Here is a 140,982-nt window from a genome sequence, read left to right on the forward strand (position 1 = left end):
GCTGAGCAGAGCCCAAGTGGAAGGGTTTGGGTGCTAGTCTTGGCTTTGTGTCTAATTTGCTACATGACCTGGAGCAAATCACTTGACCTCCTTGGACCTCAGTTTTCTCCTCTATGAAGAGGGGGAATATGGACTAGAAGTTGCAAACTCATATGCCTACAGGGTCAGGTAATTAAAGTAAATGAGTGAACCCAATAGGGTGGGGGTGTCCTGGATTTAACACGTGGATTCCGTCTAAATGAGCAGCTGGTGTCGGATGGAACTGCTGAGCCAGGCTGTCCGCAGCATTTGACTCTTCAAGAGATACTGAAAATCTGGATGCTTATGTGAAATCTACTGGTGTTTGAAATACTGTGTGGGTCCAACAAACATCTCTAAGTCAGTTTTGCCCTCAGACTAGAGGATTAGAAGGGCTTGGATTTTCTGATTTTAAAGTATGTGTCTTCTAAAGAAAATCTTTAAGAAATCACCTTAGTTATGAGGATTTCTGCCAGTGCACACATGAATGCCTGTGTGTGGGCTCCTGTTTGTATGACATAGGGCTTTTGGCTCCCCTTAAAATAACGCTTTCCTGGTAGTCTTCCCCCCACCCCTCACACATACCTGCAGTGGACGGTTTGCTTGGTCTCAAGAGCCAAGCCCTGAGCCAAATAGGAGATGCTGCTTGTCCAGTGAGCTCATCATAGTAAAGAGCAGGCTGTGTTGATGTTCCCCACCAGCAGTGGCTAAGCCAGAAGCTGGCTAAGTCAGGCTTGGGGACTTGCTATCTTCCCATTTGCTGGATATGTCCCTAAGCTGAACTGGCACCAGGAATCAGGTCCACATGATTACCAATCTGGAGTTCTCCAACACATCTGTATTAGTCTGCTGGGGCCAATGGAACTAAGTGCCACAGTGTGGGTAGCTTAAGCAACAGAAATGTCTTGTTTCACAATTCTGCAGTGTGGAAGTCCAAAATCAAGGTGTCAATAAGGTTGGATCCTTCTGAGGGCTCTGAGGGAAAGGTCTGTTCCAGGCCTCTCTCCTTGGCTTGTAGATGGTTGTCTTTTCCCTGTGTCTCTTCACATCATCTTCCCTCTGTGTCTGTCTGCCTCTTTGTCCAAATTTCCCTTTTTTTAAAAAGGACACCAGTCCTTTAATAAGGACACCCTAGTTGATTAGGGCTCACCCTAATGACCTCATTTTAGCTGGATCACCTCTGTCAAGACTCTATGTCCAACTAAGGTCACATTCTGAGGTATTGGGGGCTGTAGGACTTCAACATCCAAATTTAGGGAGGGACACAATTCAGCCATAACGCTACTCCTTCATGGTCTCTGACTCATTGCTTTAAACTCCAAAACCTAAGTATCTTGCTTAAGCCCCTTCCTACCTGTGCCAGCTCAGTGCCTCAGGGTCTCATGAACTGGTACAGAGCCCACTGTAAGCATGTACTCTGTAAGGACTGGGGTTCACTCTGGTGGGAAAGGAGAGGGGACTCTCATCAAACACCTGTTAGGGGACATATCGGCCCTGAATTTCAGGTAATAACAGGAGATGTCGCCTCATTCTGTGAGGTGTATATACTTCTTATCCTTACACAAAAATTTCAAGTATTTATGTATCCCTCAGTAAGTGCCAAAGTACTGCTTCAAATGCTTTTTAGGAAGCAATTTATTGAACGCCCACAACACCCATTTGAGGTGGGTACTATTATTAACCTTGTTGTATGAATAAGTAACTGAGGCCCAGAGAGCTTAAGAAACTTTTCCAAGTCTGTAGTAACTGATGGAGTTGGGGTTTGAATCCTAATAGCTCCGGGGCCCATGCTTTTAATCATTACCAGATAGTGACTGGAAAAGGCAGCAAATATTATTCTCCTTGAAAAGACGAGAAAAGTGAAACCAAGAAGCCAAGTAACTTACAGTTACTCAGGTCAGAGGCAGAATAAAGGCAGAATTCCTGCCCTGGAAGCCATAGGGCTTCTTCCCCCACGGGACTAAGTGTCCTGAGTCCCTTTTCCATATGCCACTCATTTACACAGGCCCACAGGTAATAGGGCCAGCCCAGAATCTCTTCAACCCTTATTTGTGGTAAACTGTCTCCAAACCACAGGGTAACTATGGGACAAGAGGAAAGGGGAGGCACCTTCTCCACTTTAGATCTGACCTCCGTGTTTCCAAGACCACCAGCCCCGAGGTATGAGGTCCGGACGCGAGTCTGAGAATTTTCTGTGCCGGGGTTAGAAGCCGGAGAGTGAGGTGGGAAAGGGGCTGGGCGGCGCTGGGGCGCCCAGGAGCACAGAGTATCCTATTTCTCGTAACCCGCCAATCCTGAACGCGAGGGGGCGTGGCCATACCTGGGAGGCGTGGCCGGACGGCAGAGGGGGCTGCGGCGTCGCAGGGCGAGGCGCTGACGTGAGTTCGGCGCACCTGAGTCGGGCAGGTAAGGGCTAGTGCGGGACTGGGAGCGGAGCTCGAAGACTCTACCTGCGCAAAGCCCGGTGTTGCTTGCCCAGCCGGTCAAGGAAAGCGGTGGCGGTGGGTGATCTTAACTGGGGACGTGGTTCGGAGGGACGTCTGCTTCTGGTCGCCGGATTGAGAAAAGGTGAGTCGCTAACTTCTGAACATTAGCTTTGGAAGGGGGTGGGGGGTTGGGGACACACCCGCCCCTGAGTTTGTGCGGTTATGAACCTTGCTTGAGAACATCTGTTTGTTTGGGGAGACCTTCTGGGGCTGGGTGCCTGTCGCCCTGCTTTAGGTAGCTTCTGGGCGGTCCTGGCCCCGGAGCGCGGGGCCCCTCCCGAGCCCACACTTCTCTCTATTCTCTTTCCCCCCCTGCCCTACCGGAGTGTGCCGCTCTCGGCCCCTGCCCACCCACCATAGGATAGAGCGGCGGCGCCTCCAACCCTCCGGACTTACCAGCTCGCTGGGCCGCTGGCCCCTGTGTCCCAAAGGGGATTTCCCAGGCCCGCGGGCCTTTGGTCCTGGTGGGTGTTTGGGGAAACGGCGATAGGGCGGCCAGGAGCTCTAGCCAGTTTGTTTTTTCTCCTTGAATTTGTTTAGCAGTCAGGCCCCTATCTGGGGCCTCGGAGACACCCATGGATCTCCAAGTAGCCAAGCTTGGTGTTCGGGAGGGTGGCGCTGGGTGTGGTTGCTCCGGGGGGGTGAGGCCCTCTTCGCCTGAAGGGGATGGAGGGTGGGTGTGGAATAATGGGGAAAGTCTCCCAGGCCTGACTGGAAAGGAGGCCTGGGGTGCCACTCTTTACAGGGAGCCTGCTTTGTAGTAAAAGGGTCGTCTCTGTCCTAACCCTGCTTTCCTAGTGGATGTCAAAAGTGGAATCCAGGGAAGGGAGAGGGAGAAGGTGCTTGAGTAGGAGTTGGTGAAGGCTGGTGCTGACCCAGGAGAGTAGTTTAGGGTTAGATGTGTACATAATGCCTGACAGCAGCACCCAGTACCCTGTAGCTCCCTCTCACCAGCCCCCAACTTCAATCCAGCAGGGAGGAAGGGCATGGGAATTATGGCGAGAGGCATAGAATTTACCCGTAAGCAGGGCTAAACTAAATGGAGGAAAGATTGGGGAACTTGGAAGATGGCCTTTAGTTCCCTCCAAGGGAGGGGAAAAAGCAGGACTACCTGGCAAGTGTGTTTTACTCTAAGCCAAACCATTGGCAGCCCAATCTCCAAACCTTGGCTTTGAGGTAGTGGTGCCCCTGGAAACTAGTCTGGGCAGGGGCTGCAGAGGTGGCAGTGGGGGTGTTTATAGAGGACCTGCTCCCTGGAATGGGTGTGTGAGAGAGGACAGTCAGCACCTTGGGGGGGTTGAAAGTATCCCTGCTCAATGCCCAGTGTGAGGGGAGAGGATGGGTTAGCATCTTTGTTCTTTGGCGGGGTAAATACCTGTTGGAGACACAGGCCTTGAATTTCACTGTGATGGCAGCTAGAGATACCAGGGCTGAGTTCAGCTAGGCTAAGTTTCTGTGGGCATTGAGATTTGGGTGATGTGAGTGTTTTGAAAAAGAACTCTGATTTAGGTGTATTTGGGGGTGGATATCATGGAGTCTCCTCCCTAACCACATCCTTGGCCCTTCATGCTGCTGGGATCTTGTCAATATTTTGGTTTACACTGTGAGTGTGCAGAAGGAGGGACTTGGAAGGCAGGGTATTGGGGCAGGATTCAGTACTATGACGTACTCCGACTCAGGAGTGTTGGGTCCCAGCCCCAGATGAAGCACTTTTCTGTGTCTCAGTTAACCCAGCTATAAAATGGGGATGACAATAGTACTACTTCCAGATCATGAGGATGAAATCAAACATGTTAAATAAAAGTGCATGTAAAATACTGTGAAGCCTATGTAGGTATAAAGTATCGTTGGTATCATGGTCTCAGCAGCTGAACGTCATCATCTTTTATACCTTCCAATGGCCAAGAAAGATCTTAGCTTCCTGTGTTTAAAAAAATACTACTTGTAGGTTTTTTTTCCTTTTTTAAAAAAATTTGTTTATTTATTTGACTGAGAGAGAGAGTGTGTGAGCGAGCACAAGCAGGGGGAGCAGCAGGCAAAGGGAGAAGCAGGCTTCCCACTGAGCAGAGAGCCCTATGTGGGGCTCGATCCCAGGACCCTGGGATCATGACCTGAGCTGAAGGCAGATGCTTAACCGACTGAGCCACCCAGGAGCCCCGTTTTTGGTTTTGGTTTTGTTTTTTCATTTTATTATAAATTGAAACATATTGTAGGAAAATGTGAATCATATACAAAAGTATATAGACAAGTATAAAATTCACCCATAATCCTATCACCAGGTCACCATTATGGATGTCTTGTTACACTGGTGTATTATTGCTTTTCCTTTTTTTATTCCTTTTATTGCAAGGCAAGTGCACGCTCTGTTACAGGATGGAGATACCACTATTGAGTCAACACTGTATGCTGTATTTTCTCCCTTAACTTCATGTTGTAAACATTTCCCTAAATCCAATAAAAATTCTTCAGACACCCCGTGGTTAATGGTTGCTTAATAGGGCAGCCTATGAATATGTAATTAGCCATTTTCCTCTGTTCTTTTGGTTGCTTCCAACTTTTCCCTCTCTGCCAGTTTTTAGAGCCCTAGTTACTGGGTGGCAGATAGGGGAGATCTTGGCAGACTTTCGGGAGGTTGGAGAGGGTTAGCAGCGGTGCAGGTGGGGCATGGAGGAAGGCAGGCTAGGGCGGGGTTGCTCATGTGTAGTGCCATCTTGAGAGATTGCTGAGAACCCAAGACTCTAGATCTTAACGATCAATCTCTATGAGATTGCTTCTCCTTCCCTATCACTATGTGCAGTTCCCTGTGTTGCCTTGGTTGCTTTAATTTTTTCTTGATGAGCTGTCGATCAACTAAGATAAGCCCTTTTCTTCAAAGTCTGTGGTCCGTCAAGAACTGGATCTCACATGTCTGGCAAGCGTAGACACAGACTTACAGGTACTGCAATAGAAATTCTCAAAAGTCCCTGACGAGGCTGACCTATGTGCTGCCCATTTCCCTATTCGCTCTTCCCTTGCTCCATCCCCTTTGCAGTAGGCTGGGACTGAGAAGAAGAAGGTAGAACTTGCCCTTAGGAGAATATGCATTCTCCCCTCCTTATATGGTATATGTTTTCCCCCTGGTTTGATGGCTTGACTTGCTGCCCTACAAAACAACCTAAACAAGGCCAGAACATGGGGGTGGGGGTGAGGTGGGGGGACAGTTGAATAGTGCATGCCAACCTCACCTGCCCACTGTGAGCTGTGCTCCCAGGGGGAAGGTTTCAGTTGCAGGACTTGTTAATTGGGTCAGAAGGCTCAGGTGAGAGCAGGTTCTGCCTTGCTCTTAAAGTGCCAGAAGCTGAGTTGGGTTTGGGTTTTCCCTGTTTGTTGGGAGTCTGGCTGGGGAAGGAAGTGGTGTTAGGGGCCACCCCCTCAGCTAAGCTCCTCTGAGTGGGAGCCTTCAGCTGACTCAACTGGTTTGGTTTCTGAAGCGTGATCCAGGTGGGGACCTTCCTGGGTGGGAAGGTGACTTATTTATCTTCCTTTCCTCAGGCCATTGTGGGGCTTGAGCAGTTCCAGTGTGGATTTCTTCGGGGAGTCTGATGGAAAACGATGTGCTTTCTCACCGACATAGTGCTGGACACGCAGTGGCTGATAAACACGTATTTGTTGAGCAGATGAGATTTTGCAGGCCTCATCTTAAGTAAAAACAAAGTAAAAGGATCACACCAAAAAAAATCTAAACACAACATCCCAGGCAAACAATTCTCTAGTGACCAGTTTTTCCTAAAGGCACCCAGCCTGGGCAGGCCTCTGTTTCCTGCTGTGAGTGCTGGCTGTTGCCAGATGTTATCTGCTATGCGCGTGTATTTTTATGAGAATCAATTGCAGACTTTACCCAGGCCGGCTCGTGCAACCAATGAGTTCGCTGTAGCCTCTGGGGGGAGGTAAACAGACCCAGGCGGAGGAGGCCTTATGAGCAGAGCTTGTCTTATGATTGTTTTTAGCAGTCTAGGGTGAGGAGCTGTAGCGTTTGATTATTCTTGGGCTCCTGGACTTTTCTAGACTCAGGTGCAAGAAGGGTCCTTCGAGCCTTTGTCTCCCATGTTCCCAAGTCTCCTTCCAGCCACTGGATTGTCCTGTGGATAACCAACTCAAGACCCGTTTTTCTTGGTACAGAGTCTTTGGCTGACCCAGAGAAAGGAACGCTGACTCGAGGCCCAGCTCTTCGGATCCCCGCGGATACACTGCCTGCTCATCTCTGTAAGTGAGGACTTTGGAACCAGGACCCACCCCTTGCCTCCTCCTCTCTCACCACGATGGCGTCATTTCTTACTAAAATATTCTCGATCACCTTTAGTTGTCTTGTCTAAAAAGAAAGTGTGCTTCAAATTCTTGCCCCTATCTTTGCTGTTTCCATAACTTTTTTTTCTCCCGTCTCCTGAGATGAGATTGAAAAGAGCAATTTCACTTCTCTTCCAAAGCCCTTGGTTCTTCAGGAAGAACTGTGTTCCAGCAGGGATGACGTCATCTTTTTTTTTTTTTTTTTTTTCCTGCTTCAGGATTTAAACAGAAGAAATGTGATCTACTTACATGATAAGTCTGATTTGGCTAGAACATGAAGTATAAATGGCTTGGGAATAAGAATCAAAAGAACCTTTTAACCTCTTTTCTTTTCTTCCCCACCTGGCACAGTTTATTCCCATATTTAGTTTCTTTGCTGTAATCTAATGAAACTGTAGCTCTATCATACGGGAACAGTGGCTGGGAAAAGTTCCCAGAAGCTGGCCTAATTCTCCTGCTCTCCCTACTCTTTACCCTCCCCCCCAATCCCCCAGATCATGGCCCTCCACCCCCGCAGAGTTCGGCTGAAGCCCTGGCTGGTGGCCCAGGTGGATAGTGGCCTGTACCCCGGGCTCATCTGGCTACACAGGGACTCCAAACGCTTCCAGATTCCCTGGAAACATGCCACCCGGCATAGCCCCCAACAAGAGGAGGAAAATACCATTTTCAAGGTAAAGGACTTCTTCCACCATCTGACTTAAAATGTTTTCCAGTTCTGTCGGGGCTCTCTGGGTTTTTTGGTTGTTGTTGTTTTGTTCTGTTTTCTATTTTGGCATGAGGAATACGCTAGATCCAAAATGCTGATGCATCAGAGAGAATGTTTATGAAGGGGGTACCCAAACTTAGGCATAGTAATTTCTCTTGCTAGGGCATGTCTATGAGGCTGTTTATTCTTTCCCATTGGTTGCAGGTACTCAACTCACATCCCCAAAGATCCCAGGTGCAGTTGGCTAAACTGCAAATGACTGTATTGGTGTGGTTGTTCCAGAAGCTCCCAAGGGTCAGCAAATGACTCTTGCTCTTCATTCACTCAGGGCTTTTGCTATGAAGAGAGGTGCTTGGGCCTGGGAATGACTCTCCAGACCAGGACAGAACTACTGAGTGTTAGCAGGCTCCTAACATTGCCTGTACAGTGGGTGTAGAGGGCCCTCTGCAAGGTTTTCTTTTGATATTAAAATATCTTGCCCCATCCATAACCTCTGCTTAAAAATTAATAGTCATTTAGTACAAGTTTTTATTCCACAAGTATGTTTTCTTAAATAAAAAAGAGCTCTGATGTGAGAATTATTTACTTAAAGCAAGATTTAATCACATGGGGGCGCCTGGGTGGCGCAGTCGTTAAGCGTCTGCCTTTGGCTCAGGGCGTGATCCTGGCGTTCTGGGATCGAGCCCCACATCAGGCTCTTCTGCTGGGAGCCTGCTTCTTCCGCTCCTACACCCCCTGCTTGTGTTCCCTCTCTCGCTGGCTGTCTCTATCTCTGTCAAATAAATAAATAAAATCTTTAAAAAAAAAAAAAAGATTTAATCACATGGCATTTTACAAAATGTAGTGAAGCCAAAGCTTGGCCGAAGACAGAAGTAGGTGAGAAGCTGGTCATGGGGAGGGGTGTTATGTGGTTTTTAACTCTGGCCCCTGTGCCTCTGCTTCAGACCAACGTCTCTGTGCTGGTCAGCCTTCCATCTCATGAGTTGCTTTCGTTTCTGCATCCCTGAGACACGGAGAAGTGAGTTTAGCCCTCTTTCCCNAGCTGGAAGTCATAATGAAATCCAGTCCCTACCCTGGGTCTCTCAAGACTGATGCCCTGGGCTCTTGCTGAGATTGGATCAGAAGAGGTTGGCTCACCCCTCCAAGGAGAGCCGTCCTAGAGGTGTTTCCCACCCAACTCGGTTATATCAGATATTGATACAAGAGGTAGAGGGAAAATTGGCCTGAGAGTACTTAGAAAGAAAGTAAATGAGCACTTTTAATTTAAAAAGTGCTAGGGAAAACGTCTGTAAACCAGCCCAGCCCTAGCCCAGCTAGCCTCTGGTCATGGCCTTGGTCTGAATCTGGATTTGCCGCTGGTGGCTGGGGCTGATTCCTGAAAGCCTCACTCATGAGAGTTATCTGCATGCGTAGGGCTTGAGAAAAAGGTGGCTGCAGGAAGCTTGTCTTATTTATATCTGTATCTCTGGTTGCAGAATGCTGCAGGAGGGCCGTGGAAGTCAGGTGAAGAGTGAGGGTGCTTTCACAGATCTCAAGCTCTGACAAGCCTTGGGCAGGATATGTGGGGGCAGGAAGGGGGGGCAGTAGCATTAAATGGGTGCCTGCTCTGTATCCCATGTCCATTATCTCATTTAATTCTCAGCAACTCTGTAAGGGAGGTATTACTCTCATGTTGTAGATGCAGAGGCCGAGTCTCCGAGGAGCCAAATAACTTGCCGAAATCATGCAGCCAATAAGGGGTGTGGTCAGGATTTGAACCCGAGCCTCTCTGCTCCCCCATTACCATATACCCCTTTCTGACCAGGAATTAGAAGAGCTGGTTTCAAATCCTACTACTATCAATTGCATGTATGCTCTTGAGCAAGTCATATCATCTCTTTGGGCTTCAGCTTCCCATTCATTAAAATGGGGATGAAACCAGTCTTGCCTGACTCGCAGGATTGTCGTGAGAATTGAGTGAAATAATGTGTGGGGAGGGACTCATGAATTGCCATTAAAATGCAGCGGTTACTTCCATTTCTGGAAGAGAAGAAGGGACCTGCATAGTGACCTGAGTGTCAGAAGCAAGACTCAGAATGGGTTTGAGTAAGTCACGTTCATAAATCGCAGTGATTGCCAAGTGGTGGGTACCACCCTCTGCTGCACCATCGGAGTGGGCCCTGAGAAGGAATGGCTGTGTTGTGAGCAAGAAGGCTGGGGCTGTGGTTCTGGCTTAGTCTGGCTGCTCTCCACGGAGGGGCAGGGATTTAGGGAGCCACAGAAATATGTCGACCTGTGCCAAAGTCAGCACAGCCCAAGCCAGCTGGGTGGGGCCAGCGTGGGAGTGGGCACAGGGGATCAAATAAACGGAAGGGAAAATGTGGTGAGGTAGCAGTCAGGTACCACCAGGCACAACTGGATATGTGCTTTTCAGATACTGCAGACCAATGACATTGAAATCCCCTGTAGGGAGCTGGATGGAATGGTGCCAGCACAGCCACCTCGGGCAGCACCACTTTGTCTGACCTCTTCATTCTGTACTGCAAAATGAATGCAGGTGCCCCCAAGTCTAAGAAGTGAGCCTGAATTAGAAGAGAAGGATTTTTTTTTTTGATTTTTTATTATGTTAGTCACCATACAGTACATCATTAGTTTTTGATGTAGTGTTCCATGATTCATTGTTTGCGTATAACACCCAGTGCTCCATGAAGTACGTGCCCTCCTTAACACCCATCACCGGCCTAGCCCAATCCCCCACCCTCCTCCCCTCTGAAGCCCTCAGTTTGTTTCCCAGAGTCCATAGTCTCTCGTGGTTCATTCCCCCTTCTGTTTACCTCCCCTTCACTCTTCCCTTCCTTCTACCAATCTCCCTGCTATTCCTTATGTTCCACAAATGAGTGAAACCATATGATAATTGTCTTTCTCTGCTTGACTTATTTCACTTAGCATAATTTCCTCCTGTCCTGTCCATGTTGCTGCAAATGTTGGGTAGTCGTTCTTTCTGATGGCTGAGTAATATTCCATTGTATATATGGACTACATCTTCTTTATCCATTCGTCTATTGAAGGGCATCTCGGTTCCTTCCACAATTTAGCTGTTGTGGACAATGCTGCTATGAACATTGGGGTGCATATGGCCCTTCTCTAGAAGAGAAGGATTTAAATTTGTATTGGAAGACGCTTCCTCATGATCATCAGGCTCTGGGGGTGGGGGGGGGAGTGACTGAGGGAGATAGAGATCTCAAAGGATGGGGCAGAAAATTTCCATTTCAGCTTGAGGTCAGAAGCAGAGGCAGGGAGTCGGGACTGGACACATGCCCTGTCTGCTTGAACAAGCTGGGGTATACTTCCTGGTCTCGAGGACTCTGCTAATGACATCCCCCTTTTCTGCATCAAACACAACGTCCTGAAGAAAGCATTGAAGTCTGAGATGATGTTAGCAGTGGGGGAGAGTGGATATCCCGTGAGCAGAAACATACATGCCTTTGGACCCAGAAACTGAAAACCAGAGAGGAGGAGCCAAAGTGGTTTTAGCTCATGCCGCCAGCCGCTGGTGTTTGCAGCGAAGTATTTCCAATGAAGTGGGACTTTGAGGAACTAGGGAAGGGCAGGGGATGGGGTTTCCTCGGACATGGGGCCAGCTGAATGAGGCCCTCCACCTCCAGTTGAACTCCCAGACTATGCTGCCTTGCCCTCCTCCAGGCACGTGTTTTCTACAATTATTTATGCATCAGATTGAAGAATGTAGGGGGAGGGAACGCCAAGGCCAAACTCTTCATATCACATGCCGTCTCTCTTTGTCTTATTATGTAAGTAATTAATGTGAAAAACAAGCCAAAAAAAATTTTACCTGAAATCCTGCTATCCAAAGTTACCCTTAGCATTTTGGTGTATACAGTGGACGCCTGGGCAACATGAGTTGAAACTACACAGGTCTACTTATTTATTTATTTTAAGTTTATTTATTTATTTAAATAATCTCTATACCTGAACTCACAATCTGGAGATCAAGAGCTGCATGCTTTTCTGACTGAGCCAGCCAGGCACCCCTGCACCAGTCCACTTATGTGCAGATTTTTTTTTCAATAAATACAGTAATATAAATTATATTTTCTCTTCCTTATGATTTTCCTAATAGAATTTTCTTTTCTCTGGCTTACTTTATTGTAAGAATGTAGTCTATAATATACAAAATATGTGTTAATCAACTGTTAACAGTAAGATAGTTAAGTTTTGGGGAGTCAAAAATATGTGGATTTTTGACAGTACAGGGGGTCAGTATTCCTGACCCCTGTATTGTTCAAGGGTGAACTGTCTTTTTTCCAGACTTTTCTTTATTTTCAACCCTTATTATAGCCACTCTTGACAGGTGGTGCTGGCACCAACAGTTGAGATAAGGCTCCTCCTCTCAGAAAGATCGTGTTTGCATATGGGTTAATTTCCCTCGGGCCCTGCCTGGCCTGGTCCTGAGGGTGGTGCTTCCTGCTGCAGGCTCTGTAAGTGGGGTTGGGATGGCAGGGCAGTCAGGCAGATGCTCACGGGATATCCACTCTCCCCCACTGCTAACATCATCTCAGACTTCAATGCTTTCTTCAGGACGTTGTGTTTGATGCAGAAAAGGGGGATGTCATGTGCATGTGTATATGAGAGAGGGTGAGCACACTTGGCAGTGTTCCTGGGCAACAGCAGGCATTCACTGCGGTTTCCTGTTCCTCAGGCCTGGGCTGTGGAGACAGGGAAGTACCAGGAAGGGGTGGATGACCCTGACCCAGCTAAATGGAAGGCCCAGCTCCGCTGTGCTCTCAACAAGAGCAGGGAATTCAACCTGATGTACGATGGCACCAAGGAAGTACCTATGAACCCAGTGAAGATATATCAAGTGTGTGACATCCCCCAGCCTCAGGGATCGATCATTAACCCAGGTGAGCCCCAGCTGCTGGCGGAACAGGTGGACAGTAAGCCAGGTTCTGGGCTGGACTCTTAAAGAGAGAATTGACTTGAACATTGCTTACAAAGTTTAGTTACAAAGCAAGAAAGCCTTTCCCTAGGAAGGACCCAGAGACCCAAAGATATAAAGTCAGCAAAATCTTCTTGTTCACTTAGGGGAATAGTTACTAGCCCGACTGTTTAAAGCATGAGAAAGTAGAGGGAGTATAGAGTCCTACTGTAGAAAGAGCTTCCCTTGGGACTCAACACTGAGCGGAGAGGTCAGGTGGTTTCAAAAATGGAGGACTTAAAACTTAGGAGGTTTGAGTTCCAAACCTGGCTCTTATCACTTTGCTCCTTGTCAGACATGGAATCAAGTCATTTGACCTTTGAGCCTCAGTTTCTTCAGTGGTATAATCTGGGCTCTCATCTTTCCTGCCTACCTCAAAGACTATTGTAGGACCCAATTGACATGACATTTAAAAGCTATTAAGTTCCCTTTGTAAATGTTGGATGAGTGATTATTTAATTTGTAGGGTACTTTTTCTAAGAGAATACCACCTGATCCTCCTATTTACCCCATGCTTAGCAAATACCAAGAGCCAGATAACTTAGACTTGTCCTCCAATGGATCTAGTGAGGCCCTGCCAAGAGGGAAGGGCTGCCCTCACATTAAGCTTACAAAGGGGAAAAGTTGGTGTCCTTGAGTCCTTAAAAGGGATGCTAAAGTGTAGCAAGACGTTTAAAGTAGGAATTAAGAAATTTCTAGGGAAGGGGATAGGGTCTGCAGCTCCTGGGTAGGGGAAGGGAAGAGAGCTTACATTAGAGCTCAGTAGGAGGAGGTAGAGCCAGAGGTTACCACTCTTTTGGGCTAGGGCATTAGGGGTGCACACTGAACCCAGGGGAGCCTCTGTACTACCAGTAATAGTACCTAGCCTGTACAGTGGATCAGCTGCAAGGATGACAGTGCAACACTAGTGGCTCACTCGCAGGCTTCTCTGTCCGTTTCTTGGTTAGGATCCACTGGATCTGCTCCTTGGGATGAGAAGGATAATGACGTAGATGAAGAAGATGAGGAAGATGAGCTTGATCAGTCACAACACCATGTTCCCATCCAGGACACCTTCCCCTTCCTGAACATCAATGGTGAGTGGGGGTGGTAGGTGGTAGAGAAGATTGAAGAGGATGGAACGGGCTTTGACTTGGCAACTACTGAGTGACCCCTCAGCCCCTACTGCACTGGGAGCAGTGACAAGGCCCTGCGGCCAAGCTGCTGGTCTACTAGCAAGTAGGGGTCACAGACGAGGGAACTCTGCTGGCCCAGTTATCCCAGTGGGCGGCTTCCAGGCATAGAGAACGTCTTCTGAATCTAAGAGATAATTCAGAGAAATTAAACAAACTCATTCTCAATCCCACATACAAGTCAGTTGTTATAAATTTCACTGATTTCCTCGGGGCCACGTGTAGATATTATTTTGACAAATTATTGGTAAACTCTTCCACTGTTTCCCTTGGTATAAATTTTGTGTCACTTTCTTAACAGAGTCTGCCCTGCTAAGGCTAGATCATGGGAAACTTGTGGTTTCTACACCTCTTAATACTAGGCTTTGGTAGAATTTATCTGTAAGAGACTTCTTGCTTCTTCTATGAACTCTTTGAATTCAGCCTCCCAGGAAAAATGAGTTGAGAGGCTGGAAGGTCACTGGGACAGAGCAGGTACTGACTGTCCAGTGCACATTCTGAGGGTGCTCAAACACAAGGTGAAGTGCTCTTCAGCATCTTCACTCGATCTGCCCACTGAAATGCTCCTAGTTGAGAAGGTCGTCACTGCGTTTCTAGTTCCATCTGGCTGCTATGGGTCAAATAAGAACTTGTGCCACTTAGAAGATTTATCAAGATGATTCCTTTGGGATTTTGGAGTCCCCTACTTTAGGTCATTTCCCTTACCTTTGAGAATCAGGAAATGACTCTTATTATCTGTCCACTTGCCCTCCTTCACTTAACCTGCCATTTATATCTTTACAACCAAGTGATGAGTTAAGAAAAATGTCATTGAAAATTTAAAAAACTAAAAGAAAAATATCATTGAGCTCCTTCAGGTCTATATTGCCACATGCTACATTCCCATTTAGTGATTTGAGTTGGATATCTGGAAATATGAGATCCTTTCCCAAATCCTTGGCTGACTCATTCTGGTATTTTCACCCCTTAAAAGGATGCGACCTATTTCCAGGATCCTGATTTCCAATTTCTGTTCATGTTTTACTCAAGTGAATGTTGTGTGGCCTTATATTATGGATTGCTTTGGATCCTTTCTGGGAAGATGTGGGATATCTATTTAAAAAGTAGGGGTACTCGGGTGGCTCAGTCAGTTGGGTGTCCGACTCTTGATTTCAACTCATGTCATGATCTCAGGGTCCTGGGATTGAGCCCCAAGTTGGGCTCCCTGCTCAGGGGGGTCTGCTTGAGGGTTCACTCTCTCTCTCCCTTTGCCCCTCCCCCCATTTTTGCACTTGCTCTTTCTCAAATAAATAAATCTTTAAAAATAAAAAAATAAAAACAAAAAAGTAAAATGGGTACGTAGATTTAACCAGGCTTTTGCATGAAGGGTCGAAGAAACATTAACTTCTATGATTTCAGAGCTGTTGGGGCAGAGGAAGAAGAATTGTTGAAGAATAGATGCCTAAGAGGTGAGGCTAGGAAGAGAAATCTGTAGACTTTGGAGTGAACCAACTTTGAGAATAGCAAGAAAATAGGATGGGTATTTCATTTTCTTTCTTAAAAGCTTTAATTGGATACTTTTGCATAAATATTGGTCTTACATGGTTTAAAATTCATAATGGTACAAAAAGGTAATCAGTTGAAAGGTTTTCCTTCCTTTTTGTCTCTGAACCCCCCTTTGGTTTCCCTGGAAGAAACTGATGCTTTCAGATTTTTGGGTATCCTTCCAGATGTTTTGTGCATGTGAAAGTATTTGTTTTTAATGGAATTTCTAGACACTCAGAGCTAATCAGCTAATTCAGTTGAGTTCATTTTATAGAAGACAACCAACTTTGTAATTGCTGGGGTGAAAATCTGTGATAGGGAACCTTTTATTATTGCTTATTCTAATATAACCCCAGAGAAAACTCACATGTCTGGTAATCTTCAGCAAAATGCACATTTTCAGAACTATGAGTCTATGGGAGAACTAATATGATTAGGAAGTAGAAGCAGGGGAACTTTATTTCTTATTGTGTTAGTTGTGGGAATCATTGATGGGCTGCCACACTGAGTCATAGTCTAGTGTTTGATTCTTGTCTATTGACCTTGTTAGGTTTTAAAGCCCCAAGCTAGGTGATGTACATACATGGTGCCCCTGCCCGCTCATGCACATCTTTCTGTTCTAGGTTCTCCCATGGCACCAGCCAGTGTGGGCAACTGCAGCCCTGAAGCAGTGTGGCCCAAAACTGAACCTCTGGAAATAGATGTACCCCAGGCACCTATACAGCCCTTCTATAGCTCTCCAGAGCTGTGGATCAGCTCTCTCCCAAGTAAGTGGGATCTTTCTAGCTGGGTCTTCAGCTCCTATTATAGTCCCTTCCCTGCCCCACCTTCTGCCTCCATTTCTTTGCCATGTATAGAATAGCTACCTGTCCTATAGGCAGCCTCTGTGTCTGGTTCCTGGCTGGCCAATGAGTCATCAGGGAAGAAGTAAAGAAACATTAGTTCATATCTACCTGCCCATGGGGATGCTCTGATCAGTTGCAGCACAAGGTTACTCACCTCTTAGGTGGGTGGAAAGCCTGGGTTAATCAGTTTGGCTAGGGGATCTGGGCATAAGGGCAGTTGAGGAATAGGAAAATTAATGGCCATGGATTTGATCAAGAAGGTTTTGGATTTTGAGGGGCTTTTGGAAGAAAGAAAATCTCTCTGAATTGAACACAAATTGATCTCAATGAAGAATCAATGTCACTGCCCCATCTCCCTTTCACACTCTACATGGTGGTAGTAGGGATGGGGTGGAGGGGGGAGATGTGAGTGCTGGTATTTTGTCCAAAAGGCTAATAGCTTTCATAAGACCTATAGGGTTCAACTGAGGCTTGATGAGTGAACATTTACTTTGCCATGAGCTGTGTCCCTTTATGGTAAATTATTAGAACAAATCCACAGAGTGTGTGCATGTGTGTAATTTTCAGAAAGACAAGATGGCTTGGTATTTTTTCTTATTCTTCTGATTTCTTTAAAAAATGAGCCAAAAATGAGACACAAACCAGATACGTTAGTTTTTAGCTGCTTCCGATGCCTACTGATGTGAAGACTCAGTCAGTATAAATGAGGAGACCGGACCCAGAAGTTTGCTTGGAGAAATTCTAGCCCTTAGGGTGTAATGATTAAACAGAGACAGTATACATGGACCTTGAACTGTCTGCTTCTAAGGCAGCCTTTTGAGTGAATATTACAGGAAAGGTTGATGTCTTCCTTTGTTGCAGGAAGGGTAACTGGTAGTGACCTTCCTGAATGCTGGTTGAAAGGTGGCTTGATCTTGATGGACTTGCATGAGTCTCGGGAATAGACAGGCAGAGCATTAAAGCAGAACTCTCACTGTCCTCTCTCACCTTGTAGTGACTGACCTGGACATCAAGTTTCAGTACCGTGGAAAGGAATATGGGCAGACCATGACCGTGAGCAACCCGCAGGGCTGCCGGCTCTTCTATGGGGACCTGGGTCCCATGCCTGACCAAGAGGAGCTCTTTGGTCCTGTCAGCCTGGAGCAGGTCAAGTTCCCTGGTCCAGAGCATATCACCAATGAGAAGCAGAAGCTGTTCACCAGTAAGCTGCTAGACGTCATGGACAGAGGACTGATCCTGGAGGTCAGCGGTCATGCCATTTATGCCATCAGGCTGTGCCAGTGCAAGGTGTACTGGTCTGGGCCATGTGCCCCATCGCTTGTTGCCCCCAACCTGATTGAGAGACAAAAGAAGGTCAAACTATTTTGCCTGGAAACATTCCTTAGTGGTAAGTCTTTTTCAGAAGGTGGATGGTTGGGAATTTCTCCCCAGAAGTAGGTTTTCCACCTTCCCTACCCGCTTTCCTGGATCTGCAAAGATCTTAACAAAAAACTCCTGGAGGAAGTGAAGGTAGAAGAGAACCTTAGTTCTGGAAATGAAAGTGGCCTGGGCAACAAAGAAGGGCATTCCACTCCAAAGCTATGTACTTGGAAACTATTTTTAGGTTGGTTATGGCTCCTTTAGTGGTAGAAGAGGGAGACAGCCTTGTCATTACCGCCAAATGCCATCAGTGCCACCTTAACTTTGGAAGTTGGCTTCATCATAATCAGCAAAACATATTCTTCTCATTTGGGAAATATCTGGGTGGCAAATTCAAGCAGACAAATTTAGGGAGAGCACTGAGATGTGGATTTTATAATATAATTTGAACCCCAAGTCTAGTTCAGTGATATCCAGTAGAACCCTCTGACATGATAAAAGTGTTCTTTATTTGTGTTGTCCACAATAGACCACATGGGGCAATTAAGCACATAATTGTGACTCATATGGCTAAGGAACTATTTAATTTTAATTAATTTAAATGTAATAGCCACATGTGGCTAGTGACCACTATACTGGACAGCACAGAAGATGGTATTTACTGAGTGGATATGGAATGGCCCAGTACACCAAACTTGCTCTTCCACCCTCTGCAGATCTCATTGCCCACCAGAAAGGACAGATAGAGAAGCAGCCACCATTTGAGATCTACTTATGCTTTGGGGAAGAATGGCCAGATGGGAAACCCCTGGAAAGGAAACTCATCTTGGTTCAGGTGAGGCTATAAAGCTGTATCAACAACTCTTTGCCTGTTTACCAGTGCTTTAGCCCCTAGGACTAGGGTTGTGCTGAGCAAAGATCCATCAGCATGTGTGCATTTTAATCCCATCAGATAGAACAGCGGACTCAAGCTTTGTATATTGTAAGAATCAAGTAGGTCCTATCAAAGTAGGACCAAACTGGAGCACACAGGGTCCTCAAAGTGGATGACTGGCTTAGTGAAGACCTTATCTTGCATTCTCTTACTGACATTAGAGTCTTTCTGAAACCTAACAGGATATGATCCTTTCCAGTTCTTTTAGAAAAACCTTTTGAGTTGCTTTTAAGAATGTAACCTTACTTTAGTAAGTGGCAGCAAGACCTCTTGGGTTTGGTCCCTGGACTTGTAGAAAAGATAGTCAACAGATGAAATGTGGGTAAGTCTTACTAAATAAGCAGCTGTTTATTTAGGCATGTGATGCAATGAAACATATAGGTTCTCTACCTTCATTTGAACCAAATTCTAGAGTGAAACTTAGCAGGATGGTCCAGAGAGAAGAAGGCATACCCTGTATCTAGACATAAGGGTTGGGGGCTTCCCTGGGGCCTCACTAGTTTTTTCTATCATCTTGAGTCCCTCCTGCTATTTAAAAATCCCTTCTCTTCAGTGAATACCTGTGTGCTCTGTGTCCTGAACAGGTCATTCCAGTGGTCGCTCGGATGATCTACGAGATGTTTTCTGGTGATTTTACACGGTCCTTTGACAGTGGCAGTGTCCGCCTGCAGATCTCAACTCCAGACATCAAAGATAACATCGTTGCTCAACTGAAGCAGCTGTACCGCATCCTCCAAACCCAAGAGAGCTGGCAGCCCATGCAGCCCACCCCCAGCATGCAACTGCCCCCTGCCCTGCCAGCCCAGTAGTCACGAATGCCATCTTTTTTACAATATTGTACATACCGGTATTTTTTATTATTCAGATTTAACCAGCTTTTAAACCTCCTCTTTCTAACAATGTTAGTGGCCTCTGATTCTCCACATATGCCTGGCTTTTCAAGTTGATTTAATTTATGGAAAAAATCACCCTTTGTATTCCCCCTTTCTTTTTTTAAACCTCCCAATGTTAGTGTAATATAGTAGAGGGAGATTTGGCCTGGGACTTTGGACACCAGCGTTCTAGCTGCAGCTCTGCTTCAGTGGTGTGACCTTGAGCCACCAAGTCATTTAACCTCTAGGGTTCAGATTCATTATTGTAAAACGAAGGGGTTGGAACAATGCTTGAAATAATGCCAGTTAAAACTCTGACCTGATGACTTCATTCTACTTGTACAAGGCAAAACTGCCTGGAACAGAACCCCTCTGCATTGTTCTTGCACCGCATTTTTTTCTTGCTTTCATTAAAGTTCCCTCAAGCACTGATTTGTCCAAGATTGATCTCCGTTTGACCTGTTCTGCTAGTATAGTAAGCTGGCTCCCTGCCGGGGTAAGTGAGAGGGAGGGGAGCTGGCTGGTTGCCTAGGAAACAAGCTTGATATCTAAATAGAAATAGGTGCCAAAGTCTGAAAGTCACCTGGTCTGTGGAGTAAAAGCTCATAAACTGAGCTCCTAAAGGGAATCTGTCAACAGAAGGCCTAGGGACTCTGCAGAGTTGATTGTCAGGTGTTTACCTTGCCACCACTCAAATAACACCGTATGTGTGGTAGATGGGAGTATATGACTCAGTGGTACCTTTCAGACAGGACAGAGCTCTTTTTCTTTTTTCTTCTTTGAGGAAGAGCTGGGAGTGAGCTGGGCATCTAGGATAAACTGACTAAAAAAGGGGCGGTTCCTTCTTGTTTGGAAACTTTTACAGTCTTACTATCATTTGGATGTTTTGCAGTGAAAAAATGGGGTATTCAGGGTGAAGGAGATTGGGGCAGTGCTCTTCTGCAGAAGGCTCATCTGGCTCAAATCTGCTTGTCTCCCTTTTTGTGGAGGTAGCTGGGTGTGGACTACTCAGGTGAAGAGTGGTGTAGAACATTGTAGCTATGGCTGCCACAGACTGGTCTTATCTCTTAACTTTTGCTCTGTCTCTGATCTTTTTGCCCTACCCCCCAATCTTAAAAGAAAAAAAAAAGTATAATTTAAACTCCAAGACCTAAATGGAAAGCAAGATGTTAATCTCTGGTAGCAGGCCCCTAATGCTCTTGAATACTGATGCCTCTCTGTGTCAGGCAGTTATAAGAAAACCCATGTCTAGTGTGCTACGCTTAAAGTTGGCCATCCCCTACTCGCTACTGAAGTTGAGCTAGCCAAAATATCAGGTAGCTTCAGAAGCCGTAAGCTCAATTCAGTTACAGGTGGCAGTGGGACTTATTTAGAATGCTGAAGCTGTGGTTTTAGGGTCTCTAAGGGATGAAGTGGGATCTGCTGTTACGGAAGTATGACCAAAAGAAATCCGAGTAAATGTCAGGTGCTCAGCTGTGAGCAGGAGTTGCGTTTCTAGAGACCAGGAAACATGCAAGGTATAGAAACTTTGTGGTTTTTTGGTCATTTTGCTGAGGGGGTAACGTGAAGGATTTCGTTTTGGTGTCTGGCTAACTCTGTGTGTAACTGCACAGCTCAAAGTTAAAAAGAACCCACTGTAGGTAAATTGGGGGGACAACTGCTAGATCTGGGTAGTCCTTTTCCCTTATGCTGTGAGAGGCTAACAGCCAGGCTTTCCATCTGAACGGGGGTCCAGATAATACGAGCTGGCAGAAAGTGATGAGGATTGTGTTCTGAAGGGTCAATATGGATCAAAGTATAGTATGTGACCATAATAAAAAGTTTATAAAGATGCCACAGGAATGGATGAGTGGTTTTATGTAGTCTTAACTAGAGAGCCCAGTTTCTTCCATGTTTTTTATTGTTTTCAGAATGCTGGGAGAGGAGCGCCCGGGTGGCTCAGTGGTTAAGTGTCAGACTCCTGATTTTGGCTCAGGTCATGACCTCAGGGTGATGAGACTGAGCCCCATGTTGGGCTCCACGCTTAGTGGGGAGTCTGCTTGAGATTCTCTTTCTTCCTCTTCCCCCCCACACTCACTCATTTTCTCTCTCTCTCTCTCAAATAATAACTACATCTTTAAAAAAAAGAAGTATGCTGGGTGAGTGCATGCAGTGCTGTTCACTCATCTCCCTCAGTGCCCCCTCTCTGGTCCTGATGGATAGATAGATACCAGGTTCCCTTTCTTTCTTGGAGAGTGTTACCTCCTTTGGTGACTATACCACACACTCTCTGTGTGGTCTACGTTCTTGCCTCTACCTTGCTTAAGAGTGGAAGGAGAATTAGATGGTGTCACTAGCTCTTCTTTTTGTTCTCTGTCCACCCCACCAAACTGGATTAGCTCAAAGTTAAAACATTATAGGTAAATTGGGAGGGCAATTTTGGATCTGGGCTTGTTCCTTCCCCATATAATTAGGTCTCTGGTTATATGTATATGTTCCCATATCATCCTATACTTCCTTTTTCAGAATAATCAATTCCCTTGTAATTGCTCAGCATCTGTGTCCTAGTTGACTACAAACTCGCTGAAGGTTGGGACTGTTTGTCTTGGACTCTGTTGCCAGTGCCTGGTACATACTATATTCTCAAATAGAACTGATCCTTGAACAACACAGGTTTGAACTGCGCAGGCCCACTTATCCTCAGATTGTTTTTTGATATAGTACAGTACTGTAAATGTATTTTCTTATGATTTTTTTAGCATTTTCTTTTTCTCTAGATTATTGTAAGAATACCGTATATAATGTTGCTATAACAAAAATATGTACTGTTTATATTATTGAAAAGGCTTCTGGTCAGTAGTAGGCTATTAGTAAAGTTTTGGGGGAGTTAAAAGTTATGTTCAGAGTTTCTACTGTGTGGGGCACCCCCCAACACCTGCGTTATTCAAGGGTCCAACTGTATTTGTTAGAATAAATGAATGAACTCAATAAGTCTTTCATTTCACAGATTTGCTGCTAATGACCATGGGAAAATAAAAATAAATACGGGGAAGGAAAAAATCCTAAAATTAGTTTCTAGTCTCTGCTTCTGACTCCCTCTGAGCTAAGGACCAGTGTTAGCCTGGGAGCTCCCAAACGCTGATCCTGCTTCCGGGCTGGCCCTATCTTTACTCCATACTTGTCTGATTTCACCTTTTGAAGATACCACCAAGGTAGAGCCAGGAGTGAAACCTCCAGTGTAGGAGCCCACAGTTCCCTTTGCCTGTCCTGCCCACGTAGCAATAAATTTGGGCCACTTCCTCAGATGAGCTTTCTCAAGAAATTCTTACCCTATAGCTGGCAGTTCAGAGGTGTTAACCCTTCAGTGAAATAACACTTTCTTCCTACTGGCCTGATTGAAAAGCCTGTCTCTGCTCATTTCTCACGTGAAGTCAGAAAACTGATTTCCTCGAACTTGAGCACCGTGAAGGTGGGGTTTTTGTCTATTCTGTATGTTGTAATACCGCCAGTGCCTAGAAGCATGCCTGGCACACATTTATTCCGAGTGAATAATGCTCATGCCCTTCACACCCTACTTAGAGATGACAAATCTTGGACAGGACAGCACTTGTGCACCCACTTCTAAGAATTCAGCCTCTCAAATTTAAGATTTAGGCAGATCAAAGTAAACAGACAACTAACTTTGTTGGTCCACTCACAGGTGAGGACACTCTGCAAAACATGTCGCTTGTCTCGAGATAAGCTTCGTTTGGAGAAGAAATTGCATTTTCCCAGACACAAAACAAAGGGTTTTTTTTTTATGTTTTTTTATTATATTATGTTAGTCACCATACAGTACATCCCCGGTTTCCGATGTAAAGTTCGATGACTCATTAGTTGCGTATTGCATGGTGCACTGGGTGAAAACAAAAGGTGTTTTCGCGCTGTGCGCACTTCTCCGGCTTCCCAGACGTAGTAACACGACGCGAAGCCACGTGAGGGCAGCGGCAGCCTAGTTTTGCCAGGTCCCGCCTTCTTTCGGGCACTTCCGCCCCTCCCCGTCCCTACGCAGACGGGTCGGGCCGGCTTCTGTCTGGCCGGAAAGGGCCGGACTGCAGGAGTCCACACTTCCGGCACAACCTGGCGGGAGGTCCTAACGCAAGGCGCGCGGGCGGACTGGATGACGTCACGGGAACCGGGTCGGGGTGGGGGGGGGAATGGGTGGAGAGCTTGTGTTGGACATGCGCACTAGGTCGGTTTCGCCGACCTAAAGCTCGGCGCGTTAGGAGGGATTTCGTGTAGCGGCGGACCGTACGGGTTTCGGCGTCTTCTCGGCAACCAACAGGAAACGTGAAGGCGTTTCTGAGCCCGCGAACCTGCAGCGGATGTGAAAGCAGAAAGTATGTGTGTGTGAGAGAGACCTCTGACTCATTTAACAAATCACTATAATATGCTCAGCACTGGGTGTGGGGATTGGAGTGAGCCCATCTTCCGAAGGTCCGTGGATGTCGGCCAGAAGGGAAAGGCGGGCCGGCAAAAGTAAAATACAGCCGTCCTGCAGTTATAACAGATTGTATTTATTATTTTTACGTCCCAGGGTGCAGTGGTTGTAGGTCCGTATTCTAGTGTATATTAATCAGATCGCTATTCTTACAGCTTTTGGCGGGAAGGTAAGGGGACGTTGGCAGTGGAAAGGGGCGTTTGGAACCTAGAACTCTGCCTCAGAAGGGCAGTTTTAGGTAAAATGCCCGGAATTTTGCCAAAGACAGCTCTGCCACTACTCTGCCCCAAACTCTTAAGGTTCGAATCTGCGAAAGTAGTTTGGTAAAATTTAGAAGAAATCAGAGAGAATGAAAGCTTAGCCATAAAACCTGAAAGACACATGAATTTAGGACTAAGGGAGACTAAGTCAACCATAAAAATCAGGCAGCATTGATGATCCCATCTTGTCTGATCTGGGTTAGCATTTCAAAGCAGAGGGAGGGACACAAAGATCTTTGGAAGATGCTGTAAAACTTAGGGGAATGTTGTTGGCAGGTTTCTTGGTATGTCACTGACTGGTGTTAATAATCTCCTGCTACTGCTTTGTTTTTAGGCCCTTGCTCAAGTGTCTGGAGCTCAGAGATGCGGCCCAGGGGAAGGAACTGTAGCTAGGTAAGGAGGCCTTGCTTGACGTTGCTTCCAGATCCCATGTCAGCACCGAGTCCTCAGTTACTGGTGGCAGCTGCTCGGCAGACCCTGGGCATGGGAAGGAGACGGTGCCCACCCCAAGCCGTTTGCCTTCACCTAGCTGGAGAGGTGTTGGCTGTAGCCCGGGGACTGAAGCCAGCTCTGCTGTATGATTACAATTGTGCAGGGGCATCAGAGCTCCAGAGCTATGTGGAGGAACTGCAGGGCCTGGGCTTCCTGACCCAGGGACTTCACATCCTTGAGATTGGAGAAAACAGCTTGATTGTCAGTCCTGAGCACGTATGTCAGCACTTGGAGCAGGGACTGCTTGGTACCATAGCCTTTGTGGATGTTTCCAGCTCCCAACCTCACCCTTGTATTTGCTCCCTGGACCAGCTTCAGCATTTGAAGGCCCTAATGGCTGAGATCATCACGCATTTGCAAGGGCTGCAGAAGGACCTATCCCTGGCAGTCTCCTGCAGCAGACTTCGTTCCTCAGACTGGAATCTGTGTACCGTGTTTGGGATCCTCCTGGGCTATCCTGTTCCATATACCTTTCATCTGAACCAGGGAGATGACAACTGCTTAGCCCTGACCCCACTACGGGTATTCACTGCCCGGATCTCATGGCTGCGTGGTCATGCCCCAGTCTTGCTCTATTCCTTTAGTGTCCCAGAGAGCTTATTCCCAGCCCTGAGGGAGATTCTAAATACTTGGGAGAAAGACCTTAGAACTCGATGTAGGACTCAGAATGACTTTGCTGACCTGAGCATCTCCTCTGAGGTAGTCACGCTGCCAGCAGTGGCTCTCTGACTTTAACTCTTCTCTCGTGTAGAGGGTACTCAGTAAATGATCAGCTCTAGCTCAGGGATGGCATCTCAAGTACCAATTCAGAGCGTCTTGAGACCACTAGGGGAAAATGCTGGAATCAGTTGTCCACAGCGGGCATGAGAATAGGTGGTGGTGGCATTGATCGTACATATTTGCCATTTCTGTACTAGGGAGTCCTCTTGACTTTGCTGAGATATCTGTTGATTTTTCACTGGATAGGAGATAGGAGAAAAGAGATTGTGGAAAAGGGTGGTGGAGGACGAGTAGTATACTCTTGTGTGGTAGCTGTAAATATACCTGCCCTCGTGGGTAGTCCCTGCCAGAAAGTGGAGCGCTAGGTAGGTTTTACTGCGTGTTTATATACCACCAACTGAATTGGACTAAGGAGGTGACTAGGGTGCTCAAATGTCTTATGTTTGTGATGTGACATGTCATTCAGGGGTAAACTAAGAGTTCTGAGGAACAGAGACTATTAGGTGAAGTTTGTTTATTTTACAGTAGGTTAAAAAAATAATAACAAAGTCAGAAATCTCAGGTGGAGAAACCCACACTTTAAAGTATGTTAACCTTCTGAGTTTTTTATTGAATTTCTTGCTTCAGATTTTCACCCAAGCAGCTGCCACAAGTGATTCAGATCATCAGGCTGTCCTTGTTGGCCAGGAACACCGCCAGTGCTATAGCAATCATTACCATCAGCATCGAGAGCCATCGCCCACATTGCCTCTGTGAGGAGGGGGTGGGGGAGAGAAAGAGGCCATGGGTTGTTTGGAGAAGGTACAGGCAAAAATAATCTTCCTTCTTCCCCTCCTAGCCCAGTGGAAAACCTTGGGTCAGTAGAAGAGAACAAGCTTTTTATATCACTGTCTCTCTTACTTGGTCCCTTCCTTGGGATAAAACCACTTTACTGCTGGTCACTGGCTCCTAAGCCAGGATTACTAGCTCAGGGAACCATACCCAGCATGGGCCAGATACTTAAATACTGATAAGAATAATCAAGGATGGAAAATAACTCAGCAAAGTTATATTATTCTCTGTTCATATCCCTTAGTACTTTTACTCTCATCACTCTTGCCACTAGCTCATAATAGGCTAAAAGAGTACCACTTCATGCTTTAGCTAATAGTAAGTCTTTCCCTTCAGGCTCAAGAGTTCCATAAAAATTAGGCTTGCATGCATGAGCCAGTGTTTGCTGACACTGGCTATGCTGTCAAGTATATAAACCAAGTTGAATGGAACAGTCTGGCCAGATGTTGGCACAGGCTGATAAACTCTATCTGCAAGATCTGGCCAAAGGAGGAACCGTCCCACCATCATCCAGGGCGATAAGGGAGGATAGACCCTCTTACTCTGGGAGGCGGCTCATGGCTCTGGTTCAGCTCTTCTCGACAGTGCTGCAGCTTACGCAGGCAGGAGAGATACTCATCACTGAGGTTGTCTAACTCCGAATGCAGTTCTCTGCACTGGGGGGGAGAATACCACCAACGTCATCACCACCAGTTCCTTCTGGGACAGAGCCCAGGTCAGAGCAAGGGCCCCATGTGAATTACCCCTTCATTTGCTTGGAATTTTTACCACCATCCTCTCTTCCCAGCTTTTCTCAGAAGTTCAGTTTGCCTTTTGACTGTCTCATCTAGTTTCTCTGGAATGTGTTCATTTAAATGATTGATTATAATGTATATTATAATATTACATATTATACATGTCAGTGCTCTCATGTGATTGTGTATGTGCAAGTGCTTTGTAAATGGGGGCATTTACAAATGCTTTGTAAACTTCAAAAAATGAAGTTCTTTAGCACAAAAGACCTGGGAGTGATCTTAGTGTAGCGTCTTCACCAGGACCTAGTTGAGTTGCATGTGAATGCTTCTGGGGATATGTATGTTTCCAAGTCGGTAGACGGAAAGAGTTCTGTTATTTAAAAGACACTATATATATATATATATATATATATATATATATATATATATAAAGTTTTAAGATAACTCTAGGACAAAGTTTGAGGGGTAAATATGTTTATTAAATGTGTTTGAGTTTAGGTTGACTTTACAAAAGGTAACTATTTAATAAAACCTTGAATAGCAGTTGGTATAAATGAAGAAGGGGAAAGATTGACAAATCATCCCAAAAGCAAAGACATTTTATAAAGGCAGATGAATACCTGCTGGCATCCAGTCATGATTTAAACTTTGAAATCTTTGCTCTCTGGCTGCCTCCCAGCAGTTTTCCCTACCATTGTGGGATGATCCCCTCACTATCTTGAGGTCACCGTCTCACCTCCTTTTCCTTGGCCTGGAGCTGCAAAGTCTTCTTTTGCAGCTGGTCTCTGAAATCCCATTCTTTCTCCTTCCCTGTACCCTCAGGTTCCACTTCATTATGGGAGGGCTTTGGGCTCCACACAGGCAAAGCCTGATCTAAAAAAGCAGCCAAATTCTCAGTGATGGTGAGGTCCACACCTCTGAGGGAGGGCCCTATCACTGAGAGAAGCCTGGAGTGAGGGGAAGGGAGGAGAGGGAACAAGGGAGGACCTGTCCCTGATGAGACTGCATAGAGTAGAATTCTCTCACTTCCTCCCATTGGGACCCTGCTCAGTCTTGACACGGAGCTGGACTTTGAGCCCCTTGAGGGCAAGGTTGGCATCTTACTTTTCTTTGTATCCCTAGTCCTGTTTAGTGGCAGATATTTCTAGAGAATACTTACTAATCCATTTTCTTTTGTGGTATTTCTAGTAGGTTTGCTGGATGCTTCAATATAACTAACCCCTTCTCCCTTCTGGCCTCATTTCAGACATGAGAATGGCCGTCCTCTCCTAGAATTCATCTTCCTGTGGTTAGAGATGGCTTCTGAGCCACATGGCAGTCTTAGTCTTGGTGAAGAGAGCACTGAACTAGGAGTCAGAAATTCTGGATTGTTGTCCTAGCTGTGTCCTTAATTCTTATGACCACAGACTTTCATTTTCTTACCCATACTATGTGGGTATCATAATTTCTGCCTTATCTTTTACATGGTGATTGTGATGAGAAAAGACCACATGGACTGCATAAGTGAGGAACTTCCCCCCTCTAACCCCACACACATGATGAATTCTTCTAAGGGAGCTAAGGCAGCAGACTCTTGAGGGCTAGCAGTGAGGTGGTTGTTGCATGCAACATGGTGTGGACTTGGGGAATTGGATGTGACTTGGAAAGTCAAGTATAAAAATTGACATTAAACCCTGAGTTCAAAATCAATTTATTGAAATGTTCAACACAGACATATGTTTTCAGAGAGAGTAGAAATTCTTTTCACAGTTTATATACCTCTCAGGATAGGCACTAACTGGTTAAAGTGTTCTCAGTCCTTAAAAAGCTCCCCTGGATCCCTGACCTAACAGACTCCTAGAACTGCATGGGACTCCAAGAGTTCATGTAGTCCATCCCCTGCCTCTAGACAGGCAAGGAAAGACGACTAGCTTAGAATTTGTGGAAGTAAATTTGCTGACCTTTCTTTGTTAAGAGTTTCTCCTGTTCTTGAAGCTGTAAGGATTGATTCTGGAGCAGACCTGTGGGAAAACACAAAGAACTTGTCTAAACTAGCATATCTACTGCAAACTGTCTTTTCAGAACTTTGCTTCAAACCTTAATTATTCAAGATGTTCCCGTCTTGTTATTGGTTGAATTGTGTCCTTCCCCCGCAAACTCATAGGACTTCCTAACCCCTAGTACCTCAGAATGTGACCTTATTTGGAGATAGGTTCTTTACAGAGGTAATCAAGTATTTTGGGATGTTAGAGCGGGCCCTAATCTCATATGACTGGTGTCCTTATAAGGAGAAATTTCAACACAGAACTAGTTAGAAGACATCTGAAGAAACAGGGAGAAGAAGGCCATCTACAAGCCAAGGAAAGTGGCCTGGAACACATCCTTTCCTCAAAACCCTCAGAAGAAATCAGCCCTGCCGACACCTTGATCTTGGACTTGTAGCCTCCAGAACAAAATAAATTTCTGTTTTTTAAGTCACCCAGTGTGTGGTATTTTGTGAATGAATACATCATCCTCTTATCTCTTCCTACCATGTCTTTACCTTTCAGCCTCTGCTTAACTGTTACCTTAGAAGAAAGACTTCCCCAGATGACCCTGTATGAAATAGCAACTGTTCCCCTTTAACCTGCTTTATTTTTCTCCATGGCAGTTATTACTACCTGACACATACTTAATTGTTCATAAAAGCTCCATACTTTATTGTGGAGCTTACTTAGAATGTAAGCTTCATTAGGGAAGGAGCTGTGTCACTTCTGTTCGGCACTGTATCCTCAGTGTGTGTGTCTGAAGTGCCTGGCACTTGGTAGGGGAATACATAAAGGCATGATTTTTGAAGTGACTCCTTGCCCATTCAGCTCCTGCCCTATAGGTGCTCGGCATCTGCTGGGCTGCCTTACCCTTAATATTCATTGCATGGAACTTCTCTGTTGGGGTGTCAGAGGTTAAGGTGATTAATAGAGCTATTAATCGAATCAGGTTCTCCAGCTTTTTGGCCATTGCTTCCTTTTTTCTGAAAAGTCCCTTTTCCTGTTTGGCCCCAACAGGTAGTTTTGAAGTGGACTAAAGCACATGTAGTGTGAGCTGATTTTTCTGAACCATTCCTAATGACAGAAGTCTATAGAACATACTCATTATGTAATGAATGTCAATATATAAAATAATTGCCTTAGAAAACCCAGCGTTTTTTAAAATCTGAAAATCTGGGGGAAATGGCAATTCTGGGGAAAATTTGGGTGGTTATCATTGGCACGGAAGGAGAAAAGTAGAAAAGGAAAAAAAAGCAAGCCAATATTAACTTGTGAAGAGCTGTTAAATGACCTCACTTTCCAAGAAGGTCTGAAAACGCACAGAGGTAGGATATGTCAAAGACTGGGCTTCAGGCCCCTCCTTTGCATGCCTTTTGCGGGGCAGGAGCCCCAGGAACACCAAAGAGCCAGCTGTTGTACTTTGAGAATCTGGAAAGGGAACTTACTCTGCAGCTGCTGTACTTTGGCCACCAGGGCCAGTTTCTCCTCCTCTGACCTCTTTAGTTGATCTGAAAATGAAATAATGCAAACCGAAATAGATGAACCTAAGACTTAATGAACCCGACACCCGAGAAGGGGAGTTAGTCGTAGGTGCTGTCTTGTCTATGGCCTCTGATGTGTGCCAAGTGGAGGTTCCTCTTCTACTCGTCCCCGATCTGGAGAGGTAAACCAGATCCCAAGGACCTGGGATGTCATCGGCCTCAACAACATCAGGTTGAATCAAGAGTTGCATTTGCCCGTGATTTTATCGTCTCAGCTGACACAGAGGCAGTGATGGGACCTTCACTGGGCCTTGTGTTTCAACTGACCTTTCCCTTCCAAATTAGAAATGCAGCCTTGCACGGGTGACTGAAGTGGAACTGCCGTGACCTGGCTCCGAGGGACTGGCTGGAAAAGCCGGCCAATACTACCAGACCCACTAGCGCAGCACAATTCATCTTCAGGCTTCCATGATTAAAACAGCCCTGCCTTTCCCTCAAGGTAAAATGAAATCACAAAGCCAACCAAGGACTGAGACCTTCTCCTCCACCTGGCCTCCTTTCTGGAGCTCGCTCAGCCAGAGGCCTCCGAGAACAGTACCTTGTAGGTGCTGGGTATCCGAGCTGTACAGGTCTCTGTCCCCCTGCAGGTGTTCAATCTTGGCCTGCAGTTCCTGGTGCTCATTCTCCAGAAGTCGCAGAGCCTGGTTCATCTGTAGGTCTCTACTGTCTGCTCCCTGTAAGGAGGGGGCCCGACACAGAAGCAGGTCAGTGCTGGGACAGAGATTGGAAACAGATCCCATGGAAGAGGAAAACTAGAATTTCAGAGACAGAAGGAGTATTAGGGAAATGGAAACTGGGATTTTTTTGTTTCTTCCCTCTGTTCTATTCCTCACATTGGATCAGACTTTTTGATATTTCACAAGGAACTCATTTGAGTCAGGCCCAAATGAAAGAATACCAAATCATCACTTTTTAAGGTGTCTTCACATTGTCTTTACTTCTCGTTCTAACACTGTCAATTTTTTTTTCCTTTGGTAGGGTCATTTTTCTCAAAAAATTAAGGTTCAAAAGAAAAAGGCCTTCATGAGAGATGTGGCTGTAGGGTATTGGGTCTTGGCCAGCTGGGTTCACTCCTTTGATAAGACTCACACACCCCCGTCTTACTAATTTGGTTTCTCAGGTGCCTGCTTCAGTAAAATGATAAAGGTAAATTTTTGGTGTGGGTCCTCAAAATTTCAAACCAAGTAAATAAAATCTATGATGAGAAATAGCTAATATGTATGGAGGCTTCTCTGTGCCCTGAGGGAATTTTGCTACTGCTTTGTAATAGATTACCGCAATCCTACAACAATCCTATGATGTAGATACTACTATTAGCATCCTTTTGGAGATGAGAAACCTGAGGCTTAGGAGATTAGTTAACTTTGACAAGGTAACACCGATTGGAAATGATGGAACCCTTGAGAATGCCAAGGGTCTATAATTGCTTAAAAATCACCTTGGCACGATGTTAGTCAATACTCAACCTCTAAGTAAGTTAGTGAGGCTTGTTCTGTGCCAGTAGTGGGCGTTTCTGAGCTGAATGCTCTGCTGGATTGGGGTGCGGAGAGTCGTTGGAGTATGACAGTAGGCTGATGAATTAGATTTCAGGGCCCAAACAGCAAGTCAGGTACAAAGTGGGCAGTGAGTGAGGAACTAAAAGCCAGATGCTCTCAGGCTGCCTTTGGAACCCCCACCCAGTGGCAGCTTCTCTCCTCACTGCTGTCACTGCCCCCATCCCACAAGCCTTTTCTCACCACCCCAGGGCCTGGTACCTGCAGTTTGGACTGAAGCACATGGAGTTGGCTCTCCAGCTCTCTGTGCTGGGTCCCCAGGTTCCTCCAGGCCTCCTTCAGAGCTTCGTACTGGCTCCTCCACTCTTCACACTTCTGCTCGGCCAGAGCCAGGGACCGCTGAGGGGGTGTTCAGACAAGAGGAGGGTGCCTTGGGGGTTCCACGGAGTTGTGCAGCTGGCTCCCATGCTGCCCAGAGCCACCCCAGGGTCCCAGCCCCAAGGATTACGCAGCATCCCTGCACCTGTGTGCTCTGCAGTTGCTGCTCTGCGCTCATTTTCTCCTCCAGCACTTTCTGCAGTGACTCCTTGGCCTTCTGCTCATAGCTGTTTTTCTGGTCTTCCATCTCCAGTAACACCTTTTTCATTCCCCAAGGGGAGTATTTCTGTAAATTTGGTGCAATTCAACAGACACATATTGAGCTTCTGTGTGCCAATCCCCGAGCTGGGATACAGAAAGGAAAAGAATTTGCTCCTTGCTCCCAGAGCAGAGATACCAGTAATCTGGTGGACTGTCTTCCAGGCTCGAGGTGGGCAAGGAGAGGGTCCCAGGTGATGAGGGAGGTAAGCGGGGTTAACACAGTGCTCTAGCCATGTTGGCCCTCCCCCAGGCCTTCCAAGGGCACTTCAAATTCAACATTTCCAAAGCCAAGTCATCTTTCTCAACCTGCTCCTTTCTCCTGGGCTTCTTACCTCAGTGACCAGCATCATCACCCACTCAGTCTCCCAAGCCTGAGACCAGGGAGTCATCCTTGATTTCTCTCACTTTCTCCCACTGATCAGTTGTTCATCGAGCATTGTCAAATCAACCTCTTTAACGACTCATATCTGTCTCTTCTCCATACTTCCTGTCACTTCCTTAGTTCAGACTCCAATAATACTATTATATGGGTCAATGCAATATTTTCTCTATCTTCAAGCCTTGAAGCTAGAGGGTTGTAAATCTGATCATGTCACTCCCCGTTTAAATCTCTCGGTGACTAAGGATTGGGTACAAATTCCTTGGCATGGCTCCTACTTATAAGCTCAAACTTTGATTCGATGCTGCTTCCACTCACACTGAGCTGCTTGCAGATGCCCTAAGCATTGTGCATTTTGGCCTTTGCCTTTTTCCACATAGCTTCTGCCTAGCGGATCCTCACCTACCCTTTTCACCTGGTTAACTTCTACTCATGGTCAAGGTTCAGTCCAAGGATCATGTAAATTCGGATAAATCTTGACCAATCACCCCTATCCCCCAGAAAGGTAGCTTTTCTTAGTGTTCACATAGTAGCCTCTGTAAGTCTCTATCTTCCCACTCTATTGACTCATCTGTGTCCCTTATGGGATTGTAAACTCCTTCAAGGTAGAAAGCATGCTTTTTTTTTTTTTTTAATATTTGTAGCTTCAGAGATCTGAGCAATCCCTAGTACTGTCAATGTTTTCAAATTAATACATTTGCATTAAAAAGATTGTCTTGGCTTCAGGAGTTAAGAAAAGAGCAGCTTTGCAAATTCACTTAGGGTCTTCCCTTCCCTATCCCTTTCGTCTTTTTGCCCTGTGATTCTGGGGAAGTCAGGCAACTTTTACTGTCAACTCTGGGTTATCCCACTGAATAAGGATCAATATGAAATCATTTCCATTTAGCTTTGGAATCATCTGAAAATTTGGATTTAAATGTGAGTGAGTGGGTCTTATGTTCTTGGAATTTTCTTTAGAAGCCAGATCCAGGCTGGCTGAGGTCATACATGGGTATATCCCAGTTAGGGGACTTACTCATGCTGGCCAGCTTTACCCCCCATTGAAAATGAACAGACTGGCATTCCAGAGTACATGTCAGTATTTTATGAGCATGGTTGGCATTATTTAGTTCATAAGAGTCTGACAAAACAGGCCATACTGAAAAAATAAAAGTTGTGGATCAGCAAACCTGTATATAAACTCTGTTCCCCATAAGACCCCAACCGTGCAGCCAGGTCTACCTTACCTCCCGAACTCTACATGCTTCACCTCATTCTTTTATCCGACATCTCACCACTTGTCAGAAATCCACCACTTTTCAAGTGTGAAGCTGATTTCTTTCTATCTCTTGTAATCCAAGATCAGGCCAATCGAGAGTTTAGTGAAGACGGATAACAATGCCATAAAAAAGCCAAGAGTCGTAGCCTTTTACTTTCCCCCAGGGATTGCTACTAGGCTAAAGTTGCCCACGGAATGGAAATCATTTTGCAAGTTTTTATTATAATATCCAATTTATGTGTTCAAAGATTGGGACCTATGAAGGTCTATCTGGTGAGACTCTACCTAGGGCCTCTCCCTACACTTCCAGGTATTCCTAAGGTTCCCCTGGGCCTGGCAAAGTACTTGATGCTGGGGTTCCTTCTCAGGATGCGAAGGGAAGAACATGAGGAAAAAAGGAGAAGAGGGTGGGTTGGGGACCAAAATGAAAATGGCAAAGCAAGAACTGAGTGAGTAGGAATGGGTGCATTCATCTCTATCAGATGTCATTTCTAGAGAGTAGGATAGAGGTTCAAGCATTCTCCTTTAATTCTAGATTCCTGGGCTGGAAGTGTCTTCCAGAATGCTTACCTGGGTGCAGGTGTGCAGCTGGTTTTCTAAAGATCTCAGTTTGCCCTTCAATATGTCTTCGTTAAGCTGGCCCTAGAGCAAATGGGATGAGTTAATGAGTTTGGGCCAAAATATAGCATGCAGAGTTTTCTTCTGTTTTTCCAGCTTACTGCCTGGAACATGGTCTGTGCTCAAGCAATGTTTGTGGAAATGAACTCTTTCAGGAGGTAGGGAGGAGGAAAGATGACAAAGGATGTTTGAGTAGAAGAGGATCTTTTCTTCTTTCTCTGGCTCAGGAGAAGGAGGAATCAGACTGGCCCCAAGTCCTCTCTGTACCTTGAGGTTCTCTATCCGGTGGTTCAGGATATCATTGTAGGAGTTTACTTGAAGGAAATCTTCTCTCTTTTTCTTTCCTCCTTACCACTCTCCCTTGTCTGTCTAGGCACTTCTATATTCCTCACCTTCTCTCAGTCTTGTATATGAACCTTTATTCTAAAGTATAGGCCAGTAAGACTAAAGGAGTCCCCACATTCCCTTCCTTACCCCCTGTCATGGGCTGAATTCTGTCCTCCCCCTCCAAGGCCTCCCCACCAAATTTATATGTTAACATCCCAACTCCCAGCACCTCAGAATGTGACTGTATTTGGAGATAAGGTCCTTAAAGAGATAATTAAGTTAAGGGGCACCTGGGTGGCTCAGTCTGTTGAGTGTCTGGCTCTTGATTTTGGCTCAGGTCATGATCTTGGGGTTGTGGGATCAAGCCCCGAGTCAGGTTGCCTACTCAGCATAGAGTCAGCCTGAGATTCTCTGTCTCCCTCTTTCTGCCCTTCTCCTCCCCCTCGCTCTCTCTTTCCCATTCTTAAAAAAAAGAGATAAGTTAAAATGATGTCGTTAGGGTGGGCTCTAATCCAATATGACTGGTGTCCTCACAAGAAGAGAACAGAACACCATGTGAAGACACAGGAGAAGATAGCCATCTGCAAGCCAAGGAGAGAGGCCTCAGGAGAAACCAACCCTGTTTAATGCCTTGATTTTAGACTTGAAGCTTCCAGAATTGTGAGAAAAGAAATTTCTGTTGGTTCAGCCGCCTAGACCATGGTATTTTGTTATGGCACAGCCCTAACAAACTAATACCTCCCCTCCTCGCCTCCCGCAGGCATTCCCCCAGCACACACACACACATGCACGCACTCGCGTGCGTGCACACACACACACACACACACACACACACTGGACTCGATGAGAGTGGGGCACCTGGGTGGCTCAGTTGGTTGAGCATCTGCCTTCGGCTCAGGTCACGATCTCAGGGTCCTGGGATTGAGCCCTGCATCTGGCTCCCTGCTTAGTGGGGAGTCTGCTTCTCCCTCTGCCCTTCCTCCTCCTCCTGCTCACACTCTCTTTCATAAGTGCTCTCTCTCACATAAATAAATCAATAAATAATCTTTTTTAAAAAAAGATGAGAAATTCTTCAAGAAAGCAGGAAATGGAGGAGAGATATTAAGGCAGAGTGTGTGTATGTGGGGAGTGGTGGTGGTGGTAAAAGGGCTTCCCAGAAAGCCATGTTCTATGTCTTCATAAGCAGGGTCGGTTTCATGCCATTTTGGACATTCCAAGAGAGACGCTAATCTTAAGAGTGAAGGTGGAGAAAGGCAGACTGTTAGAGCTTTATCTGTTTCTCAGTTTTTCAGTCTTTCAGCTGAGTAGCTAACAACCTCCTTGCTGCTTTGTTCTTTCCTCCACCTGTAGTGGTCTCCCTTTTTCCCAGGGCAGGGTTTTGTTCTTCCAGCCCTGAGTCTGACTTAAGATTGTGTGTATGAGGGGGCTGGGGAGAGGGGAGGGTGCCATCGATGAGAGCCAATTTCCCAGAGGAAAGGCCGTGGGTCTCTAGCAAGAACCGATTTTCATATTCTTTCTCTGACTTTTTCCAACCAGGCCCTGTAAGACACTTGCCAGGTTTAGAAATGACATTTCTCTCCCTTCCTTACCGCCTGAGATGCCATATCCCCTCTCAGTCAGGCGGCTTGGGTGTTTGGAACCCTCATCATGTTTCTGGTCTACAATGGCTTGGTGCAAAGGAGGGGACTCTGTTTTGAGGTCTGTCCCCTTCAGTGAGTTTCAGGGCACCTGGGGGAGGCAGGAAGTGGTATCTCACAGCTCCTGTTTTGATCTTGTTTGGCTGATTCTTCTAACCCTAGGAGCCAGGGGGCGCCCCCACCCTTTCTGCTTCCTGTATTACTCAGCTGGGCTTTGCAAAAGCAAAAAGCTTTGCCAAAAATAATTTTTCAAAGTGCCTCCTGCTATTAATGCTTTTCATAATGTCTCATGTGAGAGCTGAGAGTCCAGGATTTTGCATCTCCAGGAGCCACAGGGCTTAGGGACAGATAAAAGAGATGGACAAAGACTTTCACTATTCTGGCCTAACTGATAGAAGGGCTGCATTCCCCTGAGTGGCCTGTTCACTGTCAATCCACGGGTCCCGAAATCAACTCCTGTACCCCCATTTCCTGGTTCAGATCTCTGCATTGTCCTTGTGCCTAAACTCTTGCTATGGCAGAATGTAATCAAACCCACTGAGTTTAAAGGTTTATCTTGCTGTACTTCGAGAAGAAAACAGTCATGCCCAAAGCCATCTCACTACATTTTTCCCCCGTCTCCTACCCTTTTTGGGTGGCTCCTCTCTTTTCCTTACTATGGTTTTAATCTAATATTTTGCCTCTCTCAACTGTTTTTTTGTATCTTAGCCATACCCCAGATTACTTTTCCATTGACGATGGAATAGAAGACAGTTCAGGTGAGCCCCTGCAGTGGGGTTGAAGGACCACCCAAGGCTGGGGCTTGAAAAAATCTCTTGCCCATAGCTCCACCTTCCCAGACTCCCTGAGGCAGGGAAGACAGTCGTAGCCGAGTTGTTGCAAATGGGGCATGCAGTTTCTTGGTCTGAGCCCCAGCTCCCCCCCACCCCGTCCCTGCCCCTCCCCCATAAAGCCCTGTGGTAAGTATGTGGAAAGAAAGACTCTTTACAGGCCAACTGTGGACGTTTTTTTGGGGAATTGTCCCCCGAGAGCCCAGGGCTCAGAGAGCACAGTACCCCCGGTTGGAAAAGGGAGCAAGACGGAGGCCATACACACCTGGTGCTGGTCTGAGGGCTTCAGCTCCTGCTTCTGCTTGGCTTTCCCCAGGCTCTGATCTGTTCTCCAGAAACACTACCACCTCACCGCAGAAGCGCCAGCCCACAGTTCATCTCTGTTCTAGCAGAGCTTGCCTAGGGCTCGCAGCCAATCCCCTGCTGTGCTGTCATCTCAAGATCTCGTTTCCACTTTGCAGAACTTAAAACCCAAGTGTGCCCTGCTCCTGTTTTGTATTGCCCAACACTGACAGCTTGCTTTCTCTTCTGCCCGAATTGTTTCTGTTCTGAAGGTTGGACCCAGCTCTGGAGTGTCGGCAGTGCCCTAGGCCCATCACCTCCAATAGGCCCAGAGTCAGCTTTAAGGGGGAGGCAATGGAGGGAGCTCATTCTTGGGGTTCTTGCAGAGTTTGTGGTGAGCTCCCCTGCATGTGAACTTTGAGATTCGAATCATAGGGGCCAAATGGAAAAAATGAAGGCCTGAACTGGGCTGAATATCAGTCCCCGTTTTGGTCACATTCTTCCAGTTAGTTTTCCCAATACCACAGTCTGGGGCTGTCCTTCCATTGAAGTTGAGGCTTCCATGGCAGGGGTGGAGGGTTGGATTAATTTGTTTTGGGGGAAGCAAGAACTCTTAATGAAAAATCTATTTTTGTGAAAAACAGGAAACTGGGGGGTTGGTGGGGAGGAGGAAGAAAAGAAGGGTGAGTATAGGGAGGGGTGGGAAGAAGGGAGGGAGGAAACCACAACCAGAGGAACTTCGGCTTGTGTGCCCATTGGGGAGTGAAACTGCCGCCAGAGGTGACCTTGGAAATGTTTCCCGTTCCTGCCAAGCCTGCCATGACTTGTGTTCTGAGTGCGCCTTAGCTGGGATATAAGTTACCACGGCTTTGGCCACTTCCACACCACCCGGAGCCATGGTCCTCATTGTTGTCAGAGAACATTTCAAAACACAGATCTGATCCTTTTGGGCTCACTTGCGCAACTGTTTTAGCGTGTATGCTGCCGTCGTGAGCACGACTCCTGGTGAGGATGAGCCCAACACTGCTGAGTACACGCCTTTAAACCCGAAAACCGTGTCCTCCCATTGCTTCCCTGCCGAATGCCTGGAGCAGGGTTTCTCAAACTAGGGGTAGCATGTATTCTCGTGGATCTGCGATACATACACCTTTCATTTAGGAAAGAGTCTCTGCATCGTTTAAGTTTGAGATCCCCTGTCCAACGGGAAAAGTTTAAGCTTCATAATTCCAGAGACCTGCCCGAAGCCCTTCCTGGTCTTGTCTTTGGAACTCGTCTGCCACGATCCCTTCGTTTCAGCCACACTCCGCTATGCCCAATGGCTTATTACACAGAGGCCTATGATCATTCTGATTCCTTTACCTTAAACACCCTTTCCTTTCTGTTTTTTTTTTCTTCCCCATCACCATTCCTACCGCTGTAACGGGTAAACGATGCCTCCTTCCAGACCCAGCTCAAGTGGTCCCTTTCCTTTGGAGCCTACTCTGTTCCACTTCAGGCAGAATAACTTTCCTTCTCTTTCCTCCGCGTCCTGTTTTAGAAACCACTGTTACGGCTTTATCACATCGCATGGGGGTTATTTACTACACGCTTCTCTCTTTTGGCTGATATGTGAGCTCCTCAAGAGCAAGAGCCCTACTTCTTTTTGTCCCTGTGGCACGGGGCTCAGCACATAGTTGGAACTTATCAAATGTCTCTCGAATAAATGAGTGAGATGATCTCAAATTAGTTCAGCACCGGAAACCACCTGGCACGCACAGCTGTCTGTCCCAGGCTCCGGCTCTGCTGATGAAAACGACTTCCTTGACAATCACGAGCCCTGAACATAGACATTAATCCCAGAACAATGACGCGTGAGGAAGGAGGACTGAGCTGGGGAAGTCTCTCTTACATCACTGTAAACTTCTCTGTTTGTTCCACACCCTCGCAGCCCATCTCTCTGTCCACATACAAGCCATCTGTGCTGCAGGGTAAGATGTTCATGGAGGCCTGCGAGGTTGTGCGTTCTCTTTGTACCGGTGCTTTATGCTCGAGTGGCGTAGCTCCCTGAATAGCATAGTCTAGGGGGTTCCACTGTGGGGTCCTCGAAGAGTCCCTGAGAACCTTTCACAAGTTCTATGAGGTCTTTCCTTTCCCAGCTACGTATCTGTTTGAGGCCGGATTTTCCTTCCCATGCTTCCACCAAAACAACGTATTACAGCGGGTGGAAATGGGAGAATCTAGCAGTCTTCTCCTCAGACTTTGAAAAGATTTGCCAAAGTGTAAAACTATGCTACATCCCTCCCTGTTTTTGGAAAAATATACTTATTTTTCATAAAAATAGGTGATTTAGGTTCATGTGTAATGAGTTTACCATTGTTATTTTAAAATGTATACACATTTTAAGATTCCTGTTTTTGTTTCTAATATGGTAAATCCTAATATGGTAAATATAAAAAGTTCTTTGGGGTTTTCAATAAACTTTTTAAAGAGTATAAAGCAGTCCTGAGATTGAAAGGTTGCAAACCCACTGCATTAGACTATATCACACCTCTAGGTCTTTACCTGTGCTGTACCCCCAGCCTAGAATATAGTTCCTGCTTCTACATTAGTCTGGAAAATACTTATGTAACTATAAATATTTCCCTGTTGTTCTCTTCTCTAGAGTCATTCCCTCCGTCTTGTGTACTATTATATCCTGAAAACATTTCTCTTATTTCATTTCTCCGGTCTCTGCATTGTTTAGGCATCTGTCTCCCTGATGAAACCACAAGCTCTCTAAAAGCAGGAACCCTGACTAATTAATGTCATGATTTCCAGTGCTCAGTACAGAGAACATGATCTATGAATACTTGTGGAACGAATGGACTAAAATAAAGAGGTCTGAATTTTAGTTCCAGTTCTGCCTCTAACTAGCAATGTGACTTTGGGCAAGTCACTTGACCTCTCTGACACTCAGTTTCCTCACTGGTGAAATGAGAAAACTTAGACTACATGATCTCTAAAATCTCTTCTCACTTGTTCATTGATGTCTAAGCTGAATAGTAGGAGTATGATGGCTTACAGTTAATATTGGAGTGAATCCCGTACAAAAAAAGTTGACGTTTACCACAGTCAGTAATAGCAAATGTATTGGGATCTTCCTTCTCTTCTTCCAACAAATGGAGAAATGGGAGTTCTTGCCAGTTTTGGTTCTGGGTCTTCCCTGGGTGTGGAGTAGCACGACCCCAGCAAATGACTCTGGATTTAGCTGAGCTTTCCCTTATATTTACTGTGACACATCTGACCTCTAGGTCTTAGCACTTCCTACCTCACCTCTTCAGTAGTGAGAAAACCTCTTCTCTTGCTGGAATAGTATGGAAAGAAGAATAGAAGCCCATGAGCTTTGTTCCAACAAAGATTTCATTCCCTTACCTTCCAAGAGCTGTCCGAGGCCCTTATCAGAGTGGACAGTAGGTCTTGGAGAATCACCATTTTCTGTTTTAGAACCAGCTCCCTTTGTAGGGCCTCCTGGGGGGCAAAACGCAGGAAGGTATGATTAACCTGGAGGAGGATGGAGTCGATGGGGGAAGGAGCTGAAGGGAGAGTTCACATATTACTTACTTTGAGGTACTCTGAAAGCTGGATGATTTCCTAGAGAGAAAGAAAAAAGGTGTTCAAGAAGACTCTAGGTCGCCTGAAATCCTGGAACACAGAACCTGAGCCAGGACTGGCTTGTGTCAAGTGAATGTTCTTCCTTGGCTCAGACAGAATCCTTCCAGGTCCCTGAGTCTGTGTCCAGGAAGAGGTGCCCCTCCATCCTAGCTGTGTTTACCATGGAATTCCAGAATGTCAGAGCTTGGGGGAGCTGAGATACCATCTGAGTCAACCCCTTCAAAGTGAGGATTTTCTTACCTTATCTAGAACGGCAACTCCGCAACTGGGAAGAGAAGAAATAACAACAGAAATGACAATGGATCTGAGAAATGAGCCCATCGGGAGGTGGTGAGTCAATTCCCTGTCTGAGCTCTTCTGAAGAGCCAATAGGGTGGGGCAGGTCTTCCTTTCTCTCAATTGACATGCATATGGAAGTTCCTTGTGTTCCTTCTCCACAGACAGGGTGAGGGTTCAAGCAATGCTTAGAAGAGAGGAATGGATGGGGGGGCAGGAACATGGAAGGTACTCACTTGGTTTGCTGACTGGCATCATTCTTAATTGTTGGCTGGGCTGCTTCTGCCTTTGTCTGAGTGCCTGAGCGATAGAGGATAAGGTGATTCAGAACCCATGGAGGAGGAAGTGGGAAGGGACAGGGACTCCCCACTGCCGGCAAGCTGAGTCTGCTGGCAAGATTCTCTGCAAGCCCCAGTGAGGGAGGGAGGCTCTGCTCTTACCACGGTGGTGTCGGGGTGGCTTTTTGGTGGGAGAGTCCTTTGGTGAAAGTTCCCCAGCCTGGGAGGGGCGGTCAGCCAGATCCCTCCACGTGCCTGAGGGAGGGTGACTCTGGGTTGGAAAGACCTCAGAGCTGGTCCCTGACACCTGGAAAGCAAGTGGAGGATGCTGAAAGCCTGTTAGAGTGCGATTCTGCAGCTGACTGCAGAAAGATGAACCAGTGATAACATTTCCGGTCCAGAAAACCAAAGTAAACCTTTCAAACCTTGAGAACTACAAAGTTCTCCCTGCTTCCACACTCCCTCTTCCTGGCTGGTGGGAATGGTCCTCCCCAGGCCAGGCAAAGGGGGAGCTGGGCTTGTCTCTCCTGACTTTCTCTAGAATCCCTGGTCTACCTTGTGTGGTTTCAGCCACTTACACTGCCAGCATAGTGATGTGGCAAGAGAACTGGTCTGAGAGTGAGGGCGTCTGGGGTCAGACTCTGCCTTTTTTACCAGGTCTCCATCTCCTGTAAGCATCTTTAGTCTGTGTGACGTCGATGGTCTCAGGTCCCTTCCATATTCGAGAGGGAGCTTCCTCCCTCTCAGCGATGGCTGGAATGCTGCCGAGGTTTTGTGTGAAGAGCAGTAGAGCAGGGATGTGTAAGAAGGGGTGTAGTAGCAGTTGTCACAATCTAGTCCGCTCTGTGTTTACATTTTCTTCATACACACTCAAAACTTCTACGGTTGTTAACAGAACACCAAAAGGCTAGGGGATGCCTGTGGCAGCCAATGCTGCAGACTGACTCGATCTCAGTAAAACTTCAATAACCGATAGGCTTAGGTGAAATTCTTTAGTTAAATGTGTTTTTGTTCTTTTTCTCCTTAAAAAAAATTTTTTAAACAAAAAGCATTCAGAAACCTTCTTGCCATAGAAAGTACCCAGTTTTATTTCACAATCGAGCTCAAGGATCGTTTTTCTGAACAGCACCCTCTGCTGTGGATGACGGGTCCTCTAGTTAAGAAGCCCTGACCGAACTTCTAGTCTGGGTATGAGGCCAGAGACTTCCAGGGAATACAGCGGACGGTCCCTGCTGTCAACGTGCTCACAACGTGGGTGGGAAGACACGGCTGGTCTGCTGCCTTAGGTCGTCTCAGCACACCCTGATTCCTGCCAGCACTGCTCCTTCCCAGGCTGGAACGATGGGTTCTCTAAGTGTCATTACACCATCTGAGAGGATTTATAACCTCCTAAGGACCACAGAGAGCAGAGATGGCCTAGAGAAGCCAGGGAAAGCTTACTGGACCGGATAAAACCTTCGCTGAATGAATTTAGTACAAATGGAAGGGTCCGAGTGAAAGAGAAAAGGTAGGTGGGTGCAACAGCCTCACAGAAGACGAAGGGGGGGGGGCTTTGTGTGTGTGTGTGTTCCTGAGAGGGGGCACCAAGAAGATGGGCCTGTGTACCTGGCATACAGTAAGCACTCCATAAATATCTGTGGAATGATGTATGTAGAGACTGCCCAAATATGAACTGATAACTAGGAATTAGCAATGGAATTGTTTAAAATTCTTTGTTCTTCCTTAAAAGCAAGTGCAAAACAAACAAACAAACAAAAAAATAGCTGAGCAAACAAAAAAGCCCCAAACAACAAAAATCTCTGAGTGAGTAAGTGGCTAAGGGAGAAACTATATTACTGAGGAAGCAGGAACTTAATTTAGATTGCTTTTTAGTGAGTCTGAGCCCACCCACGTGGCATAGTACCCCTGCCCCTGTCCAGAGCAGCGTGTCCCCTGACATGACCCACCTGCTGCCGGGTGGAAGAGATCCTGTGGGCCCAAGACAAGGGTTCCTTGAGGTCAGTTGGCTGGCCTGGCCTCCTGGAAGGACCTCGCTCCTTGGCCCTGGGGCTCTGGATCTTGCCTTTCTCCTCCACCTCCAGGTTCCTCCTCCTGAACAACTCCTGTTGTCGCGCTCTCTGGAGCTGCTCTCTCTGCTGGATCCTCAGTGCCTTCCCCACCTGGCGGCAAGTGGTCACATTGGGGCGGCAGCGGCGGCTCTCACGGGTCTCCTGCCGGCGCTCACACTTGGCCTCATAGCTCTCAGCCCACCGGGCCAAGCCAGGGGAAGGCCCGGGGTCCGGGCTGATCATGATGAACTCCTGAGCACCTGTTGTGCTTGGCTTCCAGTTCCTGGAATAGCTGCCTGGGTCTGCCAAATGCCAAGAGGGAGGAGAAGGGGAGGGGTCAGGAGATGGGCAGAAAAATGACTATCTCCCTGGACCAGGGGGCAGAAATAGCACAGCGTCTCATACATGTGGGTTGAAAACTGACGAGGTGATGGTGTTGAACTGGGGAGTCAGGACTCCTGGGTCCAGGCTCTACACTAACTTTTGTTTTCCTCTGGCCTATGTTTCCTCCTCTGCAAAGTGGAAAGATCTCTTTGACTAGCACTTCTTCCTTGACCTTCCTTGACCTCACCCTGCCTCTAAGTCAGGAAAACCTGAGAAATAATTGATGAAAATTGTCATGAGCATATAGCCTTTTAGATGGCAGATAGGGATATGTTCATTTTCCAGAGACTTCTAGAAAACCAGGTAAATTGGCTCCCTGTTCTCCAATCTAAACGGAAAGCCAGCATCTTCACTGCTCTCTTGGCCCAAGTTGATGCTAAAACAGGTGAGTGACTCTTTTCAAGGCCTGGAGGGATAACCAGACCCCCCAAATTGGGTCCAGTCCTGTGACCACCACCCACTACTGTCTTCTTGGCCCTTAGTAACTAGCTTCTGAGCCTGGTCCTGGGCATGGTTTAGGAGGGAAACCTTGCTAACTCCTCCAGTCATGGAGTCCTGACATTGGTCCGTTGCTATCCACTCCTGGCCCAGGACTGGGCTCTGACTGTCAGGAGCACATCAACTCAAACCAGGATTGGCTGAGTACCTGCCATCTGCCCAGTGTTCACAGAAACCCATTTCAGAGCTTCCAGCTCAATAACTCCCCAGGCTGAAGGTTCCATGTTTTAGAATCTCCTCCCTGTTAGGGCTAAGAATGCTGCCAGGTCTGCTCTCCTTAACCCAAACAGAGATCATACCATCAAAACCAGCAACCACACGAAGGATACCTCAATAAGGTTATTATAAACAAAAATGAAACAAATGCAAACAGTCACCGCAAGTCCCCAGGAAACCAGACTTGGTGTAGAAGCCATACTTGTTGCCTCTTTACAGTCTTACCTGCCATTCACAGAACCCCAAACTCTAACCTCTTCTTCCTTCTCTCTGCCCTTCTCTCTCTTTCTCACTCTCCCTCACCTACCTTCTGCAAATTTGTTTATTCTCTTAGAACCCTCTGGTAGCTTGGCTGAGTTGGGGCTGGACTTGGCTGAGCAGATTCTGAGCACTGGAAATTCTGTGCCCTGCTTCCACTGATCACTGGAGTCAAGCCCACTGGATGGTGAAGGAAGAGGGACTCCCCCTTCCAGCTTCTGCTTATCCTCTCTGTCCCATGATGTCATTACTCACTGCCTGGGGAACCAAGTTCTGGATAGGTCAGAGGGCATCTCAGCTTCACTGACCAGCAGGCAATTACCAGCTCTGGCCCCTTGAGTTTATTTATAGGCCAAACAGACTCAACAGGTAGCAGCCTCTCCGTCCTTTCATTGGAACTTTGCTTCCCATCTGGCTCAGTCCAGAATTCTCTGCAGGATTCTTATTCCGTCTCTGGTCATACCACTCATTCCCTGGGGTCATTCTTGGGTAGGGCAGTCTCACTCCAGGAGAGGCATCTTACAAGGTCATGCTCTCAAATGCCTGACTCTCAAGGCTTGGAGGGGCATGCTCTGCTCTTGGGCAGTGCAGACCCCAAGCAGAACTGTGAGGTTGTCAATGCTTGTGCTCTCATCACATTCCTGAATAGCTCTCCCCTTTCTTTAGGCTTTTCTCCTCATTCCTACTCTATAGGGTTCCCTGACATCCCACCTGCCACTTCTGTTATTTAAAAACAGAACAGCATCCAGAAGGCCCATTCATGTTGAGTTATAAATGACTGAATGGAGGAGACTCAGGATTATGTGCAGGTGAGCTCCATGTCCAGAATCTACCCTTGTAGTAGCCTAAGCCATAGCCCCTGGCTATTCTGCCTTAGATGGGGGAGAGCCCTGGCTCCTGGCTGCATGGGTTCATATCCTGACTCTGTCATCTACTACCTCTGTGCTGTGGACAAGCTATTAAGCATCTCTAAGTCTTAGTTTTTTCATTAATAAAAGAGGACCACAACCTCCCTTGTAAGGTTATAAGAATTAAAGGAAAAAATGCCCATCAAGCATCTGGCACATAACACACAATAAACATTAGCTTTTTACAATGCTGAGCTAGGATTATTCTTACCCCGGTCTTGCTGATCTTGGCTCTTAAAGCCTTGGTGCTGTAAGACCAAGGCCTCCAGCTAGACTAGCACTCCAGGATCAAGAATTCCTCATCCTTCTGTCCCCCACCCTCTTCTCTTTGAAGGGGTGCTATTTACTATGTGGAGGGGATGCAGCCTCGGGTTGAAATCATATTTACCCCTCTGGTTCATCTGACCTCTGGGTGTGGGCTACGAGGAAAAAGGACTTCTCTGTGATCTGGACACAACTGCCGTCTCAACTAGGCCCAGCAGAAAGGCAAAGAAGAGGTGGGGTGGAGAATCGGTGTCTAGCCTATCTGCATCCCACCATTAAAACATGGGCTGCCAGGTCCCCTCCCTGTTTGGCTCCAGGTAATCTGAGGGCTTTGTAGAGGAGGCAAAGCCTGTGATTATGGAGAATCTTCCCACCTTCCTGCCGTGAGGAGGAAAGGACTGTGGGGGAGGAGCTGGAGCCTGAGAGAAGGTCTCCCTGGACTCTGCCAGGCTGCGGACATGCGGGGCAGCCTCACTCTGCTTCCAAGGGGCAGACCCTGGGACCTGTTACCCAAGCAGGGACTCGCAGTACAGATGGCTCCTTACAGAAGGCAGCATTTCCGGACCCCCAACCCCACCCCCATAAGGATTCGGTGCACACAGCTGAGTGGACTCACACGCAGCTTTCAGGGATGTCTTGACTGTTGTGATTTGCTTAAACACAAGAAGCCATGTGGGATGGCTGACTGACAGGGACGGGCTGCAAACGAAAAGGGAACTGGTCTCTGTGTGGTTCAAAGAGAGGTCACTGGACCACTGCCCAGGCCTTCTGGCATCTGGCAGCATGACAGGCCCCATGTGGAGCTTGGGGAGGAGGTGAGATGGGCTTAGGGCATCCTGCCACAAGGAGAGGTCAGGGTGCTGCCCTCACCTGACAGTGGTTAGTCGCCACCTTTCCAAGTCTGCTCCTACTTCCTGCCCGTGTGTGCAGTGGATGGCTTCCTGCATAGGTCTGGCCGTCCAGTGCAGAGCTCCCAGTGTAGCCGAGAGAAGGGCCTACACCTAAGCTGTGGACAGGCAGCTTGTTGTTTTGGGGACTCCTACTGTGAAGGCAACCATCAAAAGTCATTTACTTCATGCCCATCCCTGGGTAGCTGGGACCTGACTCACTCCTAATCTACTCTAATGGACAGAGCAGAGGAGCGTTCGAAGCTAGACCCCTGGGCCATGGCTAGTGCCTCTGGGACCCAGCGCAGGACGCTTTCTTGCTTACCCCACCCCGAACACTCTTAAACTAACCCATCTACTTCTGTGTCTTCCCCTTGAGCCTAAGGAAGCTTAGATGACAGATCATCTTCCCCACCCCAGAGTCGGAGGCCCCCAAACTGGACACAAAAACGTCCTCCTCCTCAGTTACCTTGGGTCCCAGGCTCCAAACCAAACAGCTCAGGAAAGCATTCCAGCTCTTGGCAGACCGTGGCTCTGGTCTCAGATGGGGCAGGACAGCAGCTGAGTAAAGTGCAAGCTCTCAATCCATGGCTCTGGGCCCCGTTAGCATTTCCCTTCTTAGCACTGTCTTTCTTTTTGCACAGCAGCCTTGCTGAAACAGGAAACAGACAAAGCCACAGTGCTTGCTCACCCCAGTTCCTCTCTCTTGCGCTTGGGCACAATCTGAGTGGGCCCCTGAGCCCTGGAGGCCTCTGGGGCTGGGTACAGGAGCTCCTCCCATCTTTGGGCACCCCAGCTACCCTGTCTCTGGCTAGTGGATCGGTGTGAGCTTTCAGTTGGTTTCAAATCCGGATCCCTTTCTAAAAGTAGACAAGGATGGGACTCTGGGTCACATCCAAACCTTGCAGTTTTCTCTGAGGAGGAAAATACCTTTTTGACCTAGAAGAGACGTTCCCAGTATTGGTTTTCATGTATATCGAGTAGCTCTCTGTGTAAAGGTTTTCTCTTTCCTCTGGTTACTTCTTCCCAGTCCTAAAGAGTTGTAAAGAGTTTCTGCTCTTCTAAAGTACCTGGTATCTTTTTCAGAATTCTGGAATGAGGCCAGCTCCAAATTTGCTCCTTTCTGAAGCAATGAGGGGGAGGTGGTGTGAAAAGGTAATGGGTAGGTGGCTAAGGAATGATAGGAACAATAGCAGACAGAATCTCATAAAAAAAAATTTCCAATTGACTAGGAAATTTGGGAAAAAACTAGAAAGAACTGATCTCTGTGCATTAAAAAGAAACTATTGCAAATGATATTGTCAGGAAATTCACAAGAAGTTCAGGATAAGAAGGTGGAGAGGGAACTGCATTAGGACAAGTTAACTAATAAGTAGCTTTGTAACCGTGTGCAATAAACCCTGTCTGAGTGGTCCACTCAATACGGCTTCTATGAATTCTAAGGCGTGACACATGTAAAGGGTATAATGAGACTTTTAAATAGCTGTGGGAAGTATGTCACAATCCTCTTCGGTGCCTACTACTTCCCCCATTCTCTGAGGAGTAAAAGGACAAGGAGTGGGCAGGGAAAAGCACAGAGGATGGATTCTCGCTAGAACTGAAGGCAAACCACATTCCCGCAGGATGAGAGACAAGAGCTCAAGATCCCGGAGCCTGACATATGGAGATGAGAATGAGCAGAGGATAGAGAGGTTGGGGAGTCCAACATGGCAGAATAATAAATTTTTATTGGCATGGATGAGTGAGAGGGTTCTGGTACTTTAGGGCACTAGAGTATAAAGATTATAACAGGAATTCCTATGGACCAACTATTTGGACTCCATTAAAAATCAGAAAGAAATGTGTATGGAGATCAAAGTCCTTTTTAGGACACACTCAATGGGCTACCACACCGATGATCACGTGAAAGGTAAGATGATTACCTTCGTTTTCCGCCAAGAATTCTGAGAGCCTAAGCACCATTAACTGTACTCACTAACACTCTAATTCTGGAGATATCTGCTCCCTAGTGAAATTAGCTCATTTAATGGTTTTATCTTCTTTCTGAAACTGGCAATTTTCCTTCCTGGTTTAAACTGTCATTTCTTGCCACAGCCTTGGTTAAACTATCCCAGTTATTTCACAGATGGCCTCATATTCCAAACTGGAATATCCTCCAGAGCTTTTTCTGTACATTTTATACATTTCTATACTTACTTTACTTACCTTTTTAAATTTTTTATTTTTTAAGTAATCTCTATACCCAGCAGGGGGCTTGAACTCATGACCCTGAGATCAATAGTCGCATGCTCTACCGACTGAGCCAGCCAGGCACCCTTCCTTTCTGATCTATTTTATACTAAGAACAATCTATTGTTCGTAACAGAGAATATTTAAATTGATGCAGTAAAACTGAACCATAACTGATCTCACCAAAGAACTGACAGATTGCTGTCGGCCTGCTGTACAGAGAGCATTTTAGGGGCATGCTTTGAAGACTAATAAGGCAGATTGATGGAGAGATGGGTCAGAAAGCATTCAGATTTTCTTTTTTCAGCTTTGTAAAAATTATAATATAACATTAAAATAATTTGTATTTTTTGTTTGTATTTATGTATTTTTTATTTTTTTTATTTTTATTTATTTTTTATTTTTATTTTTTATTTTTTTTAGATTTTTTATTTATTTATTTGACAGAGACAGAGACAGCCAGCGAGAGAGGGAACACAAGCAGGGGGAGTGGGAGAGGAAGAAGCAGGCTCATAGCGGAGGAGCCTGATGTGGGGCTCGATCCCAGAACACCGGGATCACGCCCTGAGCCGAAGGCAGACGCTTAACCGCTGTGCCACCCAGGCGCCCCTGTATTTATGTATTTTTTAAAGTAGGTTCCACACCCAGCTTGTAGCCCAATGTGGGGCTCAAACTCACAACCCTGAGATCAAGACCTGAGCTGAGATCGAGTTGGATGCTTAACCAACTGAGCCACCCAGATGCCCCTTTTTAATTTTTGTTTAAATAAGTTTTAAAGTAGAAAAATAAACACTTTAATCCTACTCCCTAAACACGAATTAGTTTCATATTTTTCACATTCCCTTCTAGTTTTTGTCTATATGCACACCTTTTTTTTTCTTACATATTTCAAGTGTAGTGAACCTACAACTATGTGCTTGTTTTTCCACTTGATACTATAATTTTTTTCAGATTTTTTGCTTTTTCTCGTATTTTTACCTTTTAGTGTCGTCATGATCTTTCATAATGTACCACAATCTGTTTAATAATTTCCTTATTATCGAATAGTAGCCATGTCTAGCTGACATTGCTCAGGGTAATTATTAACCCCTGGTAAATACAATTTAATAGCCATAAGAAAAATGAGTCTGAGTTATCATAATTTTCTCTAACTGCAGTCATTAATTCAGAGCTGTGATAACTGTCAACCTTCTAACAGGATTACTTTGTATATCACATCTGTCACCTGCTCTGAAGCATACTGCCTGAGCCGCAGCCTCGCAGGAGCACTCGGAAGGAGGGCTGCCTGGGTTGGAAGCCTGGCTTTACCATTGACTTCCTGTTTCAGTTTAGTAAATTACTTGACGTCTTTGCATCTCTGGTTCCGCCCCTGTAAGACGGGCAATGATCATCATACCTACTCGAGGTGATTATTTTAGGATTCATGGTAGAACACTTATGATGTGCTCAATAAATTCCAGCTGTCACTACCGTCATAGTAACACCTGCATTTTGGAGCATCTGTCCTTGTGACTTATTAGTGGTTATGATGAAACAGACCCTCGATCGGACCTGCAGTTGTATGAAAATGAAGTAGTTTCAGTGCAATAGTGTGTTTTATCTGAGACCATTTCATGAGTATATCCAGAGGTTAAAAAACATTTAAAATCATCACTTTGAAAAATTAATAAACTTCAGGAACTTCTCCACCCATGGAATGATGGCAAACGTTAAAATACGTTAAGCTTTTCAACTTACCCAACTCAAGTCAACTGACTATGTTCTTTTACAAATATGTATCACACACCTGTATATGGAAGAAAAACATTTGACGTGCGTCACAGTGTTCCTTCAAATAAGTGTCTTGGAGGCCATTTAACTTTCATTTTATATCAGACCGAAGCAAGTGTGTTCTGAAATAAATGATGGGAACACAATAGCCCTCTTGGGCTGTCTTGAGGATATAAATGAGTTCATATTTATGCAACAGAATAGTGCCTGAACATAGTAAGTCCTATGTTTACTAAAAACAAATCGTCCCAAGGTGGTGAGACTCTTCTTCATTTTTGCACGATGTAATTGATTATTTGATTCATCTGGAGATTATATAGAGGAATTTCTTTTTATTTATATGGAGATTTTTGTCATTTCTAATTTTTAACTTTTACAAATAATGTGCAAATGAGTATCTTCAGGCAGACAATTCTGTGTTTTTCTTCTTTTGAACTGATACCTTTAGGATAAAATCCAGGAGTGGGTACGCCAGCACAGTGTCAAGAAGAAGCAGTTTAGTTCTGCTTAGGAAGTTTTGCAGGAAGTGGGCAGGAAGGAACAGAGCCAGGGTTTAGGGCACTGCTGGCGATGGCAAGGTCCAGGGAACTGCTGAGAGGTGAGGGGCTCTCCCAACTGCTGCACCGCTACGGGCTGTTTGTAGACAGGCAAAAACAGGGGGTGGTGTGGGGAGAGGAATAATGGGCTGGAATCTGATGAAATGACTTTTAGATCCATCTACACCTTTTCCTCGAAATGAACTTTTCATTCAAATGAAAAGTTGTTTTGTCCCCATATTAAGCCTTTCCCAGTATTAGGGTCTAGGAGTCCTTTATTTCTCAAACATGAATCAAACACCTTATACACACACCAAGATCTGTGTTTGGTATTAGGGATGCAACAATGAGTAAAAGAAAAATACCTTCAAGTAATTACATAAGACATTTTTAAAGGTAAATTTAAAGCCTAGTGAACTAAAGTGATTGACAGATACAGAAATTATAGAGGCAAGGACTAGGGGTGGGAGAGCACCCATCCCAGCATTGAGGATAGGCCTTGGTGGCAGGGAAGACCCTTGTCCCAGAGGAGGTCATGGCGGAGCTGGGTCTTAAAGGACAGGTAGGAGTTAATCAGACAATAGGGAGAGTAAAGAGCATTTGGGGCAGAGGAGATAGCATGGGCAAAGGCCCAGTGGAGACAAAAGGGTGCCTTCAGAGGACCAGCAATTCCTTGTCCTTGGGGAATCAAAAGCAGGACAGGTGGCCTGAGATGTGGCCACGGAGGTAGCCAAGGTCCTTGGACATCACTCTAAAGAATTTGGGTTTTCTTTGTACCATTTTTCTCAGCGATGGCTTTGGGTATATGCAAGCCTCCAGTGGCATCCAAGAATCTGCCTCGATTTCCCCATTTCACCTTGACATTTCTTTCCCTAGGAGACTCACAGCACCTTGCTTTTAAGGGTGACCACTAGCTGTCGCTATTGAACAGATCTAGTTAAAGCCAATGGTTTAGGGCCTAGCCTCGCTGCTAGGGCCGGGCGGCCCCACCAGATGCTTGAGTCCCGCCCCGCCTCCAGTAAGGTGTGTTTATCTGCCCTAAGCGGTGATTCATGAGAAGGCCCGCAGTGACGAGGTGGTGGTAGCTGTCCCAGGACGTGGGCGCGAACTGGGGGGAAGAAATTGTGGTGAAGTGCGGTACACCACCAACAGTCAGCCACTGGGTGGCGCTGTCCCCCTCGACGGCAAAAATGGAGGCTTGTGAAAAGGAAAAGTCTTTGGTTAGGGTGGCCTGGCTCTTTGGTCTTGGGGTGGCCTGGCTTTTCGTGCCCTCGGTTAACCGGAGTTCAGGGTGCCACAGGACTGTTCAAGGACGGTGTAAGGCCCGGAAGGACGCCAACCCAACAGTCCCAGGGCAGCCAATCACAGCACAGAGAGACCCGGACACCAACGGCTTTGTGGTCTTTCAGACCTCAGCTCTCACCGGCGGTCTTTTGAAATCCTCTGTCTGGTTGCTGGTCATGCGACATGCCAGTGTGCCCTCCCCTTGGGCTGTCGTTTCTTTATCCTCCTCCCAGAAACTCCTTTCTCCACAGCCTCTGAAACTCAAGCAGAGCAGGCTGCTCATCTGGAACTTTCCTATTTTTTAAGAACTCACCCCCCCCACCACACACACACCTGCGGCTTTACATTTGCTCTAGGTTCCTGTCCTCACCCCATGTGTTCTAGATGTGTGCAGACTTAATTCTCCTCCTGCCGTTTTTTTTTTTGTTTTTGTTTTTTTTGTTTTGCCTGTGGGCATTGGTGTCCTCAGTCCTGTTGGACCTTCTTGAAAATTCTCTCTTTTCTCTTCTGCCTTTTCTTTTCACACTGGCTCTGTTCCCATTCCTGCTCCCCTCACCCCCTCTTTAAAAAACAGAGAATTTAGACACATTCTAAGCCTCACTAGAAAACTTCTAAGTTTAACAACTAAGTGAAGTTAGGTGAAGGATTGCTGAGGGGGCAGGACCTAGCATGTAAGGGATATTTTGATTTTCCTGAGCATTCTGCATGACCTAGTGACCCTTTGGCGTGGGATGGAGATCTAAGAGTGCTGAGATGTTGACAGCGAAGCAGAGTTGCTGGAGACGTGGTGAGACATGATATCAAGGTGCGCAATGTGTTTTTCTGTTCCCTTAATACTGCAAATTAGTTTGGTTTACATACTTTCCCCCAGAAATTAAGGGCTGCTTCCGGGACTTGGTTAGCATATGTTCCCTAGTGCTGTAGACTGGGCAATAATGAAGAAGAGTGTGGATCTTTGGCAAATTCCATGGACAGCAGGCAATGCGGGGGTGGGGGGGGCGATGGATTCTGTCCTACATGTGGCCCCCTGAGAGGGGAATGGGGGCTCACCCTGAACCACGGAGGCCCACTGATGGCTAGAAGCATCACACATGCTGGCTTCTTTCTCTAACACGGCTTCGGAGCCCTGCTCTGCAGCGTCAGAAGAGCTACTGGATATGGGGAGATGTTGCAATTTCTACTTATTTTTTATCTTATCTTTTCAAGATTTCTATTTTTGTCTATGCTTTATGTTAATAAATATTGCGTGCATATATTATATAAATAGCAACCGTAGATCTGTTAGAAATCTATACGCCTAATCATTTTTTAGTAATGAAGTATGTGATCAAAAGTTTGGCAGCTACTCTCTGGAGAATCTTTGAAGCTTGCCATGGACTCTGGGGGTGGGTTTGCGACACTGGCCTAGAGCAGTCCAGCCAAGGAGAAAGGCCCAGCCTGTGTGAACAGATGAGGTGGTGAGGTGGGAATGAACTGTCCCAAAGAGGGAACTCTCCGGGAACAGCAGATGGAATGAGTCACTGACACCTCGGACACCTCGGGGCTCCCTGCTACCTCTTATCTAGGGTCTTCCATACACTCTTAACTGAGGAGAGGGAATCATAGTTTCTCACAGTGAAATTGGGAGAGATGTTCTTCAGCATGGGGAGAGCTGGGACTAAATTAGACCTTGCAGGTGGTCAGTGGGACTGGATCCTGTCACTATGGTCAGGAAACTGGCATCTCAGGAACGGCATCCTTCTGCTGTATTTCTTTGTTTCTGTCATGATTTACATTTGTGACAAACACTTCCGGTTGCCTCACAGAACCCCAATTTTGTTGGGGTGAGCATGCGCTCAGCTGAAAGCTCCATTTCTCAATCTCTCTTGAAGGGAGGCGTGGTCACGCGACATGACTCTGGGCCACAGGAGGGAGCTGAAGTCCTTGGCTGGGGCTTCCCGGTTTGCTCTTTATCAGGGGGCAGATTTGCTGGCCTGCATCTTTTGCCCTGCCCCTTCCCCTTTTCCTTCCCTGAAACACAGCATGACAGAACTAGAGCTGCTATCTTGCGACTCCACGGTGACAAGGAGGAGGATGGATAGTTGAGTAGAAAGACAGAAGGAGCCTGGCTCCCTGAGGCCTTGGTGTGCTGCTCCTAGACTTTTTGTTAGGGGAGGAAAAGTAATTTCTACTTGATTGAGCCACCGTCAGTGGGTTTTTCTGTTATTCCCAGGGGAATGCAGTGCTGGTGAACATGGAGGTCGATTTCGGGACTTGCACACATTTAAGGCTGTTGACTTAATGCAAAATGCTGACCCCCTGAGAGTTCAAGAATGTGAGCATCCCCTGTCTTTGGGAGCCCATGTTGCCCCAGCCTCGCCAGCAATGGTAGAAGGAAGCTGTCCTGTTAACTTTCAAGTCCTTGGAGGAGGAGAGAGGCATTGAGCTGGGCCTTTAAGAATAACTAATTCTGTCAAGAATGTGGAATGAGAAAGACAGGGCGGTGTGTTGATCAGGCTGTACGGGTTTGAGAGAGCTGATGGTGCATTTCTCTTCTATTACACATTCAGCGATGGGACCCAGTGGCTCGAAATCAACCAGGTGAGAGTATTTATATCAAGGAAGCAGGCTAATGTTACAAATCGGGGAGTGTTTCTTTTTTTCCTCTCTCTTTTTCTGGAGAGCCAGTCGTTAAACATTTACCAACACACCCTTGGAAAGACCAAAGGTTTCGTTTATTAGTTACATAAATACTGTTACGTACTTTTTCTTGCTTTCCCCATAAATGAACAGAATCAGGGAGCAGATGATTTATACTAAACATAGGCTGAAGTCTTAATGTGTCTTTAAGCCTAAAGAGAACCCTGAAAGTTCAGGCTGAAGGCAAAACTAATCTGAAGCTGACTCTGGCTGTAAATTTGTCATCTGCTCATGCTCCTGTCTCAGCATTTATCTCCTTTGCTCCTGATCAGCCTCCTGCCCTCGTCCACGACAAACCTGGCTTCTTGCGCCATTTGTGATGCATGCAGAAGCCCCGGATTCTGGGACTGGCACAACGGTTTATCACGCACGTCCAGACACTTCATGACCTTCTCTGACTCGGCACTAGTGTGCATGCGTGTTGTGCTGTATGGTCAGAAATCTGACTTCACATTTTGGTCTATTTTCTTGCACACAGGTGCAGCCAGATCTTTCCTACTTCCTTGCGCTGAGCACAGTCTGGAAAGAATCTCTTTCTAAGAAAAGCCCACCCATATTCACCCTCAGATCTAGCTCCTTGTCCATGTGGTTGGGAGGCTCAGTGGATTCCAGTCTGTTCTGCTGCCTGGTCATTTAGATTAAGCAATGCGGAAAGGAAATTTCCCTTATGGGTCCAGGCCCATGTCTTGTGTCCTAGTATCTCTTACCATGGAAACCCTGCATTTGGGGATGTGGCGTTCATGCTGGATATATCCCATCTGTCCCTCCAGAACACTCTCCATTCTTTCCTACCCTGCTGTCCATGAGGAAGCGGACCTGTGTGGTTTATATCAGTCTTCTCCCTTGCGCCTCTGTATAGCTAATAGATAATATTAGCAAGAAATTGGAGGGAGGGAAGAGAGTAAGGCTGGGTTGTTTATTCTCCCAGATCCCTCCCGCGTGGTCCTAGCTGGCCTGGTGGCATCCCGTAACTAAGTATCACAGCTCCTGTTCTGTGATGCTCTCCAAACAGTTTCTACCTCTGGATTCTCATAACCGTTCTTTTTGTCCCTAAGGTGGGACTAGCCCCAAGATACTACCTTATCCCTTGTGACTGCCCTATCACCTTGTCCACACTTTTGTAAACAAGCCCCTTTTTATTAAAGCCTACTAAAATTATCTACTTTGCCATCTCTTACCTGTTGGGGACCTGACCAATACGGGGCTTTGCTGAGTTGTTAATATAGCTGATTTCTGTTACCTGTTTGGTCGTAGTCAGGTGATGCCTGGCAAGTGTTTGATAAATGTTTGTTGAATGAATAAATGACGAAATGAGTAAGTGGCAGGATGGAACTCCATTCCCTGCTCTCCAGACTTCTAAGACACAGTTGAGAGTTCACACATAACGCGGAGCTGCAGTCTGAGGGCAATAAACATGTGGAGGTTCTGTGGCTCGAGTTCCCAGGGACTTCCACTCCCATGGGTTTGCCCTAGTGATTTATATACACCCAGCTGTCCTTCCCAGAGGAGCAATATAAAATAGCATAAAGACTATCTGAAATACACGATATGGTATGGACACGATGTCCATTAAATGAAGAGTAGGGTGATTTCTTCAACTCAAGAAAGGAGAAAAGGTCCAGACCACAAAAGACGAAATGAACACTGAAAATTTTCGCTTGTAGAGGTTATGGTTTTAAAGGACCATAGTGAATGAACTGAATTTAGAGCTACTAATCATGAATTTACAACATTGATATGACCTTTATTATAATTAATATTGTATTAATCATAATATTATATACGAGGTAAATTTGATAGAACTACCTTTTAGTTATACCTATGGTTACTATCAATTTCACAACTGTGGGTTGCAGTGATTCATGACCTTCATTATAATTACGTTTCCACTGTGCAAGTGTTAGAGGAACACCTTCAGATTGTGAAATGTGATGTGTGACTTCCAACTCTCTTGGGAAACCCATTTGTCTCTCCTCAGAGATGCCTTCATGGATGGAGCTCAGATAAATATCGGGAAGAACAGTCACAAAGCTCCCTTACCATGGCCCACCTTAAGGAAGTGTTTAGTTTTTTATAAACTTGTCCAAACTATAACGTCTTAAGGACAAGAATTCCAAGAGCTTCCTCCCTGGATTTCGCAGCAGGAGATTTGTCCAGATCGCGCTGTCATAGTACACTTCCTCTTGACGCAGAGCTCCCCCTTTGATGATCTCCAGGGCACATTCTTCCTTTGGAGATGCTTCTATGTTGAGTATCCCCGAAACGGCCTTCATGGCTGTGTCTGCAGAATGATGAGAGAAGAGCGGGGTTATCCAAGGCCAGTAGAGTCTACAAGACGGAAAGTCTACAGACAGTAACAGCTTAGCTATTAGGGGCTGTTTGCCGGTGCCTGCTCTACAAGGCCCACCGGCCCTCTCAGAAGACCAGGTACATTTAGGGCCTGCTGTGCAAAGGGAGGCTTGGAGTTAATGTGGGTCCTGTCTTCCCGGATGAAGATTGGGTGGGGGGCAGTTAGAAGTGATTGAGAGATTTAAATCGTGCTTCTCTCTCGAGTGTTTTGGTTGGGGTGAGGGAATAACATGGGGGAGCAGAATGAGGATAGAAGTTATATCAAGACCCAATAGCTAATGGAAAGTGTCAGTCGGCAAAGCCGAGTGCTGTGTGATAACGATTTACTAATTCGTAAAAGGAAGAGATGGACAAGAATCCAGGCCTTTGCTTTCTGTCAACACGAACCACTTTCATTTTGGAAGGGAAGTTACTTCATCTCTTCCAAATTTCCATGTCCTTGTGGTACAGCTTTTTCTCTTTCTATCCTTGTTTCACTGTGTCTTTCTTTCTCTCTTGTTCTGTAACTACTACTAAGTTTACTCAGTTACTCTCTAAATAAAGTTTTCTTATTGTACCTATTCTAGGTAAACTTGCATTTGAACTTAGCAGAAAAGTTGTAAAAATTGTGCAGAGTATTCCCTTGTAGCCTTCACCCTGCTTCCCCTAATTATAACATCGCACATAAGCACTGTACAGTTATCAAGGTACAATATAATTAGGCCAATTTTACTAACTAAAACACAGACCTTATTTTTTTCACTAACATGCTTTTTATGTTCCAGGGTCTTAGCCAGGATTACGCTTAGTAGTCATTTCTTCTTATTTTCTCTCCAATCTGTGACAGTTTTTCATTCTTTCCTTGTCCCTCATGGCCTTGACACTTTTGAAGAGTATTGATCAATTGTTTTGTAGAATGTCAGTTTGGGTTTGTCCATTTTTCTCTCTTTTTTAAAAAAAAAAAAAGATTTTATTTTTAAGTAATCTGTGTGCCCAACGTGGGACTCACACTTACAACCCTGAGATCAAGTCTCATGCTCTACCGACTGAGCCAGCCAGGTGCCTCTGTCTATTTTTCTCTCATGATTGGAGTGAGGCTATGCATTTTTGGCAAGAATATCACAAAAATGACATCGTGTCCTCAGTGCATCATATCAAAGGGTTTATGAGGGTCACCTGACTGGCTCAGTCAATAGAGCAAGCAACTCTTGATCTTGGGGTTGTAAGTTTGAGCCCCATATTGGGTGTAGAGATTACTTACCAAAAAAAAGAAGGTTCATGATATCAATATGTCTTATTACTGGTGATGGTATTAAGAATAACAAACTTGGACTTAATAAGCCTCAAAGAGGAAAGTAATGGCCACTGAGAGTTCCTGAGGATGTGAAGTGTTCAGATTAGAGTTAAGTGATGAGTCTGGTGTCACTTAGAACACAGATGAGTCTGGTGTCAGAATGGAAAGAAGTGTCAAAGAATAATAGTCAAAGGCTCCACTAGTGATGGAAGTGCTTCACTAAGTGGAGACTGGTGCTCTCGCTGGCTTTTAGTGCATGACACAGAAGTCAAGGTGTTCAACACCATCTTTACCCATAATGGTAAGGCAGGCAATCATATGCAGGCTGTTTATTCCACTCTCTTCACCTTACCTGTGTTTATGAGGCCGAGGATACAGAGAGTAATCGACACATTGACCTTGGTCATTGAATGTTCCATCCTGATAGAGGAGAAAAACCCATCCAGGGCAAACTTGCTTGCAGAATAGGGCGCAATAAGTGGACTAGTCATTTTCCCTAAATAATAAGGAAATGGGTTAAGAAGGTGACCCATTTTAGCTTCTACAGAGATGATCTTTGCTTTATCTGTAGTAGGATTTGTAACCCCTGTGGAATCCTTTTACCCTTTGAGGCATAGTTTCTCTTTACTCTTATAGAGATTATCATGCCGTGTTGCATTTCTGAAAGAAAAAAAGATTATTACGGTATCAAAGAAACTTCCCTTGAAGAGACTGGGGTGGGAGGTGGGGTGGGCTGCAGGAAAGGCGTCACTGAAGAAAGATTGGTTAGATTTTAGTAAGGGTGGTAAATAAGTGGGACTACAAAAGAGTCATGTAATCCCACAGCCGCTAACTCTGCTACCCCTGACCCAAGACAGCAGAGATGCAAGCGTTTGGCAAGAGCTCTCTGCCAACACAGCAACCTATTATTGATTTTCTTTCTATACAAAGGAAATGAAAATCCCTGTCTTTGCTTTTCTGCTTAAAACTGCTTTTCTTACTTTCATCACCCTGGTTAATTCTCAGCCAGTTTGGAGGAGGACATGTAAACATATGCCTAATAGGGTGACCTATTCATCATCCCTTTTCCAAGGGGAGGGATTAGAAGGCGCCTGAGACCTCAGACTCCTTGCTGAGTAAAGAGTTATAACAGCTACTTTAAAATTCTTGTCTACTAACTCTAAAATATGGGTCATTTAAGGATTGATCTCCATTGATTGCCTTTCCTCCTGAGTATCAGTCATATTTCCTATTTTTGTATGTGGAGTAATTTTGCAATGTATTCTTGATATTTTGAGTGATACATTATAGAGTCTCTGGATTCTGTCATATTCCTCCAAAGAGTATTGATTTTTGTTTTTGTTTTTTTTTCAGGTGGGCATTTAATTTGGCTGAAACCCTGTGTCTCTTGCAGTAAGTTCCAGCTAAAATCTCTGTTGAATTATTTATTCTGGGCTTTTTGGTATCTACACTACCCATGTGTAATTCAGGGGACAAACAGATTTTGGAGGAGTTTATGTATGAAATTTGGTACTCTTCCACTGTGGCTCTTTCCTTTCCAGGATGTTCCCCTCCACTTTCTGGCTGCTACAGAAACCCTAAACTCTTCTTTCTGGTTCTTCAAGGTAGTAAGATGCCAGATGTCTATCCCAGGTACGGTGTTGATTGTGGCCTACCCTTAGGCATAGGCTATAAAATTGGGAAACTCACCTAGTGTCAGTTCCCCCTTTCCTCTTTTCAAGTAGCAACAACTCTCCAGTTTTTGTCAGCTTTTGCTTTTTCTCTCCAGTGCTTTCAATGGTTGTTTTCAATATTTTGTCCAAAATTTGATCTGGGGCAGGATGATCTGTTAGGTATCCCTCTGCTATTATTGGAATTGGAAACTCTGTAAGTTCTTAAATGAATTTTCTTGCCAAATCAATGAAAAAAGAATGACTTATTCAATAAAGATGCTGGGAAAGTTGGTTAACTCATTGGAAAAAATTAGTAGCTCCTTGTTCTATATTATATATCCAAAAAATTCTAGATGTAAAGTATGGCAGACATCGTTGTCTACTCAATATCCATTTCCTCCTTTTTAATAATAGAATCTGACTTTTTCTCAAGACAGCAGTGTGTTCAGATAAAAATATTTATTTCCTCAGGATTCCCTTGCTCTTTTGTGTGGCCAAGCGATCTAGTTCTGGCCGATGAGAAATCTAACAGAGGGGGTGTCCAGGAAAGATATTAATTTCCTGATGAAATAGGTGGATTCAGGTGGCATGCAGTTTTTACATTTTGCCTCTCTTCTTTCATCCTAAATGTACTTCAGATGTGATGCCTAGAATTGCAGTGGTCATTTGTGAACTTGAGGAAAAGCTACATATTAAGGATTATAGCACAGAAATGTGGAATGAGCTTGGATTCTTGAAGATCTAGTAAGTCCACCAAACCAACCCTGAACTTATTACCTGAGAAAAGCACTATTTAGTGTTAAGTGATTGTAAGTGGAGTTTTTGTTATATGTGCAGCAGAATGCATCTTCTGACTGATAAAAAATCATTCAATCAGGAAAGAAGATAATATAGGTGAATATTCATCATATCCTCCATTATTAAAGATCATTCTAACAGAAAAGTAGAAAAAAATATGTAAAGGCAAGAAATATTTGATTATATAAAATGTAAAACTTCCATATGTGAAAGCAATAGCTATAATAACATCACTATAAAGGTAAAGGGTAGATGATAAACTAGAAAACAATTTGGAACAAAAGCTTAATATCTTTGATCTGAACTTCAGTTCTTAATGTATTAACTCTTCAAAAAAACACAAACAAATCTCTTTAGGGAACCACTCCTACTCCATTCTCAATCATGAGTTTTGGCTTGGATTGACTCTACAGTCAAGTTCCAGGAATGGGTGTGTGTGGCACACGATGTCCAACCAGAGTATCTGATACCACTGGGTTGTTGACTAGTCTAGGACAGGACCAAAGACTCCATCAGGGCTTCAGGACACATTGTTGGTTGCCTAAATTTCTCTACCTCTCTCTTGCAGAAACAAGAGACCATGTGAACCATAGTCCGAACTCCTATAGCAGTGATTTTTGTCCTACTAAGGAAACTTAGTGTATCCCACTTTCTGTCTTTAATTATGCCTTAGGTTATGCTCAAATTTCCTTCTCTTTAACCGAACTCCAGTTGAATTCATGTTCCCACCTGTTGTGGAGACTGCTAGCACGCTCTCAATATATCTTTTGCTCTTCTTTAGTAGTGGAATCTCTGATGTGTGTCTGGGCAAATAATTATCTGGGATAAAGTCCACATTTCTCAGCTTCTTTGAGCCAGATGTTGCCAAATGACTAAGTGCTGTCCAATGGGTTGTAAACAGAAATGTATCATGTGATTTCTGGGATATGTCCTTAAAAGAAGAAATCAGTCTCTCCCTTCCACTCCTTCCTCCTTCTTGGTGCCTGAAGGTGGATATGATGGTTGTGGCTCCAGAATTGTCTAGGACCATGAAGTAGAAGACACATGTTGAGAATGACAGAGCATTGAGAGAGGAGGGAAACTGTGTGACCATGGAGCCTCCATTCTAGCCCTACCTCCAGGGTACTGCCTACCTCCAGATTGATTTATCTTTTAACTTATTTAATCTACTGCTATTTTAACTTTTCTGCATTAAAGAGCTGAACCTAATCCTTATAGATAGTCCTTCTTACTTTTGTGCTGCCCGTGTTCCAAAGGAGAGTTGATACTATCTCTAACGCTAGGTCTGGGTTTGTATAATTGATTTAATCTAATCTCCTGGCCCATAATTGACACAGGAATGAGCATGTGCTCCATTTTGGACCAATGTCTTGAGGAGAATTTTGTTGGAGAATCTGAGAAAATTCTTTATTCTTCTGGGAGAGTTTCTTAAAGTAGCCATTTTGTTTCTCTTCTACTGGACATTTTTGTGCGTAGATATGGGGGCTAGAGTAGCTGCAGCTATCTCACTACCAGCCTGGGGATGAAGTCACACATGGAAGGGAGCAGAGCCAAGAGAATCATGAGGACGTTGAGCTTGAGCCAAGTCAACCTTAAATCTGGACTTCCAGTAATGTCAAAAATGTTTTCTATTGTTAAGCTAAAAATAGACCCAAATTATTTGTAAGAGTAGCATAGTGGTTAAAAGTATGAGTTCTACAATTAGATGACCTGAGTGTGAATCCCAAGTATGCCATTTCATAGCTGTCATATGTGGATAATAATACTGCTAAGCTGAAATAATCCTTGTAGTATACTTAGCACAAACTCTGGCACATAAAAAGTATTTAGTAAATGCGATCGTTATTAGTATTCATGTTTCAAATTGGTGAGAAAACTATGAGCTATTCAAAAGATTATGTTGCGACAAATAGGCTACTTGGAGAAAAGTGCCCTTCTAACAAAAAAATCCAAAGTATATGTGGAAAGTACAATAACAAAATGAGGGTCAATATATGATATCAAGGTAAGAGACACTTTTTAAAGCATGAAATCAAAGGCATAGATTATGAAAGAATATATAAGTAGGTTCAAATGTATAAAATTTAAAAGGGCTTCAGAGTTCTGGAAATGCTCACCATTGCCTTCTTACATACATATCCTTCAAGATTTTGCCTTCTGGGGCGCCTGGGTGGCACAGCAGTTAAGCGTCTGCCTTTGGCTCAGGGCGTGATCCCAGCGTTCTGGGATCGAGCCCCACATCAGGCCCTCCTGCTGGGAGTCTGCTTCTTCCTCTCCCACTCCCCCTGCTTGTGTTCCCTCTCTCGCTGGCTGTCTCTATCTCTGTCGAATAAATAAATAAAATCTTAAAAAAAAAAAAAGATTTTGCCTTCTCAGCCGTAGAAGGTCAGGCGAGTGATAGCTAATATGCACAATGGCTTGAACATAGATCGTGGTCTCTTTCAAGATATTGAAATAAGTGATGCAAGGACTCCAACTAGCAGCTGTTGGATTTTAAACTAAAAAGTCATGTAAGGTTGGGACTTAGGTAACCATTTCCAGCCATGGAAAAGGAGAAGCAAACAGACAAGCAGCCATCTGGAGCAGAAAAACAAAATAATCACAAAAATTGGAGCTAAATAGGAGCTAACATTTACTTAGCGCTTATGTGCTAGGGTCAAGGCTAAATAATTGCCTAAAGTCACATAGTTAATGAGTAGGAGAACTGGGAGTCAAATCAGGGTTCAAATTTGACTCTAGTGGCCCACAATTTCAAGGAGTAGGGGATATTTTCTCAATAGAAGCCACTGTTCTTTTTTTTTTAATCTTATTTTAATTCCAGTATAGCTAACGTGCCGTGTTATATTAGTTTCAGGTGTCCAGTATGGTGATTCAACCATTCTATACATCACTCAGTCAGAAGCCACTGTTCCTTATCTGAGTATTTTTCAGAAGTCATGTGTTAAATCCAGCCATTCCTGAATTAGTAAAGATTCTCTCTGCTTGACAATTAAGCCCCCAAATAGGCAAAATTTATGAATAACAGTATTATTTTCACTTCTAAGCTGACAGACTAGGCTACCCATTGGGCTAGTCACTACTAGTCCCTTTGTGTTAGTTTTCTAGGCCTGCCATAACAAATTACCACAGACTTGGTGGCTTGAGGGGACAAAATTTATTCTCTCATATTTCTGGAGACTACAAGTCCAAAACCAAGGTATCAGCAGGGCCAAAACCAAGGTATCAGCAGGGCTATGTTCTCTCCAAAGGCTCAAGTGGAGAATCCTTCCTTGCCTCTGCAAGCTTCTGATGTCTGCTGCCAATCTTAGGTGTTCCTTGGCTTATCAATGCATCACTCCAGTCTCTGCCTCCTTCTTCACGTGGCCTTCTCCAATTTTGTCTGTGTCTTACTTTTCTTATTAGGATACCTGCCATTGGATTTAGGCCCACCTATATAACCCAGAGCTCATTTTGAGATCCTTACCTTTATTACATCTGTAAAGACCTTTTTTCATATAAGGTCACATTCACAGGTCCCAGGTTGACATTTCAGCTCACTGTGCCCTTCTAGATGATAATAAAGATATTGACTGTGGTATTTTATGTGTCTGTCCAGGTAGCAACAGGGATGCAGAAGCAAGAGACCATGTGAACCATAGTCTGAACTCCTATAGCAGTGATTTTTGTCCTACTAAGGAAACTTAGTGTATTCCACTTTCTATCTTTAATTATGCCTTAGGTTATGTTCAAAGCACAAAGAAGATCTCGAATTGTTTTGCAGAAGAAAGGGAGAGATTTTTGTTGGTGGTGGTATTTTGTTTGTTCGTTTGTTTGTTTGTTGTTCCAGAGAGGAGGGTGAGAGAAGAGAGAAAGAAAGAGGAAGAGAAGAGAGAGGTAGAGAAATAGCCGGACATGGCAGAAAACTTCTGGAAAAATTCACCAGATAGATGCATGGTTTAAAAATATATTTTTAAAGACTTTGTGTATTTATCTGAGAGAGAGAGGGAGAGCACAAGTGGGGAGAGAGGCAAAGGGAGAGGGAGAAGCAGATGCCCCACTGAGCAGGGAGCCTGATGCGGGGCCCGATCCCAGGACACTGGGATCCCGTGTTGACCCAAGCTGAAGGCAGATGCTTAACCAACTGAGCCACCCAAGCACCCCTAAAAAAATATTTTTAAATGGTGAAGAAAAATACTGAATTATTAGGGAAGGGTCAAGACTGGACAAAGACTGTTGAAAACTCTTTAACCTTTGCTATGAAAACCATGCGTGAGATACACTGCATCTGTCATTGACATTCATTATCACTTAAATTTTGTGACCTGCCATTGATCTGCAAACCTTTAAACCAGTAATTCTCAGATTCAAATATGGAGAGATGCGGCACCTGACTGGCTAAGTTGGTAGAGCACACAACTCTTGATCTTGGGGTTATAATTTTAAGACCCATGTTGGGTGTAGAGATTACTTAAAAATAATAAAGTCTTAAAAAAAAAATATGGAGCGAAACTGCCGATTTGAGTCTATTCCCTTCCCAGAGTTTTCTAGTCTGTATTCTGGGGTAGAGGGCTGTGTTGAAGGGTTCAGTAGGAAAGAAGGTCTTCATCCATAAAACATATTTATGGTGGGTTTGAGGGTTGTGGGAGCAGGAGATGCATGGTGATTTAAACTCATTGAACCTGATCTAGGAACTCCCAGAAGGGGGGAGGGAAGGTCTTTGGAAGGCACCGAAGTCTTATGACAGCAGCTGGGTGAGCTATCACTAAATTATGAGTTATTGTGTCTCTTTAAACTCCAAACTAGTGTGACCTGGGAGACCATTCGTCCCAAATCTAAACTTGATATTTAGGTGAAGACAGATATTGGACTAACCTAGGAAACTTCAAACTTCACCTTCAGGAGGGAGACTGTGAACTCTGCATTGACGAGAGAAGGTACAGAAGGGCCTGGGACGCACGGGAATGGCTTGTACAAAGACTGGAGGTGGGGATGAGTTAGTTACAATGAGAAGCTAGTAGAACAAGAAAAATAGTAACACAGTTCTTTGTATTTTCTCCTCTTCAAAAGTATAGGCTAATATAAGCACTTGTCCAAAACCCATAGGGCCAGATGTGTTAAGGAATTCAGAATTATTTTTGGATTTTAGGAGGTGGTCTGGGGTTTATACTGTATATTACATAACACTCCCCAGTAGGGCCTGGGGAGGCATGCTGTAAGCAAACACATTATTATTTCTGCACTAAAATATTTGAAAGTTCATACTGAGATAAAAGCTTCAAGTAGCTTCCCTTCAGTTCAAGTTAAATTAACTATAGAGAATTAATTACAGGGGAAAAAAGTTCTTAGTATTCCTAGCTCCCACCCACCCACCCCCACCCTGCCCCCCAGCCCTTCCCATAGCTTTTTGGATTTTGGAGTTGCAGATAAAGGATTTTGTGAACCAGTCTAGGCTCGCTAAAGAAAAGCTAAAACATCAAAAAGCAGAAAAAAAGAGAAAAGAAGGAAGAAGAATCTCCTAGGTGCTCACTATTTCAAAAACAACCCGGGTGCATTTCATTAAAGTCTGTTTTCTATTCACAGAGCTGTTCTTAAACATTTCCCCATATAATGCTGATTGGCTTGTGTGAGGGAACATCTGCATTCCGCTGTATGTAAAATATATTTAGAAGTTTCAGAAAGCTGAAAAGAGCAAGACCCCTCTAAAAACCCAGACTTTTATTTTTTAGAAAAGTTCCATGAGTAAAGGGGCCCTGGCCAAGATGGAATAAATAACATGTAACAGGATGTTAAAAATTGACTTCTCCTGCTCTAGTTTCAGCTGAGGTTCAAAGACTGAGAGCAAACTGGCAAATGCCTCCATCTTCTGAAGGGAGGTTCCAGACTGCCTGTGCCCTTCCACAGCGTTTGTGGTAACACAGATAAGCAAAAACGCGAAAAACCACAAAACCAAAAATGTGTTTGTAACATGTAGACCTTCAACCATCCTGAGGGCAGAAAGGGCCTGAAAGCAGAGTGGCCAGAGGGCGTGGAGTAGGGGAAGGAAATGAGCTGCATCTCAGTGACCTTCCAAGGAGAAAGGGTGGGCCTTCCCCCTCATGTCCATTCTTGTGAGAGAAGCTCCAAGGGCACCTCATGGAGAGCTAGTCCCGAGGAGTTTGAGGGGCACCAAGGACTGGGGTTTGACCCCACCTAAGAGGCTCTGTTCACTACGGGCAAGGCCCCTACAGAGCGGGTGCAAACTGTGTCATACACAAGGGAAGGAAGGCTTCCTGTAGGAAGCTGGACATCCAGCCCACACTCCGTTTGCCGCCACCCTAGGGGCTTTGTCCTAGCGCTCATCCCTTCTTCTCCAGAGCCGTTTCCAATCCTGTCCCAAAGGACAGCCCCAAGTGGTGAGTGTATCTGCCCGTATTCCCACTGTACTCCCAGGGCCAGAGGGAAATACATCACATGAGCGCCTGCTGCCCGCATCACCAGAACTAGCAGAGTTCCAGCAGGGGCTTCCTGAAGACCCCACAAAAACACCCAATGCAAGAATCGGGTTTGGTCATCCTCCCAGCTCAGAGAGCATGAGCTTTGAACATTTGCTGTGACCAGAGTTCAGTGGTATATTAGCTTGGTGCCAGCCAAGTAAGGCCTTACCCCTCCTGAACCTCCGTTCTTTCCTGTGCCCCCCCCCCCGCCTTCTTTCAAACAAGAGAGGCTAGAGGGATCCTGGTAAGTGAGGAGGAGATAGGGAACAGGAGGAGAAGCTGAACCCATCTCTCTTTCCTACCCCTGTTTCCTACAGTAGGCTCAAGCTTGGTCAGGGGGGAAGCTTTAGTGAAATAACTCATGACCGGACATTTTAATTACTGAAGGGAGACCTTTCTTGAGACTGGAGGCAGCCAGAGGATCTTTTCTTATCCTAGAGCGTTGCCGTCTGCCTGCCATCACATCCAGGTTCAGGGATGAGCAAACCCATAAATGGGTCCGCGGGAAAGAATAAAGTTGTTTTCCGACTGCAGCCCACAAGATTCACTTGTTCAACTACCAGTTGGAAAACATGCCGGAGTATGAGCTTAATTAAGTCAAATGAACAAGTAAATAAATGTACTAATTTGAATGAAACTGTCATGAAAGTGAAGGGGTAGAAGCCTGAGTGCTTCTGCCCGAGGTCGAGTCTCGTTTACGTGGGGAGAATGGAGCCATCACAGCAGAGTAGATGTATGTGAGCTTGATTTCTCTCCTGGGAAGTTTTAGCCCGTAGAGAAACAGAGCTCTGGTGATCATATTTTCTGAAGCAAAATATGGGACATGGAGTCTGACAAGTAAGAGTGCAGACTTGGTGATGAATGGGACATACTGTTTGCAATTAGCTCTGTCCCAGAAACGCTGGGACTTCGCCACTGTAGGAACAGCTAGAGCCAGAGGGCTGGCAGCTTAGCTGTGCGCTGGAGCTTGTTAGCTGAGAAGAAGAGGTCAAAAGCAGGCCTCGGAGCTTTTGTTCATCCACTCCACACCCTCCATCCCCAACTGCCCTGCTGAGATTTTGAAATTACAGTATTTCCATTTCAAAGGCAGATTTCAAACTGCTTGAGTTGAGAGCTCTGAAGAAAGCGTGCAGGATGGAAAGACTCATTTCTGCCTGCCTTCAGACTTTCAGAGCGACCCCAGGCAAATGCACCACATATTCTACGGAGCAAGCCCCAACTTGGGGTTCACCATGCCCTGGTGGCTTCGAGGCTGGGAACTCATCCTGGATCCTGCCCCTTTTATCCAGCTCTTCCTAAAAATATTTCCTGAGCTGGGCCCCGCAGGGTCTAACCTCTTGAGTTGTTTGGGTTGAGTTGGGTTCTAAAGATAAATCCATGTTTCTACTCCAGGCATTGGAGAACCTGAGGTGTCATTGTAAGTAGTGAGAAAACCCACAATCCAGTGGTAATTGAAGCAATGGGAATGGATGGCAATGCCGAGGGAGAGTATGTTGAGTGAGAAGAGAAGAGGGCTCAGGAGGGAAAGAATCTTAAGGAAACCAACGGTAAGACTTCGGCATGAAGAGAACTGCGACAAAGCATTCAGGGTGGCCAGAGGACATGACACCAGGGGGCGGGGGGGGGGAGGGGTGTTTTGGCTGAACACAAAAGAGGAGGATATGATGTTGAAACAGTGCAAAATGTAGCAGAGATAAGTAAGATAAAACCTGTTAGCTAGGTTTTGCAAGATGACTTTGGCAAGAGCTTTCCTGTGCATGTACAAGGCCATGAAATGTGACTCTTCCTTTTGATCTGAGCATAAACACATCTCCCAAGGTGAGACTAAGAGAGTAGATTTCAAGAGCCCCCACAGTTGAAGGCTGGGCCCACCAGTTCCACTAGTATTACCTAATCACCCACATCCAGCCTAAATAGTTATGCTTGGAGAAAGGAGAGTTGTTACTGTCATACGTGTTCATCCACTGGGGGTCAGGGAGGCATTTGCATTCCCGTCATAAGAGAGGCTTTAAGATTATTTGGAGACCTTTGCAAGTGTCCACTGGAGTTTGGGAACTGGTTAAGTGCAATGTGGGATTAAATATATCAGTAAGCATCAGGCTTCTCAGAAACCAAATGTGGAGCCCATGGAGGGGAGCTGGCCTGGGGTCACCTGCCCAGGGATGGTGGGGTGGACTGGGCCCAGGGGGATGGGTTGATCAAAGCCTTGGAGCTGAGGAAGAAGCCAAAAGGGGTGAGCTGGAGGAAACATTAGCACATCTCCTACAGGGGATCTCCAAGGAACTCACGAGAAAGTCCCACAAAATCCGCCCTCATACCTCTTCCAAGTCACTGGATCCCTAGGATGGGGATTTTTTTTCTTTTGAAATAATTTCAAGCTTAGAGAAGAGTTGCAAGAATAGTACAAAGGACCTCTCCCTTCCCCTTCCTGAACCATTTGGGAATAATTGCTGTAATGGAGATCATCGCTGACCCAATGTCCCACCGCCCCGAATATGTTAGTGTGCATTTCCTACACAGAGGGGCATCCTTGGACATAACCACAATGCGACTATCAAAATGTGGAAAGTGGGGCGCCTGGGTGGCACAGCGGTTAAGCGTCTGCCTTTGGCTCAGGGTGTGATCCCAGCGTTATGGGATCGAGGCCCACATCGGGCTCCTCTGCTATGAGCCTGCTTCTTCCTCTCCCACTCCCCCTGCTTGTGTTCCCTCTCTTGCTGGCTGTCTCTATCTCTGTCAAATAAATAAATAAAATCTTTAAAATAAAAAAAAAATGTGGAAAGTACTTTATTCATTTTCTAGACCTGCCATATCAAGTTACTACAAGCTGGCTGACTTACCACAACAGAAATTTACTCTTTCATGGTTCTGGAGACCAGAAGTCTGAAATCAAGGTGTTGGCTGGGCTGCACGCCCTCCAAAGGTTCTAGGGGAGAGAGAATCCTCCCTTCTTTCTCTAGCTTCTAGTGGCTGTCAGCATTCATCATAGCTATATCACTCCAAACTCTGCCTCTCTCTTTACACAGCTCTCTCCTTACGTCCATGTCTTCTCTTCTGTCTCTTTCAAGGATATTTGCCATTGGATTTAGAGCCTACCCAGGTCATCCAGGATGATCTCATCTCAAAATCCTTAATTACAGCTGCAATGACCCTTTTTCCAAATAACGTCACATATATAAGTTCAGGGAGTTGGGACATAGACACATCTTTTTGAGGGTCACCATTCAACCTCCTACAACATTTTGTAGGATGGTACTTAGAAAAAAACAACTATCTTAACCAATGTTAAGTGTACAGTTCAATGGTATTAAGCACATTCATATTGTTCTGCCAGTCATTACCAGCATCCATCTCTAGAGCTCTTTTCATCTTGCCACACTGAAACTGTGTGTCTATTAACAATAGCTCCCCATTCCCCCATACCCCTAGCCCCTGGCAACCACCATCCATTTTCTATCTCTATGATTTTGACTACTCTAAGTATCTTATGCAAGTGTAATTATATAATATTTGCCTTTTTGTGACTGGTTTATTTCACTTGTCCTCAAGGTCCATCCATGTTGTAGCATTTATCAGAGTTTTCTTTCTTTTTAAGTCTGAATTATATGTATATACTACGTTTTGCTTATCCTCTCATCTGCTGATGGACACTTGGGTTGCTTCCATGATTTAGCTATTATGAATAATGCATCTATAAATAGGAGTATAAAGTTATTGGTTTTTTTTGAGGTGTGCTTTCAGTTCTTTTGAGTATATACCAAGGAATATAATTTCTGGATCATACGGTAATTCTATTCTTAATTTTTTGAGGAACCTCTACACTAGTTTCCATAGTGGCTGCACCATTTAACATTCCCACCAACAGTACACGAAGGTTCTAGTCTCTCTACATCCTCACCAGATCTTGTTACTTTCTGTTTTTGTTTTTATTTTGTTTTGTTTTGTTCTTATTTTTTATAATGACCACCCCAACAGTTGTTGGTGATACCTCATTATGGTTTGGGTCTACATTTCTCTGATAAGTAGTGATGTTGAGTATCTTTTCATAGACCCATTCGTCATTTGCGTGTCTTCTTTGGAGAAATGTCTGTTCAAGTCCTTTGTTCATTTTTGAATCATTGTTTTTCTGTTGTTGAGTAGGGTGGTACTTTAAGACTGTATAAATACCATGTTTCTTATTAAACTTTTATCCACTAGTTTTGGCATCCACTGATGCTTTCTGGCTGAATTATTACTAATTATTTTTTTGAATTATTACTAATTATTTCTAATTTCATCACTCCTTCTATATTTCTCATTTAGCTTTCCACTGTATGGAAATGCCTTCTCCACTCCCCATTTGTTCATGTATTTATTTATATCATCATGGATTTTTATTGTATCTTATGGGTTATAATCCGTTATTATCATTATTTATTTGAATGTCCCAATGGTGCCAGGTTTGGCTAGTGGGAGCCTTTTAAAAGTTTCTGTGTCCTAGTAACATCTCCCTATTATTCTTTGGGCAGTTTTTAAATTACTGGCACAAGATTTTCAGGTTCATCTTAAACTTTTCCTGGCACTGCCCTGGAATCAACCATTTCTCCAAGAATACTTGGCTCCTTTTAGTGGAGAATGATATTTAGAAACCAAGATCTGGACACTCAGTGTGCTCCCAGGTCCTCTCAGTAGACAGAGCTGGGAATATATGCATGCATATAGAGACATACATATCTATATTACCATATCTATTCATGGATATTAAGAATGATTGGTTCATAGACACCTCCAGGTCCAATCCAATATCACAGGGTTCATTCAAATTTGTAACACTGACAGCGAGATCCATCATCCTTAGTATGTATTACTTATTTGATGAATGTCCCTTGTACGTAATTATTCTGTAGTTATTTCCGAGCCTTCTGTGTGGATGCCCTCCTCATCCCACCTGGGCACTTCCTACCAGGGCACATGGGTAACCTTTTCACTCGAGGTTGGGCTGCCCCTTGACAGCACCCTTTGCAGATGTCCCCATCGCCCCTCTTAGTTCTAGCACTCCATGCCAGGTGCCACACGGACACCCTTCTTGGCCCACCTGAGCTCTGAAACTTCACACCGGGCTACCATTGCTGCCTCTTGTACGGACGCCCTCCTCACCTCATCTCAGCGTTGCTATCCTGAGCCAGGCTGCCACTTCTGCTCCCTGACACAAACCTGTCCTGTCCTGCTCACATTGGAAAACCTGGGCTGACAGAAGCAGTCTTTAAGGAAGATTATCTAAAGGCTATGCAAATGACTCAGACAAGTCAACCATTGTTCACCCTGCTTCTTTCCTAACTCTGTCCTCCCCGTGGCCTCATTGATTAGCCCTGAGTCAATAATTGTGTCTCCAGGCTGGTCAAGTCATGAGTAACTTGGGGGATTGACTTATAAAATTCAGCTGAGACAATTAGATACCTCTTCTTCTGGTGGTGGGAGGGAGGATTTGGAATTGGGAGATTGAGAGACCAGGAGAGCTGGCCATGGGGCAGAAGTTTAAAGCATATTGAGAGTTGTTAGGCTGAGAAAAGGGCTGTGGCAGCCAGGTTGAAGCAGGTGCCAAATGAAGCAGAGGTTAATGGAGAGAGAAGAAGGGGAGCAGGTGTGCTGAGTAAAGCAGGTATGACAGGGCCCTGCCATCAGCTACAATTGCCATAAGCCCAGCGGCCTCCCCAGGGATAGACTGAGACAGATGTATGTCCAATGTGGACCAGTGATCTGGCACCCCTTAAAAATAATATTCTCTAAATATTGTTTAACATTTATTTAATGTTAATTACTTTTCTAATGCTAGAAATAAAAGATTTATTTTATGCACCTATTACATGGGAGTTCCTGAACCAGACAACTTTGTGGGAAAATATCAAATAATTTAAAACCCATATAATAACATGGACTGTGCATTACTTGGATCCTGAACTTTCAGTTGGCTGTGATGGCTGATTCAGGCACATTTCAGTGGGCTATTCTCAGTGTTGGTAGCCTTGCCTGCGATTGGTAGACAAGCTGAAAAAAATCCTGCGGTAAATGTTTTCCTGCATACATCTGTGACTGGATTGACAGTTATATCTTGATAGATTCTCAACATTATGTCTGCTAAGTGAAATGATGGAAGCACGTCTGAGGCTATTGATACCTACTGACAAGTTGGTTTAGACAAAATGGACAATGAGGCACTAGACTTTTAAAGATCAGTGGTGGAAACCACTTAAAAGTGATTTAAAAAAAACCATACTCTTCCCCACCAGGAGTATATGAGAGTGTCCCGCTTACAGCTACTCTGTGGGGGGAATAAAGTTCTCAGCAATTGACAATTTTGTAGGCAAACAAACAAAACAAAACAACAAAAATCAACACTCCACTCCCACCATGGCACTTAGTAGTTTGAATTTGGTAATGCAGAAGTTTCAGTCACTTAAATCTGCTTGTTCACTTGTGAGACTGAGCACAACCTCTGGCCTTCCCTCCCCTCAAGTCAGCCATCATGGGAGGAGAAATATTTTGGTTCTGGTTACCATATAGAACCTGGTCCCTTACTTTTATTTAAAAAAAAAATGATTCTAATTTTTCTAATTATTCTAAGCTCATTGTGCAATAAACAGTTCCGAGGTCTATAAAATGAAAGGTAAAAGCCCCTTTCTTTAAACACAGTTGGGCTCATACTATATATACTGTTCTCTAAATTACTTTTCTTTCAAACATTATGATTTTGATAGTCAGTATGTATAAAAATTTACCTAGTATTTCACTGTAGTTTAGAAACCTGTCACTAGTGGTGGATATTCAGATTGCTTTCAGTTTTTTAGTAACTATAAACAATGTAACGATGGTTTACACTGGAATGGGGGCTCCACAATGATGCCCCTTACCTTGCCTTCCTTGTTCACTGCCATAGCTCTGGCATCTGGCACTGTGTGTGGCTCAGAGTGGACCCTCGATTCATATTTTTTAAATAAATGAATGAATATATTTTGCAAACACTTTTGCAAATTTATATGTAGAATAAATTTCTCAGATGTAAAGTTATGCTCTCTCTGCCCAGGCCTTCCTCCTCTTGAAATATCTTGAGTGGACTTCTACTTATTGAAATCAGTACTTATTTCAACAGGAATTCTCCTTGGGTCAAACCCAACTGTCTAAACGTCTATATTCACACCATGTCAAATTCACTTTTCACTGTATCAGTTTTATACTTAGCTGAGTTTCAAAGGTATGCCTTTGCCAACATTTGCAACAAGAAGCTGCATATGAAATCAATAGGTGTATTTATTATTAGAAAAGTTTTGCTAACATCTTGATGGGCAGGCTCATGGGAAAACAATTCACAGAATAGAAAATATAAACATCCCATAAACACATGAAAATGTAATTAATTCACTATTGGCCTTTACTAAATATCCACTACATGCCATGTGCTGCTGTAGGAAATAAGATATAATGTAATAAAAAACAGAACACCACTGTCACAAATAAAAAAAGAAATTAAAATTATGACTACTAAACAACTTTTTCTTTTACCTACAAACTTTCTTTTACCTACTGCCAAAAACTTTGTGAACTCTGCAAAGTAGGTATGAGAAGAACCCTCATGTCTATACTCAGGGTGGGAATGGGGCAGGATTCTCATATTCATCTAAATTCATTTTTATTTTTATACATTTAAAAAGTCTAGTCTTTTATTTTTCCTTGTATCTAAAACAGTTTGGAAACATGTACCAAAAGACTTCAAAATGTTTCTATAATTTCACCCAGTAAATCTAGTACTAGGAATTTATCAAGGAAATAATCATCAACTCAGCCACACATTTACACAGAAGACATTTATTACAGGATTTTTAAAATAGCAAAACGTTGAAAGGAACCTAAATGTCTGGCACTAGGAAAATAATTGTTTTATGTCTCTATCTATATCTGGAAAGAAATTCTCCAAAATATTGGCATGATTATGGATGATTTTTACTTTCAGTTTTATACTTTTCTTCTTTTTTCAGATATTCATAGAGTGTGTGTATGTGTGTGTGTGTGTGTGTAGTTTTTAAAATATGGACCCACTTAAGAAAGTTGTTGGGGCATTGCTCTTTTCATTACTTTGTGCATGTACTTTACAGTCTTCTGAGAAATTTATTTCAGATATTATTTGCTTCTTGTAGTACCTTCTTCTTTTGAATATAATCTTATCTGTATGCTGAGCCTCTTTTTTTTCTTTTTGTTAAGAAAATTCAAGAGGTATGGGGCACTTGGGTGGCTCAGTTGGTTAAGTGTCTGCCTTTAGCTCAGGTCATGATCTCGGGGTCCTGTTTTGGGCTTCCTGCTCAGCGGGAGTCTGCTTTGCTTCTCCCTCTCCCTCTGCCCACCCCCACTCATGCTCTCTTTCTCTCTCTCAAATAAACAAATAAAATTTTTTTAAAAATTCAAGAGGCAAATTTGAAACTCAAGCAGTGCATCTGCGTAGACTCTAATTTTGGCCTTTTTAAATACTCTTTTTGGTTTTTTGGGGTTTATTGAAGTATAGTTGACACACAATGTTACATTAGTTTCAGGTGTACAACACAGTGATTCAACAGGTCTTATATTCTTCTTTTCTTTTTTTTTTTAAGATTTTATTTATTTATTTGACAGAGATAGAGACAGCCAGCGAGAGAGGGAACACAAGCAGGGGGAGTGGGAGAGGAAGAAGCAGGCTCATAGCGGAGGAGCCTGACGCGGGGCTCGATCCCGTAACGCCGGGATCACGCCCTGAGCTGAAGGCAGATGCTTAACCGCTGTGCCACCCAGGCGCCCCATATTCTTCTTTTCTTAAGATCCAGTTTTCTATTTGTATATTTCCAAATAGAGTGTATTTGTTCTAAGACTTCTCAAACTCCTTGGTAAGTAAATGTAAAGACATGATGGTAGAACACTCCTATTTTCACCAAGAAATGCACTGGAACAAAATCAAGAGTCTAGCAGGGTTAAGTAGCCATGACGACTTAAGCTCTAGCTGGCCTTTCAAGGGTGAAAGGTAGATCAATGGTTGTCATGGATAGCATTATCTTGTTCTCAATCTGTACTAAATTGTTACTGTCTTCAGCAGGGAGTCACCTTCCCCCCTTGCAAATCTCTACTTGCCCCTTTTTCAGGGCTGGTACCACAGTGAACCCAAAGATGAGTCCAGGTTCTGTCTCAATCCTTCAGGTTTGCCCAAACACAACCTCTTGAATCTAGGCAACCATGGCTCCTGAAATTTTTATGTCCAAGTTGTTGATTCTCACTTGAATCTCTTTTTTGGCCTTTGTCCAGACCCTGTAGATGACATATCTACAAATGTGCATACCTCATCTCCCCCTGACACCCCGTCTCCCCCATTCTCTTCAAAATAGTCGAAGGCTGCAGCAGCACCTGGCTCCTGCCCACGTAAATACCTCTATTCACACGTATAAACACTTCCACTCACCTTGGAAAGTGTAGTTCCTGGAAATTATTTCTGAGGCAATTGGATTTAAGGGTAAAGATTCATCTTAGAAAAATATAAAACAATTGGGTGAGGGATAAATCACGCCTTCCTACTCTAGTTCCTAGGCCCCCTTGCATCCAAGACCTTGACGCTGGCCCTCCTCTCCCCACCACACTCCAAGGTATATCCATACATTGAGGCACTGTCTGCCTTTCAGGAAAAAGTGGGTATGGAGAGCTGAAGGCAGGGATGAGATTAACATCCATATATTCTTGTCTTGATGCAAAACACAGTTATGGGTATTCCAAATCCTGTTAGTTGATATGTGTAGTTGAGAAACCTGGTTTATTTCTTTTCCTCCCTCTTTGTAATGTTGAATTCTTGAAGTAGGTTTAGACCACACAGGCAGCCCTTAACCCACAAACAGGTTAAGGTCCAACAAGTGACTTCATACATTGGTTTGAGTTTTCCCACAAGAGCATTGTCTTATGAGGTATTTTCCCCTGGCTAGTCATCTCATAATATGCCTGAAATATTATACATCTGTGTAAAAAAATATATGAAGCAATGCTGGAAATGAGTAAACCAGAAAAGGAATACATTTGAATAAGACTTTAAAAAGTACATACAGAAAGTTAATCTTTTCAAAAGAGGATTTACTTGGAAAATAATGAATAGGTAACCAGAGACACTTAAGGAGCTCTCAAAGAGAGGTCTGAGCATCAGAGGCTATTGGCAGGGTTCTCTTATTCCTTTAGTTTTTCATTTTGAATATTTAAAGAAACCCAGAATTTTATTATGTGCAGTTGCACTTCAAAATATGTCTTAACATTTTTCTTGATACAGAAAAACCAATATCCCTACACTTAATGCTGGCCCAGTGAGGTTAGCCTTTGTACTATAATTGTTGTAAGTAGTATTTGTATCACCAATAAAGCCAAAAAAGAGAGGGGGGGAGGAAGTGGAATTTTAAAGGTAATTTTCCAAAACGTATTGGATAAAAGGAAGAGGAAAGGGTCTGGTGAGAACTGACAAGGACTTCGTGGGAAGTGAGGTCCCTGAGAGGAGAAGGGGGCAGGAGGATCGCAGGATTTGTCCATGAGTCCCAAGGGGCAGTAAAGGAGGGGCAGAGCGGCAGCCTTAGAAGTTGGATTCTGGCTGTCATGCGTGTGACTGATGGGACGGGCCATAGTTACAGGGTTCACAGAGCCAAGGGGTATGAAAGTGCAGTGACCTTTACTTTTTGAAAATTGAACCTAAGTCAAGAAGACCCATTTTGATTAATGGCCGATAAACTTTTTCCAGATGTTTTTAACTGTTCTTTGCCCAATTCAGTGATTTCTTTTCCAGTCATATTGGAGTAGTAATATCTCTGTCTCTGTTTGTTTCACAAATATCATCTAAGCATTCTCTTTCTGTGCTTCCACCTGCCCCACTGTGTCCCGTACTGCTTGCTGCCTAATGGAAGGGCTTTTGTTTTCATGACAGACCTCAAGTCTGGAGAGATCAAGTCTGGAGTGGGAGTGTGTGGCATGCAGTAGGAACATGAGGTGGCCTGGAGGGACTACCGCCTTCTGATCTTATGTGTATCTTGGCATGGGTGATGGGGGAGACACTCCTAGTTGTTTATCAATATCAGTGTCTTTTGTAGAACTAGAACCCCTGGTTTTCAGTTGGACACAAATCCACTTTGAAGAAAGACCACAATGGCTGCCAACCATGGCAGAAGAGGAGGCTACAACTTCCAGGTTGTATCCTTCTTTTTCCATTTTCTGTAGCTGGAATTCTGACGTGCTAATAATGAACCATCCTGGACTTACTGGTGAGGATAATGCCCCAGGGATCGTGGCTCTGAGACAGAGAGGTTCCTGGACAACTTCATGGGACAGAACTACCATTATCAGCCTTGGACCGCTTACTCCAGGCTGTTTTATGAGAGAAGAATAGATTTGGATTTGTGTCAGCCAGTGTAAATGTGGGTGTTTGTTAGAGTAGCTGAACTCGTAGCCAAACTAGCACATAGTGGAAGGAGGGGAGACTAATCAATGATAGATATTATATATACATAGAAACTTGATCTGTAGGTGCCCCAAACAGTGTTTAATGGTGGGTAGATGTGGACCGTAAGGAAATTCCCAGAGGCAGCAATAGTGTCTCGATGCTGAAGCGTATTTAAAGCTGAGGCTTTAAAGAATGTATTCAAAGTATAGGATTTCTATGTAATGCAATACCTGGAAATGCACTGGGGATAATAATAATTGCTTATCACCATAATTCAATAAATGGCTTAATGCATTCCCTGGAAGGAATGATTAAAAATCCATCCCAATACTCCTTGGCTGACCTTAGGATCAATTTGAGGATTAGCATCCCACATTTGTGGAATTCAGATCTTAAGGAGGAGGGATTAATGAATGTGTTTGCTGGATGTTTAAAAAAATATAGCATGGAACAGAAAAATGCTTCAGTTAGGGAGAGAAAGCATTGTCTGTACTTTGCAAGTTCACAGACATGTTTCAAAGCAAACAGGCTGAACTCTTTGGGCTGTACAAAGAGCAGATGTGAAGGATAGTAGTTCAACTAAATTTCCATCTCTGAGCCCACACACATTACGAAGTGACTTTTGGTAGGTGTAGAAGATGTGTGGAAGCAGAGGTTATCAGACTTTCATCCTGTCCTTGGACTTCTACAGTAATTCTTGTTCCTCCTGACAACGTTAAGACACTGTGTACATTATAGAAAGTTAAATTTCTCTAGCCAAAGATGAAGCACACTCTTTGCCTAGAGTGGATATATTATTTAATCAACTTAAATCATTAAAGCCACCTACACCATGACTGATGTGAGGGTTTTGGCCAATGCGCTTGGATGGATTGGGGATGTGCCCAGCACCCTCCCACTCAGTATGCATCCGGAAGCTCTCCCTTCCTTTCAGCCTGGAGAGAGGCTGTGTCTGGGGAGGGGTGGGGAGTCTGTGTTGTCTGGGAAGCGCAGGGATGCATATCAATCACTCCATTTGGCGGGTAGCACAGACACACTGCCCTTTTATCCCATCGCTATGCAGGCCTTTCCTGTCCAGGAAATAGAATTCTTTACAACATAGATGGTGTTCTTGGTTACAGTAATAGCTCATAATGGTTTTGAAATACTTAAGAATTACAAAGTCTTCAGGTTATTTGTTTTTACATTGCCAGGAACCACATTTAGATTGCAGACTTTAATCCTGGCGTTTGCCACATCCTTCTGACTAATCAACAAATAGGTGTGGGACTTCTGTCCTGGACCCATGACAAAACGAATCCCCCAAGCTGGAAACTCTCTAGCTCTTTATTGGTGATAACTTGTGATACTACCACCATCCAAAAAGTCAACGACCTTTCTTGATCACACAGTGTTCTCTTCATGAATATTTCTCTGTATACACTCTCTCCCTATCCTGTTGGTGTTTCAATAGGACTTTTAAGGTAATGAGTTCAGATTTTGGAGACCACTCCCAATTTAGGCAGATCGGCTAATATAGTGTATTTGTTTCTGTTCTTCATTTCAGTTTGCCTTAGCCTAACCCACGCATCAGGCACCTGTATGTTAAAATATTCTATTTCTCAGTTCTACCGTTGCATCAACTAACTTCACCGGCCTATAGCTTTTGGTCATGGCAGAAGCAAAATCATTTTTATCCATCGTGACCAGGTCTCTCCCTTAGGATCAGGGATGTCCCTTTAGACTTCCATTTGTAGATCACAAACCACCAAGTTTCTCATGGGCACTGTGAATTACTGCTCTTTCTCCGTTCCTTCCAGGAACTTGCAGCCCATCTACCTTGAATATTCCCTTATTTCTTATGGTCCCATTTGTTCTTAACAGTGTCTCTTTGCCTCATCATGCGTGCTTCTCATTGAGTTGACACACCCAAGCCTCACATTCCTATGCCTGCCTCTTCATGTACAGGGGCAAGCGGTGAATCGGCTTTTGCTTAATATCACTGGGAAGATTGATTGATTTTTCACTGTGAACGCTTAAAATTCTAGTCTATTGTGTTACTTCTCTGCATGGAAACTGATAAAACTTCACATTCACTGCAGAGCCCCCAACACCATCCCTGGCACGTTTCCCACTCCTGCCTTCCATACTGGTCCCTGCCCCACTCACCAGCCATCGAGGAGACGACAACAATGCTTCCATCACTCTGCTTCAGCATGGGCAAGGCGGCAACACTCAGGACCACGTAGCTGAGGAAGTTGACTTCCATGCTTCTGCGCACGAGGTGGATATCACCACTAAATAGATTCATAGGACTGTTGGTGATGTGGTTGAGAATGAGCATGTCTAGTCCCCCTGCAAGAGATGACTGTGTTGAGAGAAACCATCTGGGGCAATACCTTTCTTCTCGTTCTCCCCCTCCCCAGAGCTCCCCGGTGACCCTTAGAGCAGAGTCCAGAAGAAGAGGGAGGAGAAGCGGCCTCACCCATGAGCTTTCCAGCTTGGGCAACAAATTGCTCTGCGAAGGTCATATTCTCCATGGAGCCAGCAATGTAGTGTGCCGAAGGTGCTCCAAGCTCCAGGCAGTGGGATACCACCTGTAGGGACACAACAGCAATGGTGTCGGTCTTGGCTGCAGACTTTGGGGGCAATCTCTGAAGTCATGGGGGTTTAAATGAGAAGTTGCTCACAACCCTGTTTTGATACGAACGGTAGAGACATGAGTGCATGAGCATGAGTTCAGTGAACGTGTGTGTTGCTAAAGGCAACCTGCCACGATCTTTGTCCTCTGTCTGAAGTATTTCAGGTAGGGTATAAATAACGAAATTATCACAGTGCTGGGGTTTAAGTTCATGACTTGTGCTTATGAGTTTCTGTGAATACAAGTATCTGAATTCATTGTTGGTATGGATGCTAGTTTCCATGTGAGTAGCCCTAAGTTTGTGAATGTTTGTATCCTTGGGTTTGTAAGTGTGAGTATATGAGAAAGCATGAGTCTGAGAGTCTGAATGGGGATGAGAATATGAATTCATGAGTAGGTACTGGAATTTTGGTGTCCGAGCACATATCTATACATCCATGATTCCATGTCTAAATGAGTGTGCATAGGCATGTCTATGAGGATAGATAGATAGATAGATAGATAGATAGATAGATGATAGATAGAGATGTGTGTGTGCATAGGAATGAATACTTAAGTGCATTATCTTTATATTCCTGGGGGTGCTTGAACCTGTGTGTGTGTGTGTGTGTTTGCGTCTATGTCTGGATGTGCCAGCTTCTGTATGTTGGCGTGTGTATGTGACATAAGGAGTACATGTGTCTGTGGGCACAGAGCTCTCACCTTCTCTAGAGTTTCTTTAGACCTTGCTGTCACCACCACATGGGCTCCCATCTTTGCCAGATGATAGGCCATCTGTTCTCCAATGCCCTTGCTGGCCCCTGTGACAATCACTTTCTTCCCTTGGAGCATCTCTGTGAAACCCAAAAGAAAGTGAGGGCCATGCCCAACTCAGCAGCAATCTTCCTTCCACTCTGGATGCGGGGAACCTTATCTCAATGGCTAAAGGCTATGAGCCCAGACCAACTTTTCTCAAACTGCATACATCAATGATGGAACAGTTCAAGTCTTTCATAAATATGCTCTGAAAAGGAGGCTCAGCTTGACTGCTCAAAACAAGCCTTCTTGCTGTCCTTCTTAAAAATGTCCATAGACAGAAGCTTCAGCTAAGACACTGGAGTTCCAGACATTTCTGGACTATCCAATTTTACTCATTTGAAATAAAACTCAAAAAATCATCAAAACACATGTGCTCATAGAGATTCCAGGGATTTTCCCTCACTTCTATTTAGTCATCAACTCCAGAGTCCTTTCTTGTCTCCCACTTATCAGTCTCTCCTTAGAGCCCCATTATCTGGCTGTGCTGTAAATTTTGGAATTACCCTCATTTTTGTAGGGAATCTGAAATTGCTTTCCATTAAGGGTGCCAAATAAAGCATGGACTATTTGGCAATCTGTTGGCTACATGATTACCCCTCCCCACATCACTATTACCCAGAGCCCATGTCTGGAAGACACAGGAATACAGTCCCACCTCAGGGTTCCTCTTGTTCAGCAACTTTGGGGATCAGGAACTCATCTTGATCCTCAGAAACATTCCAGCCACCCCTGTGGTTTTTTTTTTTTTATCTATTCCTCCAAAATTAGATACATTGGTACTTACCTGGTCTGAATTCCTCATTCGCGGAATAGTAGTAGTAGGCCAAGAAGAACCCCAGAATGGGGGGGAGATATTTTTTCATAAAAGCCATCAGACAGAGACCTGGCCCGAGGAGCCCTGTAGGACACACAGAGAGAACCTACAGAGCTTTCTACAACCTCCTAGGCAGGCAGCAGCCTCTGAATTGTGACATCAGGGACGGGGGAGGCTGGAGTAGTCTCAGGCAGTGCTAGCCAATTTCCCTGTCAGAGCAGCGATTGGCTTTGGGTGGGATCCCATTCGTCCCTGGCAGCCTGTGTGGTGGATTTCATAATGGACAATGTTTACTCCATTTCATTGAGCAAGAAGAGACTTCCAGATGGCCAAGCTCATGACTGTACAGGACTGGATTCCTGAACATCCCTACCCAGAGCCCATCTTCTTCTTAACACCATTTATGCCAAGAATCAACGGCCTTTCAAAAGTGGTATGTCAAAGGCAGAGAGAAAGTGTGTGCGGGGTTTCTGTGGAAATGTGAGTAATAGCAAATTCAAGCCAAATTCAAGCCAAATCTCACTCTTGGCCCCACCTCCCAGTCGGAAGCAATTAAAAATAACAGCACAAAACAGAAAAATAAGCTTAAGAAAAAAATGTGCACATCTTGGGGGGAAAAAAAGCAAACAAGCCCTATAAGCCCCACACTCAAGTTCAATGAACAAGTATTACAACATCAAAGGAGAATGCAAGCCAGCCAGAACCCAGATGGCGGGAAACCCAAGACCAGTTCAAGACTCTCAGGCAAGTGCAACGGAACGTACACTTATTACTTTAACAGCAAATAAAGAAGAAATAATGAGTGCCAAAAAAAAAAAAGGCACTAAGCTATTAAACTGGGTCTTGTAAATGCTATAGAGGAACAAGACACGTGAAGATGTTAGGAAGAGGAGATCTGGTCCAGAAGCAAAAATGACTAGCACCGTTGAAGCAAAATTAGCCCCCAAAGCCCACATCCAGCTGAAGATTGATCTAGTAACAATCAAAGGGTCAGAGGGGGAAATGCCTAATAATTTAGAATGTATCACAGAAATATAGAAATAACCACTTCAGAATGTTTGTTACAAGAATTCAGTAAGGAACAGTCGTCAGGAAAAGAATTTAAGATATATTCTTGTTAAGTTTTTCAACTTCAAACCAACTAACCAACCATAAAAATTCCCCCATCGCAGAGCAAATACAGAATTCTGCAAATTATCAAGAGTCGAGAAAACCATTGAAATGTTAGGATAAGAATGGGTACCTGTGTTTTGGGAGGAGGAATGTGGGTTGAGGGCGGGGATTGGGGGTTCACACAAGATTAAAAGAAATTGAGTTATGACCCTAAGTACAGTATATGGAAACACTCACTGAGTTTTCACTTCAGAGTAAGGGAAAATAATTTAAGACCCAGAGGAGATGAAATAATTTGTCAACAAAGGCTCACAGCTGTGAATTTCACTTCCAGAAAACAATGAAGATTTGACAACAGTTGAGGGCTAGCTAGAGCTCAAGGTTTATGGAAGACAAAATAGAAAAAATATATATAAAGAAAATTCAAGCGGGAAATTACATTACATCCTGACAGAACTGCAAGATATATATGCATAATTTTGTAAAGGGTTTTATGCTGCCAAGACACGTTACAGACTTGTAACATTTTCATCTCCAGAGGGAAGGAAATTTCAAGTTTTATTTTCTTAGTACTATCCTATTAATAGCAAAATTATAGAAAACAATGAAAAGTTACTTTAAAATCTGATGCTGCTGAAGTGGTAGAAAAATGGACAGAAGAGGGAAGTTTATTATCTGATTAAAAAAAAGACTTGAAGGTGCACTACAGAAAGCATACATTTAAAGAAAGCAAAAATAACAATAAGTAAGATGAACTGCAGGTGGTGGAACATAAAACAAATGCATCGACTATCGCTGATTGTTGGCTGAACTAAAAATTGAAGTCCACATTGTGCTGCTTGGAAGACCCATTTAGACACAAACAGGCACATAAAAAAACACAGACATTTTTAATCATTATTGTGCTAGAAAATAAGGATACAGAGAAAGCATTCAATAAAGTAATTTTCATGAAATAGGTGAAATAATTTTTAACCAGTAAAATGGATTTATGAGAAATGAGGACACTGTGTGATGGTAGATGATATATTAAGTCTCAAAATTTTTGATCTTAGGATCCCTACACATTCTTAAAAAGTATTGAGGCTCTCCATTTTTGCCTAGAGGCATACTTTGGAGATAGTGTAGGTTCAGTTCCAGACCCCCATCATACAGCAAATATCACAATAAAGTGAGTCCAATGAAGTTTTTGGTTTCCCTGTGCATGTGAAAACTATGTTTACACTATACTGTAATCTGTTTAGTGTGAAATAGCATTATGTCTTGAAAATATCTATGCTTTAATTTAAAAAAATACTTTATTGCTAAAAAATGCTAACCATCCTCTGAGTTTTTAGCTAGTTTTCATCTTTTTGCTGGTGGAGGGTCTTCCCTCAATACTGACGGCTACCAAGGGATCAGGGTGGTGGTTGCTGATGGTTGGGTGGCTGTGGCAATTTCTAAAAATAAGACAACAGTAAAGTTTGTCACGTTGATTGACTCCTTTTTTCATGAATGATTTCTCTGCAGTATACAATACTGTCTGATGGCATTTTACCCACAGTAGAACTTCTTTCAAAAATTGGAGTCAAGTCTCTCAAACCCTGCTGCCACTTTATCAACTAAGTTTATGCAGTATTCAAAATCTTCTGTTATTTCAAAAATCTTCACAGCACCTTCAACAGGAATAGATTACTTCTTAGGAAACCACTTTGTTTGCTCTCCCATAACAAGCAACTCCTCGTCCATTAAGTATTCTCCTGAGATTGAAACAATTCACCCATATCTTCAGGCTCCACTGCTAATTCTAGTTCTCTTGCTATTTCCACCACATCTGCAGTTACTTCCTCCACTAAAGTCTTGAACCCCTCAAAGTCATCCCAGAGAGTCAGAATCACCTTCTTCCAAATTCCTGTTAATGTTACTATTTGAACCTCTTTTCATAAATCATGAATGTTTTTAATGGCACTAGAATGATGAGTTCTTTCCAGGAGGCTTTCAATTTACTTTGCCCAGATTCATCAGAGGAATCACTATCTATGGCAGCTATAACTTTATGAAATGTATTTCTTTTTTTTTAAATAAGATTTTATTTATTTATTTGGAGGGGAGAGAGAAAGAGAGACAGAGACAGCATGGGTGGGGGGAGGGGCCAAGGGAGAGGGAGAATCAGGCTCCCTGCTGAGCAGGGAGCCCATTGTAGGGCTTGATTCCAGGACCCTAAGATCATGACCTGAGATGACCTGAGCTGAAGGCAAATGCTTAACCACCCAGGTGCCCTGAAATGTACTTCTTAAGTAAAAACACTTGAAAGTCAAAATTAGTCCTTGATCCATGGACTGCAGAATGGATGTTGTATTAGCAAGCATGAAAATAACATTAATCTAATTACACTCTCCATAAGATCCCCTTTGGTGACCAGGTGCATTGTCAATCAATAGTAATATTTTGAAAAAACAATTTTTTTTCTGAGCAGTAGGTTTCAACAGTGGACTTAAAATATTCTGTAAATGGATGTGCTGTCATCCAGGCTTTGCTGTTCTATCGCTAGATCACAGGCAGAGTAGATTTAGCATAATTCTTAAGGACCCCAGGATTTTCAGAATGGTACATGAGTATTGGCTTCAACTTAAAGTCACCAGCTGCGTTAGGCCTTAACAAGAGAGTTAGCTTATCCTTTGAAGCTTTGAAGCCAGGCGTTGACTTTTCCTCTCTAGCTGTGAAAGTCCTAGATGGCATCTTCTTCCAAAAGCAAGCTGTTTTGTCTAAATAGAAAACCTGTTGTTTAGGGGCGCCTGGGTGGCTCAGTCATTAAGCATCTGCCTTCATCTCAGGGCGTGATCCCGGAGTTCCAGGATCGAGCCCCGCATCAGGCTCCTCCTCTGGGAGCCTGCTTCTTCCTCTCCCACTCCGCCTGCTTGTGTTCCCTCTCTCGCTGGCTGTCTCTCTGTCAAAAAAAAAAGAAGAAAAAAAAGAAAGAAAGAAAGAAAGAAAGAAAGAAAGAAAGAAAGAAAGAAGAGAAAGAGAAAGAGAAAGAGAAAGAGAAAGAGAAAGAGAAAGAGAAAGAAAAAGAAAAAGAAAAAGAAAAAGAAAAAGAAAAAGAAAAAGAAAAAGAAAAAGAAAAAGAAAAAGAAAATCTGTTTTTTAGTGTAGCCACCTTCGGTGATGATCTTAGCTCGATCTTCTGGATAACTTGCTGCTTCACCTTGCAGTTTTAGGTTATGGAGACGGCTTCTGTCCTTAAACTTTAGGAACCAACCTCTGCTCCTGCCGCTTACTCACCTCTCAGCCTTCATAGAATTGAAGAGACTTAGGGCCTTGCTCTAGATCAGGCTTTGGTTTAAGGGAAGGTCATGGCTATTTGAACTTCTATCCAGACCACTCAAGGGTTCTTCATATCAGTAATAAGGCCCTTTCACTTCCTTATCATTTGGGCGTTTGCTAAATCAGCATTGTTAATTTCCTTTGAGAACTTTTCCCTTGAACTCACAACTGGGCCAGCTGGCACAGGAGCACTAGCTTTCAGCCTAGCTCGGCTCTCGGCACGCCTTCTTCACTCAGGTTAATCATTTTATCTAGCTTATGATTTAAAGTGAGAGATGTGTGCCTCTTCCCTTCACTGGAGCGCTTAGAAGCTTATAGGGTGATTAGTTGGCCTAATTTCAATGTTGTTGTGTCTCAGGGAATAGGGAGGCCTGAGGGGGAGGAGAGAGATGAGGGAATGGCCAGTTGGTGAGGAGTTGGAACACTGTTTATTGATTAATTTTGCCATCTTACGTGGGCACAGTTTGTGGAGCCCCAAAACAATTACAATAGTAACGTCAAAGATCACTTATCACAGACCGTAACAAAGATAATAATGAAAAAGTTTGAAATATTGTGAGAATTATCCAAGTATAACACAGAGACAAAAAGTGAGCAATGTTGTTGATAGACTTGCTTGATACAGGGTTGCTGTAAACCTTCAACTTATAAAAAACACAATATTTGCAAAGCACAATAAAGCAAAATGCCATAAAATGAAGTGCGCCTATATGTGGCTTTAACTATTGATATTGATGTATTAGAAATTGAGACCGGGGGGCGGGGGGGATCCTGGCTGGCTCAGTTGGTGGAGCATGCAACTCTTGATCTTGGGGTTGTGAGTTCAAGCCCCATGTTGGGTGTAGAGACTACTGAAAATTTTTTTTGAAAAAAATAAGTGGAGGTTCCTTTACAAGAAATTAGGACTGAGAATTTTTTTGAAGTAAGTTCTACGCCTAACATGGGGCTTGAACTCACGACCCTGAGATCAAGTGTTCTGTGCTCTACGGACTGAGCCAGCCAGTCATCCAAGACTGAGAACTTTTTTTCAACTCAAGAATATGTAAGTATACATGTATTATGCTTTGTATTATCACACATCCTGTAGCTTCTAGAAAACCCGTGAAAGAATAAGAAAAAAGGCAAATAATGTCTTAATGTGATTATGAAAATAATGGACCTTTTTACCCCCAAGAGGATCTCGGGGGTGCCACTTTGACCAGATTATGTAATAAACATCGATCCACAGTACGTTCATATCTTCATGCCTGCTTTTCTCATTAGCCTGTAAGCTCCTGGAGTATGGGGACTGGATCTTTTTATCTTTGTCTCTCTCCATCTCCCCCTAGCCCTGCTCCAAAATAGGCAATCAGTGAACTTTGCTGTTTTAGTGTTTCTGAGGTGCTGCAGCAATGAGAAAATTGCTATCTTTCTGCAGCCTTCTTAAATCCAGGGACATCACTGGGATTCAGCATTCCGGTTAGAACCTTCAGCCCCACTCCCTACTCCTCTTCTAGTGGTTCTCAACATAGTAAAAAAAATAAATAAGAAAGACAAAAGGAAATATGAATCTTTCACCTAGCAATTGTTTTGAGTCATATTTTCACTATTCAAGTAAAGTTCCTTTCACTGCCATGGCAACAAAGCTAGCTGTTCCCTCCACTCCTTCATGCAGGCCCTCCTTTGTAATGCATCAACCATGCACACTTTAGAGCAGGCTTTCAGTGAAATACCTAAACACAACCTGGCAGTCTTAAAAAATTCAGAGTGGGTCCCTCTCAGCTGGAGGTACATGTCCCAGCCCAGCCAGAAATTCTGATTTGATCATTCTCACCTGAATAAGTGGGTCAAGAAGCAACGAGGTGAGAAAAGCAGGACGTTGAATGGGAAAGGGACTATGAGGGATGGGCCAGATCAGATAGGACAAACAGTGGGTGGCAAAACTGTGAGGAAAGGCAGCCAAAGAGGAATTTCCATGCATTTGGCATAAGATGTGGGTCATGAAAGGTGCACCTGTCATTTCTGTGGGGCTTTTCGGGACTGTTTAGTAGCTTTGTTAAGTGGTCTCTTCTTTTTGGAAACTAATCTTACCAGGGGAAGAGTGGGAAGACCTCAGAGTAAAAGGTGGGTGAACCCTTTTGTTTTGGAGATTCTCCCTTCCCTGGGAAAACACCGCCAACATGCTGAGACAGGAAAGGATCTTAGCATATTAGAATGCATAAAATTCTCCCTTTCTCTACTTTTCCCACCCATCCCAATCCAGTTTCTCAGGTCTGATTTTTGAGGAACTCAGTCTGCACCATGGCTGCCAAAATCTGTTCTAGGCTATGGACACAACCACTACTTTATTATCTAATAACACAGGTTCCTCCGAAGTCCCTCCTTTCTTTTTCCTCTCCTGTATACCTAATGAAGTATGGGGGAGAAGTTCTTCGTCAATCCTTCTGCATGACCCCACTCCTAATGGACAGATTTTGCTCATCTTCTCTAACTAGTGTAATCTCAAGATTGGGAAAATGAACTAGAGATGGGCTAAACTGTGCTGTGTATGCTGTCCTGTCCTCACCTGTCACATATGGTCTGTGGCTGGAAGACTGTTGGGGCAGACTACCTAGAATCCATTTGTGTGGGAGAGTCAAGAGCCTCTTGGGAAAGAAAAGGTACCTGATGAGGCCGGGAGTGTGGTCTGATCCCTACCCCTCAGTGGGAGTGGGGTAGAGACAATTCTAAACATGCTGTAGTTGCAGTTTTTCAGGTTTTTCCTTTGGCCTAACTCCCATGGATTTGCATCTGAGCATGGAGAAGAGATAGGGCCCACCTACAGTAAGTGAAAAAGTTACTCCCTGGCAACTTTGGTAAAACACTGGTAACATGAGAGGAGCAGTGGGAGAGGCCCACACAGCTGAGGTGGCTGACTCCAGCAAGGCCACCACATGGCTCACACATTTGGTCTTTGGCCGATCTTGTGTATTTTCTTGGTCATTCAGTCCAGCTTTCAGGAAGCACATCAAGGTGGCATGGCAGCTTCAGCTGGGTGTGTTTCTTTAGGGTGCCCGTGCCTTCAACATTAGAGAGAAACCACATCCCTTTGGTGAGAAGCAGGTTTGCCAGATTAGCAAATAGAAATACAGGACACCCAGTTAAATTTGAATTGCAGAATACGTTTTTTAAGATATATATAGTCAACAAATATATCTGAACCATGGATATATATAAACAGCAAGTACATTTTGGGGCTATGTATAATCTCAACTATTGTGTTAGGGAGGAAAACTTTTCCTATGCCTTTTAAGGTTCTTCTAGCTGATCTAAGAATCAAATTGACATAAGCAAGATTAACAGGAGAAAGTAAATAAAAAAGTTAAATAACATGTATGCCTCCTATATACATGGGAGAGACCCAGGAAAACTAACTTCCTGAAAAGGCTGATGCTACCCCTGAAATACCATCTCCAGCTAAAGACAAAAAATGTGGGTAGGGAGTCAGCTATGGGAAGTTACCAGGAAAAGCACAGTACTCAAGTGTAAGGTTGTTATTCAGATTTAAGTCCCTGCTTTCTCCATTGATAACGTTTTCTAGGGAATTAGAGTCACCTCCTTCCTCCTGATACTGAGGGATACACCCTTACAAATGGAGATTTTCCCCTTATACATGTAAATGTCTCTTACAAAAAGGTAACTTCTACTTGGTTTTCAGAGTTTCTCTTGTGCCTTCAATTTATTAAAAATAACCAACTTAGAATAATCAATGTGCCAAAAAGACATATCTTGGGGTGGTAAAATTTCCTACAACTGAGTGGGATATACTTATACTAAAACAGTATTCCTTGTTTATCTGAAATTCGGGTTTAACTGGGCATTCTGTGTTTTATCTGGCAATCCCAGAAGTGGCACAGAGCTCTGGGAACACTGGGAAACTGGGCCTTAGGTATTCACAAAACATTCTTGACCATGGCCATTGATAGCAGAGGTCAGACTGCCTCATCCACCTTCACACAATGAAACCCAGCAGCCTGGCCACAGACAGCCCCCAAAAGGGCCTTAAGTAGGAAGGAGGAAAAGGGACATGAATGCCATATGGTGGCTGAGGTGAGATTTCACCTGCTAACATTTATTTAGTACTTACTATGGGTCAGGTCCTACAAATGTAAAGCAAATAAAATGCTTTCTATGTCCAGGAAGAAGACAGACCAGGAAGTAAACAAAATGTATAAAGAGCTACTAGTGATATGATCAAAGTCTATGGTGGAGGCTGTGGAGGGCAGGAAGAATTTCCTCTGCTCTTCAAATTTGTTCTAGCTGGACTAATCATCGAATTGAGAAAAGACAGATTAATGGGAGAAAATCATGTTTAGTTTTGTACATATGGAGAATCCACACAGACATGGAATTTCAAAGACATTGAGGCAACATGAGGCTTATATGAGCTAAGGAGAGGGGTTAGGGGTCTGAGGGTACAAGGGATGGGGGGAAGCATTAACAGGAGGGTGAAAGGAGGTGTTTGAAAAACAGAGATTGCCCTATCATGCAGATAAGTTTTTTAGGTACAGAGGAATCTCCTCTATAGCTCTCTTCCTGGTATAAGCAGGCAGCTGGGGGGAGATAAAGAGCTTTTCCTGAATCTGCTGGCTTTTGACTGCTTTTAACTCAAAATAATGTTCACGCCAAAGTGGCCCATCTTGGGGCAGTCTGTAGTTCCCTCCTCTGAAACTTCCCTGGCATTTCACACATTAAAAGTTGAGCTGGTAGATTGTCTCTGCTCATTGAACCAGTCCTGCCAATAGGTCAATTTAGTTAAACTCATTCCAGGAGATGGTATTTCAGGTGTGTCCTCAAAGTTAGGTCTATGGTTCAAGCACTGAGGTATTAAATAAGAGGCATTTCTATGGAAACAAAAGAAAAACAATGGTTAATGATTGGCTCAAGTTATAAGCCAGTTTCTGAGCTCTGAAGGGTAGACAATAGAGAAAATTTCTAGATGTCCAGCTTGAAGCATCTTCAGATAGTGTGAAAGCAGCCAGTGACAGATTTTTCTGGTTTGTGGTTTGAATGTCTTTGATGATATTTTTGCCCATGAAGATTGCCTATATGTGAGCTGTCATGGTGATTTCTCTGAGGTTTACATCAAGTTGTTCATACTTAGTTTGCAGGGCTTCAGGAAAAAGGGCATTTTAGTTCTCAAATGAATCCAACTCAGTAAGTGAGAGAAAAATAAAAAACATTAGTTTGGAGGGTTGTAGCCAGGCATTGGAGGACACTAGAAGAAATCAGGATCTAGTCTAGAATCTAATGTTTACTCAGGTCTGTTGTTGAAACCTATTTTTTCTCTATAATCACCGTCATTTCTACCGATATAGCCAAATTAATAATTTGTTTGCAAAATAAGTCTGGTTTCAAAAACAAGCAAGCAAACAAACAAAAAATACTTGGCCTGATTATTTACATAAGTGCAACAAGAATAGCAGTTGGCCATAGAGGCTTTTTAAAAACCTGCTTTGGGGCACCTGGCTGGCTCAGTTGGAAGACTGTGCAACTCTTGATCTCAGGGTCATGGGTTCAAGTCCCATGTGGGGTGTAGAGATTACTTAAATAAATAAAAAAAAATTAAAAACCTGCTTTGCTAAAAGTTTTCATAAGGTATATCTAGATTGAATTCTTAATAAACAGTCTTTTGAGGCCAGAGGCCTAGTCAAATACTTGCCATGAGATTTTGCCTGCAATACCTGTGGATTTGGGTTACTCTCTTCTTGAGGTTCCCAAAATGTCCTGAGGTTCCTATACCTGCCACGAAATGATTTTACTCACCACATAGGCTGCTGGGAACTCTGAAAGCAAGGTACCAGGCTAATATATCCAAGGGACTTTGTTGGCTCCATAAAGTCAGCCTTAGTTCCTTAAAGCAGTCTGGTCATATCTGAGTCTATGTATGTCTCCTTAAAATACGAAATTCTAGTCAAAGTCTTGGTAATACAACCAATGTTTCCAATTATATCTTGTTATAAGGAGAACAGTTTCTTATTGAACTTATGCAAATAAATATATTGCCATGAAAATATAAGAATACTCACTGAGGGTTTTTAAATTCTGGAGGGACAAGGTAGGGAGGAAAAGATAAATGTTTCAATTCTGCTTACAAATGTATAATTTATCACATTGATATAAGTCAGTCAGCTTAAGAAAAAGTTTCCTGAAATCTGGAAAACCACAACATTTAAAAATATCAGCAATGTTTTAAACAAAAAGTCATAAAAATGATAATCATCCTCTTCATGCAGTCCCAAGTTGTTAATTCTTTGAATCCAGTTTTTCCACTGGTTTTAGAAATTCTTACCTACTTCAATTTTGTGATCTTAAGATGATCAGAAACCTGTACTCAGAGTTTTTTTCTCAGTGTCACTTAAGATAAAACACATTTGTAACAGCACTGAAGTAAAACAGTAACTGTAAATGACAAGACTTACAAGTGACCACAGTTAAAGATCTGATTAGACCTCATTGCAATGCAATTGACAAAGAAACTTGGTTATTTGTGACACACAACACTCCAAGGTAAGAACATACCAGGACATCAGATTTCTAAGAGTGTCGTACAATTTTTAGAACACTTAGTTTAATAAAATATCTGCATAAATATAACCCAATAGGGTTTACTATCCCTTATTTGACAATACTTCCCATGTAATTTAACATGCCAAATAAGCCTACTTCATTTAATTTCTCACAAAATCTTTGAAATGTTCCAGGAGTGCTCTGGAACACGTCAGTTAGAGTGTGGTCAAAAGATATCATTTTAGAATTTCCTTTTGGGATCATAAATTATTATGAAACAATTTTTAATTATGTATTTAACCAAATAGACAATAAAAGATTTCAAAGGCAAATACAGAAGGTTAAATCGTTGTAAGCAATATTTAACCTTTTAAATATTAAAACTCCGTTTCCTTAAGTAATCGGACTTGATAAATGTAGGAAATTATTTTGGCAAAACACAGAGTGCTTGTTTTCCAGGTAGATAAATTTAAAGGTGAAGAAAAACTTTTGTTTGCAACTTCTTATTAAGAGCAGACCAATAGTTCAAGAAAACTTTGTCCTTTTACCAAAGAGAGAGACAAAATTTTAATTTTGCCTCAGTGTATTTTTAATATTAAAACTCATTTACTTGCTTAAATTGACTCTAATCTTAGCCAGTACTAACCACACATAAAATTCCTTTCCAGATTCCTTTTCCATAAACCTTCTGCAACATTTTTGCATTCGGATTTTGTCCTAAGTTTTCCCTCCTTAAATAACCAGCCTCTATTTAGGACAAAATTACTCTCTTTTCCCTCAACAAAAATGTGTTCCCATTCCTCATGCTTCTTCTTCTTCTTCTTTTTTTAATCCCCAGACACACATCTTACTTTCCTTGCATACAAAATTATTTTCTTTATTATTTTCAGTAGCCTTAATTACATTTATTAAAATTTTTCTCTTAGAAACCGTAATTTCTAATGAAAACTAAGTAGTAAGCAATTTGTGAACTGTTACACCAGTATTCTTTAGGTTGGCAAATTTATAAATACATTTTATAATTTCCAGAAATGTGTGCTTTTTCATAGTACAACCATTCAATAAAGCACAAATCATGTTTACTAGCAGACCTGAATTTATCGTTAGTTTCTCTGTAATTAAACAAAAGTAAATAAACCAATGTTCAGTACTTAATGTTTCATTGTTTTATCTTGTTTGGAAATGATCTAGATATTCAACAAATTTAACAATGTATCATTTAACTTAGCAAAACTTTATAAAGTTTCAGGTTATGAAAGATTTTGGAAGCTATTTAAAAGTTTACCTACAAAGCTTTTATCTTATTTACATCTATTTAATTTACTTGTTCTTAATAATTGTGTTTAGATTACCCACAAAGCATCATGAGGCATTAGATAAAGTCAATGATTATTTGAAATTTTTTTTCTTTTGGCGAATTTTGCAACGGAGATATAGCATGAACATACTTGACTTTCAGTAAATATAGGCAGAATAAAAGTTTTACATTTAATGCTGATAACTCTAAATATATGTCTATTTTAATTAAACTAACAACTTCTATTAGCTTTTTAATACTGAATATTTTCCCGGATCATGTAAACAAGAAAAACATTTGGGTTAGTTTCTCTTCCTGAGTTTTAGAATGCCCAAGTTTTACAAATGCTTGACTTCAAACCAACTAAAAGAGCTCTTTAGCAAATTAATTTAAGCAATACCACCTGGAAGTAGAGAAAATGCCTCATATTTACAACATATATGGTCACACACTCAGATAGAAACAAAATCTTAGAGCTTTTATTTTTGCTAATATTTGTGAAGAGGACAGAAAGACCCAATTTTTAAATACCTCCCTCGATTTTTTTTTTCCCTGATGAAAAACTCTCTTTAAATTTGTATTTCAAAGAATGGCCCTTAGGTCCTAAGGAAGATGGGGGAAGGAGATTTACATCACAAAAGCACAGAATAAGTGTCCAAGTTCTCTCGGAGGTGGAGATTGGGAGCATATCTGCTTATTATCAGAGGTGCTGGAGTCTGACCACGAGAGCCATTTTAGCCGTTTTTATTATAAAAAGCCTTCCTCCCTCCCTTCTTTCCTTCAGCCTCAGGTGATGGTGGGCTGTATTTACCTTTCAAAGACATGATAATATTTATAATTTCAAGGGACAGAGAAATAAAAATGTTTTTTCCCCTCAAATTTCAGGGTAATTGCTATCAAAAATTTACCTTTTTTTTTTTTAAGTACAGGGAATTTTGTTCTGATATTGTATTTATATCTACCAACATATTGAGAGGAATAGGTGAGTTTTGGGGATTAGTAAAAATGGGTGGGCTTTGACTTTTATTTTTAGAGTTGCATTTCTGGTTTTGAGAGATTTGTAAGACAAAGACAGTTGTTTCTAATTCTCCCAAAGAACTGGATTACAGCCTGAATATCAAGGGACTGGCCTGCTTTTTAAACTAAATTTGCTTCTTTATATCAGGGGGATTTTTAAGTAAAATGAGAATCAAAAGACCTATGCCTTTGTAAAGTCTGTATAAAGCATTTCAACAAAAGCCTCTTTTCTGGGTACACAATTAAACCTTGCTTCTATTAGTCCTAGAATATTAGCCTTTTGAGATCATTTGTAGGAGGGCCTCAGAGAAATTTTGGTTCTGTTTCCTCTGGGAAGGGAGGTTATGAATAGTCATCAACTAATTCCTCTCTAAATTTGTTAGGATTTTCTGGAGGGAAAAAAAAAGCCTTTGTAATTTAAAAGGTCTGCTGCTGTCCAGGCGAAAGAATTTTTCTCCAGTGAGAGATCGAGGACATACCTGTAAAGGACATGGCACAGGAATGCCTAAAGCTGGCAGATCCTGATTATAGAGCCCCGGGAGGTAGAAACAAAGCCAGCCTCACTGCCAATCTTGGGTGCTTTTATTAAGTTAATTTCCTGGCATTCAGCATTTACATAAGCAACTTGCATACTTTGAACCTAGAGAATAGGCTGGATGCTCCCTGTGCACTTTGTAGGGAAAGGGAAGTTGAAACAGGCAGATTTTAGGAAAATTTGCATTGGATGTGGACATTTATTTTTGTCTTAAATCTAATTTCTATTCTTTTATCAAAGGAATCCCTAAGGCCAGCTGTTACACTAATAAGACAATTGAGAATTCTATAAAGAATATTTTTCTTTTAAATATAGCCAATTTAAAGGATCTGTCATCTGGCCATTGAGGAGTAGGGTCTATTAATAGCAACTCAAAGCTATAAGCCTTTTAATGGCTTAACCAAAGACACAAGAGGCATTCAAAGAAGGCATAGATGATGCAGCCCCCGTATCCGAAAGTTTACTCCCAAGATTAGTCTAAGCAAGAAAAGGTCTTCACTGCACAGGCAGTAAGGATGGTGTACTGAAAATGGTGTCTCTGGTCTCCCATGAAATCATAAGACACCTCCAGTCACAGACCGCTAATCTGTCATAAGCAATGAAGGTTGAGAAGACAAAGGTTCCTATGGTCTAGAACTTCTCATGAGGAACACCACTGAGAGGTCGCCAGGCCTAGGATGAAAGGTGGGGGAGAGAGAGAGTCAGAGTTAGATTCCCCCAGTCTTTTCGACTGGCCACCAAGGTGTACCCTGGTAAGTACACCCTCCAGATGATGGAGACCAAAGAGAATATTCTCATTGGTCACAAAGCCAAGCTCTTAGGACATAGAACAAGACAAAAGGAAAAATCTTATATGCACCTTAACAGCTTTAGCTAAAGCCTTGGGTCTCTTGTGATATGGAAATATTGGGGTTCAAGCAAATGGTCAAGAAAGAATTCTTGAGAATATCTTCAGTGCGAAAAAGTGGTTTTATTAAAGCACAGGGACTGGACCCATGCACAGAAAGAGCTGCACTGGGGTGGTGAGAAGTGGCCAATTGTGTACTTTTAAAATGGGGGGCGGGGTTAGGGACAGGACGAACCTCCAAGGTATTTTGGAAACAAGGTTTCCAGAACCCTGAGTGAACTAGCTATTGTTGGAAAGGTCATTTATTACTGTTTAGTAAAAACTCAGTCACAAGACCCTTCAGATGTATTTGAGTGGGCCATATGCTTGGAGGATGATTGCTAACATATATCTTGGGGGGTAGAGATAAAGTTTCCAAAGGAATTTCTATATGTTTAAAGTAGACTCACAGGATCCTGGGGGGGGGGTGTCGGGCTAAGATTTCCAAAGTGTCAACATTGAGGCAGCTGAGCTCCCAGAGGAAGGTCGTCACTCTGCCTGTTTCAAGGACTTGTCAATGGGCTGTAAGTAGTAAGGAAATTTAAATTTTCTTTTGCCTTTGTTTCCCACATCATCCCCCCCGGAATAATTTTGACCCTTAAATCTTTGAGGTTGCTAAGGGTGGAAGGTGTTATCTTCTATAACTTCTTCCTGATGAATAGGGGTGTGGAGATGTCCCTACCTGTGGGTCAACACTGGTCAGTTGGGGGCATAATATATAGGAGTTATGAAAGGCAGAGGTAGCTGAATTCAAGGGAGACCACATGTATGGATCTTCCGAAGTGGAAAGGAGCATCTGTTAGCTTGAGGTTATGGCAGTAAAGGAGTCTTGGCACCAGGTGGAGAGACATGGGAGAAAACAGCAAAACATAATTAGAATAACAAAAAGAAAAAAGAAGCCCCAATAAAAGCCCTTTGGTAGTTGACAAAAATCCTCTTCAGTCCAGGAGTTCAACCAATCATTTAAGGAAAGAGTGGGGTCGTTTAAAGTGCCAATTTGAATATTCATGTCATTAGAAACCCAGAAATGTTTTTGTGATAATCTGGAATGTATACCCAGCATTCTCTTTTTATGATAGCACAACTTCCACCTTGTGCAGCAGTTAAAACATCTAATGCTATTCTAGTTTGTAAAACTGCTTTACGCATTTGTGTTACTTCAGTATTTAATAGGGAAATGCTATTCTGAGTGTCATTTAGGGCTTTGACTATGTACTTATTAAGAGCTTCTGTGTGCCAAACGACATTCTCCAGTACCAAATAGGGAACAAAGATGGATGCTAGGTGGTCATACCAATGAAACACAGAACATCTCTGCTGTTGTTTTAAATTTGGAAGGTTGGCTGAGTTCGTAATGGTTTTAATAATGTTCCTATGCACCCAGGCAAAACCCAAGAGTACAGTGGCCTATCCAGCCTGGAGGAAGCCATGGCCACGAGACAGAGCCACATAGCCATTGGGTCCCATTAGGAGCCAGCCATCTAATTCTGGACCTCCTTGAATGGCAATCAGGATATCAAAGGCTATTTGGTTTTGGAGGGCCACCTTTCCAAAAGATTGTGGATGCCAGGCCCAATGTAAATAGTAATTTTTAAGGCCTGAGCTATTTGCTGAGTTATTTGTGCAATAAAAGATGGTCCATTGTCACTTTACAGGGACCGAGGGAGTCCAAATCTATGGACAATTTCTCTTAGCAAAGTTTTTGTCACCTCAGTGGTCTTTTCTGTTTTATAAGGAAAGGTCTCTATCCATCCAGTAAAGGTGTTTACATAAACAAGTACTTATAGGCTTTACAAGGTGGCATTTGCATAAAATCTACTTGCCAGTCCTCTCCAGGATATGTCCTCCGCCTTTGGACTGGCCCTAAAAGAGGGCCTGGGCCAGTCGCACCCTCTGGATTTGCTTGTGCACAGACAACACGTGATTGCAGACCTGTTTAATGGTAGTGGTTAAGCTAATTCCATCACAGGTGTTTTTAACCATTTGTTCCAGGGCCTTCTTACCCAAATGGGTAGCCTGTTGTAAACCCTGTATTACCTTCCATTGGTTATTTGTGGGTATAAAGGTTAAGAAGCCAGTCCTGTGCATTTTGTGAATATCCTCGTTTCTGAGCTATGTGAACTTCTTGGTCTGAATAGACAGGAGTTATGGACTTTATTGGAGTTAAGACTGGTATTAAGACTTAATATTTGTTTATTTTGTACTGCCTGCTTGGCTGCACGGTCTGCCAAATTGTTGCCTTTAGATTCTAAGGTCATATCCTTTTGATGTCCTTTGAGGGGAATTACAGCTACCTCCTTAGGTAGGTGTATAGCCTCAAGAAGAGTCATAATTTCAGGCGCATATTTGATTGGGAAATTATGGCTTGATAATAATTCCCCTTCCTTCCAAATTGCTCCATGGGCCTGTAGGACTAGGAAGGCATATTTAGAGTTAGTATTTTTTTTTAAGATTTTATTTATTTATGTGACAGAGAGACAGCCAGCGAGAGAGGGAACACAAGCAGGGGGAGTGGGAGAGGAAGAAGCAGGCTTCTAGCAGAGGAGCCTGATGTGGGGCTCGATCCCAGAATGCTGGGATCACGCCCTGAGCCAAAGGCAGACACTTAACGACTGCGCCACCCAGGCGCCCCTAGAGTTAGTATAGATATTAATTTCGAGGCCCTTTGCTAATCGTAAAGCATGAGCAAGCATTATTAACGCTGCTTTTTGGGCAGACACATGTGCTGGGAGGGCTTTGGCCTCCACGGTCTGAATTAGACTGACTTATAGCATACCCAGCTTTTCTTTTCCCCTTTTCCATGAAACCACTGCCATCAGTAAATCAACTGTCACCTGCATGTTCAATAGGGGAATCTTTTAAATTTGGTCTGCTAGAATAAACAAGATCAATAATCTCTGAGCAGTCATGTTCTAACACGGAAATACGATGGTTGGGCCTGGGCATAAGAGTAGCTGACATGTTTTAAGTATTATTTCAGGTGTATCTAAGAGCATAGCCTGGTATTTAATGAGTCAGCCTCCTGTCATCCATTGGTGGCTTTTGGTCTCTAAGACACTGTGGACCTGATGTGGAGTCATCACTGTCAGGGACTGTCCCATAATAAGGTTTGAGGCTTCTTCCACCAGGAGGGCTGTTGTATGCTTGGATAAAGCCTCTATTTGCAGTTTTATATCAATAGAGGTAGTTCCTAGGACAAATATGGCCAAGGGATAAAGCCATCAAGAAGCCCTCTTTGAGGTCTAGCCTTAACAATATCCTAATTAAGACAAATCACTGGCAAGTGGGAGAAGACTTGTCTCAGGAGATAAGGGCATCCCCAAGTGCATCATCCAATCCAGTCATAAGGAAAGTGGCATCATCCATTATCTCCCCAAGTTCATAGTTAACCCCATGGTGTGGGGTACACTGTGGCTTTTAGGGAATGATATTGTCATTCCAGCCATACAGAATTGGTCAAGTTGCTAGTTGAGTCATACAATTGTTGGGAATCAATCCCATTTTCCAGCTGTTCAAATAATCATATGCCCCTGAGGTCTTGTCATTATTCCCACAGAATAACAAGCATGAAGATTGTCTATACATGAGCTATTGTGGCAATTTCTCTGAAGTTTACCTCAAGTTGTCTAGCTTAGGCAAATAGCAATCAAAGACAATCAGAACTTCAATTTAACATCCACAAAGGTGTGTTATTGAAACATAATTCTTTCTCTCTATAATCACCCCTAATTCCAGAGATAGCCAAATCAAGACTAATTCGTTTGAAAAACAAGACCAATTTTAACAGACATGACCTAATTATTTACATAACAAGACTATTTACATAGCAAGAATAGCAATTGGCCATATAGATCATTCAAAATCGTCTTTGCTGGAACTTTTCATAAGGAATCTAGATTGAACTTTTAGTAGCCTCTCAAGGCCAGAGGCCAAGCCAAATAGTTGCCATTAAACATGCCTGCAATACCTGTAGATTTGGGTGAATTCCTCTTCTGGAGGTCCCCAAAGTGTCCTGAGATTCCTGCACCTGCCAGGAAGTGACATTCTTTACTCACCTGGTAAGGCTGCTGGGAACTCTGTAAGCAAGGTATCAGGCCAACATTTCTAAGGGGCTTTATGGCTCCAGGTTTCATAAAGTCAACCTCAATTCTTTAAAGCTGTCTAGTCATATCTGCGTCTATGCATGTCTCTCTCAAATATGACATTCCAGTTAAAGCCTTGGTAATAACCAATGTTTCCAATGGTGTCTGGTTACAAGGAGAACAGATTCTTACTGAACTTATGCAAATGACTATGATTGCCATGGAAGAAAGAATACTTACTGAGACTTTTTGAATTTCAGAGGATTCGGGTAGAGAGAAAAGTTAAATTCCTCAATGTGTTCACAAAGGAATATTATATCATATTTTTCTAAGTCATAGATATCTTAAAAGAAAGTTTCCTTAATCTGGAAGAACATTAGAGAATCAGCAATATTTTAAACAAGAATCACAAAAACTATAACCATATTTCTCAATTCATTTAGTCCTATGTTACTAATTCTTATTTAGTTTGAATGCAGGTTTTAGTTCTGGAAATTCTTACCCATTTCAGTTTTATGATCTTAAAGATATCGAATACCTGTATTTGTCCTAAAAGTCCTTTTTATGAATCTCCTTGAAGATGAAACATGTTTTATAAGAACATCAGAACACTTATAAATGACAAAAACTCAGATATGGACATTGTTAATGATGTGATATGAGAGTTCATTCTGATGCAATTGACAAGCAAATACAGTTATTTCTGCGACACAGAAAACTTCAATAATCAGAATATTGAGTGATGACCTCTACCAGAATGTAACATACCAAATAAACAAGCCTAATTAGTCAGAGACTTCATTTATGATTTAAATCTTGGGGAAGTTTTTAAAACCTTAGAAAGTTTTAAAGCACATGCCTAAATAGGATTATAGACCATCAAAGACCTGATAAAGACAAAACATAGAAACTGGTTTTTCTGGACAGAGAGAAAACAACTTTGTTTACATTTTCTTATCAAGAGCAGACAAACAATCCAAGAAAACTTGTCTTTTTAACAGAGAGAAAGCAGAATTTCAATCTTACACCAGTGTATTTTTTAAAAGGATTTTATTTATTTGTTTGTTTGTTTCAGAGACAGAGAGAGAGAGAGAGAGCGCGCGAGCTTGAGAGTGTGGGGGAGGGGAAGGAGGAAAAGAGAATCCCAAGCAGACTCCATCCCTAGTGTGGAGTCTGACAGGGAGCTCAATCCCACCACCCCAAGACCATGACCTGAGCTTAAACCAAGAGTCAGACGCTTAACCAACTTAGCCACCTAGGTGCAGCGCCAGTGTATTTTAAAAATCCATTCATTTCAACTTTAGTCTGTCCTGACCACACTTAAAATTCCTTCCTAAAGATTTCCCTTCACAAACGTTCTACAACTTTCCTTTGCATTCAGATTTGTCCCAAATAATTTCTCTTAAACCAGTCTCAGGACAAAATTACCTTCTTTTACCATCCAAAAAAAAAAATGTATCCCCATTCCTTACATCGTTCTTATACACACAGAGTTGCTTCCCTTATTTCCATCAGTCTTAATTACATTGAGCAGAATTTTAACTGTTAAACCTTAGTAACTCATTGTGAACCATTACACCAGAATTCTTTAGAGGGCAAATTTACAGATACATTTAAGAACAAAGCGGGCTTTCCAACAGACCCAAATATCCTTAGCTTCTCTGCAATAAGAAGTCAAAAGCAGATAAACTTTATGTTTAGTAATCAATGCCTTAGCACTTTCTCCCATTTGGAAAAGACCTAGATGTCCAATGAATTCAATCCCAATTGAACAAACAAAACTCTAAAGCTTCAGGTTACCAAAGATTTTGAACACTATTTTAACAATTACCCATGAAAACTTTGAGACAGACGAAATGAGCTATCTATTGTCTTAAGTCATGTTTTTGCTAACATACTGCAACAGAGAAAACATGAGCTTATTTGGCCTTTAGTAAACCTTAGTAGAATAAAAGTTTTATTTTTTTATTTTTATTTTTTTAAAAGATTTTATTTATTTATTCGACAGAGATAGAGACAGCCAGAGAGAGAGGGAACACAAGCAGGGGGAGTGGCAGAGGAAGAAGCAGGCTCATAGCAGAGGAGCCTGATGTGGGGCTCAATCCCATAACGCCGGGATCATGCCCTGAGCCAAAGGCAGAAGCTTAACCGCCGTGCCACCCAGGCACCCCAATAAAAGTTTTATACTTAATGCTGAAGACCTATCTTAAACCAACAGACATAAATTAGTTTAAATACCAAATTCTGTTCCACCCGGGTCCACTTAAAAGTTAATCAATTTTATCCCCACTGTCAATTTTTACCTGGGACACTGGTGGGGAAATCTGAAGTGGGCGGTGTTAAGTCCAAGGGGGTGCTCTTCGCTCCTTGACAGCGAGGGGAGGAGGAGGAGCCAATGATGCCAGAGGCACTGAGGATGATATAGGAACCAGTTATACAGGCCGTACCCAAGGTCCTGCAGAAATAGGAGGAGGAGGGGGAGGCGGAAGATGCCAGACGCTGCCAGAAGGCAGAGAAAGATGGTTCCCAGTTCTAAGCCTCATTAGCTGACAGACGAGCAGATGTCATGTTTTTAGTTTTTTCTTCCCCCCACCAAAGTGGAAATATCCAGTCCTTGTTGGGCTGGAGAAGTCAGGGCATTTCCCTGAAACAAAAGGAGTTTTGGCAGCTGCTTGGGAATATTCCTTAAAGTCCTCATCCTGAGGTAGACTAACCACAGTTGGCTCCAACTATAGCCATTAGCCCAGGAAATGAATGAGGGAGAAACCCTCACATCTATTAGGAGGAGGAACAGTGAGAGATGGTCAGTGTCCCCTTCATCAGGGATGGCCTGTTTTCTCCAGCAACCTGGGTTCTATCAGGAGGAGGCCTATTTAGATAATTATCATCCAAGATATCAGGAGGGAGTTTACTGACTTGGTTACTGACTAAACATGTTCTGGAAGAGGCTATTAGGTCCAGGTCCTGATTTAGAGCCATCAAGGCTTGGACCTAAGTTACTTCTGTCCATTTCCCTGTTTCCTGCAGAAGAGATCTAACTGATTGATCCTACTGAGGCCATGCACTGTTACAGGACATCAGTCCTTTCTTAAATTTTATAATCCAAATAGTTTCCAGTGGCCTCAAAAGCATTCTGAGGGAGAGTCCTTGGGAACTGAAGAAGAGAAAAGGTCCATTACCAAGAAAATCTCCACCTCCAGCTGGTATCCCACACAGGATATGTCAGAGGGTCCTGGTATCAAAGTGACCTGAGGCATCCCTCAAGTGAGATAGCTATGATCACTGCCTTGAAGGCCCTGTAGGAAGGATGCTAGTGTCCCCCTCCTTCCCCATTGCATTCTAGACTGCAAAATGGGTGCCAGTGTATGGACCAAGATACCGTGCCTTGCCTTGCCATGAAGAACCCACCATTTTTAACCCATGGAAAACATTAGAAAAGTTTTACAAGGGGAAACTACCCAAATTTGTAATTTAAGTAGTTATTAGAGGACATTGATGTAAACCAGTAAAGATAGAAATCCATCATGGTCTAAGCGACACTCCAACACATGTAGACTTTTCCAGCCAGTTTCCCTAGGAAATGGTCCCTGTTTGGGTTTTAATTCAATCAGTTGCTGATTTTGGACAGCTCTGAGTGGAAGTCTCACAGCCTGAAGTGACTAGACCAGAGATGTGAAGGGGATCACATTAGACCATTGAGAAGGAACATCAAATGGGAGTCTTAAAGATCGGCAGCCATCCTGGTGACTTAGTTGGCTGTCCTGTGCCCAACACACACAGCTTTGTATAAGGACAGGAATAAAGAGAGGGCATCAAGTTTCTGGAGCTTATTACCATTCCGACCATGGTACTAACTTTCAGCCAAAAGGCAGTCTTTCTCCTCCCCATAGAGTAGCCACAGACTAGAGGATTGCAGCATGAACAACTGATATGAAAGTATTCCAATAAGACCGTACCCCTTAAAAAGCCCTTGAAATGAAAGTAAAGGAAAAGAAGAGAATGTACTCACCAAGTTTGCACCGAAGCTCGGAGTCCAGATGAGAAGACTCGAGCCACATGTTTGGGCACCAAAATGATGTGGAAGTGTTGGGGTTCAGAGCAAATGGTCAAGAAAGAATTCTTGAGAATATCTTCAGTGCGAAAAGGTGGTTTTATTAAAGCACAGGGACTGGACCCATGCACAGAAAGAGCTGCACTGGGGTGGTGAGAAGTGGCCAATCGTATACTTTTAAATTGGGAGGGGGTTAGGGACAGCACAAACCTCCAAGGTATTTTGGAAACAAGGTTTCCAGGACCCTGAGTGAACTAGCTATTGTTGGAAAGGTCATTTATTACTGTTTAGTAAAAATTCAGTCATAAGACCCTTCAGATGTATTTGAGTGGGCCATATGCTTGGAGGATGATGGCTAACATACATCTTGGGGGATAGAGATAAATTTTCCAAAGGAATTTCTATATGTTTAAAGTAGACTCACAGGATCCTGGGGGGTGGGGAGGGTGTCAGGCTAAGATTTCCAAAGTGTCAACACTGAGGCAGCTGAGCTCCCAGAGGAAGGTCACTCTGCCTGTTTCAAGGACTTGTCAATGGGCTGTAAGTAGTAAGGAAATTTAATTTTTCTTTTTTTTTTTTTAAGATTTTATTTATGTATTTGACAGAGAGAGAGACAGCCAGTGAGAGAGGGAACACAAACAGGGGGAGTGGGAGAGGAAGAAGCAGGCTCCCAGCGGAGGAACCTGATGTGGGCTCAATCCCAGAATGCCAGGATCACGCCCGGAGCCAAAGGCAGGTGCTTAACGACTGAGCCACCCAGGCGCCCCGGAAATTTAATTTTTCTTTTGCCTTTGTTTCCCTTTCTTTTTTTTTTTTTTTTAAGATTTTATTTATTTATTTGTCAGAGAGAGAGAGAGCAAAGGCAGGGGGAGTGGCAGGCAGAGGGAGAAGCAGGCTCCCCACTGAGCAAGGAGCCTGATGTGGGACTCTGTCACAGGACCCTGCGATCAGGACCTGAGCCGAAGGCAGGCACTTAACTGACTGAGCCACCCAGGCATCCCTGGCCTTTGCTTCCTGCATCATTTTGGAGCCACACTAATACCTAGGAGGTATGTGCCACAGGTTTGGGGACTGTGTGCTGTTTTACTGTGTAGTACATTGCAGGGAAGTTGGTGGGCAACCTACGGTCAACCTAACACATTCCATGACAAAAGACACAACGGACACAGACAAAGAAAAACAAAGACCGTCTCTGGAAAGAAATGGATCAGTAACCAAAGAGTAATCTAGCATATTTACCAGAGTTGCTAGACCCAAGGAACTAGTTCCACAAATATTTTCTCCTGCTAATCTAAATTTAGAAAGAGGGAAAAAGGACTCTCACCACTCTCACTCCACTGGACTCTGTAGATAGAGATACTGGGAGACTGACATGGTAAGAAATCTTACCTTCTGCCAGCTGTATGTCAGATGTCCCAGGATCTTTGAGCAGCAGCCGTGTCTGGGGCAAGCGGTATCCAGTGAGTTAAAGTATCCTGTTGACTACGTCAACTGCTGGGGAGGGAGAATTTCCTCTGCACTTCAAGGTCCTTGTGCTGGACTAAGAATCAAATCGACATGGGACAGATTAACAGGAGAAAATCAAATTTACTTTCAGACATACAGTGAATCCACATAGACATGAAATTCCAAAGACAGTGAGGCAACATGAGGCTTATATAAGCTAAGGAGATGGGCAGGGGTCTGAGGATACAAAGGGAGAAAGACCATTAGCAGGAAGGTGAAAGGAGATGTTTGGAAAACAAAGATTGCCCTGTTATGCAGATAAGGTAAAGAGGAATCTCCTTTATAGCTCTCATCCTGGTATAAGCAGGCAGTTGGGGGGGGAGATAAAGAGCTTTTCCTGAATCTGCTGGGTTTGGATTGCTTTTAACTCAAAATAATATTCATGCCAAGGTGGCCTATCTTGGATGGTTGCCTTTGGCCTCCCCAGGACGTAAAGAAGGAAATAGGCTGTCCCATGTGGGGGACGGGCAAGTAGGCAAGGCCTTAGAGGCAAGGTTAACCTTGATCCATTTTGAAACAAGAACAGGAATACTCCAGGCAAATGAGGAAGGGTAAGTGTGAGTGCTGAGTTGGGTTCCAGGAGTGTGTGTGGGAGAGGGGAGGGCTGGTTTGTAGAACATTCCAAGCAGAGGAAGCTGTGGGAGAACATAAAAGGAGGTGTGAAAGAGAAAGGCATGTTTGGGAAACTGCAAACAATTCCATATGGCAGGATCATTAAATTTAAGGGGTGAGGTTACATGGTTAGAAATCTGCCTAGAGAAGTAAGCAGGAATCTCATCTTTGAGGGCCTTGAATATCTACGGCTGGAATCTGTAGTTGTGGCCATTCACTTCCAGACTTGGAACCTCTGCACCCTGGGGTCCCCACCCCTATTCCAGAGCTCTGCCTGTTTACTGGCCTTTTGTCTTCCCTCTTGCCTTGTGTCAAAGATTCTGGGTCCCCTGCACTCCTTGGGCTCATCAATCCAGCCTCCCTTCTTCCATCAACATTTCGCTCCTTCTGCATGCTATGCCAGAGCCTCTGGAGGTTTCTGGCCTTCTGGAGCTATGCTCAACAATGTTACTGGGCTCCCCTAAACTGCTAGATTTTTCTACCATGAATTCTACTGGTTGGTTCTGTTTATATTTACCTGACTTCTCAGTAGCCTCTCTTTCTTGCCCCAAAGCATCTTCCCTAGGATTCTGTCCATTTATATTCTCTGGGCTTTCTTCCTTCTTCTCTGACTGCTTCTTCTCAGTGTTCTTTATAGGCTTCCCTTCTCTTTTGGATTCCTTGAACGTTGGAGTTGGCCTTGATTCTTTTCTCACTCTTTCTTCTCTCTCTTCCCTATGGGGTTTCCCTCACTCCAATGGCCCCAATTATTATCTTTGTGTCAATGAAACTTAAAAATCTCTATCTCCTGTGCAACATTGTCTCCTGTGTCAGGTGGCGTAACCAACTGCTTACTCAACCTTGTTCCTTTTTAATGCCTCCTAAACACCTCAAATTCAACGGCCTAAAACTGACCTGATTTTTTAAAAACAGCCTTTTTGAAGTATAATTAATATACCAGAAAATTATCTTGTGGTAAGTGTACAATTCAGCAGTTTTTAATAAATTTGCAAAGTTGGGAAACCATCACCACAAGAGAATTTTAGGACATTTCCCTCACCCCAGAAAGATCCCTCTTACCCATTTACAATTATTCCCTGTTGCCATCCCCAGCCCCAGGCAGCCAATAATCCACTTTCTGTCTTGCATATTAGTGGAGTTACATAACATGATCTTTTGTGTCTGACTTCTTTGACTTTAGCATAATGTTTTTGAGCTTCACCCATATCGTAGCATGTATCCATACTTGTTCCTTTTCATTACCAAATCATATTTCATTGTATGGATATACCATATTTTGTTTAACCATTTACCAATACACAGACATTTGGAATTTCCACTTTTTGGCTATTACGAACAGTGTTGCTATAAACATTGGTGTGGAAGGCTTTGTCTAGACATGTTTTTGTTTCTCTTGGGTATATAACCAGGAGTGCTTTGCTGGGTCATATGGAACATATATGTTTCACTTTTTAAGAAACTGCTAAACTGTTCTCCAATGACCTTGCTATTTTTATTCATCATCTCCTAGGGATTTCTTTCTTTCTTTCTTTCTTTCTCTTTCTTTCTTTCTTTCTTTCTTTCTTTCTTTCTTTCTTTCTTTCTTTTCTTTCTTTTTTCCTTCCTTCCTTCCTTCCTTCCTTCCTTCCTTCCTTCCTTCCTTCCCATCCTTCCTTCCTCTTTCTTCTTTCTTTCTTTCTTTCTTTCTTTCTTTCTTTCTTTCGTTCTTTTCTTTCTTTTTTCCTTCCTTCCTTCCTTCCTTCCTTCCTTCCTTCCTTCCTCTTTCTTTCTTCTTTCTTTCTTTCTTTCTTTCTTTCTTTCTTTCTTTCTTCTTTCAAGATTTTATTTTATTTATTTGACAGAGAGAGACAGCAAGAGAGGGAACACAAGCAAGGGGAGTGTGAGAGGGGAAAGCAGGCTTCCTGCTGAGCAGGGAACCCAACGCAGGGCTCCACCCCAGGACCCTGGGATCATGACCCGGACTGAAGGCAGACACCTAACGGCTGAGCCGCCCAGGCGCCCCCTCCTAGGGATTTCTATTTCAATTAATGGCTACACCATTCACCCAATGAATACTCCAGAAACTTGGAACTCTTTTTCTACTCCTCCTTCTCCATATCCCATTACTCATCAAGTCTAGTCAATTCTACTTCCCAAGTATCTCTAGACCAGTCTCCCAATCTTGGCCTTCACTATGACTGTCCTAACTCAGGCCACTGTTATTTTCTGCTTTAGGAATCTCCTCATTCTTCTGCCTATCTCACCTTCTCTAATCCATTCATTCAAAAAAAAAAAAAAAAGGTTGTGAAACATTTGATGTGTGCAAAAAATATATGAACCATAAATAAAGTATAATAATAGAGTGAAAGCCTTATGGGCCTACCATCCAACATAACCATTGCTGACACTTGACCATTGCCAACACTGCAGATATGCCCTGTGGGCTCTACTCCATCCGATTCTTCTTCAGTGGTTCCCTATTGTTCTTAGGATAAAGTCCAAACTCACTATTTTAGGTTTGTAAGTTCTTCGTAAGTTTTGAAATCCTTTCCCAGGGACTACTTACCCACCCACCCCCATTCTTTTCCTTCAGATTCTTCCGTTCAGAATCACCCTCCCTGCTCTTCCTTGGACCAGGTGACACTGGGCATTTCTCTTATCACAGCTCCCATCACTTGGTATTCACAGTTGTTCATTTGCTGGTTTTTCCCAACACCTAGCTCTGGGACAGCAGAGGCCTGGTCTGTCTCTCCAGTGTATCTCCAGTGTTTAGCATGGTGCTTGGTTCTCAGAAAGCATTTTTTGAGTATTTAAAGGAAAGTGATTTGCATACATCCAGATAAAGATGTCTGGTAGGTATCTGGAGCTCAAGAGAAAGGTCTAGGCTAAAGATACAGATTTGGGAAAATTAAATCTTGTCAGTTAAAATCGAAACTGTAGGAGTAAATGAGACAGGGACCAGGATGAAGGGTACAAGGGGGGGATAGGACACTAACATTTATGGGTCAGGCAGAAGAGGAGAACCAGTGAAGGAGGGCAAGAAGGAGCAGGAAGCAGGATGACCTGAGAAAACAGGGAACCCAGGGCGGAGGAGGGGGTGTTGTCTCAATGAGAAGGGAGAGGTTATGGCCTTGAAGCTTTGTGAGGTCAAGGAGGATGATAAAGTGACAGGAATACATTGGGTCTTGCGTATAGGAGTCCCTGGAGACTGTGTCAGAGGGTTCTGAGGAGCTAAAGCCAGAAGAGAGTAAAGGGACACGAAGAAATGCAATGCTTAGTGTGAGCCTGGGGATACTTTTGAGGAGTTTGCGAAGTATGCAGATCTGAAGGAAGGTTCCAGTTGTTAGGATAGCAATGAGTTAAGCTTTCATTCAAATGTTTTTGAGCATTTTTTTTTCTGTGCGGGACACTGTGTTAGGCTGAGCATATGTTCAGCTTGTGGGAAAGATCCAAGAGTCCACAGACAGGTATGATTTACACGACTCTGGAAAAGGGGACTCCAGGACGTACCCTGAGGGTGGATATTGAACCCTTGTCTTCCACTTGCAAATTCAGTGAGCTCCTCAGCCTAAGGTGTTTCTTTCCTTTGGGTTTTGGGAGGCAGATGGGTGTGGCAGTCCCGTTCATCCATGTCTCTTGGGGGAGCGGAAGGAAGAAGGTGGGGAGAAAAACTCCTTAAGGTCTCCTTTTCCTCAGGCTTGACTACAATATGTACTTCTCACTGTCATTTCTGCTTTGTCCTGCTCCCTCCTGATCTTTGTATAGTCACACATGGAAGGCAAGAAAGTCTTTCCTGGGTTGGTTGAATTTTCCATTCTCTATCTGACCCGGAGGGTTCGGGAAGTTCGAGGGCTTGGAAACCGCCCCGGGGGAAAATGACCTCATAGGAATGGAATGAGTTTTTAGGTTTAGGATGCTAAGCGTTTTAACAAGCTTCTGCCAGCAGAGGGAGCCCCAGGGTTGGGAGAGAAAGATCCGACCGCAGGTTTAAAAGGCGAAGGGGACTCGGTTTCTGACAGTATTTTTAGCCGTCCAGAGGTATTTATGGGTTAAGTTCAGATGACACAGGGGATGAAAGAGGGAGGGAGGGAGGAAGATAGACTCATAATACACTGACATATACCCAGAAACAGTTACACACACACACACACACACACACACACACACACACACACACATCACATATCCCGCCCCCTCACCCCTCCCTAGACGCACTCACAATTTCGGCTCCAGTCCAGTAGTTCCTGAACCTTTGCTGTGCAACTGAATCATCTGGGGGAACTAAGGGCAGATTTCCAGGCCCCCTCAAGGCCGGTGGAATCCGAACCGGCAAGGGCAGGACCTAGGCATCTGTATTTTTACAAAGCTCCCCAGGCGATTCTGAAGTGAATGTGGACAGACTGGTGAGCTGCTCTGGGTAATTAGGTAAATACTTTAACTATAGCTTGTTCGAGACTTAATTTAATGGCTCCAGGCATCAACATGTTGACTGTTAGCTAGAATGTGTTCCGGGGGAGACGGCTGTTAGGACTGAGCCATTTCTTTCTTATTTTCCTTTTTAATAATTTTTATGCTTATTAATATAATACAAGAGGAAGGCTTAAAAAGTCACATGGCACCAAACGGGTTATAATGAATAACAGCAATCCTTGTTCCTCCCTTCCCCGTGCCCTAGTCTCATTCAAAGGCAATCACTGGTTTAAATCTTATTTTTTTCCCCTCTGGGAATCAACTCCATATTTTTAAATAATATCCTTTTATTGCTGTTTCTTGATTTTGCAATTTTAGAAATTATGTATTTGATTACCTACTAAGGAACATTAGGACTTTGCTTTTTCTTACAATGCTCCCAGACGCTCATTTCCTTCCTTTTAGTTTCCTAATACCTAGCACATTTTTAATTAAATCAATAGTCGGTGTTTATATTATTATGACCAATTGTTTACAGCACAGCAGGATAATGTACCGTGATTGCATTTCTTTTCTTCTGCTCTCCCCTTCCCTCCCGGGAGTTAATAATCGCCTCATTTTTGTTTGCTTACTGAGTCATCCATATTCTCCAATTCCTCTGACAAGAGCTATACGACGCAGATAAATTGGTCAATTTCATGGGAGAATCTGATGTTTTTCTTTGGAGACATCCCTCCTTGGAGCCCCAGGTCGTTCTTTTTCAGTCTGGACTGGGAGCTTGATAGACTGTTATCTGGGACATTCCCTTTGCCATCCACCTGGGAACTCTTGGCTCAATTCCTTACGAATGGGAGGGAAATGTTTTTGACACCTTGGAGGCAGGTGTGATATTTCACATTAAACATCTTTATGTAGCATGAATCCATCAGACCCTGGCCAGGTAAACCCCAGTGAGGCAGCTCTGTCTGCTTGTTTTTAATTTATATTCCCCTTGACTCAGTTTGTCTGGGGTAAGGATTTCTAGACTGAAGGTGATTTTCTCTTGGAATTGGAAGACTCGGTGGTACTGCCTTTCAGTTTCTAGCACCAGTGTTGTTACGGAGAAGTCCAGTTGCTCTCTGGATTTCTAAGCCTTGTGAACTGTTTTTCTCTCTTTAGAACTTTGGGGATCCCTTTATTCTAGAGTTGTAACATTTCTAATAACGTTCTTTGCAGAGAGGTTTTTTTTTTTTTTTTTCATTCATTGTTTTGAGCACCCAGTGGATCTTTTCAATGTAGAAATTCAAATCTTTCATCATGGGAAAATTTGGAGAAATTATCTTTTTGATTAATGTATTCCCCTCCACCTTCTCTTGTTCTCTTCTTGGAATTCTTATTAGACGAGGTCAGAGATCCTGGACTGATCCTGTAGGTTTCTTATTGTTTTTGTCCTGTCTTTCATNTCTTTCCCTTTTTGTCCTACTTTCTGGAAAATTCTGTCAATTTAACTTCCAGTGCTTCATTTTAATTTTTAAATTTCTGGTTGTAGTTTTATTTTAAAAAGCTCTTTCTTGGGATGCCTGGGTGGCACAGTTGGTTAAAGTGTCCAGCTCTTGGTTTTTGCTCAGGTTGTGATCTCAGGATTGTGGGATCACGCCCTGCATGGGGCTTCTCACTCAGCGTGGAGTCTGCTTGTGATTCTTACTCCCTCTCCCCTACCTCTCCCCTCCCACTCTCTCTAAAATAAATAAATCTTAAAAAAAAAAAAGCTCTTTCTTGTTCTCTAGTATTTTTTTTTTTTTTTAAACAGTGGCTTCCCGATCTTTATTCATGGATGCACTGTCTTCCCTTATTTCTGGGGAGATTTTAATGTTGCCATGGCTGTTGTTGTTAGTGATTTCCTCTGCTCTCTGGATTACCTATGTTGGAGTCTCTGTCTTCAATGCCAGAGGCTTTCATTCCATGCTTAGTGATCCTTGGAGTCCATTCCTTGGCTGTTGGAAGCTTTGGGTGTAGGGCAGGGCTTGCCAATTGCTGGATTCTACTGTAGGATAATCCAGAGAGTGCTTGGCAGTTTCATTGAGGAACCCCCAAACGTCAGTGTCTGTGGTTTTCCTTGTTTTGGTTGGGCACTTTCTACAAGGAGGCATCTTCTTTTCTTCTGCCCTAGTGTAGGCTTGAGTAGGGTAAATGGAGAGGGGGGTAAGCTGAGCTGTTCCTGGTCCGGGAGCTGAGCCAGGATGAGGGGCTGGGGAATCTCATCTTTCAGTGCTGAATCTTTGTCTAATCCTTCTGTTTCTAGCTCCATGCCTAACCCCACCCTGTGCTATGCTGTGCCCGGTGTCCCTGAGCTTGGTGCCTCTTGGGCCAGTGTCCCCAGAAAATCAACTTTCCTTTTTCACTGGGGGGGGGGGGGCAGGAGAGGGAGTCTGGAGTGTCTCCTATTCCCCCCTCCCCATGCTCTGGTCCCTGACACGCTCCTGTGCTCTTTGGCCTCTTGTGGGCTTCCCATCATGGGCCCTTTGGCTTCAGCAGTCTCCGCTTTGCTAAGTCACTTATCACTCATCCACCCACTTTTCATCTTCCAAAGGGTGTTGACATCTCTCATCTGCCGTTGTTTCTATTCCTGTTCTCTCTGTCCTTGTGGTTTATAGCATGTAAATTCTTCTACTGTGATCAGTGTATTTTGTCAGGAAGCAGAAGTTAATGTTTGTTCAACTGCCACGTTTATTTAATTAATTAATTTATTTAAAGATTTTATTTATTTATTTGACAGAGAGAGAGACAGCCAGCGAGAGAGGGAACACAAGCAGGGGGAGTGGGAGAGGAAGAAGCAGGCTTCCAGCAGAGGAGCCCGATGCGGGGCTCGATCCCAGGACCCTGGGATCACGTCCTGAGCTGAAGGCAGACACTTAACGACTGAGTCACCCAGGTGCCCCTCAACTGCCACGTTTAACCCTACACAACTCTTTTGAGTAGCTGGTCAGGCTTGATATGATGGGAAGCTTATAATAGTGACATCTTCTATTTCCCCCCCCAAGTTATTTGAGAGTCAAGTGCATGGAAATGAGCAGTTTATTAAATCATTTTAATGGAAGAAAATGAGGGGAAATTTTCATTTGTTCATCCATTTTTCTCCCCAAACATTTATTGAGCACTAACATATGTCCAGACTGTGCTAGGTGCCAGAATATAAAACCTGATCAATATTTGGTATCTTCCTTTGAAGAAATTATAGTTAATTATAAGGAAGGTAGGCCAGTAAATCCAAGCTCACAATAGCGTAATAATATGCTATCCCAGGGTTGTGCAAAGGGTGCTGTGGGAATACAGAGTAGGGTGTCCACGTCAGTCCAGGATGGTGGGAAAGGCTTCTGGGAGGTGGTGGCCCTGAAGCTAAGTTTTGAAGGAGAAATACAAGTTACGGAGATGAAGAAGATGGGAGAAGGGCATCCCAAACAGAGGGAGCTGCATGTGTTCAGGCAAGGAGTCTAGAAATAGCATGACATGTCAGAGGAACCTCAAGTAGATTGAAATGGCTGGAGCAAGGGTCCACGCTGGGGAGTGGCCCGAGTAAGAGTGTAATGGTCACTGAACTATAAATATCTACGTTAGCCCAGAGCATGATCCTGGGCCGACCGATGAGAGATGCAGAAATAATAATATCTATTCCTTCTGTTAATTTGAGCCAATTTTTAAAACGTTATTTGTAAAATGAGGATACTATGAAATTACATAAAGATATAAAGTATGCAAAATGCTGGCTCAGTGGCAGAAATTTAAAATATTCTAGTTGTCTGCAGACAAACCTGCCTTAAATCTTCCTACTCTCTCTCTCTCTAGTCACTTAACAGTTATAAAAGAGATTCTGGAAAAGCTTAACTATTAGGAAAATCTTTCCTGGGGCACCTGGGGGGCTCAGTCGTTAAGCGTCTGCCTTCGGCTCAGGGCGTGATCCCGGCGTTCTGGGGTCGAGCCCCACATCAGGCTTCTCCGCTAGGAGCCTGCTTCTTCCTCTCCCACTCCCCCTGCTTGTGTTCCCTCTCTCGCTGGCTGTCTCTATCTCTGTCAAATGAATAAATAAAATCTTAAAAAAAAAAAAAAGAAAAGAAAATCTTTCCCTCTTTCCATTTCTGCCAGGCAGGGATTACTTGAGCGTCTTTTAACTGAATATTTTTTTCGATCAGCAGATGCAGTGTTTATGAGTTCTTGGGTGTCTGGGGCAACTTCCTGTAAAGCCTGGTGGTTTTTTGCAGGGCCCTTAGGGGAGACCAAGAGAAATAAATTCCAGTTTCCTCTCCACCGCTAACATATATGTGACCTTGGACAAGGCCCTTTCCCAGTCTTGGCTCCAACCCCCTCACCCGGCAAACAAGAGGAATCAAATTAGGTTACCTTTAAGATTTATTCCAGCACAGAAATTAGATGCAGGGAGCTTTCAGCTGTACTGATACTAGTATAAAGAGCGAGGTAGGAGTTTTGGATTTTACTTTCATATCATCTATTTGTCATATCATATGATATTTTCATTTATCATGAAGAGCGAAAGGCAATGCCTTTCCAGTCTTGGCAAGCAGGCAGAAGTGAGATTCTTTCATCGCTCCTTACCTCTCCCACCCTCCCACCCTTTCAGCTTCTGACTGATTTACTCACACAAACCCCAAAGAGAAATGCTGGCACTAAAAAAAAGAAAAAACACACAAAACCCCAAAAAACTTCAAATGTGCCCTTCTGAATTGTTACACACTCCTGGAAAAGTTGGGGGAGCCGGGACTCTTAAAAGCCAACTGTTGTGAAAACACATCATCCTTGTGTAGAGTCGCTTTCCAAAGCACGAGTCCAGCTATCTTAATCCCTCCGAGTGGTACTGGATCGGCAAACGACGACCTTCTGGATGGTACTGTCTCTCGATGGCAAGTGAAGGTTTGGGTAAATGGTGGGGGTGGGGAATGGCATTTCCTGTTCCTGTCGGGTTTCTTTAACTGACCTAAAAGAAGCGCCTTTGAATTCTCCTTGAACAGGCCCTTTTAAGCCTCAGAGGGTCAGTATCCTGAGCAGTCAGGCTGGACTGGGGCTAAGGAAGAGATGAGCGGCACATGAAGAATTTTGATTGACAGCTTTCGGCCTCCCGTGGTCCATTGAACAAGACTACTTGCGATACAGTGAGCCTTGTTTGAGGCTCCAGGTTTCAATACTAATAATGTTGAAGGGGCTGATGACTGGCTGCAGCATGCAGATACCAGAGTTCCCAGCAATTCCCAAGATACAGCCTGGGGTTTGTGCACTGTCATCGGTTTAAAGCCAATTTTTAAAGAAATGCTTACGACCTGCAATCTTTGCACGATTTTAAAAGAACAGGCAGACCTTTTAAAACTATTTTTGCAACTTTTTGTTCCAACTTAACTTTCTCTCCCAAAATGATCAGAACGCTCCCGGTGCCAGTAACAGACGTCTTGTCCCATCTGCGTCTTATCATATCTTCCCTCCTACACATTGCAAATCTCATCGGGCATTTTTTTGTTTTTTTTTTTTTTTGACCAGCATTTGACATTGAAATCCCTCTTCAGCCCAGACCTCCAGTTTATTCCAGTAGATGCATTATTTCAATAGCGGTTTTCTGAGGACCTACTATGTACTAGGCCCCGACACATATGGTGATCTATTATATATAATATGATTTTTAAAAGCCTTACCTTGAGGTTTCAACCAAATTTGACTTCTTTTTATTGATCTCCTGTTTCCTTTTGCTTCTTTTCTCCCTTTTCCTCCTCCTCTGCCTTCCCTTCTGTTTCATCTCTCTCTTTCCCTGCGGTTTCCCACTCTTTGGGGAGGGGCAGGATTTCCTGCTCCGAAGTTGGTTGGTTTCTGGGAGGAGCCAGAAGACCTGCTTCGGGCCTGGAACCAGCTGGTCTGCCACCTGATACAAGAAGGTGAAACCCAGGCCAAGAAGAAGGGCCTTCTGCTAGGACGGAGCTTGTAGCCAGGAGGCACTGGGAGAGGAGCCCAAAGGGAAGCCAGAGTGGGCCACTGGGCCAGTCCTGGCCGGCAAGCCCGGGGGTCCAGGGCTCCTCAAGGGACAGAGCACCCCAGGGCTGGAAGGATTCAAAGTGGTCCTGGTTGCACTGGAGACTTAGCCATTACTGTTGTTAGCTCTACACAGGCCAGAGGCACAAAGGCAGAGCCCCTGTCCCACCCTCAGCAAAAGCTCGAGCTCAGATTCCTGGCTTTGCCTAAAAGGGAGATACTGAAACAAGAACTGGGTTTGAGCAGATTCTCCTGTCCTACCAGAAGAGACTTTAGGATCCAGTGTAGTCTGTGAGGCTTGGGTGTCTGCACATTTCTCAGTTATGAACTCCTCAGGGTGTCATCTAAGTGACCTGAACAATTCCGGTGATCACCCCAGCAGGAGCAGGGAGTAGACAGTGGAGGGGAAGACAGGAGCCTGCCACAAGATCCAGGTGGGGTAGGGGACCCACTAATTCCAGCCTGATTCACACCAATTAATGATGGAGGATCATACCTCAATTTAGAGGTCTCGTTCTTTTGGACTAAGGCACAGACAACAATGTGCCAGTACAAAATTCACTGTCTTTATCCATTTATTTATTCACGATTCAACAGATATTTAATGAGTGCCTACTTCATGCCAGGCACTAGGGTGGGAGCTGGGAATAGAGGGTTAGCTGAGCTAGCAAAGCCCCACCCTAGGGCACCAGGCTAGGGAGGGTGTAATTGACATGGTTGCATAGTCATGTCTGAGATTTGAGGACATAAATTTAGAGGAAGGACTGGAATTGTTGGGTGCTAATGTGTTACTTGGAACTGCATCACTGGACAGATTTTGGATAGTCATCTTTCTCTTTCTTAGTCAAATTGGGACATTGGTTCTTTTAACGATGTTTTTCCTTGCAATAACTAACCATGAGTATCCTTCTCTATAGGCTCCCAATTCTTAGAGGATAGACTTTTAAGTCTTGTTTTTCTTTCAGTGGACAGTTGTTTTACCTAGAGAACCATAAGTTCTATTGATTTCTAGCTTATTTACTTTCTAAGGCTCTCTGAAAATGCCTAGCCACAAGTGGACATTTGGGATTTCAATTATTTTTTTCTCATTAAATCCCCTAACATATATTTGAGCCCATTAAAAGAAAGAAAAAAAGAACTGAAAAAGACAAGTCTCCTTTACTTCAACTGTTGGATCTACTCCAGAATACTCTTTGAAAATTTCCTGACGTCTGTTTTCATTTTTATTTAATTTATAATTTTGAATCTTTGTCCAATGTCCCTTTAAAAGAAAGCCTTCTGAAATTGTCTTTTGTACTGTATTTTCTATTTTTTCTTGCTCTCTTAAGGCACTTTTTTCTTTCATTTTACGTGGCTGAATTATTTAAATTTTTCCTTTCTTCCCTGCTGCTTTTATATCTTTTTCTCCAGCTGCAGTACTAACAATTAATTGAACTACTTGGTACAGGTCTGTAGTCCAGAGCAGTAAGTACCTAATAAAATCCTGAATTATTTAACAAATGTCTACCCAACTTCTTTAGGTTTAGGAAAATCTTCAATTATAACTCTTAATATGGCACCAGAGAGGGCTTAAATTTAGCTCCTTTTTAAAAAAAAAAATTCAATTTATTTAAATTGGAAAACGAAACAAACAAAATCCCTCAAAACAGTTCACCCTTCTCTAGGACTGCCCTCTGGTTTAGCAATGTTACAGTGTGATTGTTTTTTTTCCAGAGAAAATTCTGATGAAAGGATGGTTGTTTAGATTTCTGGAGTTCCTATTCTGGGGTTCCTCTTTAAATGAATTAATTTACTGGTTTTGACATGTCGAAGTTCCTCCATGATGGCCATTGTTGTTCTAACTCAAAGTTCTTGTCCTTTATCAAAGTAAGCACAAGAGTTAGGACTACAGTGCAGCTTTATAGGGGAAGCAGGAGTTCTTCTAAGAGGAAGTTTTGACATAAAAGAACCCAGGAAGACAAAAGAGGCTGTTTAGTAAGAGTGTGTGCCCGCAAATGGTATCTTTTGTGCCCTTTCGAAGCAAAGGTTGGGACAGGGCCATGCAATCTAATGACCTGACAATGTCTGACCCCGGAATACGGACTAACAGTGACCTTCTTTCACACGCTGACAAGACAGAGAGTGCCCTCATGAAAGTTTTGTAGGGGACCCAAAGCTAAGTTTGGCCAGTTGCCTTTTCCTGAATTGGGCACCAGTCTAGTGGATCTCCAGCTATGACCCCTTAGGTCAACTTGGATTGGATTAGTGATTTATTGGGCCGTTCCCTCTGAAACACTCCCTTATACATACATCAGAAAGAAGGTATTCCAGAACAAAACAAAAACACATAAGACAAGACTTTAAAATATAGACAAACAAAAGCAAAGGTGAAGTGAGAAGCAGTTTAATGACACAAATAGTTATCAAAAGGCATACCTCCAAAACAAAAGGTCTAATGAGCTATATGGGACCTATGTCTAATTACTCCGTGGTATACCTCCCAACCAAAATGTCCAATGACCTCGTACAAAGGCCTAGGTATAATTATTTACCAGCATGTACACCTGTCAACTAAAATACCTAATAACTTTGTACAAAGACTGATTTTATACAAAGACCTACTTGGTTACAAATCATAGAAGTGGCAAGAACCCAGCTGAAACCACTGGAGTTCAGATTGTCATTGGGACTGACTTAGCTGGCAGCAGATATGAAGGACAAATAGAGTTTGGGCACAACGAACCTAGTAAATGTACTTGTTGGTTTTTGGAAAACACAAAATTCAGAGATTGGCATACTTTCCCAGACTTAAGTGGGCTGACATCACCTGTAGAAGCATACTTATTTTTTGACTGCCTGGGACTCTGTATTTTTGGGGTATGTCAGTTTCTGGTTGGTTAACCCTCAGAAGTGAGGGTCTATCACTGGCTGGTTGGCTTGTAAGAATGTGTTAGCTGAGGCGAGTTGTCATTGATTGAGCCAATGGGTTTGAATTAGTTCTGGAGACCATGATCATAGAACAATCAAACTTGTCCTAAGAATGTGGCAACTTTTTAATATTCTCACAGTTGATACCAACTATATGCTTTCATTAAAACATATTACAAGTTGGAATCTGATATAATACAAAATTACATATTTATTTATATTAATAGATCAGAGTTTTGTAACAAACAAGGTGACTAATGAGTGTTTCAGGGTGACAAAATTTGAGAACCATTCGGTTAAGGTTATTTTCTAAGAGGCAAAAGCCTTTGTTAGATAAACTTAATCGGGAAATAGTTTATTTTGGAATTAAATTCATTATTATTATTTAAATTCTAGGTAGTTAACATATAAATTCATTATTTTTAATAGTCATTTAGCAGGAAGGAAAATATTTGTCAACATGCTGAGAAAAAGAACAAAAAGGCATTGGAAACAGAGAGAGGGTGTGTGTGTTGGGGGTGAAGGAAAGGGTTCAGAGAAGCAGGCTGGAATAGGAAATATATCCTCTATTTGGTGGTTGGACCAAATAGAATCCCAGCATCTTGTAAGTGGGTAGGACTTCAGCGGTCATAAGACCAATCTCCTTTCCAAGTTCAGAAATCTCCTCTCCAGTTTATTTCCAACTTCTGCTTGCATGCTTTTAGTAACGGGGAGTTTACTATACGTCACAAGGGAACTCCTTATGTTTACTCTGATTACTTCATGACCTAAGACCTGCTTCCTTGTACTTCTATTTGCGACTTTTGGTTCTGCATTTTCAAGCCACATAAAATAAGTCTATTTTATTAGGCTTTGTTGGATCAATATGGCAGCCTTTCAACTATTTGGAGGCAAGTATGTGACAGGATTGTATTGTAACTTCTCTATTCCTCTATTCAATTGTTCTGTATGTGACAGGGTTCCTGGATTTTTATATGCCCAAGTCCCTCTGATCTAAGTAGGCTATTGTTTGTCAAGGTTTCTCTTGATATATAACAACTGTCATTGACTGAAAGCTTACTGTTTGCCAGGTAACTGCTGTAAGTACTTTATGTGCATTGTCTCATTTAATTTGCAGAATTATCCCATGAGGGAGGCACTATTTTACAGATGGCGGAAGAACTTAACTAACCTGAGGTAGACAGTTTCTAAGTAACTTGTCCAAGGTCTTAAAGCCAGCAAATGAGTCAGAATGCAAACCCAAGCAAGTCCAGGAGATCTTTAACTTTTTTGATTTCCCACCTGCCAGATTGTAAAGTAACACAAAACTACCTCCTCCTCCCCTTTTCTGGACATTCCACTTCCACTGATGTTAGGGTTTTGTTTTTTAGTTTTTTTTTTTTTTTTAGCAGACCCTTGTTGGTTTATATTGAGCTTGTAATCAGTGGAAACACCTAGGTCTTCTTCACATGAACTGCTGCTACTAGAACAAGCCTTCATAATTCTGTGACCGTGCAACTGGATTTTTGGAACTAATTCGGTACTGTATCTTCTCTGTTCAGTTAGAGTTGGTTAGCTTCGGGCATGCTTCCAGCCTGGTGAGTCATTTTGAATCCTGACTCTACAATCTCAGCTCTGCCTCAGTAACGGAACTGATACGGATTCCTCCTGTCACGTCTCCTCAGTTGATGATAAAATTGCCAAACAGGATAGGGCCAAGGACCATTTTTGTCCCTGCGTGGGGAGAGGGGCTCCTGTTTGATAACAACCATAGTCTCTTGAGACCACCTCAAAACCTTGATTCTGATGGAGCAAACCGTTTTTCCTTCCTTTCCTTTAACCCAGGGCTTTTCCACCTCTGCCCTGTTGACATTTTGGACTGAAGAATGCTTTGTGGTGGGTGGGTGTTCCATGCATTATAAGCTGTCTAGCAGCATCCCTGGCTTCTACTCCCAAGCTGCTCGTAATAGTGCCCCTCTTCCCCTACCAGACATTTTCAAATGTCTCCTGGGGGGACAAAATTGCTCCTCCTTCGAGAATTGGTACTCCTATTCCATAAAGAGATTACTTGAGCATCAAGTATTTATTAAGAACCTATTATTTGGCCAGGACTTGATAATTTCTAAGAACACTAAAGAGGAAGAGGAAGACAAGGACCTTGATCACAAGAAGATTATACTGTACCCCTGGATGAAGAGGATTCAGATGGGTGATAACCTGTCTTTCTCCTTCTAACCTAGAGCTTCTTCCTATGATTTCAGTTAGGAGGAGGAAGGCTGGGTAGAGCTAGAGACCCAATTCAGCATTCTTGGCAGCTTGCTTTCTGTCTTCCTACTAGCTAGCTAGTTTTGTTTTCTTTCCTCTCTCGCTCACTCGTTAAAATACAGTAAGGAAGAAAGAGGTGTCGGCCATAGGAGCCTCTGGTCAGGCGTGAGATGGCAAATGTTTTTTGCCCTAGAATTCATCAGTATTTGCTATTAGTGTATTGTAGCTCAGACGTTGATTTGTCTTCTCATCTTAAAATGCTAAGCCTGGTGGGACTTAATAAAACTTTCTCTTCTGCCACCCCTAACATGAAACAAAAACGAGTCCCCAGCATATTACAGGCATGTAATGTGGACATCAGAGTCCCTAACAGTGAAGCAAATGCTGCCAGAGGGTAAGGCAGCTGCTCTCCCCACAGTGCTCAGCTAAGACCCCCTTTGCCAGCATGTTCATCCTCTCTGCTGTCCACCCCAAGAAAACACGCCCCTCTGGAATCAGATACTGAGATATAGTACAAAACGAGTTTTATTTCAAAATGCAAAATTGTGGTCATTGTAATAACAACAACAATAATAATAATAATATAAAAAGCATTCCCGCCTTCCACCCTAGTGCAAAATACATGCACTCAGATCGCTCAAAGATACCTAATTTCGGACATGTCACCCTGCAATGCTGCACGGCAGCAACACTTAATCCCAAACTCCTTTTGGTGGATCCGTGTGGTAGTTCCGTTCTAGAAGTCAGTGGCTTCTCAGATCTAAGTCCAAACAGCACAGGACTCCTGCTCTCTCCCACTTGAGCCCGACCCTACACGCTCTCTTTCTCACACCCAGGCTCTCTCCCCTCTCCCTCTGCGGGCTCCCAGGGGTCTTAGGAGGCGTGCTGCCGGTTGGCGAGCGCCCGGCTGCAGGGGACGGCATCCTGCTGCTTGCTTTTCTCCGCCAGGGTCTGGGTCGCGAGGGCCTTCCGCTCTAGGGCGGCCTGCAGCTCGGCCACCGCGGCCTCCTCGTCCCGCAGGCGGCTGGCGGCCGTGAAGGGGCTGCACACAGTCTCCACCAGGCCGATGACCATGCCGAGGAAGGCCAGCACGCTGCCCAGCACGTACAGCTTCACCAGCTTCCGACTGGGCCTTTGGGCCATCAGCTCCTTGGCCAGCGGGATCAGCTCCTGCACTGTTTCCATCTCGGGGGCGGGGGTGACCTGCGGGAGGGGCGGGGCAGGAAAGGGGACCATTCAGCCGCGGAAGGATGGCTCCAGCCTGCCCAAGCGTCCCTCGCTCGGCTGTCCCGCAGGAAGGTGGGGGGGACCCCGCCCCGCCGCGCTCTCCCCGGCCGGGCTCACCTCGGAGGCTCAGCGCGAGCAGGAGGCAGCGCGAGCCGGGGGCGGCGGCGCGGCGGCGGTCAGCGCGTGCGGGGGTCCGGCCGGCCTCTGCGTTCTCCTCTTCCTCGGCAGCCGCGGCTCTTCCGGGTGGAGACTCCGCAGCTGGCACCTTGGCGGTGCCCCGGGGCCGCTTATATCTTTCCTCCGAGACCCGCCTCCCGGGCTCCCTTGGCTCGGGGCCAGCGCCGCTAGCGCCAGATGAAGGAGGGGGAAGGAGGGGGGAAGGGGGGGGGAAGAGGGGAGAGGGGCGGGGAAGGACCAAGGTGGAGGCGGCCATGAGCTGTGCACGCCTGGGTCTTGTGAGCTGGGAGTCCCAGGCAGGGGAGACCGCGGCGGGGGTGCGGGGGGCGGGGCGGCCGGGACGCAGGAGGTCCCACTCCGGGTGCGCACGCAGGTGAGGACCCGGAGCCCTGGGAGGTATCGCGTACATTTCCCACGTGACTCTTCCTTAGTGGTGTGGGTGGTGGCACAGCTTTCCTTGCCCGGGGTGGCCCGTGAGGGACCCCTAAAGAGGACATCGCGGGGCGGGGGGCGGGTACTACCTACCCGGAAAATATTTAGTTTTTATTAAGGGTTGTTGTCTTCCCACAGGTGTGGGGTTCGGAGGGGAGAAGGCTAGGGGGAGAGATCCTGGTAGGGAGCCGAACCAGGTCTCCAGGCTCTGTCTGTGCTTGTGTTTCTTTCCGGCCGGACTGGTTCTATTCACAGGTGCTTGCACCGCTAGGGTCACTTGACAGATAGTTACTTAACTGAGGGTGCCCTTTTACGCAGGTGTGTGTGTGTGATGCCTCTCTGCGCTTGCCCCTGTTCGTATATGTACTTCTCTGTATCATTAAATCCAGATTATCCCCATTCCTACTTTGGGCTACGGGGCAGAGAAGATGGAAGGGGATTGTGGATAAATTTCTGCTGGTGTGGAATGCAAATAGTTCATGCTCTCAGTAACTACTTGCCACTTCCCTGGGTCTGGGGCTGCAACACCACTGTGCCAGCTCAGCTTATAGAAACGGGCAGAAGGGTGAGAGTAGAGGGTTTGGGTAAGAGCTAAAGAGAGAACTCTTGGGGGGCGCCTGGCTGGCTCAGTTGGAAGAGCATGTGGCTCTTGGTCTGTGGTCCTTAGTTCAAGCAGAGATTACTTAAGTAAGACTTAAAAAAAAAAAGCACTCTTGGACGCAAGGGAGGAGAGGAGAGAAAGATACATTTTGGCTTGGATTAAACATCATCACCCTCTGGTAGAGGGTGTAATGATTTAGCTTTGGTTATCCATTCACCGGAGTTAGCCAGCTATAGGGGAGAACAGAGAGGCAAGTGGGCCAAAGGGCTGCCAGCAGTCAAGAGGGAGGAGGGGGAAATCAGACTGGCCAGAAAATTGTAAAGGTCAGTGATGCAATCTTGCAACGCCTCCTGTGGGGAGGGACAGGGACGGGCTGTTTCAAAGACCAAATGTTTGAGTCCTTTGGTGGGGGGGTGGTCTGCGGAGGCAATTTCCCAGACAATTCAATTAAAAAAGACAACCGTAACAACTACCCTTTGCCTTGGCTATTAGCATTTAAGGTAGTAAGATTTGTGTGTGCATGCAGATTGGGCAAGGTTAGTTAAGCAGCTTTTGTAAAATTCTGCCTTTTAGTCTGCACCAAAGCAGTCAAAGTGACACGGAGCCAACCAAATAGGGGTTATTCCTAGGGGATGGTGAACCCTGCTTATTGTTCTTTTAATGTTGTCAGACAGGAAATTTCTGCAACAAGGGACGAAGTTGAGATTAATACTGATCTTGGGTCGGTCTGTCCTTTTTCTTTTTCTTTTTTTTCTTTTTCTTTTCTTCATTCTTTCTTTTAAAAGATTTTATTTATTTATTTGACAGAGAGAGAGGACGTATAAGAAGGGGAGAGGGGCAGTGGGAGAGGGACAGCAGACTCCCCGCTGAGCAGGGAGCCTGATGGGGGGCTTGATCCCAGGACCCTGGGATCATGACCTGAACTGAAAGCAGACACTTAACGGACTGAGCCACCCAGGTGCCCCAGTCTTGGCATTTTCTTTGAATCTTCCTTAAAATTTTGGAGAAGTCTCTAATTACCTGGCAGAAATGATACGTGAGCCTTCTCAGGATTTGTGAGTGTGCCAAACACTGTGGCTTCTGGAAGAGTATATGATGTATACCTTACTATTGGGGCTTTCACCTGGTTCCTTTTCTGAAGGTGAGTCAGCCCAGCTTTGGTCGCAAAACTCCAAAATTGACCAGAAATCGACTCCATCGTAATCATTTCCGTTATTTCTGTAACTGAAAGAGGGAAACCACATGTCTTCGACTGTCAACAAACTGCAGTTTATCTGGGGTTCCCCTTTTTTGTGATTTACTGTGGTAGAGCACATTATTACCTGGATGAGTCCCCCTCTTTCCCTCTTTAATAATCTGACTTTGACCCCCAGAGCCCACCAGCTTGCTGGCCAGGGCTGGGCAGACAGAGCAGCAGGTGGTATGAGTCGGTGCCAGTGCGTTTGGTGTTTCTGGTTTAGGTGGTAGCTGAGTAGGAGATGGTGGGAATAGAAGGCTAAGGATCAACTTCTGTTTAGGAATTTCTGATAATTCCTCTGTCTAGGTGGGGAAAGAGAACCCAACTTCTAGGGTAGAGGGTTACGTAGGGCTTGGGAAACTAAGCATGTGCTTCAGTAGTGCTGATGTCACTTTAGAGGTGGAAAGCCTTGTGTTGCATCATGAGGGCCAGACCAGCTGTAGGGTGATCAGCCATTTCAGTGTGTCTAGGGCTGAGGGGTTTCCCCGAGTGCAGGACTTACAGGGCTGAAACTGGGACAGCTCTGGGCTAACTGGGATAGTTGGTCACCCTACCCTTGAGTCTATCCTAACATTTATTTTTTTTAATTTTTATTTCTTTTAAAGATTTTATTTATTTATTTGACAGAGAGAGAGACAGCCAGCGAGAGAGGGAACACAAGCAGGGGGAGTGGGAGAGGAAGAAGCAGGCTCCCAGCGGAGGAGCCCGATGTGGGGCTCGATCCCAGAACTCCGGGATCACACCCTGAGCTGAAGGTAGACGCTTAACGACTGAGCCACCCAGACGCTCCTATCCTAACATTTAATTGTGCCATTTCTAGGACGGTAGGAAAGGCCAGTTTAAAGTTTATTTTGCTTTTCAAATCCCTTTCTCCCAAACATTAAAGTTAAGCACCCAGAGCCGTCTGCAGAGGAAACAATCACAAAGGGGTGGCAGTGGTCCTAGGGGTGAGTGCAGAAGAGAGAGCTGTCCCCACAACTGTGCCTTGGGGATTGAAGGAACGGGACAGAGGCCTTTTGGATGATTGGTTGTATGTGAGCCTCACTTAGTAGTAGTAGTATTTTGGTACCAGCTCCTTGCTACCTGCCAAGCCCCTGCCCACCCCTAGTATTATAGGAGGCTGGAGGGAGGGGATCATGCATCATAGGGGATAGGATAAAATCATGTAAATCTTAAAACTCCATTTCTTCCCCAGTCCTGGAGTTACTTTCATTTCATGTACACTAGCTTTGCAGAGCTTTCTTATCTCTCAAATATCAATGCGTGATTTTTGATTCTAACCTTTGTCTAACCTTTGTCTTCCTCTAGTTTTGAAGACTAGAGTTCTAGAGTCTAGACATTTTTTTTTCTTTTATTTATTTATTTGACAGAAAGACAGCCAGTGAGAGAGGGAGCACAGGCAGGGGGAGTGGGAGAGGAAGAAGCAGGTTCATAGCGGAGGAGCCTGATGTGGGGCTCGATCCCATAACGCCAGGACCACGCCCTGAGCCGAAGGCAGACGCTTAACTGCTGTGCCACCCAGGCGCCCCTTTTCTTTTCTTTTTTTTAAGTAGGCTCTTGTGTCTAGCAGGGAGCTTGAATTCACGACCCCAAGATCAAGAGTTGCACACTCTACCAACTGAGCCAGCCAGGAGTCCCATTGTTTTTGTTTTTCGACAGTTTTCTTTTCTCTTTTCTCCTTCTCCTCCTTCTCCTCCTGCTCTTCCTCCTTTTCCTCCTCCTCCTCCTTCTTCTCTTCCTCCTCCTTCTTCTTTTCCTCCTTCTCCTCCTCCTCCTTCTTTTGCCTTTAGTCCTCTCCTCTGTAATCTGTCTCAAACACTACCACCAAATAAATCTTCCTAAAATTTTTATTCTTAATTGCCTGCTTAAAGCCTGGGTCATTTCTTATTGCCTACATGGACTCCTGGGTTCTGCATATTGGATTTACTTGATTGATATTCTTGGAATCTGAGACTTCTGTGATCTGCTTTTCCCACTCATCTAACTTTAGATTTCATTTTTCTCCATTTGCTCCGCAGATGGGTTTCTCACAGCTCGAGAAACAGTCCATTCTCATTGTGGCTGCCTCACCTTTGCTCATAATCTTCTTCCTACCTGAAATGCTCTTCTCTTTCTACTGTGTCTTCCTTTTTTCAGTTCGTGTGCTCCAAGAATCCAGCAGCACACCCTGATCTCCCCTTTCTGTGAATTTCAGCCACCCCTGTGGCTCGTCCTGCGCAGGTTGGCACTGTGTTGTGTACTGTTTTACAGCTCTCTCATTGTTCCTTGTGGGCTTGCCCTGTCTCCGTGGAACACCAGATCTTTGTACCTTTCATGGTGCTAACGTATAATAGGGGCTTAATCAATAAGAGTTACATTGACCTGAAAGTCAGTATTGAGCTAGAGATTGCAAAATGATCAGATTCTCTTGGGAGGTTATTTTAGGCACAGTGGCTTGTCCTTGGCACAGAGCCTTGGGGTTAAGATTGCCCAAGACCTGGCAGCTCGGCTTAGTTCCTTCCACTCTGGCTTCCTCACCTTTCACTTGCACTCCCAACTTAGTGTCTGACATTGCAGCGATTGGCTTCCTCTAGGGCACTCCTCCAGCCTGCTCCTGGGACCCCAGGGCCTTGACAAATCCAACTGGTGAACCCCTCGTAGACAGTGTGCTTTAGTCCCTCATGGCTTCTGGCCAAGCAGAGCCACTATCTGCTGGACCACACAGGATGTGCTGGGGGCAGCAACACCCAACTGCTCACCTCCCACTTGTGAACCACGCTACTCTGCTCTGTAAGTTTGAATCTGTAAGTACAGGGAATTTTCCCCAAGCTCAAATGCCACTTAGACTTAAGAGTATAGGCCTCTGGAGTCGAACAGACTTGGGTTCGTTCAAGACCTGGCTCCTCTTACCAGGGTCTGACCTTGGACAAGTGACTTAACTTCTCTAGTCTCATTTCCTCATCTGTAAAGGGAGGGTGGTGATCACACCTGTTAAATGAGGTGTGGTGAAGCCCGTATGAGCCGGAGCACTGGGAGAGGCTTAGCAGTTGGGCAGGAATGGAAGCAGTCAATACCTGTTATTGATTCAGTCATTATTCTGTTGTCTTTGCCCCCTGCTCAGGTCAGCAGTTCCTGTGGTCCTTTAGCCCGGTGCAGGTCATTCACATTCCCTAGGTGGCATATAGGCAGCGGTAAGGTCCAAAAACGTTTGTTGAAGATGGCCGTGTATCTGATAACTGTGTTAGGCATAGTTATAGAAAGCAGAACACGACATTGTTTTTGCCCTCATGAGGCTCGCAGTCAAGAAGAGGACTCAGACATTAAGTTATTACAATATACTGGGATAAGCACAATAATAGAAATACGTACCAGGTGAACAAATGGGCTAGAATGAGAAATGTATTGACTGATTCAGTTTGGGGAGGAGATGGTCAAGGAAGGCCTAAGAGTGGATGATGCCTGAGCAGCTGAGAGTTTTAAAGAATGGATGATGTTCACCAGGTGACTCTGGGAGGAAGTGGGGGTTCAGGGTTAGGGGAGGCCTGGAGTGAAAGAGGGCTGCATGTAAAAAGGATGGTATGCATGAGAATACGTTGCATGGTCCAAGAGAAGTTAGGCAAGATTGGCATCGGATCATAAAGGATGAGTTTTGGGAAATGGCAGGAAATGAGTAGAAAGTAGTAGGCAGGAGCCATAATGAACAATTACCTAAATGGTTGCCAACGTATGTGATGTCTTGGAACTATTGACTACTCCCTCCTTCTAGGAAGACATTCTCCTTGGCTTCCATGTTATCATATTCTAATTTTCCTCCTATTCTATTCTGGACACTCCTCAGTTTTTTGTTTGTTTGTTTGTTTTGGTTTTTTTTTCCTTCTCACTTTTGCCTTTAAAAAAAAATTTTTTTTTTAAGTAGACTCCATTTCCAGCATGGATCCCAATGAGGGGATTGAACTCATGACCCTGAGATCAAGACCTGAGCTGAGATTAAGAGTGGGACACTTGGGGCACCTGGGTGGCTCAGTCGTTAAGCGTCTGCCTTTGGCTCAGGTCATGATCCCAGGGTCCTGGGATGGAGTCCCCACATCAGGCTCCCTGCTCAATGGGAAGCCTGCTTCTCCCTCTCCTCCTCCCCCTGCTGGTGTTCCCTCTCTCACTGTGTCTCTGTCTGTCAAATAAATAAATAAAATCTTTTAAAAAAATAGTCGGACACTTAACTGAGCCACCCAGGTTCCTTACCCTTTTGCCTTTTATATGACCTCTAAATATCAGCAGTTCTCAGGACTCAGTCCTGGACCTCTTTTTAAACTTTACATACTCTCTTTAGGTGATTTAGTTTACTTGTGAGGCTTCCATTATGCCTCTGTGCAGATGACATACACGTCTGAGCCCTAGACATCCATATCTTCCTGCCAAGGCTACATCTTGACTTGGATATCTTGCAGCTATCAAACTTTCTGTGTCTGAAGCCAAAGTCAATGTTTCCACCCCCAAACCTTGTACCACCATCTTGCTTCATCTAGTCTTACCATCTGTCTGGTAGCCCAGGTCCTAAGCCTGGGAGCCATCCTTTTCTCTTCTTTCTCTGTCACCTGTCATGTACGACCACCAAGACTTGTGATTTTGCCTCTTAAATATCTCCTGGCTTTATTTATTTTCGATCCCCCTTGCCACCCTCCTAGTCTAAGCCCTCATCACCTCACCTGGACTGTTGCTGTGGTCTTATAACTGGTCTCTCTGTCTTGGGTCTTGACCTATCCAATCCAATCCAATCAATCTAATTCAATCCAATGTAAACTTAAAAGAAAAAAACAGACCTTATCATGTCACTCTTCTCTTTAAAACCTTTCAGTGGGGGGCACCTGGATGGCTGAGTTAGTTAAGTGTCTGCCTTCAGCTCAGGTCATGCTCCCAGCATCCTGGGATTGAGTCCCGCATCAGGCTCTCTGCTCAGCGGCGAGTCTGCTTCTCCCTCTCCCTCTGCTGCTCCCCCTGCTTGTGCTCTCTCTCTCTCCCTCTCTCTCTTTCTCTCTCTCTCAAATAAATAAATAAATAAAATCTTAAAAACAAAACCCTTCAGTGGATCCCCATGTTGCCCTTTGGATCATGGCCTGGATTCTTAGCATGGTGTATAAGTTCACCCGTGATCTTTTCCTTGTCTGTTTTTCCAGTTCACCGTATATCCCTCAACCCCTGCTCTCTAGGTGCCAGCCACACTGTTTGGTTCTTTCACAACTTCAGATCCTTCCTCGTGTTGTTCTCTCCACCTCAAACACTTTGATCATTTCCCTCATCTTATGGACTCGTGCTCATCCTTCAAGTGTCATTGTCCACTCACTGCCTTAGGGAGGCCTTCCTTGACGCTTAGGTGAGGGAAGCTCCCTGTGCTGCACATTCCCATCACCATCTTACTTTCCCTTTCACGACTCCATTGTGTGTCTCCATTGCCAGACTGTAAGCTCTGTGAGGGTGGGAACGATCTCTGTCTTGTTCAGTGTTCTCAGAGCTAGCACAAAGCATTGTCTATTGAGTTATTTAATCATAGCTATCAGTTTGTCTTGTATTGCATTGATTATCCTCTAGGCAGTGGGAAAAATTGATGTCTTTCAGGCAGCAGAACAGTTCAATAAGGTTGGCGTTTTAAGTAGCTCACTATTGGCAGAGTGAAGAATGCACGAGTGGAGCAAGACTAGAGGCAATGAGTAGGATATTGTTAGAGTAATTTGGGCAGTGAGGGTCTGGGCTAAGACAGAAGTAATGGGGATAGAGGAAGACAGATTTGAGTGATGCACTGTAGGTAAAACTGGAAGGCTTAGTGCTGTAGAAGAGAAAAGGTGTCAGAGATGACTCCCAGGTTTGGAGAAGGAAGAAGGAGCACATTTGGGGAAGAAGAGAATGGGTACCATTTTGGGTATAATGAGTTTGGACTGTTTATGAGACGTGCTGGCAAAGGTGGTTGTTAGCAGTTGTATAGGAATCAGGAATCTGGAGCTCTGGAGAGAGATTGGGTTGTAAGTTGAGGATTTGAGAAGTTTCAGTGAGTTGGGGGTGGCCGAGATCTTGGGAATGGGGGAGATAACCCATGAGGGAATAGAGAGAGGAGAAAAGGATGGAAATAAGGGGGCTGAGAAAACACTAATGCTTGCCTGAGACTGGTGGTGAAGGAGAGCGATAGGTCTAATTGCCTAAGTCAGCTTGCAGAGTAGTTTGGTTCTAAGAGTATTAATCACAAAGTCTGATTTTCTTCCTTCACATCCAGAATCTAGGCCAAGAGCCCTCTTGGAATAAAGGACTCATTTCTAATGTAATAGGCAGAATTTTAAGATGGCCCCTGATGTACAAGCCCTATAAAGCCCCCAGGATTTGCGAACATGATGGGATTGTCACTCTCATGATTAGGCTATATTATATGGACAGCTGATTTAATAAAATTAAAAATTCAGTTCTTCAGTCACTTGAACTACATTTCAAGCACTCAACAACCACAAGTAGTTAGTGGCTACCATATTGGACAGTGCAGATAAAGAACATTTCCATGATTGCAGAAAGTTCGATAGCAGAGCACTGGGTCTCAATCCATGGAACTGTAGGAAACATCTGGGAAGTGGTTCTCCATTCTGGCTATAGATGCTGCCTGAATTCTTTGTTCCTCTTCAAAACTAAAACGGTTTATTAACGGTTGCCTACAATTACTGTATCCATTTCTTTATCAGCCATTCACTTTTGCCCACTTCCATCTGGCTTCCATTACCACACCCCCACCAAAAGCTAATGGGATATTTATTGAATGAATTAGATTTTATCATTCAACAGATAATAACTCTTCCTTCCTTCTAAAAACACCTTTTCTCTGTGCTTCAGGGACACTGCACTCTCCTGCTGAAGAACAGGAGAACACTGCACCCTCTGCTCTTCATTGTACCACCTTAGTTTCTTCTTCCCAGATTTCCTTTGTTACACCTTTCTCTTCTATCAGTCAGTGGTTCTCAACCTTGAACACACATTCGAATCACTGGGGAGCTTTTAAAGTTTCTGAAGGCCGGGCCAGATCAATTAAATCAGAAATTTCTCCAAGTGGGACCTAAAGATCAGTAATGTTTAAAGTTCTAAAGGTGATTCTTTTGTGCAGTCAAGGTAGTGAATTGCTGCTCTTAATGTTGGGGGTATTGTAGGGTCTTACCATGATCCCTCTTCTCCAGCTACATTATTTCCCTAGGTCAGTGGTTCTCAGTCCTGACTCCACTTTAGAATCATCCTGGGAGCTTTTAAAAGCCGTCATTGCCGGGGAGTTCCCCAAGATGGATCGACTCTAAATTCCTGAGGGTGATTCTAGTATCTCCTGGGGCTGGAGTAAGACTTTAGAGGTCCTAAGCCCTGAAAAGATTGAGTTTTCCACCCTGCCCATATAAATCAAAATAACAACAATATTAAATCTTAAAATATAGATAGGGGGGATGTACAGCCTTCTAATTTTGCCTAAGGTGTTTACTTCCATATCTTAAAAAAAATAATTAGATACAAAAATTTTGATACCTCTACTTTGCTGGCAACTTAAATATGTGTTTAGCCTGCCTTAGGAAGTCCGAATTTCAACCCAAGGTCACCTCCTTGGAGCGACTTCTCTTATCCATCTTTTTTTTTTTTTAAAGATTTTTAAAAAATTTATTTGATGGAGATCACGCGTGAGGGAGCACAAGCAAAGGGAACGGCAGAGGGAGAGGGAGAAGCAGACTCCCTGCTGAGCAGGGAGCCCAATGCAGGGCTCAATCCCACGACCCTGGGATCATGACCTGAGCCAAAGGCAGACGCTTAGCTGACTGAGCGACCCAGGCGCCCCTTATCCATCATTTCTAAAGTGGCACTCCCAACAGCCTGCGATCCTCATCTATTATATCATCCCCTTAAAAAACATTTCATACAAAGTGTTGGAAATTGTAATTGTTAGATTTAGTTTTTGGTTTACTTGTTTATTGTTTGTCTCCTCCACGATGTCAGGGTCTTGTCTTTTTTGCTGCTATCTTTTGTCTCCCCATCTAGCACAATGGCTTGTACAAAATAAGTGTTCAATAAATATTTCCAGAATGAATGAATGGATGCACACTGATGTATGGCAAATGGCAGTGAGTAGATGAATCCCAAGGCAGATAGGCCACCTTGGGTTGTCACCGTGTACAATGCTGTCTTCTGGGGTGGGGTGGGAGAAGTGAGTTCATGAAGGGAGATCCTTGTTTCCAGCAACCTGGTCAAGGCTTGGAGCAGCAGGTACATGCCATGATGTCGGATGGATGCCAGCAAGTATTTATTTTTAGGTTGTAATTTCCCTGTGTCACCTCCAAATTTTCAGTAAAATTTCTTAAATTCAACAGCTGTGTGTTTCATTCCTTGTGTTCATGTTTGGGGTCAAAATAGGCTGGTGAGATGCTTAAAAGAGCTAGGAGTGTTTGAAGGCAAATAGCAACTAGAATGAATTTGAATTATCCGCTACCATCTCCCTAGAGTTGTCAGCATTATGGTTATTTGGATAGTAGACAAAAGGGTGATTTGGAGAGCTAAGAAGTTGAGGTCACTCTGGTTACATAATTAATAAGTTATTTGGTAATTATGTGTTCAGTGGCTGTGTCCCATGAGACAATAGTCTCCCTCTGGACAGTGATTCTGTCTGACTTGTTTACTCCTGGTCACTGGATGCCTGGCTGGGTGGGTGCTCAGTAAATATTTGTTTTGCAAATGAATGGTTCTGGATGTTTTTGTGTTTCTGAGTCAAAAGTCAGAAGGGTCTGCTGACATTTGATGCGGAGGACTGGAAGAAAAGCCCAGGCTCTGAGGATGAGAACCGCATAGAAGCTGGGGGGAGAGGGGTGTTCTGTACAGACTGGTTTGTTGGGGGGATTCAGATCCAAGCTCAGACCCCCAGGACGGCTGGAGGGATAACAGGACACTGTTGATCCCTAGTCAGTGGACTTAGAGAAACAAGTATTCTGAGACCCCACTGGGTTGTGGGAAGGGGTATCTTAATGTCTTAGGCTTGGTGCTCATTGGCCCAGGGTTGGGATAGGCCTAAGATGACTGGTGGGACACACTATCTTAGGTGGCACAAGAGCAGGCAGGGATTGACAGACCTTTGGCTATACATGTTCCTGGATTCTCTGAGGGTGACAAAGAACCCTTAAACGTGTTGAGGAGTTCTTTTGTCCTAAGACCCTCTCTCCATTTGTGCCCTCCTCTCCCCTGGCCCCACTTGATCCCTTGCATCCCCTCTGCGGGTTTTAAAAGCTGGGTCTTGTATGCTCTGAGTGCCTAGGTCCATAGCCTGAACGCAGAAGTATTTTAGTTCCCCAAGCCAAAAATACTGCCATTTTGATTCCTGGCCTTTTTTTCCCCAAGGACCAGCCATGGTGGATGGAATAGGAAGCCTAAGCTTGGGGGCGTATTGATCAGTGGATTGACTCACCATGAATTTTCCCAGGTTCCAGTTCTCAGGAGAAAAAACTGCTTATTTTTCTGGATGATTTTTCTCTGCATGTTGTCTTGACAGAGAGTTATGCAGTAATATTCATGGCATCATGTTTTTCAGCACTTTTTGTTAGGTTTCCCCTTGCCCCGTGGATCCGTACTAATAAATCAGTAATTGTTTATTGAGCATCTGCTATGTGCAAACACTGGGTTATGCACTCATCAGGGGATAAAAAGAATGGCTAAGGGTTGTTCCTGTTCTCCAGGAGTTTACAATCCAGGTTTAGGGACAAATTACGAAATAACTAAAAGTTAAGTAACCGTAAATACGTAAATTTGACATAGAAGGGATTTACAAACAAAACAGAATTGATTGGTACTAAAATTGTATAAGGTCTGTTGCTGGGATTTGAGGAGAATTTATGGAGAATACCAGAGAAGTCATCACTGATCCAGGACCCTGATCTGAGTCTTGGATTTAGAACTTATCCAAGTGTGCAAGAGGTGGAGACATCAGTGTAGATGAGCAGAGCTGGATGAACTGAGCCTAAGTGTGGTCAAGGGAACGGAATGGCTGGATCAGAGCACCATGTGAAGGGCGGCTGTGTGAGATAAGGTCAAATGTGCAGCTTTTTGGGGCACCTGGGTGGCTCAGTCATTAAGCGTCTGCCTTCGGCTCGGGGTGTGGTCCCAGGGTCCCGGGATCAAGCCCCACATCGGGCTCCCTGCTCCACTGGGAGCCTGCTTCTTCCTCTCCCACTCCCCCTGCTTGTGTTCCCTCTCTCACTGGCTGTCTCTCTCTGTGTCAAATAAATAAATAAAATCTTAAAAAAAATGTGTAGCTTTTTAAGCAGGACCCTGAGAGCCTAGCCTGGCTGTGGACTTGGAATCTTAACCAGGAGATGATGGAAAGCGTACAGGTCAAAGTGCATACCAAGTCCAAGGCAGCAAGCGAAGCACTAGGCCAATGCTAACAGGGTGAAACGTACCTTGGAAGAAGTGCAAAGGCTTGTGTGTGCATCAATGTGTGTGTGCGTGTGTGTGTGTGTGCGCGCGCGCATGCGTGTGTGCGTGTGCACGTGCGTGGGGACACCTCTTAAGAAGAGCACAAATTCAAGATGAGGGACGAATGCTATTTTAACAGTATTTGACTTGAAACAGCTAGAAGGGTTAATAGACCTCTCAGCTCAGTATGGGTCCTTGGTGTGATCCGGCTGGGATCTGGCTGGGAAAAGCCTCCTGCAGCTCAGGCTTCAGCAGCAGGAATCAAGTCTCCAGAACCAGAGTGGTACTGGTGTGCTATTTTCTTTCCCCAAGTCCTTGAAGAGGATGACTTTGATAAGATGGCCAATATTCATACAGGGGCTTCCTGAGTTCTCTCCTGTGGGAGAGTCTTATTCTCATGTGCTCTTTCCATTCAGGTTTCCCTAGGACCCGGAGCCCACTTGACTTTCTCAGACCACTGCACATCCTCGTGCAGAGTTTACTGAGCTGCCCGAGGTGACACGTTCCAACCTTGTCTGGGAAGAAAAGTATCGATGTACAACCAGCTGAGCAAGCATTTGTCCGGGATGAAATGCTGTTCTGAGACGTGGAACTTCTAGAGCTAAAACAAGGAGAATCCTGGAAAACTACAGTGGTTGGTCACCCTACAACATTCCAGAACCTTCTCCTTGAAGATTCGCCCCCACACCCAGTGGTTTTTCTCTTAGAAACTGGAGCAGGACGCCGGTCTCATAGGTATTTATCTTCTCAGTACAACTTGCAGAGATCTCATGGTCTGTGTTTCTAAGGTTTTCCAAGGGGTCAAGCTTGTGAAGTTTTAAGTTTTGCAAATCTGACATATTCACTAAGGCCATTTTTCCTATCCGTTTCCTTGCGGTGGCATAGTCTATAAACTGTCCCATGTGATGTTCCCTTTTTGTGAGAAAGATTCCCTTAATCTTGGAAGGACCAGATATTGTAATGGAAAGAAAGTGGATTTTTGGAAGCTTAAAGCTCTTCTGGTGGATTCTGGTTTCACCATATACTAGTTGTGGTAGTCAGTGCAATGTGTTCACCACGTTCTACTGTGTTTTCCTCTTCTGGACACATAGGAAGATCCCTTAGGCGCCCTCTGAACGGTTCTGGCCAATAGGTTGTAAGCCGAGTGACTGTGTCACTTTAGAGCTGAAGCACGGAATATGAGAGAGCTTCTCCATGCTCCTCTGTCCTTGCTGTCATGACCATGAAGGCCACGTGGCCTTGTTGGTGCGGCTACAAGACGGCAGAAGTCCCTGAGTGCCTGTAGAACAGAGGACCTCTCCCCTCACCATCGTCTCCCATCTTACTTTGTGTGAGCAACAGACGAATGTTTGTTGTGTTACAGCTGCTGAGATTTTGTGCTTAGTTTATCACTGGCAATGAAAAACGCCAGTTCTGCGTCTTCCTCTCCTTGGGTTACCCTAATAAAATAGCATGAATTGGGTGGCTTAAGCAACAGACATTTATTTCTCACGGTTCTAGGAGAGGAGAAGGCCAAGGCCAACTGGTGCTCGTGAGAGCTGGCTTCCTGGAGTCAGACAGGTGGCTCTTTGTTCTCTGTGGAGGCAGAGCCTTGGTGTCCCCTCCTCTTCTTATAAGGGCACTAATCCCATTAGGGGGACTCCACCCGGATGACCTCATCTAGACCTAAGTACCTCCCAAAGCCTAATACCTAATACCTAATACCATCACATTGGGGTTAGGGTTTCAACATATGAATGGGTGGGAGAAGCATATTCAGTTCCTAACACCTTGTAATCTTGTCAAGCTACCTAATAATGCTGATGCTTTAAAAAAGGGAAGTAATATCTCCTTCAAAGAGCCATCTTAAAGAGCTAAATAAATGAGATACTGTAGATGTGGTGTTTAGAATGGTTCCTCATGCATACCAAGAGCAGAAAAACATTTTGTTCCCTTTTGTTCTTTTAGGAAAATATGCAGATGTTTCTTTCTGGAGTAATACTTAACCAAAGGAGTAAATACAACGTCTCCTGTACAGGGAAGCATACACAGAGTCTCCAGAAGATGCAGGTAGGCCCATCTCTGTACTGTTGTTTGTCTCTTGATCTTTCCCCTGGAGTGGTCTTTGATCAAGGAACCTGTGCCCACAACAGGCCACCATGGTGTCAGACATTGGACACCAGGACCTCCCCACCCCTTCACTTCTAAACATCATATTTTAGGAAAATTGTTGACAGGTGGGGGAACTTCTAGAGGAAGGTGAGCAGGTTAGGAAAAGCCTGGAAGCCATGGGGGTGGGTGAACAGCCTACTACAAGTAAGGTTGCCAGGTTTAGCAAATAAAAAT

The 140,982-nt window shown here is 44.0% G+C and overlaps 6 protein-coding genes and 1 non-coding gene across 15 annotated transcripts in view; 3 read left to right on the forward strand and 4 right to left on the reverse strand.

Annotated features, from left to right (window-relative positions):
* The first annotated feature begins 2,412 nt into the window (after nt 1-2,412).
* Nucleotides 2,413-19,649, forward strand: IRF6 (interferon regulatory factor 6). The gene is made up of 9 exons (XM_008701192.2): nt 2,413-2,586; nt 6,663-6,746; nt 7,322-7,498; nt 12,230-12,434; nt 13,456-13,584; nt 15,828-15,971; nt 17,044-17,436; nt 18,125-18,243; nt 18,927-19,649. Exons 3-9 carry the CDS (start codon nt 7,325-7,327, stop codon nt 19,149-19,151), a joined length of 1,389 nt encoding a protein of 462 aa, XP_008699414.1. The 5' UTR covers nt 2,413-2,586; nt 6,663-6,746; nt 7,322-7,324; the 3' UTR covers nt 19,152-19,649.
* A 3,434-nt stretch (nt 19,650-23,083) lies between these two features.
* Nucleotides 23,084-25,537, forward strand: CUNH1orf74 (chromosome unknown C1orf74 homolog). 2 transcript variants are annotated; one of them, XM_008701194.2, is made up of 2 exons: nt 23,084-23,572; nt 24,268-25,537. In XM_008701194.2, the coding sequence occupies exon 2, from the start codon at nt 24,363-24,365 to the stop codon at nt 25,152-25,154; it is 792 nt and encodes a 263-aa protein (XP_008699416.1). In that variant the 5' UTR covers nt 23,084-23,572; nt 24,268-24,362; the 3' UTR covers nt 25,155-25,537. The 2 variants fall into 2 exon arrangements, with proteins under 2 accessions (XP_008699416.1, XP_008699418.1); XM_008701196.2 differs by lacking the exon at nt 23,084-23,572 and adding an exon at nt 23,598-23,669.
* Nucleotides 25,538-25,642: 105 nt separating this feature from the next.
* Nucleotides 25,643-48,057, reverse strand: TRAF3IP3 (TRAF3 interacting protein 3). 3 transcript variants are annotated; one of them, XM_008701197.2, is made up of 16 exons: nt 47,837-48,054; nt 43,851-44,254; nt 42,067-42,211; nt 41,863-41,926; nt 41,591-41,615; nt 41,300-41,329; nt 41,111-41,206; nt 34,597-34,668; nt 32,274-32,414; nt 32,012-32,149; nt 30,796-30,931; nt 30,162-30,224; nt 28,651-28,710; nt 27,447-27,583; nt 26,519-26,632; nt 25,643-25,895 (listed from the first exon to the last, which is right to left on the reverse strand). In XM_008701197.2, exons 2-16 carry the CDS (start codon nt 44,193-44,195, stop codon nt 25,803-25,805), a joined length of 1,659 nt encoding a protein of 552 aa, XP_008699419.1. In that variant the 5' UTR covers nt 44,196-44,254; nt 47,837-48,054; the 3' UTR covers nt 25,643-25,802. The 3 variants fall into 3 exon arrangements, 2 of the variants coding, with proteins under 2 accessions (XP_008699419.1, XP_008699420.1); XR_571184.2 differs by lacking the exon at nt 27,447-27,583 and having other exon boundaries at nt 47,837-48,053; XM_008701198.2 differs by lacking the exon at nt 30,162-30,224 and having other exon boundaries at nt 47,837-48,057.
* Nucleotides 48,058-49,606: 1,549 nt separating this feature from the next.
* On the reverse strand, nt 49,607-49,679 carry TRNAN-AUU. Its single transcript has one exon. It is a non-coding gene; the product is annotated as a tRNA-Asn (tRNA).
* A 7,905-nt stretch (nt 49,680-57,584) lies between these two features.
* Nucleotides 57,585-113,297, reverse strand: HSD11B1 (hydroxysteroid 11-beta dehydrogenase 1). Of its 3 annotated transcripts, XM_008701200.2 has the most exons (8): nt 113,202-113,297; nt 108,275-108,425; nt 84,044-84,157; nt 83,164-83,294; nt 82,306-82,417; nt 81,990-82,175; nt 59,840-59,983; nt 57,585-58,146 (listed from the first exon to the last, which is right to left on the reverse strand). In XM_008701200.2, exons 3-8 carry the CDS (start codon nt 84,129-84,131, stop codon nt 57,929-57,931), a joined length of 879 nt encoding a protein of 292 aa, XP_008699422.1. In that variant the 5' UTR covers nt 84,132-84,157; nt 108,275-108,425; nt 113,202-113,297; the 3' UTR covers nt 57,585-57,928. The 3 variants fall into 3 exon arrangements, with proteins under 3 accessions (XP_008699422.1, XP_008699421.1, XP_008699423.1); XM_008701199.2 differs by lacking the exons at nt 108,275-108,425; nt 113,202-113,297 and having other exon boundaries at nt 84,044-84,209; XM_008701201.2 differs by lacking the exons at nt 59,840-59,983; nt 108,275-108,425; nt 113,202-113,297 and having other exon boundaries at nt 84,044-84,213.
* Nucleotides 113,298-125,055: 11,758 nt separating this feature from the next.
* On the reverse strand, nt 125,056-126,058 carry G0S2 (G0/G1 switch 2). Its single transcript, XM_040636386.1, has 2 exons — nt 125,891-126,058; nt 125,056-125,749 (listed from the first exon to the last, which is right to left on the reverse strand). Exon 2 carries the CDS (start codon nt 125,729-125,731, stop codon nt 125,420-125,422), a length of 312 nt encoding a protein of 103 aa, XP_040492320.1. The 5' UTR covers nt 125,732-125,749; nt 125,891-126,058; the 3' UTR covers nt 125,056-125,419.
* The window catches only part of LAMB3 (laminin subunit beta 3), a 61,758-nt gene continuing 46,564 nt past the window's right edge, over nt 125,789-140,982 (forward strand). The window contains exons 1-3 of one of the 4 annotated variants that reach the window (XM_040636383.1): nt 125,789-125,845; nt 139,074-139,392; nt 140,605-140,706. The gene's annotated coding sequence lies outside the window, so the exon portion shown is untranslated. Of the gene's footprint in view, nt 125,846-126,203; nt 126,324-128,950; nt 128,976-130,847; nt 130,990-139,073; nt 139,393-140,604; nt 140,707-140,982 lie in introns of those variants that run through there. The other 3 variants (XM_040636381.1, XM_040636384.1, XM_040636382.1) reach the window with 3 other exon arrangements.

The sequence above is a fragment of the Ursus maritimus genome, unplaced genomic scaffold (assembly GCF_017311325.1).
Source record: "Ursus maritimus isolate PB19 unplaced genomic scaffold, ASM1731132v1 scaffold_2, whole genome shotgun sequence".
NCBI classification, from domain to species: domain Eukaryota; kingdom Metazoa; phylum Chordata; class Mammalia; order Carnivora; family Ursidae; genus Ursus; species Ursus maritimus.

Bases quoted from the DNA above. Each gene is read 5' to 3' on its own strand.
- IRF6 (XM_008701192.2), top strand. From the start codon at position 7,325: ATGGCCCTCCACCCCCGCAGAGTTCGGCTGAAGCCCTGGCTGGTGGCC. The intron at 12,435-13,455 runs GTGAGCCCCAGC...TTTCTTGGTTAG, and splicing joins GGGATCGATCATTAACCCAG to GATCCACTGGATCTGCTCCT. The intron at 18,244-18,926 runs GTGAGGCTATAA...TGTCCTGAACAG, and splicing joins GGAAACTCATCTTGGTTCAG to GTCATTCCAGTGGTCGCTCG.
- CUNH1orf74 (XM_008701194.2), top strand. From the start codon at position 24,363: ATGTCAGCACCGAGTCCTCAGTTACTGGTGGCAGCTGCTCGGCAGACC.
- TRAF3IP3 (XM_008701197.2), bottom strand. From the start codon at position 44,195: ATGATCAGCCCGGACCCCGGGCCTTCCCCTGGCTTGGCCCGGTGGGCT. The intron at 34,669-41,110 runs GTAAGGGAATGA...CATTTGCTCTAG, and splicing joins CCTCGGACAGCTCTTGGAAG to GGCCAGCTTAACGAAGACAT. The intron at 32,150-32,273 runs GTGCAGGGATGC...ACACCCCCTCAG, and splicing joins AGCAACTGCAGAGCACACAG to CGGTCCCTGGCTCTGGCCGA.
- HSD11B1 (XM_008701200.2), bottom strand. From the start codon at position 84,131: ATGGCTTTTATGAAAAAATATCTCCCCCCCATTCTGGGGTTCTTCTTG. The intron at 83,295-84,043 runs GTAAGTACCAAT...TGGGTTTCACAG, and splicing joins GAATGAGGAATTCAGACCAG to AGATGCTCCAAGGGAAGAAA. The intron at 82,418-83,163 runs GTGAGAGCTCTG...GTGTCCCTACAG, and splicing joins CTAAAGAAACTCTAGAGAAG to GTGGTATCCCACTGCCTGGA.
- G0S2 (XM_040636386.1), bottom strand. From the start codon at position 125,731: ATGGAAACAGTGCAGGAGCTGATCCCGCTGGCCAAGGAGCTGATGGCC.